This window comes from Dendrobates tinctorius, unplaced genomic scaffold (assembly GCF_039654945.1).
Source record: "Dendrobates tinctorius isolate UK_male_01 unplaced genomic scaffold, ASM3965494v1 ptg000296l, whole genome shotgun sequence".
Classification (NCBI taxonomy): Eukaryota; Metazoa; Chordata; class Amphibia; order Anura; family Dendrobatidae; genus Dendrobates; species Dendrobates tinctorius.
Genome location: NW_027361963.1, coordinates 5,237,579 through 5,368,732, shown reverse-complemented (window position 1 = coordinate 5,368,732; position 131,154 = coordinate 5,237,579). Strand labels below are relative to the sequence as shown.

The 131,154-nt window shown below is 47.7% G+C and overlaps 1 protein-coding gene and 1 long non-coding RNA gene across 7 annotated transcripts; one reads left to right on the top strand and one right to left on the bottom strand.

Moving 5' to 3' along the window:
- Window positions 1–30,925: 30,925 nt before the first annotated feature.
- On the bottom strand, window positions 30,926–110,411 carry LOC141073078 (uncharacterized). Of its 5 annotated transcripts, XM_073560403.1 has the most exons (11): window positions 110,293–110,411; window positions 109,505–109,652; window positions 109,006–109,185; window positions 103,755–103,878; window positions 86,036–86,133; window positions 85,879–85,957; window positions 85,677–85,774; window positions 47,317–47,395; window positions 47,114–47,211; window positions 46,874–46,991; window positions 30,926–32,804 (listed from the first exon to the last, which is right to left on the bottom strand). In XM_073560403.1, the coding sequence occupies exons 2-11, from the start codon at window positions 109,580–109,582 to the stop codon at window positions 31,678–31,680; spliced, it is 2,079 nt and encodes a 692-aa protein (XP_073416504.1). In that variant the 5' UTR covers window positions 109,583–109,652; window positions 110,293–110,411; the 3' UTR covers window positions 30,926–31,677. The 5 variants fall into 5 exon arrangements, with proteins under 5 accessions (XP_073416504.1, XP_073416508.1, XP_073416505.1 ...); XM_073560407.1 differs by lacking the exons at window positions 46,874–46,991; window positions 47,114–47,211; window positions 47,317–47,395 and adding exons at window positions 79,403–81,007; window positions 85,437–85,554 and having other exon boundaries at window positions 30,926–32,546; XM_073560404.1 differs by lacking the exons at window positions 47,114–47,211; window positions 47,317–47,395.
- Window positions 110,412–110,493: 82 nt separating this feature from the next.
- LOC141073101 (uncharacterized) lies at window positions 110,494–117,190 on the top strand. 2 transcript variants are annotated; one of them, XR_012226942.1, is made up of 4 exons: window positions 110,494–110,871; window positions 115,757–115,958; window positions 116,039–116,195; window positions 116,325–117,190. It is a non-coding gene; the product is annotated as an uncharacterized lncRNA (long non-coding RNA). The 2 variants fall into 2 exon arrangements; XR_012226941.1 differs by having other exon boundaries at window positions 110,494–111,285.
- The last annotated feature ends 13,964 nt before the right edge of the window (window positions 117,191–131,154 follow it).

The following is a 131,154-nucleotide window of genomic DNA, read 5'->3' as shown; positions in this document are numbered from 1 at the left end:
TAGTCGGCTCGGCGGTGACGGGAGGAGAATGGAGGAGATTCCGGTGTAGACGGCTCAGCGGTGACGGGAGGAGAATGGAGGAGATTCCGGCGGCTTCGGTGTAGACGGCTCGGCGGTGACGGGAGGAGAATGGAGGAGATTCCGGCGGCTCCGGTGTAGACGGCTCGGCGGTGACGGGAGGAGAATGGAGGAGATTTCGGCGGCTCCGTTGTAGACGGCTCGGCGGTGACGGGAGGAGAATGGAGGAGATTCCGGCGGATTCGGTGTAGACGGCTCGGCGGTGACGGGAGGAGAATGGAGGAGATTCCGGCGGCTCTGTTGTAGACGGCTCGGCGGTGACGGGAGGAGAATTGAGGAGATTCCGGCGGCTCCGGTGTAGACGGCTCGGCGGTGACGGGAGGAGAATGGAGGAGATTCCGGCGGCTCCGGTGTAGACGGCTCGGCGGTGACGGGAGGAGAATGGAGGAGATTCCGGCGGCTCCGGTGTAGTCGGCTCGGCGGTGACGGGAGAAGAATGGAGGAGATTCCGGCGGCTCCGGTGTAGACGGCTCGGCGGTGACGGGAGGAGAATGGAGGAGATTCCGGCGGCTCCGGTGTAGACAGCTCGGCGGTGACGGGAGGAGAATGGAGATTCCGGCGGCTTCTGTGTAGACGGCTCGGCGGTGACGGGAGGAGAATGGAGGAGATTCCGGCGGCTCCGGTGTAGTCGGCTCGGCGGTGACGAGAGGAGAATGGAGGAGATTTTGGCGGCTCCGTTGTAGACGGCTCGTCGGTGACGGGAGGAGAATGGAGGAGATTCCGGCAGCTCCGGTGTAGTCGGCTCGGCGGTGACGAGAGGAGAATGGAGGAGATTTTGGCAGCTCCGTTGTAGACGGCTCGGCGGTGACGGGAGGAGAATGGAGGAGATTCCGGCGGCTCCGGTGTAGACGGCTCGGCGGTGACGGGAGGAGAATGGAGGAGATTCCGGCGGCTCCGGTGTAGGCGGCTCGGCGGTGACGGGAGGAGAATGGAGGAGATACCGGCAGCTCCGGTGTAGACGGCTCGGCGGTGACGGGAGGAGAATGGAGGAGATTTCGGCGGCTCTGTTGTAGACGGCTCGGCGGTGACGGGAGAAGAATGGAGGAGATTCCGGCGGCTCCGGTGTAGACGGCTCGGCGGTGACGGGAGGAGAATGGAGGAGATTCCGGCGGCTCCGGTGTAGACAGCTCGGCGGTGACGGGAGGAGAATGGAGATTCCGGCGGCTTCTGTGTAGACGGCTCGGCGGTGACGGGAGGAGAATGGAGGAGATTCCGGCGGCTCCGGTGTAGTCGGCTCGGCGGTGACGAGAGGAGAATGGAGGAGATTTTGGCGGCTCCGTTGTAGACGGCTCGTCGGTGACGGGAGGAGAATGGAGGAGATTCCGGCAGCTCCGGTGTAGTCGGCTCGGCGGTGACGAGAGGAGAATGGAGGAGATTTTGGCAGCTCCGTTGTAGACGGCTCGGCGGTGACGGGAGGAGAATGGAGGAGATTCCGGCGGCTCCGGTGTAGACGGCTCGGCGGTGACGGGAGGAGAATGGAGGAGATTCCGGCGGCTCCGGTGTAGGCGGCTCGGCGGTGACGGGAGGAGAATGGAGGAGATACCGGCAGCTCCGGTGTAGACGGCTCGGCGGTGACGGGAGGAGAATGGAGGAGATTTCGGCGGCTCTGTTGTAGACGGCTCGGCGGTGACGGGAGGAGAGTGGAGGAGATTCCGGCGGCTCCGGTGTAGACGGCTCTCGCGGTGACGGGAGGAGATCGGAGGAGATTCCGGCGGCCCCGGTGTAGACGGCTCGGCGGTGACGGGAGGAGATTGGAGGAGATTCCGGCGGCTCCGGTGTAGACGGCTCGGCGGTGACGGGAGGAGAATGGAGGAGATTCCGGCGGCTCCGGTGTAGACGGCTCGGCGGTGACGGGAGGAAAATGAAGGAGATTCCGGCGGCTCCGGTGTAGACGGCTCGGCGGTGACAGGAGGAGAATGGAGGAGATTCCGGCGGCTCCGGTGTAGACGGCTCGGCGGTGATGGGAGGAGATTCCGGCGGCTCCGGTGTAGTCGGCTCGGCGGTGACGGGAGGAGAATGGAGGAGATTCCGGTGTAGACGGCTCAGCGGTGACGGGAGGAGAATGGAGGAGATTCCGGCGGCTTCGGTGTAGACGGCTCGGCGGTGACGGGAGGAGAATGGAGGAGATTCCGGTGTAGACGGCTCGGCGGTGACGGGAGGAGAATGGAGGAGATTTCGGCGGCTCCGTTGTAGACAGCTCGGCGGTGACGGGAGGAGAATGGAGGAGATTCCGGCGGCTTCGGTGTAGACGGCTCGGCGGTGACGGGAGGAGAATGGAGGAGATTCCGGCAGCTCCGGTGTAGTCGGCTCGGCGGTGACGAGAGGAGAATGGAGGAGATTTTGGCGGCTCCGTTGTAGACGGCTCGGCGGTGACGGGAGGAGAATGGAGGAGATTCCGGCGGCTCCGTTGTAGACGGCTCGGCGGTGACGGGAGGAGAATGGAGGAGATTCCGGCGGCTCCGGTGTAGGCGGCTCGGCGGTGACGGGAGGAGAATGGAGGAGATACCGGCAGCTCCGGTGTAGACGGCTCGGCGGTGACGGGAGGAGAATGGAGGAGATTTCGGCGGCTCTGTTGTAGACGGCTCGGCGGTGACGGGAGGAGAATGGAGGAGATTCCGGCGGCTCTGGTGTAGACGGCTCGGCGGTGACGGGAGGAGATTTCGGCGGCTCTGTTGTAGACGGCTCGGCGGTGATGAGAGGAGAATGGAGGAGATTCCGGCGGCTCCGGTGTAGACGGCTCGGCGGTGACGGGAGGAGAATGGAGGAGATTTCGGCGGCTCCGTTGTAGACGACTCAGCGATGACAGGAGAATGGAGGAGGAGATTCCAGCAGCTCCGGTGTAGGCGGCTCGCCGGTGACGGGAGGAGATTGGAGGAGATTCCGGCGGCCCCGGTGTAGGTGGCTCGGCGGTGACGGGACGAGATTGGAGGAGATTCCGGCGGCTCCGGTGTAGACGGCTCGGCGGTGACGGGAGGAGATTCCGGCGGCTCCGGTGTAGGCGGCTCGGTGGTGACGGGAGGAGAATGGAGGAGATTCCGATGTAGACGGCTCAACGGTGATGGGAGGAGAATGGAGGAGATTACGGCGGTGGCGGTTACGGGAGGAGAATGGAGTAGTGATGGGCAGTCCGGCTCTTTTTGGTGATCTGGCTCTCATGGCTCCGCTCACCAAAACGATCCGGCTCTTTTTGAATCCTAAATGGATCCCTATTGCTTACGTGCTCAGGCTTCCATAACTCCGCCCACCTGCCACATAAGCCCCACCCACTTTCTAAGACCCAATTACATTGCTGAGTGGGCGGAGTTTTGTTCGGCTGGGCGGAGTTACGCCTGCCGAACGCCAGTATTTTACACCCAGTGAGAGCCAGTCAAGGATTGTAGTGGCTCTCACTGGGGTGCCGGCTCCCATCATTCGCAGCATGGAGCCGGCTCTTTGTGTTGAATCGCTCGCGACCGACACATCACTAGAATGGAGGAGATTCCGGCGGCTCCGGTGCAGACGGCTCAGCGGTGACGGAGAATGGAGGAGATTCCGGCGGCTCCGGTGCAGACGGCTCAGCAGTGACGGAAGGAGAATGGAGGAGATTCTGGCGGCTCCGGTGTAGACGGCTCAGCAGTGACGGGCGCAGAATGGAGGAAATTACGGCAGCTCCGGTGTAGACGGCTCAGCGGTGACGGGAGGAGATTCCGGCGGCATCGTTGTAGACGGCTCGGCGTTGACGGGAGGAGAATGGAGGAGATTCCGGCGGCTCCGGTGTAGACGGCTCAACGGTGACGGGTGGAGAATGGAGGAGATTCCGGCGGCTCCGGTGTAGACGTCTCGGCGTTGACAGGAGGAGAATGGAGGAGATTCCGGTGGCTCCGGTGTAGACGGCTCGGCGGTGACGGGAGGAGAATGGAGGAGGTTTCGGCGGCTCCGGTGTAGACGGCTCGGCGGTGACGGGAGAATAGAGGAGATTCCAGCAGCTCCAGGGTAGTCAGCTCTACGGTGACAGGAGAATGGAGGAGACTCCAGCAGCTTCAGTGTAGACGGCTCAGCGGTGACAGGAGGAGAATGGAGGAGATTACGACAGCTTCGGTGTAGACGGCTCAGTGATGACAGGAGGAGAACGGAGGGGATTCTGGCAGCTCCGGTGTAGACGGCTCAGCGGTGACAGGAGGAGAATGGAGGAGATTACGGCAGCTTCGGTGTAAACGGCTCGGCGGTGACGGGAGGAGATTCCGGCTGCTCCGGTGTAGATGGCTCGGCGGTGACGGGAGGAGAATGGAGGAGATTCCGGCGGCTCCGGTGTAGACGGCTCGGCAGTGACGGGAGGAGTATGGAGGAGATTCCGGCGGCTCTGGTGTAGACGGCTCGGCGGTGACTGGAGGAGAATACGGCAGCTCCGGTGTAGACTGCTCGGCGGTGACGGGAGGAGAATGGAGGAGATTCCGGCAGCTCCGGTGTAGACGGCTCAGCGGTGACGAGAGGAGAATGGAGGCGATTCCGGTGTAGACGGCTAGGCGGTGACGAGAGAATGGAGATTCCAGCAACTCCGGTGTAGACGGCTAGGCGGTGACGGGAGGAGAATGGAGGAGATTCCGGCGGCTCCGGTGTAGACGGCTCGGCGGTGACGGGAGGAGATTGGAGGAGATTCCGGCGGCTCCGGTGTAGACGGCTCGGCGTGACGGGAGGAGATTGGAGGAGATTCCGGCGGCTCCGGTGTAGACGGCTCGGCGGTGACGGGAGGAGATTCCGGCGGCTCCGGTGTAGACGGCTCGGTGGTGACGGGAAGAGATTCCGAAGTAGACGGCTCAATGTTGATGGGAGGAGAATGGAGGAGATTCCGGCGGTGGCGGTTACGGGAGGAGAATGGAGTAGTGTTGGGCAGTCCGGCTCTTTTTGGTGATCTGGCTCACATGGCTCAGCTCACCAAAAAGACCCGGCTCTTTTTGGATCCTAAATGGATCCTTATTGCTTACGTGCTCAGTCTTCCATAACTCTGCCCACCTGCCACATAAGCCCCACCCACTTTCTAAGACCCTATTACATTGCTGAGTGGGCGGAGTTTTGTTCGGCTGGGCGGAGTTACGCCTGCCGAACGCCGGTATTTTACACCCAGTGAGAGCCAGTCAAGGATTTTAGTGGCTCTCACTGGGGTGCTGGCTCCCATCATTCGCAGCATGGAGCCGGCTCTTTGTGTTGGATCGCTCGCGACCGACACATCACTAAAATGGAGGAGATTCCGGCGGCTCCGGTGTAGACGGCTCAGCGGTCACGAAAGGAGAATGGAGGAGATTCTGGCGGCTCCGGTGTAGACGGCTCAGCAGTGACAGGCGCAGAATGGAGGAAATTACGGCAGCTCCGGTGTAGACGGGTCGGCGGTGACGGGAGGAGAATGGAGGAGATTCCGGTGTAGACGGCTCGGCGTTGACGGGAGGAGAATGGAGGAGATTCCGGCGGCTCCGGTGTAGACGGCTCGGCGTTGACGGGAGGAGAATGGAGGAGATTCCGGCGGCTCCGGTGTAGACGGCTCGGCGTTGATGGGAGGAGAATGGAGGAGATTCCGGCGGCTCCGATGTAGACGGCTCAACGGTGACGGGAGGAGATTCCGGTGTAGACGGCTCGGCGTTGATGGGAGGAGAATGGAGGAGATTCCGGCGGCTCCGATGTAGACGGCTCAACGGTGACGGGAGGAGATTCCGGTGTAGACGGCTCGGCGGTGACGGATGGAGAATGGAGGAGATTCCGGTGTAGACAGCTCGGCGATGACAGGAGGAGAATGGAGGATTTTCCGGCTGCTCTGGTGTAGACGGCTCGGCGGTGACGGGAGGAGATTCCAGGGGCTCCGGTGTAAACTGCTCGGCGGTGATGGGAGGAGAATGGAGGAGATTCTGGCTGCTCCGGTGTAGACGGCTCGGCGGTGACGGGAGGAGAATGGAGGAGATTCCGGCGGCTGCGGTGTAAACTGCTCGGCGGTGATGGGAGGAGAATGGAGGAGATTCCGGCGGCTCCGGTGTAGACGGCTCGGCGGTGACGGGAGGAGAATGGAGGAGAATTCCGGTGGCTCTGGTGTAGACGGCTCAGCGGTGACGGGTGCAGAATGGAGGAAATTACGGCAGCTCTGGTGTAGACGGCTCGGCGATGACGGGAGAATGGAGGAGATTCCGGCGCCTCTGGTGTAGACCGCTCAGCGGTGACGGGAGAATAGAGGAGATTCCAGCAGCTCCAGGGTAGACAGCTCTACGGTGACAGGAGAATGGAGGAGACTCCAGCAGCTTCAGTGTAGACGGCTCAGCGGTGACAGGAGGAGAACGGAGGGGATTCTTGCAGCTCCGGTGTAGACGGCTCAGCGGTGATGGGAGGAGAATGGAGGAGATTACGGCAGCTTCGGTGTAGACGGCTCAGTGATGACAGGAGGAGAACGAATGAGATTCTGGCAGCTCCGGTGTAGACGGCTCAGTGGTGACAGGAGGAGAACGGAGGGGATTCTGGCAGCTCCGGTGTAGATGGCTCAGCGGTGACGGGAGGAGAATGGAGGAGATTACGGCAGCTTCGGTGTAGACGGCTCAGTGATGACAGGAGAAGAACGAAGGAGATTCTGGCAGCTCCGGTATAGACGGCTCGGCGGTGACGGGAGGAGAATGGAGGACATTTCAGCAGCTCCGGTGTAAACGGCTCAGCGGTGACGGGAGGAGAATCGAGATTATGGCAGCTCCGGTGTAGACGGCTCAGTGGTGACAGGAGGATGTCCTCAGTCGGTGCTCTCAGCAAGTGAGCATTTCTGCTACGCAGGGCGGGACACATTCTGTGGCAGTTAACCTGTACCTACCTGTGGACTCTGCACTAGCCCCGGTAAAGATCTAAACATCAGGTAAAGAACCTCTGCATTCATTAGTTTATGCACATGCACTTTACTTGCAACCTACCACTCCGTGCAGCTCCAGGTGTACTCTTATTTACAAACCCTCTTGCTACATTTTTGGTCTCTATCGGTCAACATGGGCAACGTGCAATATTGCTTTTTTGCAAAACTTAGTAGCAGCAAACAATAGCAGTTGTTGTCACTAAGGCATGTTGATCCCTGTATGGACTATGTGTATGGAAAAACCTTTGTATTTGCATATAATCTATAGGGTTGTTTATTGATTTTTCCATGTAATTACCGGTTATTCTGCTCTGCCGTAGCCTATCCCCCTCTTTTGGAAGCCTTTTGCCCTGTCTTTTTAACCTTCTCCAATTTTTTAATAATATTTAATATATAATGATTTTAATACATATTCTGATATCCTCACTTCTTTCCTATATGGTACATACCACTGTGGAATATGTTGAGCAAAATTTGCTCTGTGCCAACCACACTGGAGCATTATGCAGTATATAGAGGCGCTGAGGCATAGGTATCATTTTGATCAGGTTGACTCTACCTGCCACAGACAGAAATAGTTTCTTCCAGGCCCCAATCTGCTGAAATTTCCCAAGCAACGGAGTCCTCTATTTTGTCCGAAACCAGAATACCAGTGAAATGCAGTGCCTTGTGAAAATGTTCGGCCCCCTGGAACTTTTCAGCCTTTTCCCACATATCATGAAGACCAAGGAACACAACAGTCAGGTCCGTGATACTGTTGTGGAGAAGTTTAAAGCCGAATTTGGATACAAAATGATTTCCAAAAGTACTGTGCAAGCGATCATATTGAAACAGGAGTATTATACCACTGCAAATCTACCAAGACCCGGCCATCCCTCTAAACGTTCATCTCAAACAAGAAGACGACTGATCAGAGATGCAGCCAAGAGGCCCATGATCACTCTGGATGAACTGCGGAGATCTACAGCTGAGGTTGGACAGTTTGTCCATAGGACAACAATCAGCCGTACACTGCACAAGTCTGGCCTTTATGGAAGAGTGGCAAGAAGAAAGCCATTTCTCAAAGATATCCATAAAACGTGCCATTTAAAGTTTGCAACAAGCCACCTGGGAGACACCAAACATGTGGAAGAAGGTACTCTGGTCAGATGAAACCAAAACCGAACTTTTTGGCAACAATGCCAAACGATATCCCATAACCATCCCCACTGTCAAACATGGTGGTGGCAGCATCATGGTTTGGGCCTGCTTTTCTTCAGCAGGGACGATGGTTAAAATTGATGGGAAGATGGATGGAGCCAAATGCAGGACCATTCTTGAAGAAAACCTGTTGAAGTCTGCAAAAGACCTGAGACTGGGACAGAGATTTGTCTTCCAACAAGACAATGATGCCAAACATAAAGCAAAATCTACAATGGAAGGGTTCACAAATAAACGTATCCAGGTGTTAGAATGGCCAAGTCACAGTCCAGACCTGAATCCAATCGAGAATCTGTGGAAAGAGCTGAAAACTGCTGTTCGCAAACGATCTCCATCCAACCTCACTGAGCTCGAGCTGTTCGCCAAGGAAGAATGGGCAAGAATTTCAGTCTCTCGATGTACTTTTGTACATCGAGAGACTGAAATTCTTGCCCATTCTTCCTGATAGAGACATACCCCAAGCGACTGCAGCTGTAATCGCAGCAAAAGGTGGCGCAACAAAGTATTACGTTAAAGGGGTTGAATAATATTGCACGCCCCACTTTTCAGTTTTTGAATTTCCACAAAAATTTAAAATAACCAATAAATTTCGTTCAACTTCACAATTGTGTCCCACTTGTTGATTCTTCACCAAAAATTTACATTTGGTATCTTTATGTCTGAAGCATGATCTGTGGGAAAAGGTTGAAAAGTTCCAGGAGGCCAAATATTTTTGCAAGGCACTGTATTTAAACTCATGTACCAGCCTTAAGGGAATCTCAGGGTCAAGTGTCACAGGAGCCGCCACGTCCAATGGCTACAACACAGACTTGTCCCAGTTAATAAATAGTCCCAAAAGAGCCCCAAATTTAGTAATACTATGCATAGCCACTCTCAAAGACTCCCGCACATCCTCCAGAAATAATAATACGTCGTCCGCATACAGGGCTATCTTCTCTTCATGACTTCCATATCTATAACCCTTTATACCCCTATCCCTCTGTATCGCCACCACCAGAGGCTCTATAGCAATCGCAAACAGCAGAGGAGACAAACGGCACTCCTGCCGCGTTCCCCTATACAATGGAAATTCCCCAGATAGAAGGCCATTCACCTGTATCCTAGCACTCGGAGATGAGTATAACAGCTGCACCCAACTTATAAACTTTTCTCCAAAACCCATAACGCCTTAGCAGCATCTAGAGACACCACAACCCTCCAACCCACACTGTCTGCCTTTGTTTCTTAATTTGCTGGCAATCGCCTGAGGTTATGTGCTGTAGAACTATTGGGCATAAACCTGGTTTGATCCCTATGTATTATTGTTACTATCACCTTATTTAGGCGGTTAGGCTGCTTTCACACTTGCATTTTTTTGCGCAAAAAAAGCATGCGTCTTTTTCCCTATACTTTACATGGGTGCGCATACCTATGTGTTTGTACGCGTTTGTATGCACATGCATTTTTTTGTAGTGTGCGCTCGGGTGCACAAAATGCATCCTGTTGCATTTTTTGTGCGTCCGACTTGTCCCAAAAAAATGCATGCACACGCAATGCGGTTTTTTTCACCTAACCACCCATTAAAGTCTATGGGTGCGCTGACTTGTGCATGGTAATGCGCATGTCAGCGCAAAAAACGCACAAAAACGCATGATGCGCACGGTGCGCAGCGCAAAAAAACACAAGTATGAAAGTAGCCTTAGCCAACATCTTAGCCAAGATTTTAACATCTGTCGTTAACAGCGAGATTGGATGATAAGAGGTTGGATTTATCAGCTCTTTACCCTACTTTGGCAGTACAACAATTATTGCCTCTCGCATGGACCGTGGCAGCTCCCCCTCCACCAAACCGGCACCGTACATCTCCAACAAATCAGGAAGAAGTGTATCTCTATATTTTTTTATACACCTCCCCCAGGATCCCATCCACCCCTGGGGTTTTATCATTAGGCATAGAGGCCAGAGCGACTTCAAGTACCTCCAAATTAAATGGCTCCTCAAGAAGCCCCTGGTCAACCGCCGAGAGTCTGGGGAGCTGCATCTCCACCAAATAACCATCCATCTCCACATCCATTGGCCAAACCTGTAATTAGTAAAGATCAGAATAACCCGTCATCACCTCCAAAACTGCTCTGCTACCAGTATGTTCACACCCATCCCTTCCCCTCAGAGCAGCTATATGTGTGGAATCCCTCTGTGCTGCCACTATCCTAGAAAGGAAATGGCCCGCCCTGTCCCCCTCCTCAAAGTATTTCATGTTCTGAAACATTCTCTTGCGTTCTGCCACTTTCATTGCCATCTAACACACTCTAGTCTGCGCTTCTTTCAACCTTCCCTGTGCCTGCGAGGACTGATCATTGATTAGTGCCTCCTCTGCTTCCTCCAATTCTCTAATCAACATCTGATCCTTCCTGCCAGTTTCTGCTTTTACCCGGAATATCCTTAATGCAGAGCCCTCTAAAATAATCCTTCACAGCTTCCCAAACCATCAAAACCGACGCTGTCCCAGCATTAATTCTAAAGTATTCTCTAATATCACCCCCTATATGTCCGTCCAGGTCAATAAGTTGTAACCAGAATGGGTTCAGCCTCCACATGCACCCTCTAGCAGGTACAGATCCCACTCCCTCAAGTGTCACACTCATGGGGGAATGATCCGATATCGTTCTAGCCATGTATGTTACTTCCCCAACAAGGCCCAGCATCTGAGTATTGCCCAATGCCAGGTCAATCTTCGACAAGGATGCAAAGGAGGACGAGAAACAGGAATACTTATACTCACCAGGATGGGAAATCCTCCATAAATCATACAGAGCAGTTTCCTTCAGGACCGCTCCAAATGGTGTACAATTACCTCCCGGTCTCAGCGGCTCCCGTCTGCCCCTGTCCCAATGTGTCAGGAGAGTTGTTAAAATTGCCCATAATCAGAAATGGTACCTCCAGGGTTTCATCCATTATCTATAGAACTCTGTAGAGCAGTCTCCCACAATATGGTGGTGGAATATATATTGAGACCAGCCACATCAAGGATCCATACAATTTACAAAGTAGGCATACAAATCTACCCGTCTGGTCAATAATCACTTTTTGATACTCAAAAGGTACCCCAGCACAAATGAGAATACTGAACCCCCCATAGAATATGTTGAATGTGTGGCATGATATCTCGCCTGTACCCATCTCTTAGCAAGAAAATGTGTTCTCTCTTTAACCATATGAAATTCCTGCAAGCAAATCACTGACGGCTTGGCATCACACAAAAACTTAAACTCAGCTTGTTGTTTTATACTGGACGCCAAACCCCTGACATTCGAACTCACCACTCTCATTCTTCCCGACATTTTCCCTCCTCAGTATATATTGCCCTGCATTCTTTCATCCAAGTACAGCTGAAGCCATAAATTATATAAACGGTTCCTGCAACGTCCTAAGCAAGGCACATTTCCTTGTCTCAACTGCACACAATGCAGCAATATACAAAAAGGTGACTGCATCAACCACCCCTACACTGGGAAATCATGTAAAATCCGGGGCTTCTTCACCTGTGACACCTCTTTTGCCATTTATGTGATCAAGTGCCCCTGTGGGCTATTATACGTCGGGGAAACGACACAGTCTGTTAAAGATCGCATATCAAAGCACGAGTCTACAATTCGGTGCAAAAACCTATTACTCCCCATTCCACATCATTTTATCACCTCTGAACATCAAATCCATGATGGATATGTATTTTGCGCTTGCCAGCCGCTCCACCAGATCCTCGATGCGCGGCATCGGGTGTGCATCAGAGGTTGTGATGGCGCTGAGCCCCCTGTAGTCCATGCAGAACGGGGTGGTCCGATCCTTTTTGGGCACGAGAACTACAGGCGAGGCCCACACTCTCTTGGACTGTTGAATCACCCCCAGCTGTAACATCTCATCGATCTCTTGGCGCATAACTTGCTGCACCTCCTTAGAGATCTGATAAGGTGTTCGCCGTAGTGGGGCACGATTCCCGGTGTCCACCTCGTGTACCGCTAACTCAGTCCATCAGGGTGGGTTGGAGAACACGGCCCGGAGGAGTTCCAGGGTGGCCAACAACTGCTACCGCTGGGGTACGGTTAGTGAGGCACTTACCTCCATATCCTCAATGGACCCATTGGCCTTGGTTTGGGCCAGTATGTCCAGGAGGAGGTCATCCTCCCCGTCCTCGGGCAGGTTGCAGACCGGTAGGACGCAGGCTTCACGTTCGTGATGAGCCTTCATCATGTTGACGTGAAAGGCCTTGCGCCTACGCCGAGTGTGGTCAAGCGTGACCACATAGGTGACCAGGTTGAGCTGTTGGTGGACGATGTATGGGCCTTCCCAGGTTGCCTAAAGCTTATCCTTTGGTACGGGGACCAGCACCCACACCTTTTGACCCACCTGGTAGGTCCGCTCCCGGGCTTTCTGGTTGTACTAGTGCTTGAGCCTGAGCCTGCACCATGTTGTCATGTACCAACTGTGTCAAGGTCTAAATCTTGTCACGGAAGCCCATGACATCCACGATGGACACTTCAGTGCGGTTTGGCTCATCTTCCCAGGATTCTCTTACCAACCCAAGGGGTCCCCGGACTCGCCTGCCATACAGGAGCTCGAAAGGGGGAGAACCCCATCAAGACCTGCGGAACTTCTCGGTAAGCGATTAGCAGGTGAGGGAGGTAACACTCCCAGTCGCGCCCTTGGCTCTCAACCAGCATGTGGAGCATCTGTTTGAGGGTACCGTTGAAGCATTCACACAAACCATTGGTCTGTGGGTGATACGCACTCGATACCATATGCCTCACCTGCATTTTCTTACAGAGAGCCTCCATTAGGTGAGACATGAATTGGGTCCCTTGATCGGTAAGCATCTCCCTGTGAAATCCTACCCTTGAAAAGGTGGTCTCCAGTGCATCTGCCACCTTATCCTCCCTGGTTGAGGACAGAGCTACTGCCTCTGGGTACCGGGTAGCGTAGTCTACCACAGTGAGAATGTATTGCTTTCCAGAGCTGCTGGGGACGGCCAACGGGCCTACAATGTCCACAGCGATTCTCTGGAAAGGCTCCTGTATCACTGGCAAAGGGATCAGGGGAGCCTTAAGAGCAGGCCCCGCCTTCCTCACTCTTTGACAGGTGGCTCAGGAGCGGCAGTATTGGGTCACATCTGTCCCTATCTTGGGCCAATAGAAGTGTTGAGACAGCCGGGCCTTAGTTTTGCTGATCCCCAAGTGTCCAGCGAGTGGAATCTCATGGGCAATCCGTAACAACTCAGCCCTAAACAGGGGACTACAAGCTGTCTTTCCCTCAACCACTCCTTTTAGGATTCTCTGGGTACTGTCTCCCGGTACAACCTTCCTCGTTCCCAGAACACCCTCTCCTTATCAGTCACGGAGGTGGGCGTCTGGGCGAGGTCTCATTTCTCCAGGCTTGCATCTGAGCACTGAGCGGCCTGGAACTCCTGGCTGGAGGCAGCCAGAAGTGACGTCAGGGTTCCTTCCTTACTGGGACCCTCTGGAACCTGCTCTGGGCTCAACTCTGGTTCAGTCGCTCCTGTAGCAGAGGAGGGTCACGAAGGCAGGGCACTACCTGCTTTCCGGGCACTCTGCGGGTGACAGCGGCTACGTATGCTGTCTCCCAGTGATTTCTACAGACCCATCAGCCGGTGCTGCTATGGGCGCTACCTCCCCATCCACCCCCAACACTTCAGGAGCAGTGTTACTTATGGGCCAGTTACCTTCCTCAGTGGCACTGGTCACTTGCATGGCATCACCTTCCTCATGGTTCCCATGCACTTCACCATTTCCGGTTAAAACAAAAAAATTCCCACAATGCAGAGGTAACAAGTTCAAAGAAACAAGCAGCAAGAAAAAGGAGCATAGATACCAAATTAACAATAGAGCTTTTATTTTTTCAAATATTAAAAATATTATATAAAAAACTTTTTTTTACACCCAAAAAAACCCAGAGGTAATAAAGAAACAATCTGGGGAGATCTATATATATATCTTGGCTCTTAATACATTCATACATTTAAAATATTCACAATTAAATAACATGAACTCCAGAAATAAATATAATCACAATATACTAAGATGTCATTTTCATAATCTATAATGGCCGTCCAATTGAATATATAAATATTTAATATATTAAAAAGTAAATATTCAAATAAAGTGCCAAGTGATTTCATAAAACATAGTCACAAATTGTGCAAAAAACCGCAAAAAAGTGCAATAACCGCATTAAATGAAATAATCAGTGGCCTGTTGTGAGTTCATTTTTCCCTTCACCATTGAGGTCTGATGAACTCCCTCCTCTGGTGAAGGAAGGTAGTGAGACTGATTACCAAACACCTGGGCAGCTAGATGATGACTGGGTGGCTGGAATTGAGGACTGGATATAAGGCTGTCGACGCCCTTCTTCCTGGCTGGTGATTTTCCTGCTGGATTCTTGGAGACCAGTCTGATTCCTGCATCTCAAAGCTAAGTTTTTCTGATCTGCTTTGTACTCTTCAGTTGGGTGAGCTGAATTCCATTTTTGTCTCTGACCTGTTGATTTTTTGCTCTGTCTTCAGAATATACCTGAGTGCTGATATAGTCTTTTGAAGCCTAGCGACTTCAGGGCCTGTTTTTCTCATCAGTCGGTTGGCTCATTTTGATAGGGTTTTTGCGGATGGCAGACAGCAGCTTTCCTATCCTGTCCTATGTAGTTAGCTTGGGCCCCATCATTTGCTCAACCTATCTTTCTATCTGTGTTAGTGTTTTCATCTTGCTTCACCGTCATTATATGTTGGGGGCTGCCTATTGCTTTGGGGTCTGCTCTGGGGCAGTTTAGTTTTTCCCCTTTCTGTCTTTAGGCTATGTAGCTCTCCGGCTGTGATCGAGGGGTCTAGGGCACCGTAGGAACCCCCCACGGCTACTGCTAGTTGTTGTGGATAGGTTCAGGGGTCTGCAATCCGATAGCTGCCAACCTCTCTGGTTTTTCTGGACTTAGCTGGTATTTTGTTTTTTCCTCCTTCGGTGACTCATCATAACAGAATCACCAGCCATACCGCAGATCCTAGGGTACTCAATAGCAGGAGAGAATTGTAATAAAAAAAAAAGGAAAAAAAAAAGTGTCAGAATTTTTTTTTTTTTTTTGTGTGTGCATATTTTTTCCTCTAAATCTCTGAGGCCGTAGGGGGAATTTTTCTCTCAATGGAGATGAAGCAATTGTCTGATCGTGTGGAGCAGCTCGCTGCTGAAGTGCGGGGAATTTCCGTCTATCTTGCTCATTCACATGCTGCTGAACCAAAGATTCCTACTCCTGATGTGTTTTTTGGGGATCGGTCTAAATTCTTGAATTTCAACAATAATTGTAAATTATTTTTTGCCTTGAAGCCTAACTCGTAGAGGAACTCCGCGCAGCAGGTTAAAATTGTCAGCTGCGCGGCGATCCCCAGGATTGGGCGTTTTCTTTGAAACCTGATGATCCTATTCTGAATAATGTGAATGCATTTTTTCAAGCCTTGGGGTTGCTGTATGATGAACCTAATGCTATTGATCAGGCTGAAAAGACCCTGTTGGCATTAAGCCAGGGTCGGGATTCGTTGTACTGTCAAAAATTCCGAAAGTGGGCGGTCCTTACTACCTGGAATGATGGTGCCTTGGCAGCCCTCTTTCGGAAGGGTTTGTCAGAAACTGTAAAAGATACTATGGTGGGATTTCCTGTTCCCTCTGGTCTTGACGATTCTATGTCATTAGCCATTCAGGTGGATCGGCGTTTACTTGAACGCAAAACTACACGAGAGATGTTGCCACCTGTTGAACAAATGTCTGAACCTATGCAATGTGATAGAGTTTTGTCTAGGGTGCAACATCAGGAGTTCAGAAGGCGTAATAAGCTGTGTTTTTTTGTGGAGATGCCTCGCATATTATTTCTGTCTGCCCTAAACGAGAGAAACATTGTGCACACACGTTTTCTGTGGGTGGTGTTCAACCTAAGTTTCTTCTGGCAATTACTCTGATCTGCTCCCTGTCCACATTTTCCGCCAAGGCTTTTGTGGATTCAGGAGCAACTCTGAACCTGATGGACTTGGATTTTGCTAAACGTTGTGGATTTCCTATGACACTTCTGCGGACGCCTATCCCTTCGAGGGGTATTGATGCTACTCCTTTGGCGAAGAATAAACCTCAGTTTTGGACCCAGGTGGTAATGCGGGTCACCCCAGACCATCAAGAAAATTGCAGATTTTTGGTGTTGCATAATTTGCATGATACCATTGTTCTTTGGTTTCCCTGGTTGCAAATCCATAATCCAGTTTTGGATTGGAAATCTTTGTCTGTGGTGAGTTGGGGTTGTCGGTGTGCCCTTAGTGATGCTCCTGTTTTCTCCACCTCTCCCCAGTCGCATGATGTTCCTGACTATTTGGCTGACTTTTATGATGTATTTAGTGAGAATGAGTCTGCGTCTTTGCCTCCTCATAGGAGTTATGACTGTGCAATTGAGCTGAACCCGGGGTGTAAATTCCCCAAGGGTCAGCTTTTCAATTTATCTGTACCCGAGCACGAGGCTATGCGATCCTATATTAAGGAGGCATTGGAGAAGGGTCATATTAGACCATCCTCTTCACCCTTAGGTGCTGGGTTTTTTTTCGTGGCTAAAAAGGATGGTTCATTAAGGCCTTGTATTGACTATCGTGCCCTCAACAAAATTACTGTTAAATATCAGTATCCGTTACCCCTGATTTCTGATCTATTCTCCAGAGTTAAAGGTGCTTGCTGGTTTACCAAGCTTGACCTCAGGGGGGGCGTATAATCTTATTCGCATTAAGCATGGGGATGAATGGAAGACGGCGTTTAATACTCCGGAGGGACATTTTGAGTACCTGGTGATGCCTTTTGGGCTCACTAATGCCCCTTCGGTCTTCCAGTGCTTCATGAACGATATATTCCAAGACTTTGTGGATAAATTTTTGATTATCTATCTGGATGATATTTTGATCAAGAATTGGGACTCTCATGTGGAACATGTTCGGACTGTGTTCCGGATTTTGAGGGAGAATTCCCTGTATGTCAAGGGATCGAAATGCCTTTTTGGGGTACAGAGGGTTTCATTTTTGGGATTTATTTTGTCTCCGTCAACTATTGAAATGGACCCGGCCAAGGTACAGGCCATTTATGATTGGGTTCAGCCCACTTCTTTGAAGGCCCTCCAGAAGTTTTTGGGTTTTGCTAATTTTTATCGGAAATTTATAGCTAATTTTTCTGGTATTGCCAAGCCATTGACGGATTTGACTAGGAAGGGTGCTGATGTGCTGAATTGGTCTCCGGAGGCTGTTTCTTCCTTTCAGGAGCTGAAGCGAAGATTCACTTCTGCTCCGGTTTTGCGGCAACCTGATGTCTCACTCCCGTTTCAGGTGGAGGTGGACGCTTCTGAGATTGGTGCAGGAGCGGTGTTGTCCCAAAAAGATCCTGTGACATCTAAAATGAATCCTTGTGCTTTCTTTTCCCGAAAGTTCTCCCCATCCGAACATAACTATGATGTGGGGAATCGGGAACTGTTGGCCATGAAATGGGCATTTGAGGAGTGGAGACATTGGTTGGAGGGAGCCAAACACCAAGTCGTGGTCCTTACTGACCACAAGAATTTGATTTACCTGGAGTCGGCCAAGCGCTTGAATCCTAGACAGGCTAGGTGGGCCTTGTTTTTCACACGTTTTGATTTTGTGGTCTCTTTTCTTCCGGGCACTAAGAATGTCAAGGCAGACGCCCTCTCTAGGAGTTTCCTTGCTGATTCTCCTGTTGTGACTAAGCCTGCTACCATCTTAGGCGAGGGGGTAGTTCTTTCTGCCATCTCGCCCGATTTGAGACGTGCTCTGGAAGAGTTTCAGGAGGACAAACCTGAGTGTTGTCCCAGTGGAAAGTTGTATGTTCCTGACCAGTGGAGGAAGAGAGTGATGTCTGAAGTTCATTGCTCTGCCTTGGCTGGTCATCCAGGTATTTTTGGTACTAGAGATCTGGTGAGTCGGTCTTTTTGGTGGCCCGCCTTGTCTCGTGATGTCAGGAATTTTGTGCAGTCCTGTGGGACTTGCTCCCAGTCTAAACCTTGTTCTCGCTCTAGTGGCTTGTTGATGCCTTTGCCGGTGCCCAGGAGGCCATGGACCCATATTTCAATGGATTTTATCTCTGATATGCCTGTCTCTCACAGAATGACTGTTATTTGGGTGATTTGTGATAGATTCTCTAAGATGGTTCATCTTGTACCACTCCCTAAGTTGCCATCTTCCTCTGAGTTGGTGCCCTTGGTTTTGCAACAGGTGGTTCGCTTGCATGGGATTCCTGAGAACATTGTATCTGACAGAGGGGTTCAGTTTGTGTCTAGATTTTGGAGGACTTTCTGTTCCAAGCTGGGAATTCAGTTGTCCTTCTCCTCTGCGTTTCACCCTCAGACCAATGGGCAGACGGAGAGAACAAACCAGAATTTGGAGTCGTATTTGAGATGTTTTATTTCTGCCGATCAGGATGATTGGGTTTCATTTTTGCCCTTGGCCGAATTTGCTTTAAATAATAGAGCTAGTTCTGCCACTTTGATGTCACCTTTTTTTTGTAACTTTGGTTTTCACCCTCGATTTTCTTCAGGGCACGTGAAGCCTTCTGCCTGCCCAGGTGTTGACACTGTGGTGGAGAGAATGCACCAGATCTGGGACCAAGTAGTGGATAAGTTGTCTCTCTCCCAGGAAAAGGCCCAGCGGTTTTCCAACCGGTGTAGGACCGTTGGTCCCCAGTTTAAGGTGGGTGATATGGTTTGGTTGTCATCAAAAAATATCGCTATGAAGGTGGCTTCTCCTAAGTTTAAGCCTAGATTTATTGGACCTTACAAGATTTTGGAGATTATTAATCCGGTCTCTTTTCGGTTGGCTCTTCCTGTCACATTTAAAATTCATAATGTGTTTCATAAGTCCTTGTTGAAGAGGTTTGTTGAACCAGTAGTTCCTGTGGTGGCACCTCCTGACCCTATATTGGTTGAAGGTAACATGGAATATGAGGTAGAGAAGATACTAGATTCCCGTCTGGCTAGACGGAGACTCCAGTATTTGGTTAAGTGGAAGGGTTATGGTCAGGAGGATAATTCCTGGGTCTCTGCCTCTGATATTCATGCCGAAAGATTGGTGCGTGCCTTTCATCGGGCTCACCCGGATCGCCCTGGTGGCATGGATGAGGGTTCGGTGACCCCTCCTCAAGGGGGAGGTACTGTTGTGAGTTCATTTTTCCCTTCACCATTGAGGTCTGATGAACTCCCTCCTCTGGTGAAGGAAGGTAGTGAGACTGATTACCAAACACCTGGGCAGCTAGATGATAACTGGGTGGCTGGAATTGAGGACTGGATATAAGGGTACCGACGCCCTTCTTCCTGGCTGGTGATTTTCCTGCTGGATTCTTGGAGACCAGTCTGAGTCCTGCATCTCAAAGCTAAGTTTTTCTGCTCTGCTTTGTACTCTTCAGTTTTGTTTTTGTCTTGCCTTGTTTTTTGGGAGTTCTGCCATCCCCAGCCGGGGGTGAGCTGTATTCCATTTTTGTCTCTGATCTGTTGATCTTTTGCTCTGTCTTCAGAATATACCTGAGTGCTGATATAGTCTTTTGAAGCCTAGCGACTTCAGGGCCTGTTTTTCCTATCAGTCGGTTGGCTCATTTTGATAGGGTTTTTGCGGATGGCAGACAGCAGCTTTCCTATCCTGTCCTATGTAGTTAGCTTGGGCCCCATCATTTGCTCAACCTATCTTTCTATCTGTGTTAGTGTTTTCATCTTGCTTCACCGTCATTATATGTTGGGGGCTGCCTATTGCTTTGGGGTCTGCTCTGGGGCAGTTTAGTTTTTCCCCTTTCTGTCTTTAGGCTATGTAGCTCTCCGGCTGTGATCGAGGGGTCTAGGGCACCGTAGGAACCCCCCACGGCTACTGCTAGTTGTTGTGGATAGTTTCAGGGGTCTGCAATCCGATAGCTGCCAACCTCTCTGGTTTTTCTGGACTTAGCTGGTATTTTGTTTTTTCCTCCTTCGGTGACTCATCATAACAGTTGCCATTCAATAAGGTGTAAAAAAGTGTAATGTATTCACTATAAAACATTCAAAAAGGTGCCAAAGTGCAATAATTAATAAATTGTATAAATATAATGGCAAAAAGTACCGTATATACTTGTGTATAAGTTGAGTTTTTCAGCCGCTTTTTTGGGCTGAAAGACCCTCTCGGCTTATGCACGAGTCATACACCTGAAAGCCAGCGAGGGAAGGGGAGCAGGAGACATGATACTCACCCTCCTGGCGTCTGCATATCCGGCTCTGCTACATCTTAGTCCCGGCGTCAGTATCTCCCTTCCTGTCTTCTTCCTGTGCGGTCACATGGTACCACTCATTAAAGTCATGAATATGGACGTGTCTCCACTCTCATAGGGGTGGAGCCGCATATTTATGACTTTAATGAGCGGTACCATGTGACCACACAGGAAGACAGGAAGGGACATACAGATGCCGGGACTAAGATGTAGCAGAGCTGGATATACAGACGCCAGGAGGGTGACTAGCACTGGGGGAGGGTGAGCCAGCAATGCCATAAGGAGAGGTATGTTATTTTTTTTTTTTAAATCACAGCAGCATTATTATATGGGGCATATATGGAGCATGTTATGGGCCACCAATAACCTTTGTGCAGCATTATATGAGGCATAAAAAATAAAAATACAATATATACATAATTGCCATTTGACGTGCTCCCATGGCCCCCAAAGTGAGTTCTTCTGGCAAAAAAAATCACTTGAGAATTTGTCTGAATTCTAAGAATGAGTGCTTGAGATAGATGAAACAGAAGTTTCAGATGTTGTCCTAGACAATACTGTAGTAATTCAGTCTTCCTTGTCTTCCATTGCCATTTATATACTCTTTTGGTTTTGTAATCACAAACATCTCTTTGATATTTTTGGATTTTCCATCACTAATATTTTCCCATTTCTCCATATCATGTTCTAATTCAGAATACATTTTTTTGAATTTTTAAGAATGCTGCTGAATTAACATTGATAATTGAATATTTATCTAGTGAAAATGGATTTATAATTTTTTCATTATTGTATGTATTGTAAGGTAGCGCTTATTGTTAGTGTTGGGGAACACTCACTTGGCAGCGGATTCATGGCACACAGGAACACTTTCCATTTAAACAATCTGTGGTTTATTATACAGCATAAACCATAACACGCAACAGTCTTACATCAGACAGGTCAGTGTTGATATTAGGGCTCCGCTCTCTCAGACCTGTGGCCACACAGGCTGTGCCATGTCCAGTAAACAGGCTCTATAGCCTCAACAGTTATTTTCCCCTGTCCGGGGTTACCTCTTAGGAGCTCCTGCTCAAGATGCCGACTCCATAGCCTGAACCCAGTCTCTTTCTGACCTCGGTCAGTATCACTCACGTTTGTCAGGGAAGCTGCCGAACTGGGATCACCATCCCAGACAACGCCTTGCCGCCTAACGGGTTCAGATCCTCAGCTGGGCGGTAGCTTCCCAATGCAGAGCCGTCACTGACTCTGGAAACACGGCCTCTGTGTGCTGTTCAGGACTTCTATCCCCACTTGGAGCCGTCCAAAACACAGGCCACCAGGTCCAAAGCCTCCATGTGATCTTCAGGGAGTTAGGCCTTCCAGAACCTTCCACATGAACCAATCAGGTCCATACACTCTCCCCATGTGACCAGACCTCAGGCACATTATATGGTCCATAACCACACCACCGGTGAAGTATGGATCACATGGTTATGACCTCACTAAAGGTCCCATTTCACACAGCCACACACAGGCTTTATCCTGGGCGTTCAGACACGCGCCCATGGGTGGGTTTGTAGGTGACTGGTCCCACTCATCTCACCAAGTCACCTAGAAGCTTTCCCAATACACAATAACAAACCCTCAGCAGTAGATCTGCTGAACAACACACGTTCCGGCTTCCATCACAAGACCACCCATCCTTGTGATACATATCGGCCATTCACAACCCTGCCGCTCATCATTTCCCCATCACAATAAAGGAAACACCTGCATGCATGTCCTGGGAAGGCCATACAGCGCCCCTTAGCTGTCACAGGGGTCACTGCATCACAGTATAAATTGTCTAAATAATTTAATGTACTTTCATACATATATTTTATAATATTTTATTTTATCATGAACTTTAAAATATGGTTGTTTATAATATAGATAAAATCTTTTTTATTAATTTTCATCCAAATATTCACTTTGTATTTATGTACATATTGTATTTTTATTTTTTGCTGCTTTATTCAATTGCATCACTTTATACTATATATTTATTTATGAGATGAGCACTTTATGCACCTTTTTTGAGCCAGATATGTTTGCGCTGCATTTTTTCATGTATTATTATATTGCTTCTTTATTCTTTTGGATCGCCTTCTTCATGTGGATGCTTCTGTGAGTTGACCTATCCGAAAGTCTGTGCATGCGCTGTCACTTAGTGACGCGCTTGTGGCATCTTTTTGAATGTTTTATAGTGAATACATTACACTTTTTTACACCTTATTGGACGGTCACTATTCATTTTGTGGTGATTATTTAATGCGGTTGTTGCACAATTTGTGACTATATTTATATTTTATTAAATCACTTGGCACATTATTTGAATATTTTTTTTTTAATATATTATATAATTAAATATTCAATTGGACGGCCATTATAGATTATGAAAATGACATCTTAGTATATCGTGATTATATTTATTTCTGGAGTTCATGTTATTTAATTGTAAATATTTTAAAGTTATGCATTTATTAAGAGCCAAGATATACAGTATATATAGATCTCCCCAGATTATTTCTTTATTACCTGTTTTTTTTTTGTCTGTAAAAAAAAGTTTTTTATAGAATATTTTTAATATTTGAAAAAATAAAAGATCTATAGTCAATTTGGTATCTATGCTCCTTTTTCTTGCTGCTTAATTACCTCCCCATTTCCTGTAGCACCGACACTTGCTCCTGCTAGGGGTTCCTCAGCCGTCTCACTCCGCAGAGCGATGGGGCTGAGCACTCCTGTACTTGTGGACACATCAACCTTTGCAGAAAAATGGTTATCAGGTTCAGTTGGCACATTTACATCATCATCATTCCTAGGGAAAGAATGGTTATTAGTTAGAATCATAGAATCGTAGAGTTGGAAGGGACCTCCTGGGCCATCTGGTCCAACCCCCTGCTCAAAACAGGATTCGCTAAATCATCCCAGTCAGATGTCTGTCCAGCCTCTGTTTGAAGACTTCCATTGAAGGAGAACTCACCACTTCTCGTGGCAGCCTGTTCCACTCATTGATCACTCTAACTGTCAAAAAGTTTTTTCTAATATCTAATCTGTGTCTCATCCCATCGCTTCTAGTCTTTCCTTGTGCAAATGAGAATAAAGTTGATCCTTCTACAATGTGACAGCCCTTTAGATATTTGTAGACAGCTATTAAGTCTCCTCTTTTGCAAACTAAACAATCCCAAATCCTGCAACCTTTCCTCATAAGACAGGGTTTGCAGACCGGTCACCATTCTGGTTGCTCTTTTCTGAACTTGCTCCAGTTTGTTGATGTCTTTTTTAAAATGTGGTGCCCAAAACTGGACACAATATTCCAGATGAGGTCTGACCAAAGAGGAGCAGAGGGAAATAATGACTTCACGTGATCTAGACTGTATGCTTCTGTTAATACATCCTAGAATTGCATTTGCCTTTTTTGCTGCTGCATCACACTGTTGACTCATATTCAGTCTGTGATCTATTAGTAAACCCAAGTCTTTTTCACATGTGCTGTCACTTAGCCCTGTTCCTCCCATTCTGTATATGCTTTTTTCATTTTTATTGCCCAGATGTAGTACTTTGCATTTTTCCCTGTTAAAAACCATTCTGTTAGTTGCTGCCCACTTCTCCAGTTATATCTTTTTGAATCCTCTCTCTTCTCTAGTATTAGCTATCCCTCCTAGCTTTGTGTCATCAGCAAATTTAATCAGTTTACCCTCAATTCCTTCATCTAAATCGTTGATAAAGATGTTGAACAATACAGGGCCCAGGACAGAGCCCTGTGGTACCCCACTTGAGACATTCTTCCAACTGGATGTGCAGCCATTTACGACCACTCTTTTGGTCCGATCACTAAGCCAGTTATGAATCCTCCTAACAGTTGCCTTGTCTATTCCATACTTAGTCATTTTTTCAATAAGGATTGTATGAGAGACTTTGTCAAATGCTTTGCTGAAGTCAAGATATACTATATCTACAGCATTTCCTTGATCCACCCAATCAGTGATTCCGTCATAGAAGGAAATTAAGTTAGTCTGACATGACTTATTAGTTACAAACCCATGCTGACTCTGTTTAATCACTTCATTCTTATCCAGGTACTGACATACATGTTGTTTAATAATTTGTTCAAAGATCTTTCCTGGTATAGAAGTCAGACTCACCGGCCTATAGTTGCCTGGGTCCACCTTCTTCCCCTTTTTGAAGATAGGAACAACATTTGCTCTTCTCCAGTCTTCTGGGACTTCTCCTGTTCTCCAAGAATTTTCAAAGATCATGGAGAGGGGTTCAAAAATTTCTTCTGCTATCTCCTTCAGTACTCTGGGGTGTAATTCATCTGGACCTGGAGACTTGAATTCATTTAGGTTAGCTAAGTGTTTCCTCACTATCTTTCTGTTTGTAGATATGCTGGATTCTTCTATTCCCTTAATAGGACAGTGAAGAACAGTTGATGTTACATTTCCTTTCTGAGAGAAAACAGATGCAAAATAGGAGTTTAAAAGTTCGGTCTTCTCAACATCCTGTCTTACCATTTCATCATTTTCATCCTGTAAAAATCCTATAACATCTTTGACTTTTCTTTTACTATTGACATATCCCCAAAATGCTTTATTATTGCTTTTGACATCTCTTGCAAGCCTCAATTCATTAGCTTTAGATAATATGATTTGTGCCCTGCAGGTTCTGCAGACAGCATTATATTCTTCTTTAGATATGCCTCCCTCTTTCCATTTTATAAACTTTTTTACTTCCTTTTTAGCATGTGCTTAAGTTCTGTGTTCATCCATCCTGGCTTCCTTAAATGCTTCCTATTCTTCCCTCTTTTCGGAATTGTTAACAGTTGCATCATTACTCATCAAAGCATTGGCAGGTAACACATTCAGTTTCCCATCATCATCATCATCAGGGCTAACGTTACCCTTATTAACACGTTTGGGAGGGGTGTCAGGGACGTAGTATGCAACCATCCTCCCCAAATCAGTCCCCAATAAAACATCAGAGGGCAGGTTTTCGGACACCCCCACTTCCCTCACCCCGCTCCCAGCACCCCAGTCAAGACAAACCCCTGGCCATTGGCAAGAGACAGCGAGTGCTCCCAGTGACAGTTAGGGTTTTCCCCTCAATAAACTCTTAAGGGGCCGCCAGTCCAGGTCGGATGAGGGTTTGTTCAGCCCCAGTATCTTTGAGGCCTGTAGCAAGATGGGCCCCCACCTGGACATGCTGCACATTGTCATCAATCCTCCCAACCACACCACCCACCAAAAGAACAGGCCTTAGCTGGGGGGTTCTTCTGCCACTCTGGACAGGTGGCAGTGAGATGACCAGTCCGATTGCAGAAAAAACACCTGCGAGGGTCTGATGTAGGCCTGGCATTGGCAAATGGGACAGGGCCTCCGGAGGGACGGCTGGCAGGGACGTTGGAGTTGGTTGCAGGCTTACCCTCTCTCCAGCTGGCAGTGACTGGCTTCTGAGTCTCCGGTTTCCGGTTGGCCTCATAGTTGTCGGCGATCTACGCTGCTTTGTCCACATTCGTTGGTTCTCGGTCCAGGATAAACTGTTGGACCTCAGCTGGGCAAAGATGTAAGAACTGGTCTTTGATCATCAGGTCTCTCAGCAGTTCAGAGGTGGTCACTGACAGTCTGTGGATCCACTGGTCAAAGTGGGTCCTGAGTCCTTGCACCACATCGATATAGCTGTCGTGTGGGCCATGTTGGAGGTTCCGGAACTTCTTGCGGTACACCTCAGGGGTTAGCCGCTATTTGGCAATCAGGGCCTGCTTGATGGCGTTATAGTCATCTTGTTCTGACAGAAGAGAAGCAAACGCCTCCAGAGCTTTGCCTTTTAGCCCTGGGGTCAAGTACATGGCCCATTGTTCCGTAGGCAGCCGGTACTGTCTGCAGGCTTTCTCAAAGGCCCGCAGAAACGTGTCCAAGTCTCCGTCCTTTTCCATCACGGGAAAATGCTCTAGCCAGGGTTTAGGACTCTGAGTGCTGCTAGGCTCACTGCTTCGGGCTGTGGAGGGTGTTAACCTCAGCCGGGTCAGCTGCAGTTCATGGGTTCTCTGAGCTTGGGCCTCCCGATCGGCTCTCTTGGCCTCTGCTTGGTTCTTAGCTCTCTCTTGAGCTTCCAGGATCATCTGTCGGCGCCTGTCCGTATCGTCGGTGGAGATGTTGCAGGGCCATTTGTAGATAGCGGTCCACGACTTCATGGCTGCCGATCAGGCTGGCCTGCACCAGCTGGACCTCTGCAGCGGCACCATCGGCACTGGTACTGCCGTCTGTGCACTGGCTCTCCTCCCATTGCACCAGAGCCGCGACCAACTGGGCTTTGGTCTTGTTGGCGGCGTCATTCTGGTTTGCCGTGCACAGGGCCCTAAGGGTGTCCTTGTTAAGCTGCTTATGAGATTCTCCCCGCGTAGCCATGGCTGCCAAATAATAGAGGATAGAAAAAAAAGAAAAGAGAAGAAAGGGGTAATCGCAAGTACATACAATTGTTTCAGGACTAATAAACACTGAGTTTCGGGTACTCGGAAGAACCGTGCAAGTCTTTAGTGAGAGGAATGATTGCTCAAACCAGATCACTAATGCTCTATGATCCCACCACTTTGCCACCAATATGTCACGATCAGTGGGTGTGACATTTGGCCGCACACGGCTATCACAGGCACAGGGGGGCTTATCTTAGTAATCCCTCCGCTGGCACGATAAAAACCAGCAAGCTAGTCTTGCCCTAACAATTTACCGCAGGGGGTTTATTTTAGTTATTCCACCACTGCCACAATATGTTACAAGCGGTCGGGATTTATGGAGATCCCACTTTCCAGTTCCACTTTGGAACTCGCAGCTCTCCGGTGCCCCCCTTACCCTCAGGTCAGTCAGGGAACTACACCTAGGATAATTAGTCGCCGGATGGGCTTCTTGCTGTGCAATGGCTATTAGGCCGCTGCAGTGAGGGAATTATAAATGCTTTGGCCACAGCCACAATCAGCTTATAAAACCCGCTCAGTCACTGCCAGCGCTACCCACCGATACAGAACATACTTCGCTGCCACCAGCTTCAGATTTCTCTTATTAATATTTAAAATGAATAGAGGGGTTCAAAGATAACCCAAATTAGCAGCGTAATTAGCTTATAGGCACGTGAATTTGTCATAGAGGAAGGAGGCAGAACTAATAGATTTTAGTTTATACCCAAAAGATGGGCAGTGTTTACAGACAATAAAAAGGCTTTGCGATATGAGACAATAACAGTATGTACAATGCAACTACAAATAAAAGGGATTTAAAAAAACAGATACACTTACATATTGCTCAGATCATTTCAGGCAGAACCATGCCTGGAGTAGGAGCCAAACGTCACCATTCATTTGAGATCTTATTGCCACAGCATCCCAGACTAGAATGAGGGAGGGGTAGGGGAAAATACCTTATACCTTTGTGACATCACTAAAGGGGCTGGCTTGTGACAGTCCTCCCCTTTCTCAAAGTACAGATTTGGGTTCTGAAAACTTATAACCATCATATCTGGGCTTGAGAACCTAGCATAATATCGGCAGAACCATCATTCATCTTATATTGAAATTAGCTTTGTAATGACATCAAACACTAGCTATTACGCTCTGTTCAGGAGAAATTCATTCCTCTGGTTCTGTTGGTGCTAGAATTAGCAAGAACCACTGTAGTGAAGCCCGATCGGCACACATCCCAATGTGTAATTTTCATATTCCTTTTATAATCTGGTGGCGTTCTATGACCAAGTGATTAGATTCTCATTATTGTCTATGAGAGTAGCTTCACATGGAAAAGAGACATAGGAATTCTTTCTGCTAATTAAGACGTTCCTGAGGAAGGAATGGGGACAGGAAAGAGTGAGTGGATCACACACTGGTATCTCACGTTACAGTCAGGCAGAGGGAGAATACAAAGCTGCAATGTGTAACAAGGGGGGAAAGAACAGGGGGGTCACTTATCTCTGGGCAGCTATGCATCCTTCTAGAAAGTGTAGAGAATGGAAGATTCTGGAATGTTCCGGAGAAAACATACATATTTTACATTATCGCTACAGTCACGCTGTATGCATCATCATGTTTGTGCTATACTGTGAATTGCTCTCATCAGATGGTCCAGTGTAATTATTATATGCTATCTCTATAGATCAATTGCTATGCTAAAACAATAATCCTGTTTTTCTCTTTCCATCTCTTTTAGAGCCGTTTGTATTAGACACAAGTGTCTTATCCACACTCTGGACTTCTTGCTTTTTCATCTCCACACGCAATAATATCCCCCTACTTCTCTTAGACACGCACTGCCACTCTCTTCCGTTACCTGGAATGCAGATTAATGCAGGTGGAACGCACCAGACTCCGCTGACAGGCATGGCCATTAGCATCCGGTGACGTCATATCCGGATTTGCATACCGGACGCTCATTGGCTCTAAGCACCCACTGGATCCCTCCCCTTCCTTATTTTACTTAGCCTGACATAGCGCTTTCTTATACGGGACTAGCGGTGGATACCGCGTCCACCACACATCACTGGCACGGCGCGCACCTCACAATCTATATTCAGGTTAGTTATCCACCTTTTTTTTTTTTTTTTTTTACCAGCGGCTAACCTGCTAAACGCTCCACATCATAAATCTTATCTGCATTTGTCCACAGATTTGCCATATCTATTTTGGTTATACCACATTTATTTCAGGTGGCAACCCCTACAATAACCTGGTATGTTACCCTATCCACCTTTTGCCTACCTCCCTTCCGTTACCACTGTTTCCACGGATCTTCCCTTTTTTCCCCATTACAGATTTATAATGCAAGTGACTCTATTGGTTCATCTTTACCCTTAAGTAACAGTAATCGGGTACATCCTCTCACGTCTATGCCACACCTTACTAGATTTTTTCCATTGATCTTCCTGTTTTCCGATATCAGCCTTGCTTTTCTGACTCTGGTCTATGAAACTTGATTATCTGCATTTTTGCATATTGTCTAATACTCAAACCGGCCACTACTTTTGTATATACTTTGTTTGCATTTATCTTTATTTATGTTATTTTTGAGTTTATTTTGTAGTGACTGATGAAGGTCTTGCTTTAAGACCGAAACGTTTCTGTTTATATCCAGTGTGTTATCCAGAGAATCCGTAGCCAATTGTTGCAGGGTGTGAATTAAACTTTGTTTCTCAAAGCTAAGAATATTGCAAACGTCTGTATCTTCTTTGTAGGATTCATTGGAAATAATTTACGATCCATCCGCATCCTCTGGAAAGTGGCAGCGCAAAGGTTCCTAGCAAATTTATTGACATCTAGAATAGACTAATATACATCGAATTCATTGGTTGGTGAAAACGATAATCCTTTGGATAATAGTTGAAGCTGAGGATCACTGATAATATAACTTGACAAACTGACTACTGGAAGATTCATTCCTGAAGTTTAAGGAAGCACTTTTTATGTTTCTTCCCACCTTTCCGCCTCCTTTTCCATTTTTTTAATCCAAATTTGGACGAAGATCCTTGTGAGCCCCTTTGTTGAAAACCATATTGCGTCTCGTAACGCTGGAAGGTGGGTATTCTGACGAAGAATCTGAAAGATCCTTTCACAGAGTATTCAGAACCGTCTACTGAAGAATCTGTATTATTAAAGCTGACTTTTTATTTGAGTTTTTATCCAGTTGAGTGTGTCTATTATGCCCATGCCTCTTAAGAATAGATTTCGAGGAGAATTTATTAGGTCCATTACATTTCCACAAGTAGACTTCATCTTTAATGGAATCATTGTGATCGCTTTCAAACTTGTGTTTTTTAGTGGCCATAATTTTTTTCTCTAGATGTAAAATCTTTTCTTGCATGGATTTATTGAGAATGTCATATTGTTTGGAAGATGAATAATCCTTCATAATAGTTCTCAAATCCAAGATCTCTTTTTTAATTTCAGTAAGAGTATGTTCCTCTTCCTCAATAATCAATTTCATGAGTTGAAATGAGCTGTGAGGCTATCCCGCCATTTCTGCTTAAAACAACCTGAATACACAGTTGTGGCCATTTTCTTTAATCTAAGGCCCCGAGGAATCATATGTTTCTCCAGATAAGATTGGAGAGTGGTGCAATCCCACCAAACTCTCATCTCTGGACATCGTTATTATCGCAATGCAGGTGGGATTCGGCACCAGCGCAGTAGCATCTATCAGATCGCCAATAGATGATACTGCACAGGTGCAGCAGGTGACATTTTGATAGAGAATTTTTTTCTGAATTAATGTTACCATATATAATAATTATACGTATATTATAGATGCGATTATGCTGGCGCCACCGCCTACCCACCGAATGTGATTTTTATTTTTCAAAACCTATTCTATGCAGTTCAGTGAGGGATCACTGACCTGTCATATGCCATACAGGTGAATATGTAAGCAGAGCACCACATGAAGCCTCGCCCACAGGCCGCCCCGGAGGAGGAGCATATCATTAACTGACAATAAAGATTAAACAACCACAAGACGGATTTCATCAACCCAGGGGTCATTTTAATCAGTATAACAGCGCCAACCTGACTGTAGGTTACTCAGCACAATCACGCTGACAGATTCCCTTTAATTAAAATCTTACTTATCAAAGTGGGTGTACTCATTTATGCTTAACACTGTTTAAAATTTATAAAACACAGTGAACATAATTACAGTTTCTATACTGTATGACTTGTTTCATGTTTTACAAGATGATTTACATATAAAAGTGTGACGCTGAGCCACTACTCACAGAAAAGCCATGACACAGAGAAGTCAGCAGGTCCAAGGTCAGATACCAGGAGGGTCTGTCAAGACAAGGGAGGAAGAAAAACAGTCCGGGGTCAGGTACCTGCAGTCAGAGAACGTCAAGAGCAGAAGGGATAATCCACACGAATGGTCACAACAAATCCTAAGTCCGGCAACAAGATCTTAGAAGGACACAATCAGCCACAGAGCTAAGCACACACCAAACCAAGCTCAGCTACAGCTGACACCGATCTGCTCACACCTAGCAAATCACCAAGGACTGGAGGCATCTGAGAAAATGACAGAAGGCCAGACTGAACTACTGGGCTGTCGATCAAAATGCTGAGAGCCTGGCACGCCCCAGGATCTGATTGGATTGTCACTCACAACAGACAGTCCAGCACATTCAAGAACCCATAGGGCGGCTGCTCTGTCACTCTCAACGGCCCTAGGCCACAGTAAAGATGAAGCCGCGACAAAAAGACTTCCCACATTCTGAATATTAATACAGTTTTTTTTGTGTATGACTTCTCTCATGTCTAACAAGATTTGATTCATTTACAAAAGCTTTCCCGCACAGTGGACATGAATACGGCTTCTCTCCTGTGTGACTTCTCTCGTGTGTAATAAGACTTGATATATTTCTAAAAGATTTCCCACATTCTGGACATGCATATAGCTTTTCTCCTGTGTGGCGTTTTTCGTGTCTCACAAGACTAGATTTTTCTGTAAAGCATTTCTCACAGAGTGAACATGAATACGGCTTTTCTCCTGTGTGAATTCTCTGATGATTATTAAGCTGTGATGTATTTGTAAAACTTTTTCCACATTGTAAACATGAAAACGGTTTCTCCCCAGTGTGAGTTCTTAGATGTTTAACAAGATTTGCTTGATCTCTAAAACATTTCCCACATTCTGAACATGAATATGGCTTCTCACCTGTATGAATTCTCTGATGTCTAATAAGACTCCCTTTATCCGTAAAAGAATTCCCACATTCCAAACATGAAAATGGCTTCTCTCCTGTGTGAATTTTCTGATGTGTAATAAGATTCCCTTTATCTGTGAAGGATTTCCCACATTCTGAACATGAATACGGCTTCTCTCCTGTGTGAATTCTCTGATGTCTAATAAGACTCCCTTTATCTGTAAAGGACTTCCCACATTCTGAACATGAATACGGCTTCTCTCCTGTGTGAATTCTCTCATGTCTAACACATTTTGATTTATTTGTAAAGCATTTCCCACATTCTGAACAGGAGTATGGCTTCTCTCCTGTGTGAATTCTCTCATGTCTAACACATTTTGATTTATTTGGAAAGCATTTCCCACATTCTGAACAGGAGTATGGCTTCTCTCCTTTGTGTTTCCCTTGTGTTAAAGTATCTAAGCTTTCAGTAAGTTGCTTGTCACACTGAAATCTTGTATCCTCTTTGTCACTTGGAATTGTGGTAACAATGTGAGATTGCTCAGGAGAGGGTTCCTCATGATTAGGAGGAGTATAAGAAAGTGAAGTGCTGTGAAGTCCAGGAGCTCCATGAAGGGTAATGAGGTTTTCTCCATTAGACTGCTTCCTGATATCTTCTTTTTTACAAATTGGTGATAAACCGTTATTCTCACAAGGATTTCCTATGAGGATTAAAGATAGATTGGATGTGAATTTTTTCTACAACACAAAAGGCATTTCTAAATTTCTATAATGGAGTTCATACTGAAGACCCACGTCAGTGAAAGTACCGGTAATAAGGAAGACAACTACATGCCATAACATTAACACAATGACGGGTAAAATGAAGAACACTTATAAACTGGTAACATTGGGCCCGACGCCCGACGAGTGCCGTTTCGCAAATGCTTCTTCACAATGGGGCGTGTAGAAGCATTTGCGAAACGGCGCTCATCGGGCGTGGGGGAGGTGTCCCAGCACATCATCTACTTGTGCACAGACTTGTGACACTTTCATCCTCAGCAGGTATTTCCCTCATTTTCATTAAGCAGATATATCCATTTTTTAGCGCTATAGTCACTTCCCAAGACCTAATATCAATATATTTTTTGCATTTCTGGTTTTGTGGTGTATCTTCCTTTTTTACTTGAGGGTGATGAGAACCTTCTGGACTTCCTTTTCTACCTTTAAACTTGCTGCTATATACTTGCCCTGTGCACTTCAGTTATTTATTTATTGATTTATCCATACCCTCTATTAATTAATAATAATTTATGACTATTCCGGATATGCCTATAATATTTCACTATAAATATGTTAATATGTGGATAAACTAGTGCTGCGTACACCCTCACCCTGTATTTGGAGGTTCCCCCTTTGTCTTTTATAGTACACAATTATTTTTTTTTTTAACTATTTACAAATATATGTTTTAAAATTTAAACCCTTTCTTCACTTCCTTCTTTTATGGGACCATACCATACAAGAATATGCTAACAATCATGTAAATAAATGTATTACCTGGGTAGCAGTGATGTAAACATGCAGCTGGCTGTGCTAGACAAGGGCTGGTGTGGCAGAGCTGTGATTCCCTCACACCCGATGGGCGCCGTTTCGCTGCTCGCTTCTTCTGGGGCCGTGTTTTTAGCATTACTGTTTTATTTCCTTATTAATTAAATTTACGTCCGTCCTTTCAAAGACCACACACTCACCAGCCTGTAGAGACAGCGACCCATGCAGATGCCCCTTCCTGGACAGGCCCAGCCCTGTGGCACAGTGGGTCCACAAATCCAGGTGAGCCATGGTTGGGCATAACACAGGTTATTTCTCATCCAGACTACTGGTTAGTTTTTACAAGTGTCTTTGCTTACCAAATCTGGAGTCATAGTTACCACCGTATTTGTTGATTTAGGCAATGCCTTAGATCTCATCGACAGTGACATTGCTGTCGATTGTTGGTTCACAGTTGCAACACTTTGAAGCTGATGGTAGGACACGAGCTGCCTTGTTTGACACCTCTAGCATTCTCCCAGGATACCCCCCCTGTGGTTCAGAGTTCCTGCAATAAGAATAGGCAGATGCCATCTCCTTTGGGGCAGAGATAATGTGTCGTTCTATGGACAGTATGGATAGCTTACAATTATATACTTCCTTCACATTTGTTTAATCACTCAACATGTGTATCACATGAAATCATATAAGAAAGAAAGCACCTCCATACATCTGTGACCTCGTCTCCCGGTACTTACCTGCACGAAACCTCCGATCCTCACAAGATGTCCTTCTCTACTCCCCTCTTATCTCCTCTTCCCACAATCGCATACAAGATTTCTCCCGCGCATCCCCCCTACTCTGGAACTCTCTACCACAACATATCAGACTCTCGCCTACCATGGAAAAAGAACCTGAAGACCTACCTCTTCCGACAAGCCTACAACCTGCAGTAACCACCGATCGACCAAACCGCTGCACGACCAGCTCTACCCTCGCCTACTGTATCCTCACCCATCCCTTGTAGATTGTGAGCCCTCGCGGGCAGGGTCCTCTCTCCTCCTGTACCAGTTATGACTTGTATTGTTTAAGATTACTGTACTTGTATGTATTATGTATACCCCTCCCCACATGTAAAGTGCCATGGAATAAATGGCGCTATAATGATAAATAATAAAAATAAAAGTAGAAAATTTATTGAGTCACAATTAGTGTTGAGCATTCCGATACTGCAAATATCGGGTATCGGCCGATATTCGTTGTATCGGAATTCCGATACCGAGTACCGATATTTTTTCAATATCGGATACTGGAATCGGAAGTTCCATAATGCAATGAGCCACTGTGGTGGCTGTGATTGGCTGCTGAACTGATGTCATCATGATGCGCGGTCTGTGCGCATCATGATGCGCGGTCTGTGCCGGCTGCTGGCAGTCTGTACGGGCCTGCCGGCGGGTCCAGTAGGAGAGGCTGTCCCTGGCAAGAGTACTCCCTCTCCATTAAACTCTTTGACTGTTTCTCTGCCTTCAGGGAGCTTTGGTGTGTTTAAGTCACCAGTCATACAGAGTCAGTGTGTGGTCTCTTTCATACAGCTCCCGAAGTCGGCGTGGGAATTGTCTCAAGGTAGCCGAGCCTTATTGGAGAACAGTCTAGTCCTGCAAGGACAACTACAGATCCAGGTCAGAGCTTTATACATGAAGAAGTTCATCTTCCACTTGCTGACTGGTATGCCCAAGGGTCATTCTGATCCAGAGATTCTAATACCCGTCTATGTCTGGACACCTAGTAGGGCACCACGCTTGAAACAATCAACTGACAAGAGGTGTCTGGTTCCCTTGCGTCAGAGTTGGTCAGCAAGGTCACCTTCTTCATCTGGTCTGCTAGTCGTCGAGTCAAGGGGTGATGACATCTCCGAAGAAGGGGAAGCGGTGTCAGTCTCCTCACACGTCTCCAGCGACTATACCAGTGATCTGCTCCCAGGAGCATCCCTGTCTCTTGATTGTCCTCCTCTGGATTACGGGCTGAAGATGGGTCCTAAGTATATGCCTTCAACTCCCGTGTGGCCAGTGAGTGAAGATACTGAGACAGAGATTTTCTCACCCTCTAACCTGGTAGAGGAGGACCAGTTTTTTCAGGGTAACAGGCTGAAGTGGCTCCCTGTATGTATGCCTCCAGCTTCCATTTGGCAGGTGGGTGAAGAGGTTGGAACAGTGACCTACGTATCTCCGTTTCTCACCAACCGGGAGGAGGAGGTCCAATTTTTCTGGCACATCGGGCGGAAGTCGGACTCAGTGAAGGTGTCTTCTGTTTGTAGCTGGCCGACTGATGTAGGGGTCAAGTCTGAAGCTTCCAGGTCCCTGCTTTCTGCCACTCAGGAGGAAGAAATTCAAGTCCTCATACCCTCTGTGTTGGAAGCTGACTCCATCGGGCACCAAGAAGCTTGGCACCCTGGGATTCCTGATGGCACACATATTGCACCCTATCTGAAGGATGTCGTGTCAACCTCGACTGTGTGTGGTCCCATACGCCTTCAGGTCACTCTGGCAGGCTTGAGGAAGAGGGGCCGTAAACTGGGGGTACTGTAACAACCCTGCTGGCGTCACTGCATGGCCTCCCATCCCCCGCATATCAACTTACTCACTGCTCCGGGTCATGCTGTGAATTCTGTCTGTTGCCAGCTCTGTGCCTCTGCTCTTCTGTATGTTTCCTGGCTATGTGTGTATAGAGGGCGGCGCCAGAACTCTGGCTCTTATGCAGTCAGGGTGCACCTGTCTAATCTGTCCCTGACCAATCACCTAGAGCCCTTGACTATTTAGTTCCGCCACACCCACTGAAACATTGCCTGTGCAATGTCTAATCTCAGTTAGTATCTTGCTGCTGAGCTAGCCAGGCCCTGTCCTATGTCTTGCCTTCTCTGAAGGCTCTTATTGCGTATTCCAGTGTCTTGGTACCTTGCCTAGTACTTCTCTGTCCGCCTAGCAGGAGGCAGAATATCCTGGTCCTTGTGTCTTTGTCCCTGTGTCTCTGTCTGAACTCAGTCTTACCTCTGTCTGTCAGTCTCCTTGTCTGTGGTTCCTTCTCTGCTGTCTTACCTTGTGTCCTTCCTATCTGAGGCTCTGCACTCTTGCAGCTCTGCTCGCTTGCAGCTGTGCCTGCTCTGCTCTCCTGCAGCTCTGCCTGCTCTGCTCTCTTGCAGCTCTGCCTGCTCGGCTCCCTAGCCGCTCTGCCTGCCCGGCTCCCTAGCCGCTCTGCCTGCCCGGCTCCCTTGCCGCTCTGCCTGCCCGGCTCCATTGGAGCCCAGCCTACTCCGCACTCCTGCGGCTCTGCCTACTCCGCACTCCTGCGGCTCCGCCTACCTGCACCTCCTGTGTGAACAGGTCCAAACCTGTTACTTCATATTCCACTCCTTCATGCCTATATCCATACCTGCACCTCCTGTGTGAACAGGTCCAAACCTGTTCTCTCATATAACACTCCTGCTTGCCCAGTGTCTCCAAGCCGTGCCCGCTTGCCCAGTGTCTCCAAGCCGTGCCCGCTTGCCCAGTGTCTCCAAGCCGTGCCCGCTTGCCCAGTGTCTCCAAGCCGTGCCCGCTTGCCCAGTGTCTCCAAGCCGTGCCCGCTTGCCCAGTGTCTCCAAGCCGTGCCCCCTTGCCCAGTGTCTCCAAGCCGTGCCCGCTTGCCCAGTGTGAGCCTGACCTCACCATCAGAGGCTCCAGTGAAGACCGAGGTAGCTGTCGTAGTCACGCCCCTTCCAGGGTAGCCTGGTTTGTGGCACAGTGGGGCCACAACCCCCCGGCTCACGCCATTCAGCCAAGGCGTGAGCGTGACACATATACTACATACTGTACATACATACTACATACATACATCATACATGCATCATACATACATACTACATACAATACATTCAAACATTCATACAATACATACATATAGACATACAGTACATATAACAGAGTACGTACTCACCATTACTTGTCACTTTGATCCCCGAAGCCAGTGTCATCTATGAAAAATATGAAAGAAACAAACCACCAAATACTCCCTGTTCCGCAGAAATCCACGAGTGAGTGTCCCACGACGATCTCCCATGGAGAACAGCAGCATCAGCTGATGCAACCGTTCTCTAGGGGCTGCAGGAATCCAATGACGGGAGGTAGGTATCCTTCCGCACTGTATTCCTCCGCCACTGTAAAAAAAATAGTCCCTAGTCTCACTTTATGGCAAAAGCTGCGTGGGAACTTTCTCACAGCAATGCCAAAAGTGAGACTAGGGACTATTTTTTTTACAGTGGCGGAGGAATAGAGTGCGGAAGGATACCTACCTCCCGTCATTGGATTCCTGCAGCCCCTAGAGAACGGTCGCAACAGCTGATGCTGCTGTTCTCCACGGCAGATCGTCGTGGGACACTCACTCGTGGATTTCTGCGGAACAGGGAGTATTTGGTGGTTTGTTTCTTTCATATTTTTCATAGATGACACTGGCTTCGGGGATCAAAGTGACAAGTAATGGTGAGTATGTACTCTGTTATATGTACTGTATGTCTATATGTATGTATTGTATGAATGTATGGTATGTAGTATGTATGTAGTATATCTGTAGCATGTTTTATGTATGTAGTATGTATGTATGTAGTATGCATGTAGTATAAAGTATGTAGTATGTATGTTGTATGAATGTTGCATATATGTAGTATGTATGTAGTATGTATGCTGTATGAATGTAGTATATACGTAGTATGTATGTTGTATGAATGTTGTATATATGTAGTATGTATGTAGTATGTATGTATGTTGTATGAATGTTGTATATATGTAGTATGTATGTAGTATGTATGCTGTATGAATGTAGTATATATGTAGTATTTATGTCGTATGTATGTATGTTGTATGAATGTAGTATATATGAAGTATGTATGTAGTATGAATGTTGTATGTATGTAGTATATATGAAGTATGTATGTTGTATGAATGTTGTATGTATTTAGTATGTATGTATGCTGTATGAATGTAGTATATATGTAGTATTTATGTCGTATGTATGTTGTATGAATGTAGTATGTATGTAGTATGTATGTATGTTGTATGAATGTAGTATGTATGTAGTATGAATGTTGTATGTATGTAGTATATATGAAGTATGTATGTTGTATGAATGTTGTATGTATTTAGTATGTATGTATGCTGTATGAATGTAGTATATATGTAGTATTTATGTCGTATGTATGTTGTATGAATGTAGTATGTATGTAGTATGTATGTATGTTGTATGAATGTAGTATGTATGTAGTATGAATGTTGTATGAATGTTGCATGAATGTAGGTTAATAAGTGGCTCAGGAATTGGTGTAGGAAGGAGGGGTTTGGGTTCCTGGAGAACTGGGCCGACTTCTCAGTTGGCTACAGGTTCTACGCTAGGGACGGGCTGCACCTCAATGGGGAGGGTGCAGCTGTGCTGGGGGAGAAAATGGCTAGAAGGTTGGAGGAGTGTTTAAACTAGGGACGGGGGGGAGGGTATTCCTTTTATAGGAGGGGAAGACAGTGCAGAGACCTGGGCACAAATAATGACATTGGGGGTGGGGGTGGCATGGGGGGTGGGGTTAGAACAGTTAATAATTTAAGATAGAATAGAGGTACAGAGAGATACATAAAGTGCATGTATACTAATGCCAGAAGTCTCGCCAACAAAATGGAGGAATTGGAGTTAATGTTGTTGGAAGATAATGATGACATGGTGGGGATATCTGAGACATGGCTGGATGAGAGCCATGACTGGGCAGTTAATTTACAGGGCTATAGTCTGTTCAGAAATGACCGTACAAATAAGCGAGGGGGAGGCGTATGTTTATATGTAAAATCATCCTTAAAACCCATCCTTCGTGATAATATATATGAATCTAATGAAAATGTAGAGTCCCTGTGGGTAGAGATAAGGGGAGGGGGGAAAAATAATAAATTACTGATAGGGGTTTGTTATAAATCTCCAAAAATAATGGAAGCTACAGAGAATATCCTCATAAAGCAAATAGATGAAGCAGCGACTCAAGGAGAAGTCATTATTATGGGGGACTTCAACTACCCAGAAATACATTGGGGAACCGAAACCTGCAGTTCCAGCAAAGGTGATAGGTTTTTGACTACTATGAGAGACAATTACCTTTCACAACTGGTTCAGGACCCAACAAGAGGGGGGGCACTGCTAGACCTAATATTAACCAACAGGCCAGACCGCAGATCAGATATAAGGGTTGGGGGTCACTTGGGTAATAGTGATCACAAATTAATAAGTTTTCATGTATCCTTTGATAAGATGTGTAGTAGAGGGGTTACAAGGACACTAAACTTCAGGAAGGCAAATTTCCAACGGATGAGAGATGATCTTGGTGCAATTAACTGGGACGATATCCTGAGACATAAAAATACACAAAGACAATGGGAGACGTTTATTATCCTCCTGAATAGGAGCTGTGCACAATATATACCGTATGGGAATAAACATGCGAGAAATAGGAGGAAACCACTATGGCTAAATAGAGCTGTAAGGGGCGCAATAAGAGATAAAAATAAAGCATTTAGAGAATTAAAGCAAGTAGGTAGTGATGAGGCATTAAATAAATACAGAAGATTAAATAAATTCTGTAAAAAGCAAATCAAGACAGCAAAGATTGAGACAGAGAGACTCATTGCCAGAGAAAGTAAAAATAATCCCAAAATATTCTTTAACTACATAAATAGTAAGAAGCTAAAAAATGATAGTGTTGGCCCCCTTAAAAATAGTCTGGGTGAAATGGTGGATGAGGATGAGGAAAAAGCCAATATGCTAAATGACTTTTTTTCAACAGTATTTACACAAGAAAATCCCATGATGGATAACATGATCAGGGATAAAAATTCTCCATTAAATGTCACCTGCTTAACCCAGCAGGAAGTACGGCGGCGTCTACAAATCACTAAAATTGACAAATCCCCGGGCCCGGATGGGATACACCCCCGAGTACTGCAGGAATTAAGCACAGTCATTGATAGACCACTATTTTTAATCTTTAAAGATTCCATAATAACAGGGTCTGTGCCACAGGACTGGCGTATAGCAAATGTGGTGCCAATATTCAAAAAGGGGACAAAAACTGAACTTGGAAATTATAGGCCTGTAAGTTTAACCTCAACTGTGGGTAAAATCCTGGAGGGTTTTCTAAGAGATACTATACTGGAGTATCTGGAGAAGAATAACCTTATGACCCAATATCAACATGGGTTTACAAGAGACCGTTCCTGTCAGACTAATCTGATAAGCTTTTATGAAGAGGTAAGTTCCGGACTGGACCAATGGAATGCAGTGGACGTGGTGTACATGGACTTTTCAAAAGCTTTTGATACGGTGCCACACAAAAGGTTGATACATAAAATGAGAACAATGGGGATAGGGGAAAATATGTGTAGGTGGGTTAAGAGCTGGCTCAGGGATAGGAAACAAAGGGTGGTTATTAATGGAGCACACTCGGACTGGGTCACGGTTAGCAGTGGGGTACCACAGGGGTCAGTTTTGGGCCCGCTTCTTTTTAACATATTTATTAATGACCTTGTAGGGGGCATAGAGAGTAGAATTTCAATATTTGCAGATGACACTAAACTCTGCAGGGTAATTAATACAGAGGAGGACAATTTTATATTACAGGAGGATTTATGTAAACTAGAAGCTTGGGCTGATAAATGGCAAATGAGCTTTAATGGGGATAAATGTAAGGTCATGCACTTGGGTAGAACGAACAAGTTGTATAATTATGTGCTTAATTGTAAAACACTGGGCAAAACAGTCACTGAAAAAGACCTGGGTGTATGGGTGGACGACAAACTCACATTTAGTGGCCAGAGTCAAGCAGCTGCTGCAAAGGCAAATAAAATAATGGGATGCATGAAAAGAGGCATAGATGCTCATGAGGAGAACATAATTTCACCTCTATATAAGTCACTAGTGCGACCACACTTAGAATACTGTGCACAGTTCTGGTCTCCGGTGTATAAGAAAGACATAGCTGAACTGGAGCGGGTGCAGAGAAGAGCGACCAAGGTTATTAGGGAACTAGGGGGTCTGCAATACCAAGACAGGTTATTACACTTGGGGTTATTTAGTTTGGAGAATCGAAGGCTTAGGGGTGATCTTATTACAATGTATAAATATATGTGGGGACAGTACCAAGACCTTTCTAATGATCTTTTTACTCTTAGACCTGTGACGGGGACAAGGGGGCATCCTCTACGTCTGGAGGAAAGAAGGTTTAAGCATACTCACAGACGCGGATTCTTTACTGTAAGAGCAGTGAGACTATGGAACTCTCTGCCATGTGATGTTGTAATGAGTGATTCACTACTAAAATTTAAGAAGGGACTGGATGCCTTTCTTGAAAAGTATAATATTACAGGGTATATACACTAGTCTCCTTAATATTGCGTTGATCCAGGGAGCTAGTCTGATTTCCGTATGTGGAGTCGGGAAGGAATTTTTTTCCCCAATGTGAAGCTTACTGTTGCCACATGGGGTTTTTTTGCCTTCCTCTGGATCAACATGTTAGGGCAAGTTAGGATAGGATATGGGTTGAACTAGATGGACTTAAAGTCTCCCTTCAACCTTAATTACTATGTTACTATGTTACTATGTAGTATGTATGTTTTGGTTTTTTTTTTACATTCAACACATTAGCCGCATGATGGGACTACTACTGTCCCATCATTGGCTAATGTGTCAATCCCTGTTATTGTAGCAGGCATCGCCCGATGGGACTTGTAGCCCCATCGGACGATGCCTGCACACACACACAACCCCCGGCAGCCGACAGTCCCCCGGCAGGCCCGCACAGACCCCCGGCAGCTGGCACAGACCCCCGGCAGGCCCATACAGACCCCCGGCAGGCCCATACAGACCCCCCGGCAGGCCCATACAGACCCCCCGGCAGGCCCATACAGACCCCCCGGCAGGCCCATACAGACCCCCCGGCAGGCCCATACAGACCCCCCCGGCAGGCCCATACAGACCCCCTGGCAGCCGGCACAGACCCCCGGCAGCCGGCACAGACCCCCGGCAGGCCCGTACAAACAGCCGGCAGTGACCCCCGTTAGGCCCGTACAGACCCCTGAGAGGCCCGCACAGAGCCCGCCCGCGCACACAGACACACACAGTGTCCGCCCACGCACCGCCCACACTCTTCCCCCCTCCCGAACTGGATGTACAAGGAAAGAAAGGGTTTTTTTTAAATCCGATAATTCTGTCCCATTGACTTGAATGGGACTTCCGGTATCGGAATCGGCGATACCCGATACTTTTTGTGTATCGGGCCAATCCAATATTTCTGGATATCGGATGGTATCGCTCAACACTAGTCACAATAAAACAATTATTAAAATTGTAAAGCAATACACAGGGAAAGACAAAGGTGTGCCAAGAAAGAAAAGGATGGCACCGCAGAAATACATCAGGCTCCAAAACCACAGGCAAGGTGTCAGCTCAAAGAGCAAGTTCAGAGTGCTAGAAGGTATACTTTAAAGTATAAGCAAGTAAATACAATAGTAAGAATACACTTAAAGCATAAATGTCCAAAACACAAATAAGTGGAAAAGATAAAGAGCCAAAAACCCAATGTATAAGGTAACATAAAACCTGGGAAAATACCTGAGGAGCCAAAGTGCCACCCACCCCAACACGCGTTTCGGCGCAGTGCCTTCTTCCGGGGGTATGATACCTTATACATTGGGTTTTTGCCTCTTTATCTTTTCCACTTATTTGTGTTTTGGACATTAATGCTTTAAGTGTATGCTTACTATTGTATTTACTTGCTTACACTTTAAAGTATACCTTCTAGCACTCTGCACTTGCACCTTGAGCTGACACCTTCATTTATAATGGTTTTACTTGCCTGTGGTTTTGGTGACTGATGTATTTCTGCGGTGCCATCCCTTTCTTTCTTGGCACACCGTTGTCATTCCCTGTGTATTTCTTTACAATTTTAATAAGTGTTTTATTGTGACGCAATAAATTTTCTACTTTTATTATTATTGGTTCCATTGGTGCTTTCTTTTTTATATGATTCAGTTTACTCTTGCACTGAATCCTTTCATACATCCTTCCACTTCCACATACTGGTCTTCTGATTAGTAGTTATTAGGTGGTGGCTTGGTTTATATGACATTGTGTATCACATGAATAGACTAAAATGTAAAAAAATAACCGTAGAATAAAGTTGATAAAGACAAGTAATAAGTTGAAAATAAAACTCATCCCACACAAAGAGGCTCCTTATCTATTTATATAATTGCCTTGTAATATTTTAATTTCCTGTTCTGTCCAGATGTCACCGTAACCCAGAATTCCAAGTGGAGGAAGTTCACCGACCGCCATATTGGGACACCCAAGTGATGGGTGTCTCAATATGGAAACTGCTGCTAGTACCAACCTATTGCGCGGTACCTCCAGCGGAACACCATCACACTGAGCCTGTGCGAATTCCGAGCAGGCGCAGTGAATCATTGGGCTCATTGTGGCAGCAGATGCGCGACTTGTCTACAGGCAAAGGAAGCCGGTCACATTAAAGGGGTTTTCCCACGAATGAAAGTTCATTTTAAAAATTGTCTGTGTCTGACCGTGTACGGAGCATACCACATCTCCTGGGCAGGGGAGGAAGCAAAAGACAATACTGACATTACAGCAGGAGATCACAGAGGATTCATTCTGTGAGGTAAAATATTTCACTGACTGTGTTTAAACAATATTACCTCACAAAATGTATCCTCTGTGATCCCCTGCTGTGATGTCAGTATTGTCTTTTGCTTCCTCCCCTGCCCAGGAGCTGTGGTATGTTCTGTACACGGTCAGACACAGGGGTGAGAGACAGAGCACAGGGGGGGAGACAGCTCAAACGGGACAGCACATGAGGGGAGAACACAGCACAGGAAGGAGAGACAGCAGACAAGGGGGATAGCACATGGGGTAAGACAGGTCAAAGAAGAGAGCACAGACAGGAGAAGTCAGCACATGGGGAAAGAGAGAGAGGATAGGTGGGTGAGCAAATGGGGGGGGGGGGGGGGAGAGATTCTCAATGCTGCAAAGCCTGCCCCCATCGTGACATTACCGCCCTCCCCATGCGACAGCATCGGGCCTCCATCTAGTAAAGCTAATAAATGATGGCGCCTGGAATTCAACAATGAAAAAGCAATCATGTTTTATGGATAAATTTGTCCTGGTGGATAGAGGGGTTTTCCAGGTTCAGAAACTCCAGTCCTCCAGCTGTTTGTTAAAGAACAAGGCAACCTGTGCTTCACTCCACCTCCCCGGGTCCAGAGCGGAGGCTGCACCACTGACAGTTATGTGTCTGTTATTGTCGGCAGCGCTGACGCCTCATTGACAGCACTATAGCCAATAGTGGAGATCAGCGGCTCTGCCCGAATAGATGGCATCAGCTGCTCAAAACCACAGAACTCACGGACTGGCTGCAGCGCTGTCAATGTGATATCAGCGCTGCAGACAATAACAGACACTGGGAACAGGAATGGAGACTCAGCACAGGAGCAGGGGAGAGGGAATAAAGCAGAATTTTTTCACTGAGAGACCGTGGTTTTCCAAAATGAAAAACCCTTTAGGGTTAATATGAAGTATTGTGTTTATAAGACATTTCCCACATAGTGAACATGAGTTCGGCTCCATCTCGTGTGACTTTTTCATGTCTAACAAGACAATATATCTGTAAAGCATTTCCCACCTTGTGAACAGGAGTACGGCTTCTCTCTGGTGTGACTTCTTTCATCTACAACTAGAGCTGATTTTTGTGAAGAACGTTCCCCCATTACAGGCCTTACAGATCCATTTTTTTCATTGATTTCTAATATTTTTTTTTTTTATTTTCTCATCCTCACATTTCAGGAGTAATAATGTTATTTCTCACTTATCTGTGCAGTTCTTCTGCTATTCAACCTATAAATGTAGGAAAATACTGACACCTGGGTGTTACCATTCCCTTTGTCAAAAGGGCGTTCCCCTACATTGTCCAATCAGTGCTGAGCATCAGAAAGTGTGGGGACGCATGCATGGAGAATGGTAACACCCCGTTATCACGTTATTCACAAATCGAGGAGGAACCTCCATTATTTTGTCAATATAACCCATATTTAATATCTGGCCTGTTCTGCACATATCACCCCCTCAGTGCGCCCCTCCAGGGTCTATGTACCCATCTGTTGCCAATGGAACCAACATATAACGAGGAGCCTCATGTTGCATGCCGGGGGCAATGGTGCTGGATGTTATACACGGGGGGGGGGCATTGGCGTCTGAAGGAGAATCTAGAATGCAGTGACTGATGCGGGCGGCCCAATACTCTTCTCACTATAGCGAATCTATCCATATTACAATATTGGCCATAAATGAATATAATCCGTGCATGGTAAAGGACGCCCGCTCTGGGCAGGATCTCGTCTCCATGTTTATACATTGATTGAACCAGGTCTCAAAAACCGACAGGGTTATCAGATAACGGCAACTCTAGATGTCGTGATCGCAGCTGTTTGTATATACAAGCACGTAATCCCTTATGATAAAGCAATTCTCCACCCCAGCACAGAGGAGTGACGAAACACTTGTCATGTACCATCATCTACCTGGTGTCCTCCAACTGTGTTCTAGTTCCCCTACATCCAAGATGGCCTCTATAGCAGCAGAGGGACGACAGCCGTATGTCTGACCAACACCTCCATAGCATGGCACTTACTGATTTACCACAGGGCTCTTCATACCACCGGGCGGCCGGCCTGGATGTAGAAGAACAAGAATGCTGACCTCAGTGTAGGAGGCAGTTGGAGGCAAACAGAGGGGACAGGTAGGACGACTCTACATGTGATGTATCGTCACTCGTCAGCACCAGGCAGAGGCTGCTACATCACCAAGATCCATAGGACGGGGCGATTCATAACCTGTAACACAAGCTCAGTCATTTATATGGCAGCACGGGACTTGTGGAGGAAAATATGGATGGAAAGGATGGAAGTAATATTCACAAAGGTAAAGGAAAACTAAATCTGTGCTTCCTAAATCATTAAGAAGAGACGTGAAGGCGGCCCTGTTATTCATCGGTGCACCGCCGGACTCTACAGGAGCAGCTGCGCCATCACCGGACGCTACTGCTGTGATGTGGACAGTGGATAAGGCTTCACTGCACCGGAGACTCCACACGATACCACACACCGGTCATCATCGTCACACACCAGTCATTATTACATACCTGTGCAAACATCTCCCACAATCTCCTCCTTCCCGTCTCTCACACACGGCTGATCCCACCTCGTCATCGCTTCTTCTTCTGTCTCATCCTTCACTTTATTCTTAGTCGGATCTTCCTCCTGATAGATCAGATGTAACAATCAGCACAATACAAGAAACCACCAAAATCTGTGACACCTATGACCTCGATCAGAAATGTCCCCCCATATACAGATCCGGTACAGGGCTCAGCACCGTCTACCTGATGATCCTCCGGGATGTTGTGATTCTCCTCTGGACAGTCCTGGGAATACAGAGGGCGGGGACATCTCTCTGGTGGATTTCTCCTCCTGGATCCATCTGTAAAAAAACACACAGTGATGAAATAGATTGTGTCATGTGATGATGAGATGACGGGAGTAGTAGTAGGTGACCACAGAACAGACATGAGTCTCCCCTCCTCACCCTGCTGATCGGCCCATTCATCCATCGTCTCTTCTGCGTCATCTATAACCTCAACCTTAATATCAATCAGATCTTCACCCTAAAAATAAAAATGTAACAAAAATGTAAGATGAGCTCAGGTCCCATCACTTCATAGTCAGATGTTGTGGGGGCTTCAGTGTCATCTACCTGATGATCCTCCGGGATGTTGTGATTCTCCTCTGGACAGTCCTGGGGACACAGAGGACGGGGACATCTCTCTGGTGGATTTCTCCTCTTGGACCCATCTGTGGAGACACAACCTTGTTGACTGAATCTGTCTTACATGTCTCTCAACACCATTAGCTCTATATTTTGGGTTTTTTATTTAACAGGGCCCAAGAGTCATTGTTGTGGTCCTCACCACCACTTGTGCTGAGCTGAATATGTCTCGCAGGTTGATGGCATTTTGCAGTCTGTGGCCCCATCAGATAAAGAATCTACAATAGGGATGTTTCATCCTCCAAATTTCATTTTCTCCAGGAAAGAAAACCACTGAGGTGACAAATAAAATCTCCATCAGCAGCAGAGAAACATCAGCACAACCCGAATGTGAGGTCCGATCAGGAGTCATAGAAGAGATTCATCCCAGAGAGAAAACAATCACGGAAATATGTGAGGACACATCACTAATAGCAACCGACCAACGCTGAAGACAAACTGATGTCAGAAGGAAAGGTCCGCTCACCTTGTGGTGTAAGAGGCCGGAGCTCCTCAATCATCACCTCCTGGTATCGATCCTGGTGTCCTTCTAGATACTCCCACTCCTCCATGGAGAGATAGACAGCGACGTCCTGACACCTTATAGGAACCTGACAACGACACCGTCATCACCCAGAATCCTCCAGTGCTGTATAATGTCCCAGCAGTCACCTCTCCGCTCATCACCCAGAATCCTCCAGTGCTGTCCTGTATAATGTCCCAGCAGTCACCTCTCGGCTCATCACCCAGAATCCTCCAGTGCTGTCCTGTATAATGTCCCAGCAGTCACCTCTCCGCTCATCACCCAGAATCCTCCAGTGCCATCCTGTATAATGTCCCAGCAGTCACCTCTCCGCTCATCACCCAGAATCCTCCAGTGCTCTCCTGTATAATGTCCCAGCAGTCACCTCTCCGCTCATCACCCAGAATCATCCAGTGCCCTCCTGTATAATGTCCCAGCAGTCACCTCTCCTCTCATCACCCAGAATCCTCCAGTGCCGTCCTGTATAATGTCTCAGCAGTCACCTCTCCGCTCGTCACCCAGAATCCTCCAGTACTGTCCTGTATAATGTCCCAGCAGTCACCTCTCGGCTCATCACCCAGAATCCTCCAGTGCCGTCCTGTATAATGTCCCAGCAGTCTCCTCTCCGCTCATCACCCAGAATCCTCCAGTGCCGTCCTGTATAATGTCCCAGCAGTCACCTCTCTGCTCATCACCCAGAATCCTCCAGTGCCGTCCTGTATAATGTCCCAGCAGTCACCTCTCGGCTCATCACCCAGAATCCTCCAGTGCTGTCCTGTATAATGTCCCAGCAGTCTCCTCTCGGCTCATCACCCAGAATCCTCCAGTGCCCTCCTGTATAATGTCCCAGCAGTCACCTCTCTGCTCATCACCCAGAATCCTCCAGTGCCGTCCTGTATAATGTCCCAGCAGTCACCTCTCTGCTCATCACCCAGAATCCTCCAGTGCCGTCCTGTATAATGTCCCAGCAGTCACCTCTCGGCTCATCACCCAGAATCCTCCAGTGCTGTCCTGTATAATGTCCCAGCAGTCACCTCTCCGCTCATCACCCAGAATCATCCAGTGCTCTCCTGTATAATGTCCCAGCAGTCACCTCTCGGCTCATCACCCAGAATCCTCCAGTGCCGTCCTGTATAATGTCCCAGCAGTCCCCTTTCGGCTCATCACCCAGAATCCTCCAGTGCCCTCCTGTATAATGTCCCAGCAGTCACCTCTCCGCTCATCACCCAGAATCATCCAGTGCTCTCCTGTATAATGTCCCAGCAGTCACCTCTCCGCTCATCACCCAGAATCCTCCAGTGCTCTCCTGTATAATGTCCCAGCAGTCACCTCTCCGCTCATCACCCAGAATCATCCAGTGCTCTCCTGTATAATGTCCCAGCAGTCACCTCTCCCCTCATCACCCAGAATCCTCCAGTACTGTCCTGTATAATGTCCCAGCAGTCACCTCTCGGCTCATCACCCAGAATCCTCCAGTGCCGTCCTGTATAATGTCCCAGCAGTCACCTCTCCGCTCATCACCCAGAATCATCCAGTGCTCTCCTGTATAATGTCCCAGCAGTCACCTCTCCGCTCATCACCCAGAATCCTCCAGTGCTCTCCTGTATAATGTCCCAGCAGTCACCTCTCCGCTCATCACCCAGAATCATCCAGTGCTCTCCTGTATAATGTCCCAGCAGTCACCTCTCCCCTCATCACCCAGAATCCTCCAGTGCCGTCCTGTATAATGTCCCAGCAGTCACCTCTCCTCTCATCACCCAGAATCCTCCAGTGCCGTCCTGTATAATGTCCCAGCAGTCACCTCTCCGCTCATCACCCAGAATCCTCCAGTGCCCTCCTGTATAATGTCCCAGCAGTCACCTCTCCGCTCGTCACCCAGAATCCTCCAGTACTGTCCTGTATAATGTCCCAGCAGTCACCTCTCCTCTCATCACCCAGAATCCTCCAGTGCCGTCCTGTATAATGTCCCAGCAGTCACCTCTAGGCTCATCACCCAGAATCCTCCAGTGCTCTCCTGTATAATGTCCCAGCAGTCACCTCTCGGCTCATCACCCAGAATCCTCCAGTGCCGTCCTGTATAATGTCCCAGCAGTCTCCTCTCCGCTCATCACCCAGAATCCTCCAGTGCCGTCCTGTATAATGTCCCAGCAGTCACCTCTCCGCTCGTCACCCAGAATCCTCCAGTGCCGTCCTGTATAATGTTCCAGCAGTCTCCTCTCCGCTCATCACCAAGAATCCTCCAGTGCCGTCCTGTATAATGTCCCAGCAGTCACCTCTCCTCTCATCACCCAGAAACCTCCAGTGCCGTCCTGTATAATGTCCCAGCAGTCACCTCTCCTCTCATCACCCAGAATCCTCCAGTGCCGTCCTGTATAATGTCCCAGCAGTCACCTCTCCGCTCGTCACCCAGAATCCTCCAGTGCCGTCCTGTATAATGTTCCAGCAGTCTCCTCTCCGCTCATCACCAAGAATCCTCCAGTGCCGTCCTGTATAATGTTCCAGCAGTCTCCTCTCCGCTCATCACCAAGAATCCTCCAGTGCCGTCCTGTATAATGTCCCAGCAGTCACCTCTCCTCTCATCACCCAGAATCCTCCAGTGCCGTCCTGTATAATGTCCCAGCAGTCACCTCTCCTCTCATCACCCAGAAACCTCCAGTGCCGTCCTGTATAATGTCCCAGCAGTCACCTCTCCGCTCATCACCCAGAATCCTCCAGTGCCCTCCTGTATAATGTCCCAGCAGTCACCTCTCCGCTCATCACCCAGAATCCTCCAGTGCCGTCCTGTATAATGTCCCAGCAGTCACCTCTCCGCTCGTCACCCAGAATCCTCCAGTGCCGTCCTGTATAATGTTCCAGCAGTCACCTCTCCGCTCATCACCCAGAATCCTCCAGTGCCCTCCTGTATAATGTCCCAGCAGTCACCTCTCCGCTCATCACCCAGAATCCTCCAGTGCCGTCCTGTATAATGTCCCAGCAGTCACCTCTCCGCTCATCACCCAGAATCCTCCAGTGCCGTCCTGTATAATGTCCCAGCAGTCACCTCTCCGCTCGTCACCCAGAATCCTCCAGTGCCCTCCTGTATAATGTCCCAGCAGTCACCTCTCCGCTCATCACCCAGAATCCTCCAGTGCCGTCCTGTATAATGTCCCAGCAGTCACCTCTCGGCTCATCACCCAGAATCCTCCAGTGCCGTCCTGTATAATGTCCCAGCAGTCTCCTCTCCGCTCATCACCCAGAATCCTCCAGTGCCGTCCTGTATAATGTCCCAGCAGTCACCTCTCCGCTCGTCACCCAGAATCCTCCAGTGCCGTCCTGTATAATGTTCCAGCAGTCACCTCTCCGCTCATCACCCAGAATCCTCCAGTGCTCTCCTGTATAATGTCCCAGCAGTCACCTCTCCGCACATCACCCAGAATCCTCCAGTGCCGTCCTGTATAATGTCCCAGCAGTCTCCTCTCCGCTCATCACCCAGAATCCTCCAGTGCTCTCCTGTATAATGTCCCAGCAGTCACCTCTCCGCACATCACCCAGAATCCTCCAGTGCCGTCCTGTATAATGTCCCAGCAGTCTCCTCTCCGCTCATCACCCAGAATCCTCCAGTGCCGTCCTGTATAATGTCCCAGCAGTCACCTCTCCGCTCGTCACCCAGAATCCTCCAGTGCCGTCCTGTATAATGTCCCAGCAGTCACCTCTCCGCTCCTCACCCAGAATCCTCCAGTGCCGTCCTGTATAATGTCCCAGCAGTCACCTCTCCACTCATCACCCAGAATCCTCCAGTGCCGTCCTGTATAATGTCCCAGCAGTCACCTCTCCGCTCATCACCCAAAATCCTCCAGTGCCATCCTGTATAATGTCCCAGCAGTCACCTCTCCGCTCATCACCCAGAATCCTCCAGTGCCGTCCTGTATAATGTCCCAGCAGTCACCTCTCCGCTCGTCACCCAAAATCCTCCAGTGCCGTCCTGTATAATGTCCCAGCAGTCACCTCTCCGCTCATCACCCAGAATCCTCCAGTGCCATCCTGTATAATGTTCCAGCAGTCACCTCTCCGCTCATCACCCAGAATCCTCCAGTGCCGTCCTGTATAATGTCCCAGCAGTCACCTCTCTGCTCATCACCCAGAATCCTCCAGTGTCGTCCTGTATAATGTCCCAGCAGTCACCTCTCCGCTCGTCACCCAGAATCCTCCAGTGCCGTCCTGTATGTCCCAGCAGTCTCCTCTCCGCTCATCACCCAGAATCCTCCAGTGCCGTCCTGTATAATGTCCCAGCAGTCACCTCTCCGCTCATCACCCAGAATCCTCCAGTGCCATCCTGTATAATGTCCCAGCAGTCACCTCTCCGCTCATCACCCAGAATCCTCCAGTGCCATCCTGTATAATGTCCCAGCAGTCACCTCTCCGCTCGTCACTCAGAATCCTCCAGTGCCGTCCTGTATAATGTCCCAGCAGTCACCTCTCCACTCATCACCCAGAATCCTCCAGTGCCGTCCTGTATAATGTCCCAGCAGTCTCCTCTCCGCTCATCACTCAGAATCCTCCAGTGCTGTCCTGTATAATGTCCCAGCAGTCTCCTCTCCGCTCATCACCCAGAATCCTCCAGTGCCGTCCTGTATAATGTCCCAGCAGTCACCTCTCCGCTCGTCACCCAGAATCCTCCAGTGCCGTCCTGTATAATGTCCCAGCAGTCACCTCTCCGCTCATCACCCAGAATCCTCCAGTGCTGTCCTGTATAATGTCCCAGCAGTCTCCTCTCCGCTCATCACCCAGAATCCTCCAGTGCCGTCCTGTATAATGTCCCAGCAGTCACCTCTCCGCTCATCACCCAGAATCCTCCAGTGCCGTCCTGTATAATGTCCCAGCAGTCACCTCTCCGCTCATCACCCAGAATCCTCCAGTGCCGTCCTGTATAATGTCCCAGCAGTCACCTCTCCGCTCATCACTCAGAATCCTCCAGTGCCGTCCTGTATAATGTCCCAGCAGTCACCTCTCCGCTCATCACCCAGAATCCTCCAGTGCCGTCCTGTATAATGTCCCAGCAGTCACCTCTCCGCTCGTCACCCAGAATCCTCCAGTGCCGTCCTGTATAATGTCCCAGCAGTCACCTCTCCGCTCATCACCCAGAATCCTCCAGTGCTGTCCTGTATAATGTCCCAGCAGTCTCCTCTCCGCTCATCACCCAGAATCCTCCAGTGCCGTCCTGTATAATGTCCCAGCAGTCACCTCTCCGCTCGTCACCCAGAATCCTCCAGTGCCGTCCTGCATAATGTCCCAGCAGTCACCTCTCCGCTCATCACCCAGAATCCTCCAGTGCCGTCCTGTATAATGTCCCAGCAGTCTCCTCTCCGCTCATCACCCAGAATCCTCCAGTGCCGTCCTGTATAATGTCCCAGCAGTCTCCTCTCCGCTCATCACCCAGAATCCTCCAGTGCCGTCCTGTATAATGTCCCAGCAGTCACCTCTCCACTCATCACCCAGAATCCTCCAGTGCCGTCCTGTATAATGTCCCAGCAGTCATCTCTCCGCTCGTCACTCAGAATCCTCCAGTGCCGTCCTGTATAATGTCCCAGCAGTCACCTCTCCGCTCGTCACTCAGAATCCTCCAGTGCCGTCCTGTATAATGTCCCAGCAGTCACCTCTCCGCTCATCACCCAGAATCCTCCAGTGCCATCCTGTATAATGTCCCAACAGTCACCTCTCCGCTCATCACCCAGAATCCTCCAGTGCCCTCCTGTATAATGTCCCAGCAGTCACCTCTCCGCTCGTCACCCAGAATCCTCCAGTGCCGTCCTGTATAATGTCCCAGCAGTCACCTCTCCGCTCATCACCCAGAATCCTCCAGTGCCCTCCTGTATAATGTCCCAGCAGTCACCTCTCCGCTCACCACCCAGAATCCTCCAGTGCCCTCCTGTATAATGTCCCAGCAGTCACCTCTCCGCTCACCACCCAGAATCCTCCAGTGCCGTCCTCTATGTCCCAGCAGTCACCTCTCCGCTCATCACCCAGAATCCTCCAGTGCCGTCCTGTATAATGTCCCAGCAGTCACCTCTCCGCTCATCACCCAGAATCCTCCAGTGCCCTCCTGTATAATGTCCCAGCAGTCACCTCTCCGCTCATCACCCAGAAACCTCCAGTCCTGTATAATGTCCCAGCAGTCACCTCTCCGCTCACCACCCAGAATCCTCCAGTGCCGTCCTGTATAATGTCCCAGCAGTCACCTCTCCGCTCATCACCCAGAATCCTCCAGTGCCCTCCTGTATAATGTCCCAGCAGTCACCTCTCCGCTCATCACCCAGAAACCTCCAGTCCTGTATAATGTCCCAGCAGTCACCTCTCCGCTCATCATCCAGAATCCTCCAGTGCCGTCCTGTATAATGTCCCAGCAGTCACCTCTCCGCTCATCACCCAGAATCCTCCAGTCCTGTATAATGTCCCAGCAGTCACCTCTCCGCTCAGCAGCTCGATCATCTTGTTGCTGAGCTCCAGGATCTTCTTGTTCCTCTCATGTATTGGGGAGTGCGGGGGAGGCTCTGTGATGGAGCCCGGGCTCCGCCCTCCTGACTCCTGAAGATGGATGATGGGAGTCACACAGTCCCCCGGTGTCTTCCTCACTATTGTGTAATCCTGTGTATGGAGAGAGACACTTAGGGAGAAGAATTCCTTCCCGACTCCAGATCTGACAATCAGTAGAAATCCCGGGATCAATAACCGTCTCCAGTAATCTGGGGCCATAACCGGGAATATTATTACACTCCGGACAGACATCCCGGCCCCTCTACAGCTCTTACAGGGAATCCCCATGACAACTCCTCCGGGCAGAGAGCTCCACAGAATCCCTGCTCTTACAGTAAAGAATCCTTCTCTCCTATTCTGGATTTCCTCCTCCCGGTGTCGGACTCGTCACATCACACAATAAAGCTGATAGAAATGTAGAGGAGTTACCTCTCCGCTCAGCAGGGAGATGATCTCCAGCGCGCAGTGGAATAATCTCCTGGTGGTCTCATCCCTGTCCTCGTCCATCCTCGGGGGTCATTCAGGAGGAGGAGGGATGAGCACTGGATCAGCTGGAGGGATCTCGTCCTGCCGGCGTCTTCATGATGAAGGAGAAGATGGAAATCACAGGGGACGAGAGAACGACAATCACTAAATTCTGCCCAAATATCAACATTTATCAGGAAGAATCTGGAGGAAAAGCCACAAAACTCCACCGCGGCCTCCTCCACCGATCTGACCGCTCATCATCAGCCTCGTAGGCAGAGGACGGTCACCGTGGTAACTACACCTCCAGCGGGGGACGGTCACCGTGATAACTACACCGCCAGCGGGGGACGGTCACCGTGGTAACAACACCTCCAGCGGGGGACGGTCACCGTGGTAACTACACCTCCAGCGGGGGACGGTCACCGTGGTAACTCAACCTCCAGCGGGGGACGGTCACCGTGGTAACTACTCCTCCAGCGGGGGGACGGTCACCGTGGTAACTACTCCTCCAGCGGGGGGACGGTCACCGTGGTAACTACACCTCCAGCGGGGGGACGGTCACCGTGGTAACTACACCTCCAGCGGGGGCCGTGAGGTGAGGAGGAGACGCTGCACATCCCCCATACAATGCTGCCCGTCCCCAACACTGAGGAGCCGCAGTCACATGGAGCAGGAGCCTCCACAGGAACAGCTCTGATCTCCCCCCACACTCTCCTCTCACAGATTCACCACAAACCCTCCTGTCATCTCACCGGAATGGCGGGAACCGGAAATCTGCTGCTGGCTGACCCCAGAGAACACGAGCTGCGCACACCCGGGACGGAGCGGCTGCACTGAGCGCGGGAGGACCTGTGGTGACGTCATCGTCATGTGATCAGGGGGCGGGGCTCAAGAGAAAAGAGGTGAAGGACCTGTGGTGACGTCACCGTCATGTGATCAGGGGGCGGGGCTCAAGAGAAAAGAGGTGAAGGACCTGTGGTGACGTCACCGTCATGTGATCAGGGGGCGGGGCTCAGGAGGGAAGAGGTGAAGGACCTGTGTTGACGTCACCGTCATGTGATCAGGGGGCGGGGCTCAGGAGGGAAGAGGTGAAGGACCTGTGATGACGTCACCGTGATGTAATCAGGGGCGGAGCTAAAAAGACAATGAGCTAAAAAGACAATGAGTGAAAGACTTGAGGAAACCTCACCTCAGCTCCTCCCCCTCCTCGCAGTGCTGCAGACTCTTCCTTTTTGTTCTGTCTCCTGTGAGATTCCTGCGGCTCCGGTGTAGACGGCTCGGCGGTGACGGGAGGAGAATGGAGGAGATTCCGGCGGCTCCGGTGTAGGCGGCTCGGCGGTGACGGGAGGAGAATGGAGGAGATTCCGGCGGCTCCGGTGTAGACGGCTCGGCGGTGACGGGAGGAGAATGGAGGAGATTCCGGCGGCTCCGGTGTAGACGGCTCGGCGGTGACGGGAGGAGAATGGAGGAGATTCCGGCGGCTCCGGTGTAGACAGCTCGGCGGTGACGGGAGGAGAATGGAGGAGATTCCGGCGGCTCCGGTGTAGACGGCTCGGCGGTGATGGGAGGAGAATGGAGGAGATTCCGGCGGCTCCGGTGTAGACAGCTCGGCGGTGACGGGAGGAGAATGGAGGAGATTCCGGCGGCTCCGGTGTAGACGGCTCGGCGGTGACGGGAGGAGAATGGAGGAGATTCCGGCGGCTCCGGTGTAGACGGCTCGGCGGTGACGGGAGGAGAATGGAGGAGATTCCGGCGGCTCCGGTGTAGACGGCTCGGCGGTGACGGGAGGAGAATGGAAGAGATTCCGGCAGCTCCGGTGTAGACGGCTCGGCGGTGACGGGAGGTGACTGGAGGAGATTCCGGCGGCTCCGGTGTAGACGGCTCGGCGGTGACGGGAGGAGAATGGAGGAAATTCCGGCGGCTCCGGTGTAGACGGCTCGGCGGTGACGGGAGGAGAATGGAGGAGATTCCGGCAGCTCCGGTGTAGATGGCTCGGCGGTGACGGGAGGAGAATGGAGGAGATTCCGGCGGCTCCGGTGAAGACGTCTCAGCGGTGACGGGAGGAGAATGGAGGAGAGTCCGGCAGCTCCGGTGTAGACGGCTCGGCGGTGATGGGAGGAGATTCCGGCAGCTCCAGTGTAGACGGCTCGGCGGTGACGGGAGGAGAATGGAGGAGATTCCGGCAGCTCCGGTGTAGACGGCTCGGCGGTGACGGGAGGAGAATGGAGGAGATTCCGGCAGCTCCGGTGTAGGCGGCTCGGCGGTGACGGGAGGAGAATGGAGGAGATTCTGGCAGCTCCGGTGTAGGCGGTTCGGCTGTGACGGGAGGAGAATGGAGGAGATTCCGGCAGCTCCGGTGTAGACGGCTCGGCGGTGACGGGAGGAGAATGGAGGAGATTCCGGCAGCTCCGGTGTAGACGGCTCGGCGGTGACGGGAGGAGAATGGAGGAGATTCCGGCGGCTCCGGTGTAGACGGCTCGGCGGTGACGGGAGGAGAATGGAGGAGATTCCGGCAGCTCCGGTGTAGACGGCTCGGCGGTGACGGGAGGAGAATGGAGGAGATTCTGGCAGCTCCGGTGTAGGCGGTTCGGCTGTGACGGGAGGAGAATGGAGGAGATTCCGGCAGCTCCGGTGTAGGCGGTTCGGCTGTGACGGGAGGAGAATGGAGGAGATTCCGGCAGCTCCGGTGTAGGCGGTTCGGCTGTGACGGGAGGAGAATGGAGGAGATTCCGGCGGCTCCGGTGTAGACGGCTCGGCGGTGACGGGAGGAGAATGGAGGAGATTCCGGCGGCTCCGGTGTAGACAGCTCAGCCGTGACGGGAGGAAAATGAAGGCGATTCCAGTGGCGCCGGAGTGGACGGCTAAGCGGTGTCAGGAGCGGATTGATTTCCCAAACAAAGGGAGCACGTTAGAGATGCAGCCTAGATGCTCATGGTGGAGAATCTGTGCACAGGTCAACTATTAGTTCCAGAAATCTGGCCTTTAGGGAAGAGTGGAAAGATGACAGTTTTGTCAACAAGGTCATAATAAATACTCATTTAAATAAAACATAGGGGACACAGCGAGGATTTGGAGGAAGGGTCACTGGTCAGAAGAGCCCAAAGTATCATTTTTTTTTTTTTGTCTAAATGCAAAATGCTATGTGTGGTGGAAAACTAACACAGCAGTTCACACTAGTTACACGATCCACTATATATTATTATTATTATGCATTTATATAGCGCCATTTGTTCTATGGCGCTTTACATGTGATAAAGGGGAATTATAGACAAGTACAATAAACGTGTAAGACAAGGGACACACAAGTACATAAGGAGAGGGGACCTTACCCGTGAGGGCTCACAGTCTACAGGGATGGGTGTTATGCTTGAGTCACCGAAGGAGGAAAAAACAAAAATACAAGCTAAGTCCAGAAAACCGGAGAGGTTGGTAGCTATCGGAATGCAGACCCCTGAACCTAACAACAACAACTAGCAGTAGCCGTGGGGGGTTCCTACGGTTCCCTAGACCCCTCGATCACAGCCGGAGAACTAAATTAGCCTAAAGACAGAAAGGGGAAATCTAAACTGCCCCAGAGCAGACCCCAAAGCAATAGGCAGCCCCCAACATATGACTGTGAGGCAAGATGAAAAACACTAACACAGATAGAAAGATAGGCTGAGCAAATGATGGGGCCCAAGCTAACTAAATAGGACAGGATAGAAAAGCTGCTGTCTGCAATCCGCGAAAACCCTATCCAAAAATGAACCAACAGACTGATAGGAAAAACAGGCCCTGAAGTCGCTAGGCTTCAAAAAGACTATATCAGCACTCAGGTATATTCTGAAGACAGAGCCAGAGATCAACAGATCAGAGACAAAAATGGAATTCAGCTCACCCCCGGCCGGGGATGGCTGAACTCCAAAAAATAAGGCAAACAAAACCAGAACTAAAGTGTACAAAAAGCAGAGCAAAACTTAGCTTTGCGAAGCAGAAATCAGACTGGTCTCCAAGAATCCAGCAGGAAAATCACCAGCGAGGCAGCAGGGCGTCGGCTGCCTTATATCCAGTCATCAGTTCCTGTGACCCAGTCATCATCTACCTGCTCAGCTGTTTGGTGATCAGCCTCACTACCTTCGCCAGAAGAGGGAGTTCATCAGACCTCACTGATGAAGCGAAAAATAAACTCACAACAGATGGGTGAGGATACACTAGGAGAGGGTAGAGCTGGTTGTGCGGTGGTTCAGTAGACAGAGGATCATTGCAGGTTGTAGGCTTGTGGGAACAGGTGGGTCTTCAGGTTCTTCTTGAAGGTTTCTGTTGTTGAGAAGTCTGATGTGTTGCGGCAGAGAGTTCCAGAGTAGGGGGGGAAGCACAGGAGAAGTATGCGGTTGTAGGAAGAAGAGATAAGAGGAGAGTAGAGGAGGAGATCTTGAGAGGATCGAAGGTTGCATGCAGGTAGGTCCTGGGAGACCATGTCACAGCTGTATGGAGGAGACCGGTTGTGGATGGCTTTGTATGTCATGGTTAGGGTTTTGAACTAGAGCCTCTGGGCAATAGGAAGCCTGTGAAGGGCCGGCCTGGCATAGGGGGGAGGGTGGGGAATAGCGGGGAGACAGGTGGATTAGTCGGGCAGCAGAGTGTAGGTGGGACTGGATGGGTGCCAGTTTTTTTTTTTATTGTGTAAAAGCGCCAAAGCATAAACTATATAAATGAGATATCGCTGTAATTGTACTGACCCGAAGAATAGAGTGGTGTTACCAATTTTACCACATGCAGAACGGTATAAAAAGCAAATCCTGAATTGCATGTTTTTTTTGTTCATTCTGTCTCCCAAAAATCAGAATAGAAAGCGATCAAAAAATGTCATGTGCCCGAAAATGGTACCAATAAAAACGTCAGCTTGTCCAGCAACAAGACCTCACATGACTCTGTCAGCCGAAATATGGAAAAATTATAGCTCTCAAAATGTGGTGTTGCAAAAACTATTTTTTGCAATAAAAAGCGTCTTTTAGTGTGTGCCAGCAGCCAAACATAAAAACCCGATATAAATCTGGTATCACTGTAATCGCACAGACCCAAAGAATAAAGTCGTCTAATCACTTATACCGCACGAGGAACAGGGTAAAAAATAAAACCAATTCTTCACCTGCTGTTGATTTTTTTCATTCTGCCTCCCAAAAATTGCAGTAAGGCTCAGTGCACATTTATCCTGTGCTCTGCACTGAGCGCTTACACCAGGGTTTTTGTGTAAATCTCTGAAATATGTGATTCAGACAGAACCCCCGGTGGTAAATTCCCTATAAAGAGCTAGATGGAGGCACTGTGAGTTCCATAGGACCTGTGATCCGGCGGTGTCCATCTTTTTAGGATTGCATAAAAGTGCCGTCTGCCATAGTTTTGGGCACTTCTGAAAAGGACACCGCTAAACAGAGTCCAGAGTAACTGCTGCCTCATTATAGTGAATGGATCCCTCGGGGGTTTCATCTGTCAAGTCACTCAGAGATTTAGATAGAAACATCAAAGTAAGAGCTCAGTGTAGAGCGCTGGATAACTGTGATCCCAAACGTTTTGTAAAATGTTCCAAATAAAAGCTTCCACTCAATCCACAAAAAAAAGCAAGTCCCCCGCTCAGGTCCGTCATCGGTTAAAGGAAATATAGGAAGCTGCCACGTTACTGGTAGCAAAAAGGTTCCTGAAAAGCTAAATGGCTTCCCGCTCCACAAAAGAAATTCAGCAAATTCTCTGCTCCCAAATCCAAATGCACCCCCCCTTTCTGAGCTCCAGTGTGCCTAAACAACGCCAGGGTCACTGACCCTGGTAAATTCAAAAAAGTTCATTTTTTTCTCATTAATGTACACTCTGCACCCCATCTTGACTGAAAAAAACCAGAAATATAGGAATATTTGCAAATTTATTAAAAAAGAAAAACTGAAATATCACATGGTCATAAGTACTCAGACCCTTGATTTAGACACTCATATTTAAGTCACATGCTGTCCATTTCCTTGTGATCCTCCTTGAGATGGTTCTACTCCTTCATTGGAGTCCAGCTGTGTGTAATTACACTGACAGGACTTGATTTTGTAAAGGCGCACACCTGTCTATATAAGACCTCACAGCTCACAGTGCATGTCACACCAAATGAGAATTATGAGGTCAAAAGAACTGGCCAAGGAGCTCAGAGACAGAATTATGGCAAGGCACAGATCTGGCCAAGGTTACAAAAGAATTTCTGCAGAACTCAAGGTTTGTAAGAGCACAGTGGCCTCCATAATCCTTAAATGGAAGAAGTTTGGGACCACTAGGAGTCTTCCTAGACCTGGCCGTCCAGCCAAACTGAGCAATCGTGGGAGAAGAGCCTTGGTGAGAGAGGCAAAGAAGAACCCCAAGATCACTGTGGCTGAGCTCCACAGATGCAGTAGGGAGATGGGAGAAAGTTCCACAAAGTCAACTATCGCTGCAGCCCTCCACCAGTCGGGCCTTTATGGCAGAGTGACCCGACGGAAGCCTCTCCTCAGTGCAAGGCATGAAAGCCCACATAGAGTTTGCTAAAAACCACACGAAGGACTCCTAAGACTATGAGAAATAAGGTTCTCTGGTCTGATGAGATGAAGATGGAACGTTTTGGTGATAATTCTAAGCAGTATGTGTGGAGAAAACCAGGCAGTGCTCATCACCTGCCCAATACATCATGCTATGAGGGTGTTTTTCAGCTGCAGGGACTGGATGAATAGTTCCAAATGAAGGAAACATGAATGCGACCAGGTACAGAGAGATCCTGGATGAAAATCTCTTCCAGAGTACTCTGGACCTCAGACTTGGCCGAAGGTTCACCTTCCAACAAGACAATGACCCTAAACACACAGCTAAAATAACAAAGGAGTGGCTTCAAGACAACTCTGACCATTCTTGAATGGCCCAGCCAGAGCCCTGACCTAAACCCAATTGAGCATCTCTGGAGAGACCTGAAAATGGCTGTCCACCAACGTTCATCATCCAACCTGACGGAGCTGGAGAGGATCTGCTAAACAGATGGACGCTGGAAAAATGGCAGAAGGTGGATTTCGCTGATGAATCTTCAGTACAATTACACCACAGCTGCCGCAAATACTGCAGGAGACCTACTGGAGCCAGTATGGATCCAAAATACACCCAGAAAACAGTTAAACTTGGTGGTGGAAAGATCATGGTCTGGGGTTACATTCATTATGGGGGTGTGCGAAACATTTGCAAGGTGGAAGGCAATATCAATAGCCTAAAGTATCAAGAAGTATTAGCTACCTCTTATATTCCAAATCATAAAAGGGGTCAAATTCTGCAGCAGGATGGTGCTCCATCTCATACATCCATCTCTACAACAAAGCTCCTCCAGGGAAAAAAGATCAAGGTGCTCAAGGACTGGCCAGCCCAGTCACCAGACATGAACATCATTGAGCATGAGTTTGGGGTAGGATGAAAGAGGAAGCTTGGAAGACAAAACCAAAGAATCTAGATGACCTCTGGGAGGCAGGTGAGACTGCATTCTGTGCTATTCCTGATGATTTCATTAATACATTGTATGAATCATTGTTGAACCGCATGGATGCCGTCCTTCAAGCTCATGGAAGTCACACAAAATATTAAATGTGACTCTAATAGCACCACAACTTCATTCACCAATGTTATGCAACATATATTTGTATTTTAAGTTATTTGTTTGAATATCACATTACTTTCTGTGGCCGACAAAACTTTTGTCTTGCCAAAATCCGACCGTTCTGTGTCCATTAAATGATCAATATTTCTGCATTGATGGCAGTTTATTATCTTAACCAAAAACCACATTTCGGAGGGTTTCAGCTTTCGAAAGAATAATTTATACAACCAATGGATGAATTTAACGTCAGTTATAAGCTTTTATTTACATTGCATGGATAAGCGACCGAACTTCTGTCCGGGAGTTTACTCAATACTGAGCATAGGGTCTAATACCATGTGAGATTTCAGTTTTTCTTTTTTAATACATTTGCAAATATTTCTACATTTCTGTTTTTTTTTTAAAGTCAAGATGGGGTGCAGAGTGCACATTAATGAGAAAAAAATGAACTTTTTTGAATTTACCAAATGGCTGCAACGAAACAAAGAGTGAAAAATTTAAAGGGGTCTGAATAATTTCCGTACCCACTGTATCTACCATACCCACATGGTCAAAATTGTTGGTGCCCCTCGTTTAATGACAGAAAAACCCACAATGGTCACAGAAATAACTTGAATCGGATAGAAGTAATAATAAAAAAATTAAACTCATGAAATCGGCCTGGACAGAAATGATGGCTCTTTAGCTTAATATTTTGTTGCACAACCTTTTGAGGCAATCACTGCAATCAAACGATTCCTGTAGCTGTCAATGAGTCTTCTGCACCTCTCGACAGGTATTTTGGCCCACTCCTCAAGAGCAAACTGCTCCAGGTGTCTCATGTTTGAAGGTTGCCTTTTCCAGACGGCATGTTTCAGCTCTTTCCAAAGATGCTCAATAGGATTTAGGTCAGGGCTCATAGAAGGCCACTTCAGAATAGTCCAATGTTTTCCTCTTAGCCATTCTTGGGTGTTTTCAGCTGTGTGTTTTGGGTCATTATCCTGTTGCAAGACCCATGACCTGCGACTGAGACCAAGCTTTCTGACACTGGGCAACACATTTCTCTCTAGAATCCCTTGATAGTCGTGAGATTTCATTGTACCCTGCCCAGATTCTAGACACCATGTGCCAGATGCAGCAAAGCAGCCCCAGAAAATAACTGAGCCACCTCCATGTTTCACAGTAGGGACGGTGTTCTTTTCTTGATATGCTTCATTTTTCCGTCTGTGAACATAGAGCTGATGTGCCTTGCCAAAAAGTTCCATTTTTGTCTCATCTGTCCATAGAACATTCTCCCAGATTCTCTGTGGCTTGTCAACATGTAGTTTGGCAAATTCCAGTCTGGCTTTTTTATGATTTTTTTTTCCAACAATGGTGTCCTCCTTGGTTGTCTCCCATGAAGTCCACTTTGGCTCATACGATGGATCTGACACTGATGTTTCTTGAGCTTGAAGTTCACCTTTAATCTGTTCAGAAGTTTTTTTTTGTTTCCATTCGTATTATCCGTCTCTTTGATTTGTCAGCAGTTTTTCTCCTGCGGCCACATCCAGGGAGGTTGGCTACAGTCCCATGGAGCTTACATTTCTGAATAATATGTGCAGCTGTAGTCACAGGAACATCAAGCTGCTTGGAGATGGTCTTATAACTTTTACCTTTTTAGCATGTTTGTATATAATTGTCTTTCTATTCTCCTGAGACAACTCTTTCCTTCGCTTCCTCTGGTCCATGCTGAGTGTGATACACACCGTGTCACCACACAGCACAGTCAGTATCTGTAGCCTCAATACCGGCCACTCACTGATTCCAGGATTGTAGACACCTGTGATGATAATAAGTGGACACACCGCGATGTAACATGTCCCTTCTGTCACATTATTGTCAGGGGAACCATCATTTCTGTCCAGGCCTATTTCATGAGTTATATTTTTTTTTCAAATTCTGTGTTAGCATGGCTGAAAAGCAATGTCTGACTTTCACTTGTTCATTTTCACAATTTTGACCATGTGTGTATATAGTCATACATAATGTGAAAAATACTGATATAATTTCATGCCAATCATTTGTATCTTATTTGGCCTGGGATTATAAAAACCCCTTGGAGCACTGACAGAAAATTGGGCTCAGCAGTAAGCCCACATTCTCAAGGAGAAAGCTGGCACCTAGCTCAGTGGGGGGGGGACAAGCCTCAAAGGCTGTGAGTGACAGATCTCACACCTTGACCAACTCAAAGCAGGACAAAGGTTTGCTTGCCATATACAGTGCTGCCAAAGCTGCAGAAACCTTCTAGAATATTCCAAGAACATAGTTACATAAGGAGTTATGGAGATACTAAACATCCTAGCCGTACATCATGTATATTTCCGAGATACCCAGAACATGTCTCGACCCGTTCTATCACCCAGGAGTATGGAGCTAAATTGAACAACTAGTAGAAACCACATAGCAAAGGTGTGTTTGGTCTTAACGCTTAGCAGGGGCCCGGCCAGATCCAATGGTGCCAAAACCGCCACCCTAGAATCGTCCATTAGAGTCATTATACATCTTAGGTTGTGGAGCTTTTGGCTGCTAGAGGCATGGGAATGGGATTTAGGTTCAGCCCAGATGGCAGGAGGGGAGTGACCGAAATTAGTTAAATGCTCGTGTAAAGCATGGCCTACTACTTTTTCTCTGGGGAGGTCGCGGCGATATTTCTGCATGGGCCACATAGTCTCACTCTCTGTGCCTCCCTGGGCTCGTGTGGCAAGGGACGTCTGTGTAAAACTGTACCAAGCTGACCTTACGTGTCCCAAGGTGGTGCGGAGCGTCACATTGGTGAAAGTGGGGAGATCGCATGATGAGATCCGTTTGACGTAATAATGACGTCAGGCAGGGAGGCGAGGTGCGAGTTTATCAATGGTTGTCATAGCCGAATTGCTATGAGCACCGCCTGTTGGTTGGCGCTCATAGCAAGTGATAATTTCTGCTACATACGGGAGATCTGTTCATCACCTGTAAGTAGCAGACATGATCAGACAACTGCAATATCTAGCCTCCCATGAAGACTACTGAAACAAGCAAAAAGGAAAAAAAATTAAAAAATATTTAAAAAAATATAAAAGTTCAAAATAAAACAATAAAAAAATCAAACATACACATATTTGGTATCATTGTGTTCAGAATCGCCCGATCAATATAAAAAAAATTAACCCAATCGCTAAAGGGCGTAATGAGAAAGAATTAAAGATGGCAGAATTACGTTTCTTTTGGTCGCCACTACAGTGCAATAAAATGCAATAATGGGCGATAAAAATATTTTAAATACACCAAAATGGTATAATTGAAAACATCAGCTCAGCACGCAAAAATAAACCCTCACCTAGCCCCAAATCATGAAAAATGGAGACTGAGGGATCTGACAGGGGAAGCGGGGCATCGACTTCACTCACCTCAGGGGAGGGGAGAGAAGGACCCTCAGGGATCAGCTCTCTGGCGCCACCACTTGCTCCAGGTTAGTCAGGGAACTGCACTGAGGGCAAATAGTCACCGGAAAGGCTTCCCTTAAAGGTACGAGTTAGTGAGGCGCTCCCAGTGAGGGGGATATATATCACCAGTCCAGGCTGAGGATATATATTTCAATCTCCAGTCCGTCACTGCCAGAGTTCCTCACTAAAACAATACGGTATTCTGCCAACAGTTCCTCTCTCGACATAAGCCCCGTCTGACAATAGGCTTATATCGGGTCAGAATCCAACCTGGGTAGCGTACAATTGACCAGCCGAGCGTGCGGACGTGGGGATTCGTGAATCAGGATAAAAGAGCAGCCCAAGATTAATTTTATATTTAATTGCCGAAAAAACGCACTAGAAATATACAGGTATATATCTACAAGAACAATATACAGGTATACAGTTACAAGTGTAGTACAAGGATAGTGTATAGATGGGTTGCAATTACTGTGTTATGTAGCATGTGACCACAGGGAGGCGCTGATGGATCACAGGTCCAATTGTTATTTAAATGCTTTCCTGGCTGCGTCAGCTAACGCATCCTCTGACCATTAGAAAAACTGAGCTCAAAATTAGCAGCTGTCTCTTATCTCCTAGGCTGTCCCCTCCCACACTTTGTGCCCACCCATGGGCTTGTGCAGCCTCTCTCCTCCCATATCTGTTAGTATGATTTTCTGTCCAGAACTGTAGAGGTTCATAATTTTGTGCCCGAAGCTCTGAGTGGGTCAGTGGCGCCTCCAATGGGTTCCGCTGGATTTTATCTGCGCATAGTGACCAAATATGCCTACCATATGTAATTCATGTTAGCTATGCTTTATAACTCCATGATGCAGGGTTCTGGAGGTGGCTAAATAATATGGGCACATGGGGAAAGGAATCCCAATTTAGATTATGTGCTCTACTATTCTCAGAGATATTGCATTCTGTTATTATAGGTCATTTTCCAGATTCAATACCTCAGAGCCTGCTGTGACTTGTTGTACGACGTTGTTTCCATGTGCTTCTCTCTTTTTGCCTGTAGCTGCAGGATCAAACACTTTGGTGCTAATTGGTGGGGATCAAGCTTCAAAGAGCTCATCCTAGCTTTTTTAATTAAAGCAAAACATTGCATTGCCTTTTATGGCCTGGGGGGATGCAAGGGTGGGGGCACATTTGAGGAGGGACATCTCCATTGTCCCTCACACCTCCCCGCTTTAGGGGGTGCTAGGGGGCATCACATTCCTGTTCCCCCGAGCGCACTCCCACAATCTCTCCTTGGTGCTGGCGGTGGGCCAGAATTCAATGGCATCCACTTTCCCGGCTTCAGAACCCCCCCCCGCATACCCGGTGACCCAAGTAAAGGACCTCGCTCATGCCAAGTTGGTGCTTTTCCGGCTTGATGGTTAAACCTGCCTGGTGGATCTGCCTAAGCACCTGTATCAGATACTCTAGGTGATCCTCCCATGTGGATTTGAAGATGGCAATATTGTCCAGGTACACAGCCATGTACCCTTCAAGTCCCTGGAGCAGCGTGTTGACCATCCGCTGAAAAGTGGCAGGGGCATTCTTCATGCCGAATAGCATCACGGTTGACTCGTACAGTCCAAACGGAGTGATAAAGACAGAGTGCTCCCGGGCCTCGTGGGTCATAGGGATCTGCCAATATCCTCGGCTCAGATCCATGATGGTCAAGTATTTAGCCCCGGCCAACTGATCGAACAGGTCATCGATGGGTGGCCTAGGGAATGCATCTGTGACCGTGACAGTATTGAGCCCCCAGTATTCCATGCAGAAGCGGGTGGTTCAATCCTTTTTGGGAACGAGGACTACGGCCAACGCCCATGTGCTGTTGGATGCCTGGATCACCCCCAGCTTCAGCATTTTGTCAATCTCCTGGCACATCTGCTGCTGCACCTCGATAGAGACCCGATATGCTGAGCGCCGGATCGGTGGGTGTTCCCCAGTGTCCATGTGATGGACAGCCAACTCGGTCCTTCTGGGAAGGCTGCTGAACAGCTCCTGGAAGGGGTGTAGAGTATCCACCAGCTGGGACCGTTTGTCCTCGGTGAACTGGTGACCAACCTCCACGTCCTCAATGGATACATTCGCCTTGGCTTGGGTGAGAAGATCCAGGAGGGTTTCGGCCTCTCCTTCCTCGGGAAGGTTGCACACAGGGAGGGCTTAGGCCTACCGCTCATGATGGGCCTTACTCATGTTCACATGAAAGGCCTTCCTCTTTGCTCGGCCGTGGTCTAGGTTGACCAGGTACATGATGTCATTGAGCCGCTGGTGCACGAGGTATGGGTCCTCCCAGGCTGACTGAAGCTTGTCCTGTGGTACGGGGACCAGTACCCACACTTTCTGACCCACCTGGTATGTCCTTTGACAAGTGTACTGGTCGTACCAGCGCTTCTGGCCAGCCTGAGCCTGCACCATATTGTCTTACACCAGCCGCGATAAGGCTGTCATTTTGTCCCGGAAGCGCATGACATACTCAATGACTGACACTCCAGGGGTGGCCAAGTCTCCTTCCTATGCCTCTTTCACCAGAGCAAGGGGCCCTCATACACGCCACCCATACAGAAGCCCAAAGGGGGAGAACCCCGTTGAGGCCTGTGGAGCCTCCCGGTAGGAAAATAGTAGGTGTGGGAGGTACCGCTCCCAGTCACTCCCATGGGAGTCAATCAACATCCTAAGCATCTGCTTGATGGTGCCATTGAACCACTCGCACAGACCTTTAGTCTGTGGATGATAAGGGCTGGCCACCAGATGTTGCACCTGTATTTGCTTACAAAGGGACTCCATCAGCTGCAACATGAACTGGGTCCCTCGGTCGGTAAGCATTTTCTGGGGAAATCCCACTCTGGAAAAAATCTCCAGTAAAGTGGTGGCCACCTTGTCGACCCGAGTGGACCACGAGGCTACCGCTTCCGGGCATAATCCACTACTGTTAGTATGTAGCGTTTCCCGGAGCAGCAGGGAACGGACAACGGTCCGATGAAATACACAGTCACTCTCCGGAAAGGCTCGTCAATGATGGGCAAAGGCACCAGTGGGGCTTTGTGGCGCCGCCCCGCCTTCCCCACTCTCTGACAGGTGTCACACGAACGGCAGTAGGCAGCCACATTGGTCCCCATTTTAGGCCAGTAGAAATGCTGGGCTAGCCTGGCCTTGGTCTTAGCGATCCCTAAGTGTCCGGCCATTGGAACCTCATGTGCGATTTGCTGTTAGAATCTATTTCGTTTTGACCATCCGCCATCTTGTGGTTTTCTGGCTGCTGGTCTTTTTCCCCTGGTGCTGGGTTTGTCTGAGGTCAGGTGATTGTATCATCCTTTATTACCCAGCACCTGCCTCCCAGTCCTTGCTGGACAACAGTGTTTATCTGCTAGAGTTCTGGCTAGGAGCTTTGATGGCGTTCTGTATTTGATTTTGTGCAGTTCTGGTATCTCTAGTTCTGCCTGCTTTATTTTTGGTTTTCCTTTTGTTTCTGCAGCTTCCTCTATTTTCCTGCTAGGAGGTTACCTGTTTTTGTTCCCAGTCCCTGGGTCATTTCAGGAATACCCTTCCCTCTACCTTTAAGTCTTCATTTGAGTTTAGCCTAGGAAACGTCGGTGTGTCTATTCACAAGGAATAGGTTGCCCACTCCATCGTAGGGCTTCAGCCTAGTCCTAGTGCTGGGTCAGCTTCTCCCCCTTCTGTCCTAGTCCTGAGTTGCAGATCCATAACATCCGCAACAACTCCGCCGGGCACGAATAGGGTACCACTAAGGCTGGAGTCACACACAACGTATAAAAATACAGTCCGTTTTTCACGGACCAGAATCACACAAATGTTTCATGAACAGTGATCCGTATGTCATCCGATTGTAATGCGAGGATGCGATTTTCTCACATCTAAGCATCCGTGTGACATACGTATAGTGAGATTTTCTCACCAGCTTGCAAAATGGACATATAATGGATCCCAATGACAAGTTTTAAAACACAAATGAAAGAATAGATATATACGCATAGAATACATATATATTGTGGCGTAGCGCCTACTGTGTGTGTTGGGGAACGGTCGCTTGGCAGTGCATTAACATAGTCAGGCACGGTTTTTCACACAAAACAGTCCATACGGTTTATTTAAACATCATAAACCGCACCGTAAACCAGGATGCACATCACCGGCTTACACATAGTCCATTATTTCAGCACGTATGGCTTTATACAGCATTCACTAGTCACGGCAGACTCTCTCCAGTCACCAGGTGGCCGCACAGTTCAGTAACTGGCATAGTTTTTTCCCCATACCCGGGGTTACCTCTCAGGAGTACCTGCTCCACAGGCTGACTCCTCGTAAGTTCAAGGTCCTCCACAGCACAGTGTCTTTCTCAGTGTGGGGCCATCCCAGGCTCTGCACACACATGTGGCCTGTCCGGGTGCTATTCAGGACGTTCGTCCAACACCCAGGCCACCAGGTCCAAGTTCTCACCACGTGCTCCAGGAATCCGATCCTACTCCCAGGATCTTCCAACACAGACCTTCCAGGACCTTACACCCTGAACCATTCAGGTACACACACTCTGTCCCATGTGACCAGACCTCAGTCACATTATATGGTTGTAACCACCCCCATGGATGGACAGTACATGTGTGGTTAGTCAATTTCTGCCCAGCTCTTTGACTAACCCTATAAGCCCCACTTATAAGTAATACCAACAAATACGTGTGGAACTATAAGTCCCAGTATAACCATATCATTTTGGGCTTACAGCGCAGAGAACCTCTGCGACACATATCGGCCATTTACAATAATGCCAGTCCCTAATTCACCATCAAAATTATGCCTCCAAGCACATTCTGAAGTGCACACACAGCACCCCCTATCTGTAACAGAGGTTACTGCATCAAAATATATATATGTACATGTCATTGAGACACACATATATATACTGTATATATTTATAGCTCATAGAGTTCTACATAGCATAATAGCCGCTAAATAAATTGCTGGCTTCTGTAAAATTATTACAGACTCAGACATGAAATGACACATGGTTACATACAGTAAACCATTTTATTTCATTTAGATTTATGTATGTCTTTGACTAATAATTAGATTAGTGTATGTGTGTAAAAATTGGGACATGTAGGTGTTAAATTAACGGGTAAATTCGTTGAAAAAATTGTGTGGGCTCCCGTGGTAAATTCTCAACCAGAAAGCCAGTGAGTGAGGGCAGATATTAATAGCCTTGAGAGGGACCATTGTTTTTACACCCCCCCGGCTAAAAAAGCATCTGCCCCCAGCCACCCCAGAAATGGCGCACTTAGCCTCTCTATTCCCATTGCCTTTAGCGGTGGCTCATGGGTTAATAAGGGAATAATGTCACCTTGCTATTCAAAGATGACGTTAAGCCGGCTTAATCCTATAGTAGTAAAGGGTTACAAAAAGATATACATTAATTAAAAATTATTTTAATGAAATAATTACACAAAGTTTTGGACCAAATTTATGCTGACAATCCAACTGAATCCCTTGTTCTCCTGTAACAAAAAAAAATAAAAAAACAACAATATCCATACCTCTCCGCAGTTCAGTCAGGTCCCCCGCTGCAATCCATCACAAGGGGTTAACTAGTTTACAACGGGGAGCGGTGCTAATGCGCTCTCTTGCAGGGTAGTGAACTGTTGATGAGACACTTGAGGAGCTCGGGTGGGACCCCCCTGGTTCACACCTTCTTCGGAACCAGTGCAGTCATTCTCCGGAACCAGTACAGTCATTCTCCGCATTACGGGCTAGCTCCACGGCCATCATTCTGGTTGGGCTTCAAGTGCTTGCAGCCAGTCTTTTCAGCCCTTGGTAACGGACACAGTGGCAACCCGAGCACCCACACACTTACAGTACTTTGCACTCGGACTGTCTAGTGCTGAGCTGCTCTTACGACCCCTGCAGCAAAAGCTACTGCTGGTAGTCCTTAGTGTCTGGGAGTAGGGATCCAACCGCGCTGCTGTAAGGGGTTGAATAATGTTGCTGCCCTACCTTTCCTCCTTAGTTGATCCCGGTACCGCATGTGTTAGTATACTATTAGTTAATGTGTACTTGTTACTAAATCGTGGTACTGCTGCATAAATATATGTATTACCATTCCTGTAAATATGTATAATGATGACATGTGCTTTAGCACTGTAATATACATATATGTCTAGTGAATTGTAATTGTGCTTATAGGGAAAGTGTAGTGCCCAGGTTTGGCCACTAGGTGGGGTCATTCTAGTGTACTTAGTTATAGTATAGGAGTTTCACATAGGAAACAGTTAACATAGGAGGGGCTGCTGTGTGGTAAGTCTAGACACAGGAAAGGTTAGGATCAGAGGGCTAGGGACGCCCGAACCGTCCACATGGGCTATAGGCCCAGGACGCACAGCAGTCACGTAATCTATATTGAAGAGAACCCTAGCCATCCACAGCTACGGTAAAGGAAAATCAGCTGGCTAGAACAGTTGGAGAAGATTCAGGATGTGGCACCTCATTGCTTGGGTTGGGACGAAACGGTCCAGGGACCCCACGGAAGCAGTGAAAGCGTACAGTGAAGACGTAGTGCAAAATCAGCAGGCAGCATACAAGGGCAGAAGTCTCTCTCTTACAGCGGCTTTATACTCCGGAGATTAATGATCTTGTGTCTGGGGCAAAACAGACTGAGGGAAGCATATCCGTAGTGAAGCTGCAGAGAATCTGTAGAGGAACCGTCAGGGACGGTCTGATCTGGGCCCGCACTTTGTGACCATGAAAGTAGTGCAGGGAAAGAAAAGGAACATTGTTTGGAGAAGCCTGTAACAAAGAATGTGAAGTCTGTGGATGCGCTGTGCAAAGAAACCAGTAAAGATGTTATTGTTGAAGTTGAATTGGGCTGTCTGTTTCTTCTGACCAATTTGGAGAGAATCTTCCACAGTGGAAAAGGGAATCTGAAGTAGATGGACCAGAAGGCACAGGTATGCTGAGCTGACAAATGGGAAATTTGATTTTTTTGTGAGGGGAGGCCAGGACACCAGAGCCCCGGTGTCCTCGGCTATGACTACGGTCCTGGCAGAACGTTACACTGCCACCAATCTGTGAGGGTTCTCACCGGTGAAGGGGGCATCGACTTTACTTACCTCGGGGGTAGGGGAGAGAAGGACTTAGCAGGGGTCGGCTCTCTGGTGCCACCACTTGCTCCAGGTTACTCAGGGAACTGCACCGAGGGCAAATAGTTGCCGGAAAGGCTTCCCTTATAAGTACAAGTTAGTGAGGCGCTCCCATTGAGGGGGGATATATATCACCAGTCCAGGCTGGAGATATATATTTAAACCTCCCGGCCGTCACTGCCAGAGTTCCTCACTAAAACAATACGGTATTCTGCCACCAGTTCCTCGTTCGACATAAGCCCCGTCCGACAACAGGCTTATATCGGGTCAGAAACCAACCAGGGTAGCGTACAATTGACCAACAGAGTGTGCGGACGTGGGGACTCGTAAATCGAGATATAAGAGCAGCTCAAGATTAATTTTATATTTAATTGCCGAAAAGGCATACAGGTATAGTCACAAGTGTAGTACAAGGATAGTGTATAGATGGGTTGCAATTACCGTGTTATGTAGCATGTGACCACTGGGAGTCGCTGATGGGTCACAGGCCCAAATCTTAGTTACAGGCTTTCCTGGCTGCATCAGCTAACGTATACTCCAGCCATTAGAAAAACTGAGATGAAAAATTAACAGCTGTCTCTTATTTCCTAGGCTGTCCCCTGCCACACTTTGTGCCCACCCCTGGGCTTTTGCAGCTTCTCTCCTCCCATATCTGAAAGTATGATTTTCTGTTGAGAACTGTGGAGGTTCATAATTTTGCGCCCAAAGTTCTGAGTGGGTCAGTGGCGTCGCCAATGGGTTCCGCTGGATTTTATCTGCACATAGTAACCAAATATGCCTACCGTATGTAATTCCTGTTAGCTATGCTTTATAACTCCATGATGCAGGGTTCTGGAGGTGGCTAAATAATATGGGCGCGTGGGGAAAGGAATGCCTATTCAGATTATGTGCTCGGCTAGTCTCAAAGATATTGCATTGTTATTATAGGTCATTTTCCAAATTCAATACCTCAGAGCCTGCTGTGACTTGTTGTACGGCGGTGTTTCCATGTGCTTCTCTGTTAGCTTGTAGCTGAAGGAGCTCACACCTTGGACCAAGCATCAAAGAGCTCATCCTAGCTCTTTTAATTAATGCAAAACATAGCATTACCTTTTATGGCCTGGGGGGATGCAAGGGTGGGGGCACATTCCAGGAAGGACATCTCCGTTGTCCATCACAGAGACGCTATAGGTTTCGGAAAATGGCCCTTTTTTTAAAAAAAACAAAAAAAACAAAGTTTGTTTTTACACCTTTTAAATAAAAAAAGAACCTAGACATGTTTGGTGTCTATGAACTCGTAATGACCTGGAGAATCATAATGGCAGGGCAGTTTTAGCATTTAGTGAATTTTTTTTTTTTTTTTTAAAACCAAGTTGGAATTGCATTTTTTTTGCAATTTCACCGCACTTGTTATTTTTCCTGTTTTCCAGTACACAACATATTAAAACCAATCGTGTCATTCAAAAGTACAAATTTGTCCTGCAAAAAACAAGCCCTCACATGACCATTTTGACCGAAAAATAAAAAAGTTATGGTTTTGGGAAGAAAGGGAGTAAAAAACAAAAACGCACAAACGAAAATACCTTCGGTTGTTAAGGAGTTAAAATGCTTGGAGCGCTCCTGGCAGCGAGTGCCGGGTGTCAGCTGTCATATCAGCTGCACACCAGTCGGAGATCGCGCGCGCTGCCACTGTGCGTTCAAAATCACCTGAATGTACCCATACGTCCAAGGTTGTGGAAGGGTTAATGAGAACCTGAATCTTTTCATTAACTGGAAATGTGTGCCTCTTTCTTTTCTGCAGTAATCCACCAAACATGATATCTTGTATGTGGGGGTCTTAGCATCCGAGATGCCCATGGTAGCTCTTACAGCATTAAGCTGTATCTTATATAGGACAGCATGGCCTACCCCCTGTATGGCCATGTGAGGGCTTATTTTTTTGCAGGACGAGTTGTACTTTTGAAAGACATCATTGGTTTTACCATGACGAGTACTCGAAAACGGGAAACAAATTCCAAGTGCGGTGAAATTGCAAAAAAAAGGTGAAAACCCACAATTGTTTTTTTACTAGGTTCACTATATGATAAAACTGCCCTGCCATTATGATTCTCCAGGTCATTACGAGTTCATTGACACCAAACATGTCATATGATAAAACTGCCCTGCCATTATGATTCTCCAGGTCATTACGAGTTCATTGACACCAAACATGTCATATGATAAAACTGCCCTGCCATTATGATTCTCCAGGTCATTACGAGTTCATTGACACCAAACATGTCATATGATAAAACTGCCCTGCCATTATGATTCTCCAGGTCATTACGAGTTCATTGACACCAAACATGTCATATGATAAAACTGCCCTGCCATTATGATTCTCCAGGTCATTACGAGTTCATTGACACCAAACATGTCATATGATAAAACTGCCCTGCCATTATGATTCTCCAGGTCATTACGAGTTCATTGACACCAAACATGTCTAAGTTCTGTTTTATCTAAGTTGGGGAAAAAAATTCCAAAGTTTGCTTAAAAAAAAAAAAAAAAAAAAAAAAAAAAGATTGCGCCATTTTTCGATCCCCGTAGCGTCTCCATTTTTTGTGATCTCGGGTTGGGTGAGGGCTTATTTTTTGCGCACTGTGCTAAAGTTTTTATGGATAACATTTATGTGCAGATACGATCTTTTGATCGCCCGTTATTGCACATTAATGCAATGTCGTGGCGACCAAAAAAACGTAATTCTGGGGTTTTGATTTTTTTTCCCGCTTAGCGATCGGGTTAAACCTTTTTTCTTATTGATAGATGTTGATGTTTGATTTTTTGTTTTATTTTAAATGGGGCGAAAGGGGGGTGATTTAAACTTATTTTTTTTCATATTTTTAAAAACTTTTTTTATTTTGGCATGCTTCAATAGTCTCCATGGGAGGTTAGACGCTGCCATAGCCTGATTGGCTCTGCTACATAGAGGCAATGAGCAGATCGCCTATATGTAGCTGAATTTACTGCATTGCTATGAGCGCCGACCACCGGGTGGCGCTCATAGCAATCTGGCATCAACAACCATACAGGTCTCCAGATCTCTGGTTGTTATGCCAACACATCGCTAACCCCCGATCACGTGACAGGGGTCAGCGATGCGCGTATTTCCATCCCGGCGGCCGGAAGTGCTTGTTAAATGCCGCTGTCAGCGTTTTCAAAACAGCCAACATGTCCCGGCTTTGATGCAGGCTCACCGCCAAGGCCCTCATCAAAGCAGGGGATCTGACCTTGGACGTACTATCCCATCCGAGGTCAGAAAGAGGTTAATAAGGGTACCAGATTTGGAGGCTGGATCAAATAATGTGATTATTCTCTGCTGGAGATGGTGGATTCACGACCCACTTTGCGTCTATGACTGGTCGTACTGTCGCTTCTGCCACTCGCTACTGCGTTCACTCTGCTTTTGCAGCCCTCCATATCACCAGGGGAAGGAGAGCGAGGGCAAAACTGCTCTTTTGGTAATCAGACCTCATTTTAAATGACCAGCCACAGAAACTTGTCCGCCCCTGCATGTCTCTTCTGGACCACCCTGAAGTGCAATCCAACACTTCTGTGTTAGAAGTCTCCAGCGCGTCTGTAATCAGGGCGCGTCAAACCCAGCACGTGAGGACCCGGGACGACGCAGCAGCTGGAAAATATCCAAAACATTTGTTAGGCGTCAGATTCCTGTCGCTGCACAGCAGGAATCCCGAGCCTTGCATTAGGCAGTCTCCCACTCCTCTCTGGCCACAGAGGAGGCTGCTCAGCAGACTCGTCGATCCCGACGCTCTGCTCAGACCAGCTCTATGGGTTGGGTTGCTGATGCCACCTCTGGTCCAGCTATAGCAATGCATGCTGGTCAGCAGCGAGCTACTCCAGGGACTAAGTCCTCCTTTCGGTCCACTGAGCATGCTCATGGGATGATCTCTCATTGGAGATCGGAGGTCACATGCTGAGGTCCTTCTCCAGCTCGGATTGGGCCATCAGGAAGGTCAGGCACGTCCCGGAAGGACGCGGTTATAAAAGGTTCGCATGGCCGCTTAGCCATGCACTAATATAGAAAAAGATTAGACCATGTGGAGTGTTGCATGCACGTTGGAATGTCTCTAGTGAATGACTCATTGGAAACCCCTACCCCTGGTATGCATGTGTTGTGTAGCCTAGCCTGCTAGCGCCCAGGCTGAGGTCCAGGTAAAGGCCGAGTCAGAGACTGCCATCAGCATTCACCGGTGGCTTTGCCTGTGTTGCCACGGTGCACAGTCTGCACTCCTCTGTGGTTAGCATTCATTAGAGGTGCCCGCAGGTGCGACGCCGCACGCTCAGTAGGACTAGAGGGACTCAGACCTCGTGTTCTTGGGGCTGAGTTCTGTGACCATTTACTGAGCGCTCTCTTGCCGAGAGCTGTGTGTTTTAACAGGCTCGGGCACTTATGTTCCGCGGTACTGTGGCTCTGTGACGTAACAGAGTCCGCTCCTGTTAATAATAAATTTTATTTTTATAGCGCCAACATATTCCGCAGCACTTTACATTTCAGAGGGGATTTGTACAGACAATAGACATTACAGCATAACAATAATCACATACAGTAGATCATAACAAATACCAAGAGGAATGAGGGCCCTGCTCGCAAGCTTACAGTCTATGAGGAAAGAGGTAGACACGAAAGGTGGGTGGTAACAGTTGCTCTGATTGTATGGACCAGCCATAATGTTAGGTGTGTGACAGTACGGACACAGAGGGCTAATGGATGCATAAAGCATGTGGGAGAATGATGCGGGGAGCCTGGTTATGGTAAAACTTTTGGCTCTGCCACACAGGGATAGGTTAGGTTAATGTGTTGAGGCGATAGGCCAGTCTGAATAAATGCGTTTTCAGGACACACTTAAAATTGTGGGGATTGGGGACTAATCGTATTGACCTGGGAAGTGCATTCCAAAGAATTGGCGCGGCACGTGTAAAGTCTTGGAGACGGGAGTGGGAGGTTCTGACTATTGAGGATGCTAACCTCAGGTCATCAGCAGAACGGAGGGCGCGGGTAGGGTGGTATACTGAAACAAGGGAGGAGATGTAGGGTGGTGCTGAGCCATGGAGGGCTTTGTGGGTGAGGGTAATAAGTTTATACTGAATTCTGGAGTGGATGGGTAGCCAGTGTAATGACTGGCACAAGGTAGAGGCATCGGTGTAACGATTGGTGAGGAATATGATCCTGGCTGCAGCATTCAAGACAGATTGGAGAGGGGAGAGTTTGGTAAGAGGGAGACCGATTAGAAGAGAGTTACAATAGTCGAGACGAGAATGAATAAGAGAAACAGTAAGTTTTTGCAGAGTCAAAGGTAAGAAAAGGTCGAATTCTAGAAATGTTTTTGAGGTGCAGATGACAAGAGAGAGCCAGTGATCGAATGTGGGGGGCAAAGGAAAGCTCGGAATCAAGTATGACCCCAAGACAGCGGGCCTGTTGCTGGGGAGTAATAGTGGAACCACACACAGAAATGGCAATGTCGGGTATAGGTACATTAGTAGAGGGAGGAAACACCAGGAGTTCAGTCTTTGACAGGTTCAGTTTCAGATATAGTGAGGACATGATATTAGACACAGCGTTTACACAATCGCCGGTGTTTTCTAGAAAGGCTGGCGTGATGTCAGGAGAAGAAGCGTATAATTCGGTGTCTTCAGCATAGAGATGGTACTGGAAACCAAATCTACTGATTGTTTGACCAATAGGGGCAGTGTACAAGGAGAAGAGGAGGGGGCCTAGAACCGATCCTTGGGGGACCCCAACAGTAAGGGGAAGATGAGAGGAGGAACTGGCAAAAGATACAGTAAAGGAGCGGTCGGTCCTGTTCACACAGGGTGACGTTAACCCGTGTGTCACCTATTGTATACCGCTATATACATCCGCCATTGCTAAGCAGCAGTTTACCACCTCTGCACGGTGGACCCCGGGCTGCGAACACACCTTAGTATTATTTGATTTGGTGCGTTCACGAGGGACAGGAACATTTTAGAAACTGTTCTCGTGTTGAGTGAGATATTGATTAAAATCTTACTTACCAGTGGGGTGTACACATTTATGCTGAGCACGGTTTATTAAAATTTATAAAACACAGTGAACATATTTACAGATTCTTTCTTGTATGACTTATCTCATGTCTAACAAGAAATGATTTCTTTACAAAAGATTTCCCACACAGTGAACATGAATACGGCTTCTCTCCTGTGTGACTTCTCTCGTGTGTCACAAGACTTGATTTAGCGTTAAAGCATTTCTCACAGAGTGAGCAAGAATATGGCTTTTCTCCTGTGTGAGTTCTCTGATGTTTACGAAGTTTTGATTTCTCTGTAAAGCATTTTCCACATTGTAAACATGAAAATGGTTTCTCTCCAGTATGAATTCTCTGATGTGTAACAAGATTTGTTTTTTCTCTAAAAGATTTCCCACATTCTGAACATGAATATGGAGTCTCTCCTGTATGAATTTTCTGATGCCTAATAAGACTTCCTTTATCTGTGAAGCATTTCCCACATTCTGAACAAGAATATGGAGTCTCTCCTGTGTGAGTTCTCTGATGTTTAATAAGACTCCATTTATCTTTGAAAGACTTCTCACATTCCAAACATGAAAATGGCTTCTCCCCTGTGTGAATTTTCTGATGTATATCAAGATGTGATTTACATAAAAAACATTTCCCACATTCCGAACATGAATACGGCTTCTCTCCTGTGTGACTTCTCTCGTGTGTCGTAAGACTTGATTTAGCTGTAAAGCATTTCTCACAGACTGAGCATGAATACGGCTTTTCTCCTGTGTGAGTTCGCTGATGTTTACGAAGTTGTGATGTCTCTGTAAAGCATTTTCCACATTCTGAACATGAAAATGGTTTCTCTCCGGTATGAATTCTCTGATGTTTAATAAGACTCCATTTATCTGTGAAAGACTTCTCACATTCCAAACATGAAAAAGGCTTCTCCCCTGTGTGAATTCTCTGATGTGTATCAAGATGTGATTTAGATAAAAAACATTTCCCACATTCCGAACATGAATACGGCTTCTCTCCTGTGTGACTTCTCTCGTGTGTCATAAGACTTGATTTAGCTGTAAAGCATTTCTCACAGACTGAGCATGAATACGGCTTTTGTCCTGTGTGAGTTCTCTGATGTTTACGAAGTTGTGATTTCTCTGTAAAGCATTTTCCACATTGTAAACATGAAAAAGGTTTCTCCCCGCTGTGAATTCTTTGATGTTTAACAAGATGTGCTTTAGATAAAAAACATTTCCCACATTCCGAACAGGAATACGGCTTCATTCCTGTATGAGTTTTGTGATGTTTTACAAGAATCCTTTTATCTGTAAAGGACTTCCCACATTCTGAACATAAAAATGGCTTTTCTCCTGTGTGAAATCTCTCATGTATAACAAATTGAGATTTATGTGTATAACATTTCCCACATTCTGAACAGGAGTATGGCTTCTCTCCTTTGTGTTTTCCTTGTGTTAAAAAATCTGAGCTTTTAGTAATTTGCTTGTCACCCTGAAATCTTGTATCCACTTTGTCACCTGGAATTGTGGTAACAATGTGAGATTGCTCAGGAGAGGGTTCCTCATGATTAGGAGGATTATAAGAAAGTGAAGTGCTGTGAAGTCCAGGAGCTCCATGAAGGGTAATGAGGTTTTCTCCATTAGACTGCTTCCTGGTATCTTCTTTTTTACAACTTAGTGATAAAACGTTCTTCTCACAGGGATTTCCTATTAAGATGAAAGATAGAAAACAAAAGTCACATCTATTCTACAACAAAAAAGGGATTTCTAAATTCCTATTATGGAGCTCACAAAGAAAACCCTCGCCAGTAAAAGTACCGGTAATAAGGAAGACAACTACATGCCGTAACATTAGCACAATGACGGGTAAAATCAAGAACACTTATCAACTGGTGACATTGGCACAAGCCAGGGGTGGCAGAGACTAGGAAAGAAAAACAGGAAACTAATCATCAGGAGTTACCCCCTAATGTACCACCAGTGCCATTTCTCTCTCTCAAGCTTTCTATTATGCCCTTAGTGTACATAAGTGTCCATGCAATTAAAAATGGAGCTTTAATATTTCAGTACCGTATGCAAATGAGATTGACTAATCACAAAGGTGGCCGTACATCCAGGAGCAGTCAAGCTCCAGCCATTGTAATCATGTCCTCAGTATGCCTAAGGGCGTGATAGGAAACCTTAGAAGACTGAAATAGAACTAAAGGCACATTAAGGGGTTAACCCCTTTCAAACATCGGGTGTAATAGTATGCCGATGTCGGACTCCCTTCCTTAGATGTGGGCTCCGGCAGTGAGCCCACATCTTTCCCGGCACATGGCACAGCTGACATGTGCCCGCATCAGCCGCGGGGGGAATTACTTGCTATGAGTGCAAGATTCACACCTGAATGCACTTTGTGGCACATATATTGCATAGCACAAGTCTGCCAGGACCTTAGCCTGCAGTGTGTATACTAGAAGTGTGTATCTTAAAAGTGTGAGATGATATGAAAATATGAATTAATCTAGAATGATACCAGAAGGGAACAGAAGGTAACTGGAAAGAGTCACTGTAAACAATGTTTCTGTTTGTTTCCACTCTGACCCCTATAATCCTTCACTTTCTGATAACCCCACTAATCCCTACACCAAGCAAGGAACTGTTCATCTCTTCTTCAATCCTTCCAATCCATCTCACCTCTTCCTCAGATCTGTTCTTCAACATACAATCCTCTGTCTTCAAACACACACAGCCCCCTCATGCCCTCTCCTGCTCCCACCTGCTAACACTCTCTCTGCTCCTCCTCACTGCCGGCGATATCTCTCCAAATCCTGGTCCTCCTCACCACATTCCCACAGTCATTTCTACCTCCCATCCACGCCCAATCACAACTTTCCGTAACCACTCCAACCTTATACACATTTGCCCGGCCCCAGCTTCCCCAGTCCCACTAATAGGAGCTCTGTGGAACGCTCGCTCTGTCTGCAACAAACTTTCCTTCATCCATGATCTTTTAATTACTAACAAACTTTCCCTCCTCGCCATTACCGAAACCTGGCTCACCCCCTCTAACACAGCCTCTCCTGCTGCACTCTCATATGGTGGATTCCACCTTTCCCACACCCCCCGCCCCAGCAGCAAGCATGGTGGAGCAGTTGGTTTTCTCCTGTCAGATAACTGCTCCTTCACCCCAATCCCACTGCCACCCTCTGTTACCCTTCCTTTCTTTGAGGTGCACTCTGTACATCTACATCTACACTCATTATCTGAATCCCTTCTTCCTCTTAAAGGGAGCTGCAGCTCTGGAATCAGTTGCCCCTCTCAAACATACCAAAGCTCGCAAAATCAACAGACAGGCCTGGCACACCAGTCTGACCAAAGAACTGAGGCGGGCTTCCAGGGCTGCTGAGCAGAGATGGAAAAGATTCCACTCCAATGAGAACTTCATCGCATTCAAACAGTCCCTCACTACTTTCAAGGCAACACTCGCTGCAGCAAAACAAACTTACTTCTCTTCTCTCATATCCTCCCTGTCTCACAACCCTAAACAGTTATTCAACACCTTCAATTCTCTCCTCCGCCACTCCCAGCACCTCCTCCCTCCCCACTCATCTCAGCTGAAGACTTTGCCTCATTTTTCAAGGAGAAGATTGATAACATCAGACAGCGTTTTGGTCAACAACCCCCAGTGCCCTGCCCTCCTCCTTCAAAACCAACTTCTCCACCATTACAGAAGATCGTCTCTTCATTCTACTCTCAACATCACATCTCACTACCTGTGCATTTGACCCGATCCCATCCCACTTCATCCCAAACCTCACCACAGTCTTCATCCCAACCCTAACCCACCTCTTCTACCTATCACTAACAACTGGTGTTTTCCCCTCAAGCTTTAAACATGCCTCAATCTCACCTATCCTCAAAAAGCCCTCTCTTGACCTATCCTCTGTATCTAGCTATTGCCCTATATCACTTCTCCCCTATGCCTCAAAACTACTGGAACAACACGTCCATCTTGAACTGTCCTCCCACCTCTCTTCTTGCTCCCTCCTTGACCGATTACAATCTGGCTTCCGGCCACACCACTCCACTAAAACAGCTCTAAGGTCACCAATGACCTATTAACCGCCAAGGCCAAGCGACACTACTCTGGCCTCCTCCTCCTGGACCTGTCCTCTGCCTTTAACACAGTGGACCATTCCCTATTACTACAGACCCCCTCATCTCTTGGTATCACAGACTTGGCCCTATCTTGGATCGCGTCATACCTAACAGACCGGACAATCAGCGTCTCCTACTCGCACACCATCTTCTCACTGCGCCCCCTATCTGTGGGAGTCCCACAAGGTTCAGTCCCTAGGGCCCCTGCTGTTCTCCATTTACACCTTCAGCCTCGGACAGCTCATAGAATCTCATGGCTTTCAGTATCACCTCTATGCTGATGACACACAGATCTACATCTCTGGACCAGATATCACCTCCCTACTAACCAGAATCCCTCAATGTCTGTCTGCTATTTCATCCTTCTTCTCTGCTAGATTTCTAAAACTTAATATGGACAAAACAGAATTAATCATCTTTCCCCCATCTCACGTGACCCCCCCCAACGGACCTATCCATTAATGTAAACGGCTGCCTACTCTCTCCAGTCCCACAAGCTCGCTGCCTCGGGGTTATCCTTGACACTGATATCTCTTTCAAACCACATATCCAAGCCCTTTCCACTTTCTGCCGACTTCAACTAAAAAATTTTTCATGGATCCGTACATTCCTCAACCAAGAATCTGCAAAACCCCTAGTCCATACCCTCATCATCTCCTGCCTTGACTACTGCAACCTCCTGCTCTGTGGCCTCCCCTCTAACACTCTCTCACTTCTCCAATCTATTCTAAACTCTGCTGCCCGACTAATCCACCTGTCTCCCCGCTATTCCCCAGCCTCTCCCCTCTGTCAATCCCTGCACTGGCTTCCCATTACCCAAAGACTCCAGTACAAAACCCTAATCATGACATACAAAGCCATCCACAACCTGTCTTCTCCATACATCTGTGACCTCATCTCCCGTTACCTGCACACGCAACATCCGATCCTCACAAGATCTCCTTCTCTACTCCCCTCTTCCCACAATTATATACAAGATTTCTCCCGCACATCACCCCTACTCTGGAACTCTCTACCACAACATATCAGACTCTCGCCTACCATGGAAACCTTCAAATAGAACCTGAAGATCTACCTCTTCCGACAAGCCTACAACCTGCAATAACCACCGATCCACCAAACCGCTGCACGACCAGCTCTACCCTCACCTACTGTATCCTCGCCCTGCCCTTGTAGATTGTGAGCCCTTGCAGGAAGGGACCTCTCTCATCCTGTACCAGTCGTGACTTGTATTGTTTAAGATTACTGTACTTGTATGAATAATGTAAACCCCTCCTTACATGCAAAGCTCCATGGAATAAATGGCGCCATGATAATAAATAATAATAATAATAATAATAATAATAGTGCGCACCATGGGCCATGGAGAAAAAAAAAAACTACAGTAGCACAAAGTACTGAAATAGTTAATGCTGGATGGCTAGACTGCCCATGCTCCCCCTGTCCACCATAAAAGTGCTTGTAATGGGCAAGAGATTATGAGCAATGGACCATGGAGCAGTATAAGATAGCCGCTTCTAATGAGTGACATTGTCATTTCCATCACGTGGACTGCAGGTGATTGTGCGTCAGTTACCTGGGGCAGAGCTGGAGAACGGAGGCGCTAGGAGAAGACATTCCCATTACTGACCAGAGATGACTGTCACTACTGATCAGCCTCTATGTAGATGGGAGGAGCTTTGCCAGTAGCCCCTCCCCCTACACGGAATCTCATCAGTAGCCGCCGTCACCTCTGATCTCAGTCATGTAACAATGTTTCCTAACTGAATAGAGATTTTACCCCGGAACTGAGAATTCTGAGACGGAATAAGAAATGCGCAGATTTCTGTGGTGACATGTTATTCATCGGTGCACCGCCAGACTCTACAGAAGCAGCCGCACCATCACCGGACGCCTCTGCTGTGATGTGGACAGCAGATAAAGCTTCACTGCAGCGGAGACTCCACATACACCGGTCATCATCATTCCCACACACGCCATCATCATTCCATACCTGTGGAAACATCTATCGGATTCTCCTCCTTCCCGTCACTCACACACGGCTGATCCCCCCTCGTCATTGCTTCTTTTTCTGTCTCATCCTTCACTTTATTCTTAGTCGGATCTTCCTCCTGATATATCAGATGTAACAATCAGCACAATACAAGAAACCAACAAAATCTGAGACACCTGGGACCTCGCTCAGAAATGTTCCCCCATATACAGATCTGGTATAGGACTCAGCGCCGTCTACCTGATGATCCTCCGGGATGTTGTGATTCTCCTCTGGACAGTCCTGGGGATACAGAGGACGGGGACATGTCTCTGGTGGATTTCTCCTCCTGGATCCATCTGTAGGAAACACACAGTGATGGAATAGATTGTGTCATGTGATGAGGAGATGATGGGAGTAGTACTAGGTGCCCACAGAACAGACATGAGTCTCCCCTGCTCACCCTGCTGATCGGCCCATATTGCGATCGCCTCTTGTGCTCCATGTATAACCTCAACCTTAATATCAATCAGATCTTCACCCTAAAAAGAAAAATGTAAGGTGAGCTCAGGTCCCATCACTTCATGGTCAGATGTTGTGGGGGCTTCAGTGTCATCTACCTGATGATCCTCCGGGATGTTGTGGTTCTCCTCTGGACAGTCCTGGGGATACAGAGGACGGGGACATGTCTCTGGTGGATTTCTCCTCCTGGGTCCATCTGTGGAGACACACAGACTGAATACATGAGACACGTCTCTCAGAACCGGCAATTCTAGGGACTAAATTACATTGTTGTGGTTCTCACCACCGCTACCGAGGTCCCAGCACATTGTGAGACCCAAGTATGAAGTGATAATCAGCAAGGCCAAAGCCTAATGCTCTCTGCCCTGCACCCGGAGGATGAGGACCCTGAGGAGAGGGACAGAGAAGACCCTCCTCAGTCGGATGGAGGAGCCGCACTAAGAAACACAACTTCTCCAAGTTTCCCTCCACCAGGGATGGAACCACAGAGGAGCTGGAGAAAGCTCCACATTTCTATCCAGCGGTTTCTTCTCTCCTAATTCATGATATGGAGATTGGGGGAAGGACGGTTACCATTTACCAGGGATTGTTATGTTAGAGCACTTGATGTCATCATGAGGACACGGCCTCCCTCCTGGACAGGATCCTCTAGGATCACTCTAAGAGGAGAGAACCTGCCATCCTCCTATTAAAAGATGAGTTATCGCAAGAGGACAGTAGAAAATTGGAAACGGGTGATTTGGAGTGATGCGACAAAAGTCAATAGACGGCTCTGATGGGAGCAAATGGGTCTGGAAGAAACAAGGGAAAAAGAGGCAAACAGACTGAGAAATTGGAGGACTTGTCAAGTTCGGTGAAGGAAGCCAGATGATGTGAGTTTTTTTTCACAGCCAAAGGTGTTGGATACTTGACCAGGATCGATGGTGGCCTCAATGCTGAGCTCTATGCGAGTATCCTACAAAATGAGTTACTTCGTACACCTGAGTACTATGGGTATGAAAAGGACGACAGTGTTCCAACAGGACAACGACCCAAAGAATATGATGAAACTGGCTAAGATATGGTTCAGTGACAATGAAGTAGAGACGCTGGATTGTCCCTACAGTCCCCAGACCTCAGCCCAATCCAACACTTGTGGATAGCATGGAAGAAATACCTGTCCCTTTTTTGGTTTGGGCCGCAGTAATTTATCTGCTGAAGTGGTTGACTACTGGCCGAATTTCGTATAGACGATCAAAGTTAGAATCGTCTTGTGAGGACACTGCGCATTATCAGTATTAGGGTATGTTTCCACTGTCCGGAATCCCTGTGCTTTGAACGTAGCGGAAACCCCGCTCCGCCCAAAGCGCCGACCCCTGTTGTACGTGCGGTGATTCCGCTTGTGCTCATTGAACACATGCAGAATCACCGCATCCTATTCATAGACTGTATTATTTATCTTGCGGAAACTGAGCGTCTCCGCAAGATAAATAGACATGCTGCGGTCTATAAAGACGCGCAGCATGTCCAGATTCGTGGGTGTATCACCCGCATTTTAGCACGCACAGTGGGGATGGTATTTCATAAAATCCTCTCCACTATGCTGTAACATCTGGATGCTGCGGCGGTACACAGCATTCAATCCGCAGCTAATCCTGATGTATTCCGGACCGTGGAAACTCACCCTAAGAGAAACATTTTTGGATTGTTTCAAACCATGTCCTTGTCGCGGCCATATGGCTACCGGTGAGCTGTAGAGAAGATCACTACTCCAGTATTGCCGCAGCTGTGGTTTATTCATGAGGCCCATATGCAGCACAAGACCCCAAAATGTCATATCTGCTGCATTTACAGGGGTCCATCTGGCGTGTGATGACGTGAGACTTTGGGTAAAAAATTGGGCGTATAAATTTGACTGGGACGCCATAAGATTTATTATATCCTCACTGAAGAAGTCAATGTCACTGTGATAATGTAAAATATGACGTAAGATTCCCCTGATTATCACTATTTCTGGAACATTCCAGGCTATTCTATTCACACTCGCCCATGCTGTAGATTCGACCCCCCCCTTCCTTTCCCCCTGCATCTTCATTTACAGCTTGTAACACTACACTAGCTCCTTCCTCCCTCCCCCCTACGAATGTTAATTAGCAGAAAGGAATGTTCTTTGCACATGTGGTCTTATGTATGGGAGATATTAAAGAGGCCATAGCTCTGGCTCCGTCAGCGACAGAAAAATGAAACTGACATATCTGGGACATGCGTCGACTAAGCTTCATGGCCCGGGCTTTTCACTGTTCCAGCGCCAACAGAACCAGAGAAATGGATTTCTCCGAAACCGTGTGAAATAACTAGTTCGAGTTTGGTTTCGAATGATCGCCAGTGACAAGCTGGAAAAGATAATACTATGTGCGTTTCTATACGAGGTACCCTCTGCGAGATATGGTTATTATAAGTTTCAGAACCAGATCTGTAACTCTGAGCTAGGGGGAGGACTGTCACAAGCCAGCCCCTTTGGTGAGGTCACAAGCCCAAAGGTATAAGGTATTGTCCCCTGCCCCCCCATTCATTCTAGCCTGGGATGCCGTGGCAATAGGATCTCAAATGAATGGTGACCTTTGTCTCCTCCTCCCCGCATGGTTCTGCCTGAAATGATCTAAGCAATATGCAAGTTTTTCTCTGTTCTTAAATCCCTTTTATTTGTAGTTGTTTTGTACATACTGTTATTGTGTCATATCATAAAACCTTTTTATCTTCTTTAAACACTGCCCATCTTTTGGGAATAAACTATAACATTTATTAGGTCTATCTCCTTGCTCTGTGACAAATTCACGTGCCTATAGGCTAATTGCGCTACTGATTTGGGTTTGCTTCGAACCCCTCTATTAATTTAAAATATTGATAAGAGAAATCGGAAGCTGGTGGCAGCGAAGTGTGCTCTGGGCAGGTGGGCCAGCTGGCAGTGACAGAACGGCTTTTATAATCTGATTTGTCTGGCTGCGGCCAGGACTAGTTATAATTCCCTCGCTGCAGCGGCCTAATTGCCAGTGCACAACAAGTAGCCCATCCGGCGACTAATTATCCTAGGTGTAGTTCCCTGACCGAGGGAACCTTGCTGGGGGTCCCTACTCACAAGATGAGAAGGAAGAAAATAGAGGAATGTGGGATCGTCACGAATGGGCCAGGTTTACTTTATTCTTCTCACCAGTGCGGATGTGTAAGTGGAGCTTTTACACGAGTATTGTGTGGGGCGCGTGTAAAGGGAACTATTTATGAAATTTACTAAAAAAAAGTTGAGAATAAAATTAAAGAAAATAAATTAGAATTACCAGTAGACGTAAAAACAAATTGACATAAAATGGATTACAGTGACGTTCACTACACTAATACTTTACCTATGAAGCTTCTCAGTACCGGTACTATTATTTTTTTTCTGCAAATAAAAAGCAGCCATCACTAACACTCTGACGACCGCTCCCCTAATGAGATTCCTCCCTATTAGGCTGCACGGTACCAAAAACTATTGTTATTGTTTTTCCGCTATTTCACTTATAGAAAAATGTCTGTTGGTACAAACTGATCAGAGCTCTGTGGTCACGGGAAGCGCACATGTATAGTGGGTACAGAAAGTATTCACACCCCTTTAAATGTTTCATTGCAGCCATTTGGTAAATTCAAAAAAGTTCATTTTTTTCTCATTAATGTACACTCTGCACCCCATCATGACTGAAAAAAACGGAAATGTAGGAATATTTGCAAATTTATTAAAAAAAAACAAAAAAACTGAAATATCCCACGGTCATAAGTATTCAGCCCCTTTGCTCAGACACTCATACGTAAGTTACATGCTGTCCATTTCCTTGGGATCCTCCTTGAGATGGTTCTTTTTTTTTTTTAACAAAGTATCTTTATTGATGTTTTCCAACAATTTTTACACGAACTTATTACCCGCTTCGGGTAAATACAGAAAATTGAGAACAACTGGGAAAGGGGGGGGAATGGGACAAAGAAAGGGAGAGACCAAATTAAATTAAAAACAAAAAAATTCCCATTCTACAAAAAAAAAATAAATAAAAAAAAAAAAACCAACACACACATCACCACTGTAATGTCTAGAAAGGAAACATCTCCTATTGCAGTTTCTAGCCGTGCAATCATTATTATTGCTCACGGGATGAACATGGATCATATCTCTCGTAATCCTCTTTATTAAATCAAGCCCAATCTATATCTCGCTAATTCCCTCCACGGGAGCCCTGCCTCATCCATCCAGGCAGCCCAAAGCTGTTCAGATTGATTGATATTGCCTCTTTTTTTGTACACACCTTTTTCCAAACTTATAAACCAGTTTATTTTGTTGATATATTCCTTTTTTGTTGGGCTCTTGGTATCCAACCAGTGTTGCGCTATTAGTTTCCTTGCTAAATACAGCATTCGTGCTATAGCTACTTTACCCGGTTCATTTGTCTGTAGATCTTCCACATACCCCAGCACACAAACTAAGGGCGTAGTTTCTAATTAACCCTAGTACTTTCCTCCAGTTTAGGACATTACCCTCTAGTGCTTCATATAAAGAACGGCGATTTACCCCCCACTGCAGGAGATCCTTTAACAAATTTTTACCCGTATCCTCCCATCCTCTAAAATATCGAGCCTGGGCTGCCAAGAAATAGACCCACGGGTTAGGAACCGCTAACCCCCCGTCTGATTTGTCCCTCTGCAGAGTTTCCAATTTAATACGAGTCGTTCCACCCCTCCAAAACCGAGATCTCAACACCCCTTCAATAGCCCGAAATAATCTGAAAGGGATCCATATGGGTGAGTTGTGAAGAAGATACAGCCGCTGGGGCATCCACAGCATTATAATTAAATTGGCTCTCCCCCCCCACTGATAAAGCAAGTTTAGACCATGCATCTATTTTCCATGTAAACTTAGTGAGGATTGGGCCTAAATTTAGTTTTTCATAATCCAGCGGGCTAGGTGAGACCATCACTCCCAAATATTTAAACATTGATACCTGTTGCAGTCCAGAGCTACGTCAATTGCAAACCTGCACCCCCTCATCTAGTGGCATCAGCACCGATTTACACCAGTTCTTCACCGGCCCAGAGTAGGTCCCAAAAGACTGGATCACCTCCATTGCCGTCTGCAGAGACTTAGACGCATTAACTAGAAAGGGTAAAATGTCATCCGCGTAAAGTGCAATTTTATCTTCCAACCCCCTCTATCCCAGAATGTTTCCGTAGCAGAATCACCAGCGGCTCAACCACCAATGCGAAGAGCAAAGGTGACAAGGGACAACCTTGTCTAGTACCTCTCCCCAGTGCCAACGCTTCTGATAAGGAACCATTCACCCTTATCCTGGCTGTAGGATTGATATAGAAGATTTTTATTGAATTCATAAATTCCGCCCACAATCCAAATTCTTCTAAAACTGACCACAGGAATCCCCACTCCACGCTGTCAAAAGCTTTGGCCGCATGTAAGGAGCAAATGACTCTATCCCCCGAGTTATCAACCGGCATCTGCAGATTCAGAAATAGACGTCTTATGTTAGTTGCCATCGACCTTCCTGGCATAAACCCGGATTGATCTTGATGAACAATAGAAGAGAGAACCCTGGTAAGTCTATTGGCCAGAACCTTAGCTATTATCTTTACATCCGTATTGAGAAGGGAAATAGGCCTATACGAATCTGGTTGTAGGGGATCCTAATCTTGTCTAGGTATCACTACTATGATGTCTTCCTGCATGGATCTAGGGAATGAATGTGATTTAATAGCTTTCCGAAAAGTATTAAAAAGTTTAAGTAACAGTATACCCCCATATTTTTTATACAATTCAATGGGGATCCCATTAGAGCCTGGGGATTTATTATTTGCCATGTCTGCCACCTCCAACTCCTCCAACGTGATTGACTTGTCCAAGAACGTCCTCTGCTCATCTGAGATCTTAGGGAGACCTATTCCTCGCACAAACGCCTGCGTCTGGGATTGTGTCCTAGTTGTCCTGGATGTATACAGGGATTCATAGAACCTTTTAAATTGTTTTAATATTTGTCGGGTTTCATGCATCATCTCCCCAGTCTCATCCCTCATATATGTTGCTCCCCCTCTGTGCGTTTGCTATTAATACTAGGACTTGTCCCGCTTTGTCACCATCAAAGTAAAATTGTTTTTGAAATGATCTCTTAACGTTAGCTAATTCTAATACAAGTGGATTGTAAGCATCTTGAGCAACCTTCATCTCAAGAACATGCTCTCCTTCTCCACCTGAGGCAAAAAGTTGTTCCGTGTCCTGAACCCTCAATCTAAGGAATTCCCCAAACTGTCTGTTCTTTAAATTCTCTCTGCTCACTGCCTGAATAAGATCCCCCCTAAGACAGGCCTTCATTGCATCCCACAAAGTGTCCCATGACACTGCTCCGGAGTTATACACGAAATAATCCTTGATGGCCTGTTCTATCAACTGAAATTCAATCATCTGCAACCAAAAGGCATTAAAACTCCACAGTTTGGGCAGAGATATCATGAGGTATTCTCATATAGGTATTTTTAGATGATTTCACCAATAATAATAATAATAATAATCTTTATTTTTATATAGCGCTAACATATTCCGCAGCGCTTTACAGTTTGCACACATTTTCATCATTGTCCCCGATGGGGCTCACAATCTAAATTCCCTATCAGTATGTCTTTAGAATGTGGGAGGAAACCGGAGTGCCCGGAGGAAACCCACGCAAACACGGGGAGAACATACAAACTCCTTGCAGATGTTGTCCTTGGTGGGATTCGAACCCAGGACTCCAGCGCTGCAAGGCTGCAGCGCTAACCACTGAGCCACCGTGCTGCCCTACATAATGGCGAGAGATCGGACAATAATCTAGGGAGGTATTCTATTGATTCCAATTGTTGGAATATTGGGTCCGTACCCAAAGCCAAATCTATACGAGACATTGTGTTATGTGAACTTGAGAAACAAGAAAACTGCTTAACCCCCAAGGGTGGTTTGCACGTTCATGACTTGGCCAATTTTTACAATTCTGACCACTGTCCCTTTAAGAGGTAATAACTCTGAAACGCTTCCATGGATCCTGGTGATTCTGACATTGTTTTCTCGTGACCTATTGTACTTCATGTCAGTAGTAAACTTTCATTCAAATAACTTGCGTTTATTTGTGAAAAAATATGGAGATATGGCACACAAAAAACTTAATAAGTAACATTTCCCACATGTTTACTTTACATCAGCACAATTTTGGAACCAAAATTTTTTTTTATTAGGAAGTTATAAGGGTTAAAAGTTGACCAGCGATTTCTCATTTTTGCAACACCATTTTATTTTTATGGACCACATCACATTTGAAGCCACTTTGAGGGATCTATATGATAGAAAAATACCCAAAAGTGACACCATTCTAAAAACTGCACCCCTCAAGGTGCTCAAAACCAAATTCAAGAAGTTAATTAACCCTTCAGGTGCGTCACAGGAATTTTTTGAATATTTAAAAAACAATGAACATTTAACTTTCTTTCACAAAAAAAATAATTCAGGTTTAATTTTTTTATTTTACCAAGGGTAACAGGAGAAATTGGACCTCAAAAGTTATTGTGCAATTTGTCCTGAGTACGCTGATACCTGATAAGTGGGGGGGGGGGACCACTGTTTCGGCGCATGGCAGACCTCAGAAGGGAAGGAGCGCCGTTTGACTTTTTCAATGCAAAGTTGGCTGGAATTCAGATCGGACGCCATGTCAGGTTTGGAGAACCCCTGATGTACCTAAACAGTGGAAACCCCCCACAAGTGACCCCATTTTGGAAACTAGACCCCCCAAGGAACTTATCTAGATGTGTGGTGAGCACTTTGAAACCCCCCCCCCCCCCCGTGCTTCACAGAAGTTTATAACGCCCGGGCGTGAAAATAAAAAAATCATTTTTTTCCACAAAAATGATATTTTTGCCCCCAATTTTTTTTATTTTCCTAAGGGTAACAGGAGAAATTGGACCCCAAAAGTTGTTTTGCAATTTGTCCTGAGTAGGCTGATACCCTATATGTGGGGGTAAAACACTGTTTGGGCGCATGGCAGAGCTTGAAAGGGAAGGAGCACCATTTGACTTTTTCAACGCAGAATTGGCTGGAATTGAGATGAGACGCCATGTTGCATTTGGAGAGCCCCTGATGTGCCCAAACAGTGGAAACCCCCAATTCTAACTCCAACCCTAACCCCAACACACCCCTAACCCTAATGGGAAAATGGAAATAAATACATTTTTTTAATTTTATTATTTTTCGCTAACTAAGGGGGTGATAACGGGGGGTTTGATTTACTATTTATGGCGGTTTTTATGTTTGGCAGCTGTCGCACGCTAAAAGACGCTTTTTATTGTAAAAATAGTTTTTGCATCACCACATATTGAGAGCTATAATTTTTCCGTATTTTGACCCACCGAGTCATGTAAGGTCTTATTTTTTGCGGGACGATTTGACGTTTTTATTGGTACCATTTTCGGGCACGTGACATTTTTTGATCGCTTTTTATTCCGATTTTTGGGATGCAGAATGAACAAAAACCAGCGTTTCATGAATTTCTTTTGGGGGGGTGCGTTTACACCGTTCCGCGTGCGGTAAAATTGATAAAGCGGTTTTATTCTTCGGGTCAGTACAGTTACAGCGATACCTCATTTAGGTCGTTTTTTTTATGTTTTGGTGCTTTTATGCAATGAAAACAAATTTTATATAAAAAATAATTATTTTTGCATCACTTTATTCTGCGAGCTATAACTTTTTTATTTTTTCGCTGATGATGCTGTGTGGCGGCCCGTTTTTTGCGGGACAAGATGACGTTTTCAGCGGTACCATGGATATTTATATGCGTCTTTTTGATCGCGAGTTATTGCACTTTTTGTTCGGTGGTATGATAATAAATCATTATTTTTTGCTTAGTTTTTTATTTTTATTTTTTAAGGGGTTCGCTAAAGGGGTTAACTAGTGGGACAGTTTTATAGGGCGGGTCGTTACGGACGCGGCGATACCAAATATGTGTACTTTTATTGTTTGTTTTTCTTTTTATTTCCAAAAAATGAATTAGGGAATATTTTTTCTTCTTTTTTTATTTAGTGATTTTTTTAAAATTATCTTTACACTTTTTTTTTTTTAAACTTTATTACATTGTCTCAGGGGGGACGTCACTGTCCTGTGACAGATCGCTGACCTGTCACATCACAGATCACTGTGACAGATCAGCGATCTGTCACAGGCACTGCACAGGCTTTCCTCATGCCTGCGCTTTGCAGGCACTGAGGAAGCCAGCTCCCTGCAGGCCCCCGAAGGTCCCCGTCGCCATCTTGGATTCGGGGACCTGCAGGGACGGAGCCCCCCGCAGCAGCGCTGCACATTGCGCTGCTGTGGGGGGCTCAGGGAGTCACGGAGGGAGCCCTCTCCCTGCCGATGCTTCCCTTTAACCCCCGATACACTGCGATCGTGTTTGATCACAGTGTGCCAGGGGTTAACGTGTCGGGGGCGGTCCGTGACTGCCCATGACACATTGTGTCAGGTGTCAGCTGTAATAATCAGCTGACACCTGGCAGCGATCAGCGGCGCTCACCACGTGGGCGCCGCTGATCGCTGTGATGTACTTTCCCGTCCCTGGGAATTAAGTCCCAGGGCACATGGACGGGATAGTACGTCACATGACAGGAAGGGGTTAATACCAGGATGTCCCAACCTCCATAAATCATTAAGCCAGAGTTCCGACAGAAGGTCCCCAAACTTCGAGGCCGAATTATACTTTTCACCCTCCCCAGAGCATGGACCCCGACTCATTCTATCCAACCCTGGATTTATAACATTACTAAAGTCTCCCAACATTAGGACTGGCCGCATCGGAAAAGTATTTACAGCTGACATAACCTCTGTCATTACTGAATCGCTGTATGGGGAGGTATATACACTGAGACAAGTATATATTCCGGTCTGAACATTCTACAGCGGAGGTTGATGTGTCTCCCTTCCCATCTCTCTTACAACGGAGAAGATCAATCTGAGAATCTTTGTGTATAAGAGTCGAAACTCCTCTTGCACAACTTGATCCCACTGAATGAAACGTGTGACTCAGCCGGGCCCTATCGAGTATTGAGAGATTACCGTATCTCTACTCGTGTGCGTCCCCTGCAGACTCCTCATGGAAGGCGCCGTTTCCCTGATGTACTTTAGTATTGCGGTACGTTTAATAGCGTCTCCCAATCCCCGCACATTCCAGCTCATCAAAGATATATATGCTGAGCCATTTTTTAGAAGAATGATCCATAAACGATCCATATGTTTAACCTTCATCTCACACTTACACATACTTTTAGAAGTTATGACATTAAACAGCATTGAATGACATGATGAACCAAATGACACACACAGAAAAACCCTTTAACCAAAACACGAAAAGACAAAAAATACAGGGATACTATGTGAACTTGTATCACACATTAGAGGACAATATCTGGGGAACCTGTCCTCCTCCTCCAGTAAACAGTACATGCTGATTGCACGTATTCATTACCAGCAACTGGCAATATAAAATCTCGGACTCCTCCTGCTCAAGATGCAAATACAATACTGGTCTTCATTCCAGCAGATTATAGATTCACACTCGAACAAGAAATGGAACCATAAGGAACCTTTTGTAGATAAAGCTTATCCACCAAGTCTCTTAGCGTTGCGTTTTCTCACTTGTTCATGTTGATCCAGCCAGTCCATGGCATTTTTCGGACTGGCAAAAAACTGAACTGACCCAAACGCTGCCCCCCGCAGCTTAGCAACTCTCCATCTTTTCCGGAACTCCCACCAGCCTAATGTTATTTCTCCTTGAACGTCCTTCAAGGTCGTCGGTTTTTTTCAGGCAGATAGGCAATCTGATTAACATGTCGTCTCATATGTTTAGTGAGGTCTGGCAGTTTGTCCTCTATATCGCTGACTATTTTCCACTTCCACTATTCTCTCATTTACCTTCCTTAACTGGACTTCTGCTGCCCTTAGACATCTCTTACCATCGAAGCATTGAAGCCTCTTTTTTTGGACTTCCGCTGAATAACCTGGATAGAGGGATATCTTCTAGCCGTCGATAGTAATATCCGGGTTATTTCGAGCTGAAGGAAGAATAGCGTCTCGGTAATGTAGCACTTATATTAGAACGGCTCTGGGATGTGCGCCCAGCTGCGTAGGACGAGTCGGGACTCTGGGAGCCCGTTCCACTGCATAGAGTGAGGACAATGTGTCTGACCATAACACTTTCTTAAACCAGGCCGCAAAGTATTCAGTGGGATTCCAACTCTCCATCTTTTCCGGAACTCCCACCAGCCTAATGTTATTTCTCCTTGAACGTCCTTCAAGGTCGTCGGTTTTTTTCAGGCAGATAGGCAATCTGATTAACATGTCATCTCATATGTTTAGTGAGGTCTGGCAGTTTGTCCTCTATATCGCTGACTATTTTCCACTTCCACTATTCTCTCATTTACCTTCCTTAAATCTTGTCTCATCAAGGAGAATTCCTCTTTAAGTGTCAACACTTGCAGACTGAGGGTAGAGAGAGCAGAGTTACAATTGGCGATAGCTTTAAAGACGTCACCCAGCGTGGGCTCCTTGTCTACTGGAAGACTCTGTTCCCGATTAGGTGTCTGTTCCTGAATCAGTCTGGGAGGAGTATTAATATTTGTAGTCTCCCCTTCCTCAGAATTAATACCTTTTCCCCGGGGAGGTCCCTGCACAGCTGGATTCTATGTTTCCTGCAGATCTAGTGAAATGTGCAAGTTTTCCCACTGCACTCTATGCTGACACTCTTCCTCCTCCTGCACGAGTGTTGTGTGTCAGGCCACTGGAGGACTGTGAAAAATGAGGATGATTGACCTCATGGAGATCAACATCCAACACTGCTGAGACACCATCACGTGTTTCTCAATGCAGTGAGTCTAGATGGGGGCAGTGCTCTAGAATCACTACGTTGAGAAACACGTGATTGTGTCTCCGCAGTGTTGGATGTTGATCTCCATGAGGTCAATCATCCTCATTTTTCACAGTCCACTACTAGGCATTGCTCCTACTAGCCAGTTTCCCACTCCACACTGATGAGGGGCAAATACCCCGAAACAGCTGTCTGTGGATGGATACCATGTTTTGGCATAGGTGGTTTCCTTCATTGGAGACTGCCCTTCCCGTGGTTGTTCCTTCCCGGTGAAAGGCCTGGCTGGTCATTGCTTGCGTTGAGAAACATGTGATGGTGTCTCCGCGGCTTCTGTTTTGCATGTTTAGGCCACTGGAGTCGTCACGGTGATCTCGGTCGCCGACATCAGCCATTTCCTTCCCCTTCCTTGCCTTTGAGATGGTTCTACTCCTTCATTGGAGTCCAGCTGTGTTTAATTAAACTGATAGGACTTGATTTGTAAAGGCGCACACCTGTCTATATAAGACCTCACAGCGCTTGTCACACCAAATGAGAATCATGAGGTCAAAAGGAACTGGCCAAGGAGCTCAGAGACAGAATTGTGGCAAGGCACAGATCTGGCCAAGGTTACAAAAGAATTTCTGCAGTACTCAAGGTTCCTAAGAGCACAGTGGCCTCCATAATCCTTAAAATAGAAGTCTTCCTAGACCTGGCCATCCAGCCAAACTGAGCAATCATGGGAGAAGAGCCTTGGTGAGAGAGGTAAAGAACAACCCCAAGATCACTGTGGCTGAGCTCCAGAGATGCAGTAGGGAGATGGGAGAAAGTTCCACAAAGTCAACTATCACTGCAGCCCTCCACCAGTCGGGCCTTTATGGCAGGGCGGCCAGATGGAAGCCTCTCCTCAGTGCCAGACACATGAAAGCCCACATAGAGTTTGCTAAAAAACACATGAAGGACTCCCAGACTATGAGAAATAAGATTCTCTGGTCTGATGAGACGAAGATAGAACTTTTTGGTGATAATTCTAAGCGGTATGTGTTTGTGAAAACAAGGCACTGCTCATCACCTGCCCAATACAATCCCAACAGTGAAACATGGTGGTGGCAGCATCATGCTATGAGAGTGGTTTTCAGCTGCAGGGACAGGACGACTGTCTGCCATTGAAGGAAACATGAATGCGACCAAGTAGAGATATCTTGGATGAAAGCCTCTTCCAGAGAGCTCTGGACCTCAGACTTGGCCGAAGGTTCACCTTCCAACAAGACAATGACTCTAAGCACACAGCTAAAATAACAAAGGAGTGGCTTCAGAACAACTCTGTGACCATTCTTGACTGGCCCAGCCAGAGCCCTGACCTAAACCCAATTGATCATCTCTGGAGAGACCTGAAAATGGCTGTCCACCAACGTTCACCACCCAACATGATGGAACTGGAGAGGATCTGCAAGGAAGAATGGCCGAGAATCCCCAAATCAAGGGGTGAAAAACTTGTTGCATCATTCCCAAGAAGACTCATGGCTGTACTAGCTCAAAAGGTGCTTCTACTCAATACTGAGCAAAGGGGCTGAATACTTATGACCATGTGAGAAATCAGTTTTTCTTTTTTTAATAAATTTGCAAATACTTCTAAATTTCTGCTTTTTTAGTCAAAATGGGGTGCAGAGTGCACATTAACCCCTTCACTACCAAGGGTGGTTTGCACGTTAACTACCGGGCCAATTTTTACAATTCTGACCACTGTCACTTTATGAGGTAATAACTCTGGAACGCTTCCATGGATCCCGGTGATTCTGACATTGTTTTCTCGTGACATATTGTACTTCATGTTAGTGGTAAAATTTCTTTCATATAACTTGCGTTTATTTGTGAGAAAAACGGAAATTTGGCGAAAATTTTGAAAATTCCGCAATTTTCCAACTTTGAATTTTTATGCCCTTAAACCACAGAGATATGGCACACAAAAAAGTTAATAAGTAACATTTCCCACATGTTTACTTTACATCAGCACAATTTTGGAACCAAAATTTTTATTTGTTAGTAAGATATAAGGGTTAAAAGTTGACCAGCGATCTCTCATTTTTGCAACACCATTTTATTTTTACGGACCACATCACATTTGAAGTCACTTTGAAGGGTCTATATGATAGAAAATACCCAAAAGTGACACCATTCTAAAAACTGCACCCCTTAAGGTGCTTAAAACCACATTCAAGGAGTTTATTAACCCTTCAGGTGCGTCACAGGAATTTTTTGAATATTTAAAAAAAATTAACATTTAACTTTTTTTCACAAAAAAAATTACTTCAGGTTCAATTTTTTTTATTTTACCAAGTGTAACAGTAGAAATTGGACAGCAAAAGTTATTGTGCAATTTGTCCTGAGTACGTTGATACCTGATATGTGGGGGGGAACCACTGTTTCGGCGCATGGCAGAGCTCAGAAGGGAAGGAGCGCCGTTTGACTTTTTCAATGCAAAATTGGCTGGGATTCTGATCGGACGCCATGTCACGTTTGGAGAGTCCCTGATGTACCTAAACAGTGGAAACCCCCTACAAGTGACCCCATTTTTGAAACTAGACCTCCTAAGGAACTTATCTAGATATGTGGTGAGAACTTTGAACCCACAAGGGCTTCACAGAAGTTTATAACGCCCAGGCGTGAAAATAACAAAACATTTTTTTTCCACAAAAATGATATTTTTGCCCCAAAATTTTTATTTTCCTAAGGGCAACAGGAGAAATAGGACCCCAAAAGTACTTTTGCAAATTATCCTGAGTAGGCTGATACCCCATATGAGGGGGTAAAACACTGTTTGGGTGCATGGCAGAGCTTGGAAGGGAAGGAGCACCATTTGACTTTTTCAACGCAGAATTGGCTGGAATTGAGGTCAGACGCCATGTTGCGTTTGGAGAGCACCTCATGTGCGCAAATAGTGGAAACCCCCAATTCTAACCCTAGCCCTAACCCTAACCCTAATGGGAAAATGGAAATAAATACATTTTTTTAATTTTATTATTTTTCCCTAACTAAGGGGGTGATAACGGGGGTTTGATTTACTATTTATGGCGGTTTTTATGTTTGGCAGCTGTCACACGCTAAAAGACGCTTTTTATTGTAAAAATAGTTTTTGCATCACCACATATCGAGAGCTATAATTTTTCCATATTTTGACCCACCGAGTCATGTGAGGTCTTATTTTTTGCGGGACGAGTTGACGCTTTTATTGGTATCATGTTTGGGCATGTGACATTTTTTGATCGCTTTTTATTTCATTTTTTGGGACGCAGAATGAACAAAAACCAGCGTTTCATGAATTTCTTTTGGGGGAGTGCGTTTACGCCGTTCCGGGTGCGGTAAAATTTATAAGGCAGTTTTATTCTTCGGGTCAGTACGGTTACAGCGATACCTCATTTAGGTCGTTGTTTTTATGTTTTGGCTCTTTTATGCAATGAAAACAATTTTATATAAAAAATAATTATTTTTGCATCACTTTATTCTGCGAGCTATAACTTTTTTATTTTTTCGCTGATGATGCTGGATGGCGGCTCCTTTTTTGCGGGACAAGATGACGTTTTCAGCGGTACCATGGATATTTATATGCGCCTTTTTGATCGCACGTTATTGCACTTTTTGTTCGGCGGTAGGATAATAAAACATTATTTTTTGCTTCGTTTTTTATTTTTATTTTTTAAGGGGTTCGCTTAAGGGGTTAACTATTGGGACAGTTTTATAGGGCGGGTCGTTACGGACGCGGCGATACCAAATATGTGTACTTTTATTGTTTTTTTTTTTATTATTTGCAAAAAATGAATTTTTTGGGGAATATTTTTTTTTTTTTTTAATTTATTTAGCGATTTTTTTTTAAATTATTTTTACACTTTTTTTTTACTTTATTACAATGTCCCAGGGGGGACATCACTGTCCTGTGACAGATCGCTGATCTGTCACAGGCACTGCACAGGCTTCCTCATGCCTGCGCTTTGCAGGCACCGAGGAAGCCAGCTTCCTGCAGGCCCCCGGAGGTCCCCGTCGCCATATTGGATCCGGGGACCTGCAGGGAAAGAGCCCCCCCGCAGCAGCGCTGCACATTGCGCTGCCGTGGGGGGCTCAGGGAAGCACGGAGGGAGCCCCCTCCCTGCCGATGCTTCCTTTTAACCCCCGGTACACCGCGATCGTGTTGTGCAAGGGGTTAACGTGTCGGGGGCGGTCCGTGACCGCCCCTGACACATTGTGCCGGGTGTCAGCTATGATAATTAGCTGACAATCGGCCGCGATCAGCGGCGCTCACCACGTGGGCGCCGCTGATCGCGATGACGTAATATTCCGTCCATGGTAATTAGGTCCATGGTCACATGGACGGAATATTACGTCAATTGTAGGTAAGGGGTTAATGAGAAAAAATGAACTTTTATAAATTTACCAAATGGCTGCAATGAAACTGAGTGAAAAAGTTAAAAGGGTCTGAATACTTTCCGTACCCACTGTATGTGCTGAAAAAACAAAAAGGCCCAAAAGCTGACAACAAATGCTCAGCGCAGAATGCAAGTGGGGGAATGATTTAGGCATGGGATGCAAACATCTAAAAAGGTCCCAAAAAAAGTGAGACAAAAATTCAATTGTGATTGAGGAATTGGGGGGGGGGGGGGTGCGGGCCTGGATCAGGGATCACGGATCAGTCACACAGCAGTCAGAAGAGATCGCAGGAGGATCGCAGCCACTTGCCAATTATTTCTCTCTCGCAGGTAGACAGGGGCTACACAATCGCTCTGCACACCAGATTTGAGGGAAACTTAGCGTGCAGAGCGGCGATCAATATTTACTTTTGGCGCCGATTGATCAGTAACTATTGACTTGCGAATATGCGCCAAAACGGTTAATAATCAGAGGTGACGCTGCGATCACCCCATCTATTTTCCCTGCTCTGATTCTCAGACATTACCAATCATAGATTGCCACATTAGATTTTCTTTTTTGCAACTTTATTGCCAACCCGCTGTAATTGGCTGCTCAGAGTTGACCGACCAATCACAGTGATCGTCGATGGGGTAGATTGGGCAGGAGGCGGTACAGCTCCCTATATTGATGTACAGGGATTGTCTACGGTCAGAGATAGAAGACATCTTTAACATGGTGACCGGAACTTGCCGCACCGCACATGTACGGCGCATGTTGTAGAGTGATTAAGGAGAGACTTACCCTCATTATTATCCCCACATCATGTGTGGCCCGATGTCCCTGCAGGGTCAACACCAGGGTCACCATCGCACTTACATCGTTCTGATCAGACCCCATAGAGAGGATGACAGGACCACCTGACATTTTGCTGTCGTTGTGCCATTTGTAAGGCTACAACACCCCGTCCCGTGTATTCTGACGTCATGTGATAAGGCTCTAGTGTAACCCCTTCCTGATATCTGGTGTTCATGCATGGAGGATGCTAGGTTCAGGTGTGAGGTCGATAGCCAATGTTTAACTAGTTAACTGCCCATGACACCCTGACAGTAGCAGGTAAGTGGTTAGGTGTCCCCTTCTGCTGCCAATCAGTCACCTGATCGCAGGGTCCCAACAATGAGTTGCCATGACTGCCAAGGCCTGTAGTAGACCCCTGTCCCTGCTACCAAGGTTTTCCTATGAAGTTAGGAATTTATAGGATCGAAGGTTCAACTCCCCATTATTTCCACGCAAGGACCAAGACTCAAGAATGATGAAGACGAGACGACAGCGGAGAAACCACGACTCACAGATCAGAAGAAAATAATCAGGGAAATGAAAGCTGTTGTCAGACGGAGAAAATGTAGAGAAAACCAGAGAAAGTCTGGAGAAAACTCATCTATTATAGGAGGACGCCGGAGAGACGTCATCACATCCACCGGAGCCAACAAGGAGCCGCGCTGCTCACCTCGTGGTGTAAGAGGCCGGAGCTCCTCCATCATCACGGCCTGGTACCGATCCTGGTGTCCTTCTAGATACTCCCACTCCTCCATGGAGAGATAGACAGCGACGTCCTGACACCTTATAGGAACCTGACAACGACACCGTCATCACCCAGAATCCTCCAGTATAATGTCCCAGCAGTCACCTCTCCGCTCATCACCCAGAATCCTCCAGTGCCGTCCTGTATAATGTCCCAGCAGTCACCTCTCCGCTCATCACCCAGAATCCTCCAGTGCCCTCCTGTATAATGTCCCAGCAGTCTCCTCTCCGCTCATCACCCAGAATCCTCCAGTGCCGTCCTGTATAATGTCCCAGCAGTCACCTCTCCTCTCATCACCCAGAATCCTCCAGTGTCGTCCTGTATAATGTCCCAGCAGTCACCTCTCCGCTCATCACCCAGAATCCTCCAGTGCCCTCCTGTATAATGTCCCAGCAGTCACCTCTCCGCTCATCACCCAGAATCCTCCAGCGCGGTCCTGTATAATGTCCCAGCAGTCACCTCTCCGCTCATCACCCAGAATCCTCCAGTGCAGTATAATGTCCTAGCAGTCACCTCTCCGCTCATCACCCAGAATCCTCCAGTGCTCTCCTGTATAATGTCCCAGCAGTCACCTCTCCGCTCATCACCCAGAATCCTCCAGTGCCGCCCTGTATAATGTCCCAGCAGTCACCTCTCCGCTCATCACCCAGAATCCTCCAGTGCCGTCCTGTATAATGTCCCAGCAGTCACCTCTCCGCTCATCACCCAGAATCCTCCAGTGCTCTCCTGTATAATGTCCCAGCAGTCACCTCTCCTCTCATCACCCAAAATCCTGCAGTGCCGTCCTGTATAATGTCCCAGCAGTCACCTCTCCGCTCATCACCCAGAATCCTCCAGTGCTCTCCTGTATAATGTCCCAGCAGTCACCTCTCCGCTCATCACCCAAAATCCTGCAGTGCCGTCCTGTATAATGTCCCAGCAGTCACCTCTCCGCTCATCACCCAGAATCCTCCAGTGCCGTCCTGTATAATGTCCCAGCAGTCACCTCTCCGGTCATCACCCAGAATCCTCCAGTGCTGTCCTGTATAATGTCCCAGCAGTCACCTCTCCGCTCATCACCCAGAATCCTCCAGTTCCGTCCTGTATAATGTCCCAGCAGTCACCTCTCCTCTCATCACCCAGACTCCTCCAGTGCCGTCCTGTATAATGTCCCAGCAGTCACCTCTCCGGTCATCACCCAGAATCCTCCAGTGCCGTCCTGTATAATGTCCCAGCAGTCACCTCTCCGATCATCACCCAGAATCCTCCAGTGCCGTCCTGTATAATGTCCCAGCAGTCACCTCTCCTCTCATCACCCAGAATCCTCCAGTGCCGTCCTGTATAATGTCCCAGCAGTCACTTCTCCGGTCATCACCCAGAATCCTCCAGTGCCGTCCTGTATAATGTCCCAGCAGACACCTCTCCGCTCATCACCCAGAATCCTCCAGTGCCGTCCTGTATAATGTCCCAGCAGTCACCTCTCCGCTCATCACCCAGAATCCTCCAGTGCCGTCCTGTATAATGTCCCAGAAGTCACCTCTCCGGTCATCACCCAGAATCCTCCAGTGCCGTCCTGTATAATGTCCCAGCAGTCACCTCTCCGCTCATCACCCAGAATCCTCCAGTGCTGTATAATGTCCCAGCAGTCACCTCTCCGCTCATCACCCAGAATCCTCCAGTGCCGTCTTGTATAATGTCCCAGCAGTCACCTCTCCGCTCATCACCCAGAATCCTCCAGTGCCGTCCTGTATAATGTCCCAGCAGTCACCTCTCCGCTCATCACCCAGAATCCTCCAGTGCCGTCCTGTATAATGTCCCAGAAGTCACCTCTCCGGTCATCACCCAGAATCCTCCAGTGCCGTCCTGTATAATGTCCCAGCAGTCACCTCTCCGCTCATCACCCAGAATCCTCCAGTGCTGTATAATGTCCCAGCAGTCACCTCTCCGCTCATCACCCAGAATCCTCCAGCGCGGTCCTGTATAATGTCCCAGCAGTCACCTCTCCACTCATCACCCAGAATCCTCCAGTGCAGTATAATGTCCTAGCAGTCACCTCTCCGCTCATCACCCAGAATCCTCCAGTGCTCTCCTGTATAATGTCCCAGCAGTCACCTCTCCGCTCATCACCCAGAATCCTCCAGTGCCGCCCTGTATAATGTCCCAGCAGTCACCTCTCCGCTCATCACCCAGAATCCTCCAGTGCCGTCCTGTATAATGTCCCAGCAGTCACCTCTCCGCTCATCACCCAAAATCCTGCAGTGCCGTCCTGTATAATGTCCCAGCAGTCACCTCTCCTCTCATCACCCAGACTCCTCCAGTGCCGTCCTGTATAATGTCCCAGCAGTCACCTCTCCGGTCATCACCCAGAATCCTCCAGTGCCGTCCTGTATAATGTCCCAGCAGTCACCTCTCCGCTCATCACCCAGAATCCTCCAGTGCCGTCCTGTATAATGTCCCAGCAGTCACCTCTCCGCTCATCACCCAGAATCCTCCAGTGCCGTCCTGTATAATGTCCCAGCAGTCACCTCTCCTCTCATCACCCAGACTCCTCCAGTGCCGTCCTGTATAATGTCCCAGCAGTCACCTCTCCGGTCATCACCCAGAATCCTCCAGTGCCGTCCTGTATAATGTCCCAGCAGTCACCTCTCCGATCATCACCCAGAATCCTCCAGTGCCGTCCTGCATAATGTCCCAGCAGTCACCTCTCCGGTCATCACCCAGAATCCTCCAGTGCCGTCCTGTATAATGTCCCAGAAGTCACCTCTCCGGTCATCACCCAGAATCCTCCAGTGCCGTCCTGTATAATGTCCCAGCAGTCACCTCTCCGCTCATCACCCAGAATCCTCAGTGCTGTATAATGTCCCAGCAGTCACCTCTCCGCTCATCACCCAGAATCCTCCAGTGCCGTCTTGTATAATATCCCAGCAGTCACCTCTCCGCTCATCACCCAGAATCCTCCAGTGCCGTCCTGTATAATGTCCCAGCAGTCTCCTCTCCGCTCATCACTCAGAATCCTCCAGTGCCGTCCTGTATAATGTCCCAGCAGTCACCTCTCCGCTCATCACCCAGAATCCTCCAGTGCCGTCCTGTATAATGTCCCAGCAGTCACCTCTCCGCTCATCACCCAGAATCCTCCAGTGCCATCCTGTATAATGTCCCAGCAGTCACCTCTCCGCTCATCACCCAGAATCCTCCAGTGCCGCCCTGTATAATGTCCCAGCAGTCACCTCTCCGCTCATCACCCAGAATCCTCCAGTGCCGTCCTGTATAATGTCCCAGCAGTCACCTCTCCGCTCATCACCCAGAATCCTCCAGTCCTGTATAATGTCCCAGAAGTCACCTCTCCGGTCATCACCCAGAATCCTCCAGTGCCGTCCTGTATAATGTCCCAGCAGTCACCTCTCCGCTCATCACCCAGAATCCTCCAGCGCGGTCCTGTATAATGTCCCAGCAGTCACCTCTCCACTCATCACCCAGAATCCTCCAGTGCAGTATAATGTCCTAGCAGTCACCTCTCCGCTCATCACCCAGAATCCTCCAGTGCTCTCCTGTATAATGTCCCAGCAGTCACCTCTCCGCTCATCACCCAGAATCCTCCAGTGCCGCCCTGTATAATGTCCCAGCAGTCACCTCTCCGCTCATCACCCAGAATCCTCCAGTGCCGTCCTGTATAATGTCCCAGCAGTCACCTCTCCGCTCATCACCCAAAATCCTGCAGTGCCGTCCTGTATAATGTCCCAGCAGTCACCTCTCCTCTCATCACCCAGACTCCTCCAGTGCCGTCCTGTATAATGTCCCAGCAGTCACCTCTCCGGTCATCACCCAGAATCCTCCAGTGCCGTCCTGTATAATGTCCCAGCAGTCACCTCTCCGCTCATCACCCAGAATCCTCCAGTGCCGTCCTGTATAATGTCCCAGCAGTCACCTCTCCGCTCATCACCCAGAATCCTCCAGTGCCGTCCTGTATAATGTCCCAGCAGTCACCTCTCCTCTCATCACCCAGACTCCTCCAGTGCCGTCCTGTATAATGTCCCAGCAGTCACCTCTCCGGTCATCACCCAGAATCCTCCAGTGCCGTCCTGTATAATGTCCCAGCAGTCACCTCTCCGATCATCACCCAGAATCCTCCAGTGCCGTCCTGCATAATGTCCCAGCAGTCACCTCTCCGGTCATCACCCAGAATCCTCCAGTGCCGTCCTGTATAATGTCCCAGAAGTCACCTCTCCGGTCATCACCCAGAATCCTCCAGTGCCGTCCTGTATAATGTCCCAGCAGTCACCTCTCCGCTCATCACCCAGAATCCTCAGTGCTGTATAATGTCCCAGCAGTCACCTCTCCGCTCATCACCCAGAATCCTCCAGTGCCGTCTTGTATAATATCCCAGCAGTCACCTCTCCGCTCATCACCCAGAATCCTCCAGTGCCGTCCTGTATAATGTCCCAGCAGTCTCCTCTCCGCTCATCACTCAGAATCCTCCAGTGCCGTCCTGTATAATGTCCCAGCAGTCACCTCTCCGCTCATCACCCAGAATCCTCCAGTGCCGTCCTGTATAATGTCCCAGCAGTCACCTCTCCGCTCATCACCCAGAATCCTCCAGTGCCATCCTGTATAATGTCCCAGCAGTCACCTCTCCGCTCATCACCCAGAATCCTCCAGTGCCGCCCTGTATAATGTCCCAGCAGTCACCTCTCCGCTCATCACCCAGAATCCTCCAGTGCCGTCCTGTATAATGTCCCAGCAGTCACCTCTCCGCTCATCACCCAGAATCCTCCAGTCCTGTATAATGTCCCAGAAGTCACCTCTCCGGTCATCACCCAGAATCCTCCAGTGCCGTCCTGTATAATGTCCCAGCAGTCACCTCTCCGCTCATCACCCAGAATCCTCCAGTGCTGTATAATGTCCCAGCAGTCACCTCTCCGCTCATCACTCAGAATCCTCCAGTGCCGTCCTGTATAATGTCCCAGCAGTCACCTCTCCGCTCATCACCCAGAATCCTCCAGTCCTGTATAATGTCCCAGCAGTCACCTCTCCGCTCATCACCCAGAATCCTCCAGTGCCGTCCTGTAAAATGTCCCAGCAGTCACCTCTCCTCTCATCACCCAGAATCCTCCAGTGCCGTCCTGTATAATGTCCCAGCAGTCACCTCTCCGCTCATCACCCAGAATCCTCCAGTCCTGTATAATGTCCCAGCAGTCACCTCTCCGCTCAGCAGCTCGATCATCTTGTTGCTGAGCTCCAGGATCTTCTTGTTCCTCTCATGTATCGGGGATTGCGGGGGAGGCTCTGTGATGGGGCCCGGGCTCCGCCCTCCTGACTCCTGGAGATGGATGATGGGAGTCACACAGTCCCCCGGTGTCTTCCTCACTATGGTGTAATCCTGTGTATGGAGAGAGACACTTAGGGAGAAGAATTCCTTCCCGACTCCACATCTGATAATCAGTAGAAATCCCGGGATCAATAACCGTCTCCAGTAATCTGGGGCCATAACCGGGAATATTATTACACTCCGGACAGACATCCCGGCCCCTCTACAGCTCTTATAGGGAATCCCCATGACAACTCCTCCGGGCAGAGAGCTCCACAGAATCCCTGCTCTTACAGTAGAGAATCCTTCTCCTCCTATTCTGGATTTCCTCTTCCCGGTGTCGGACTCGTCACATCACACAATAAAGCTGATAGAAATGTAGAGGAGTTACCTCTCCGCTCAGCAGGGAGATGATCTCCAGGGCGCAGTGGAATAATCTCCTGGTGGTCTCATCCCTGTCCTCGTCCATCCTCGGGGGTCATTCAGGAGGAGGAGGGATGAGCACTGGATCAGCTGGAGGGATCTCGTCCTGCCGGCGTCTTCATGATGAAGGAGAAGATGGAAATCACAGGGGACGAGAGAACGACAATCACTAAATTCCGCCCAAATATCAACATTTATCAGGAAGAATCTGGAGGAAAAGCCACAAAACTCCACCGCGGCCTCCTCCACCGATCTGACCGCTCATTATCAGCCTCGTAGGCGGAGGACGGTCACCGTGGTAACTCCACCTCCAGTGGGGGACGGTCACTGTGGTAACTACACCTCCAGTGGGGGACGGTCACTGTGGTAACTACACCTCCAGTGGGGGACGGTCACCATGGTAACTACACCTCCAGCGGGGGACGGTCACCGTGGTAACTACACCTCCAGCGGGGGACGGTCACCGTGGTAACTACACCTCCAGTGGGGGACGGTCACCATGGTAACTACACCTCCAGCGGGGGACGGTCACCGTGGTAACTACACCTCCAGCGGGGGACGGTCACCGTGGTAACTACACCTCCAGCGGGGGCCGTGAGGTGAGGAGGAGACGCTGCACATCCCCCATACAATGCTGCCCGTCCCCAACACTGAGGAGCCGCAGTCACATGGAGCAGGAGCCTCCACAGGAACAGCTCTGATCTCCCCCCACACTCTCCTCTCACAGATTCACCACAAACCCTCCTGTCATCTCACCGGAATGGCGGGAACCGGAAATCTGCTGCTGGCTGACCCCAGAGAACACGAGCTGCGCACACCCGGGACGGAGCGGCTGCACTGAGCGCGGGAGGACCTGTGGTGACGTCAGCGTCATGTGACCAGGGGGCGGGGCTCAGGAGAGAGGTGGTGAAGGACCTGTGGTGACGTCATGCCCATGTGACCCGATCACGTGCGGTGAGGGGGCGGGGCCTGTGTCTCCTCTGCTGCAGTCCGCACTGGGCTCCGCTTCTCCCTCAGTGGCGGCCGCTCCGCAGTTCCTCCTGTAGCTGCACATAGACTCTGCAGGGGGCGCTGCTTGTGGTCTATGTGGGGGCGCTGTGTTTTGCGTGGGGCTGCTGTTACATGGCGCTGCCCCGGGAGTGTGCGGGGTTCCCTGTGGGCGCTGTATAGTGAGGGCTTCCGCTCTGTCCCTCCTCAGCGCTGACTGCTGTGTGTAGAGAGGGCTGCAGGACCCCCCCGGCCACCAGGAGGCGCCACATTCCCGGCTCTCTCCTCACACTGCGCGGCTCCTCCTTGTCTCCATAAGGCCGGGGTCACATTGCGTCCCCCATACAGGTCTGTGCACAGCGAGCGCCTCCGCTCACTAGACCCGGCGCTCCCTCAGACGCGGCAGACCGCCTGTCATGGAGGAAGGCGTGTGAGGGGTCGGGCTCCGGCACAGGAGGAATCCCCGGCCTCGCCTTCTGTGCTCTCCCCTTCAGTGCCGGCCGCAGAGGAGGCTGCTCAGCAGAGGCCTCGCTCCCGGCGTCTTGCTCAGGCGAGTGCGGGCAGGTTGGCTGCTGCTGCCACCTCTGCTCCAGCTTTAGCAATCCGCACTAGCAGCAGCTCCAGAGGATAAGTCCGTTTTGCAGCCTACTGAGCATGCCCGTGGGGCGACCTCTCATTGGAGGTCGGAGGTCACATGCTCAGGTCCTCAAGCAGCTCGGATTGGACCATCAGGAAGGTCCCGGAAGGACGCTGCTATAAAAGGTTCACATGGCAGCTCAGCCCTGCGCTAATATAGACGCTGATGGCTAGTTGTGTGTTATGAGCTCATTTTCTCGTTCACCTTTGCTGTCCGATGAACTCCCGTTGCTGGTGAAGGGAGGTCGTGAAACTGATTTGGATGGGACAGACCTGTCACCTGAACAGGTGGATTACGATTGGACATCCGGAATCTCTGAGTGGATATAAGGCAGTCGACGCCCTGTAGGGTTGCTGTTGATTTCTCTGCTCTGGCCTCCAGTTCAGTTCCTGTCTTCTAAAGCTAAGTTTTGCTCTGTTATTGTTCCATGAGATTTTGTCTGATTTGCTTAGTTTTGTGTTCTGCCAGCCCCGGCTGGGGCTCTGCTGAATTTCCATTTTTGTCCCTGATCGGTTAAATCTCTTTTGCTCTGTCTTCAGAATATATCGGAGTGCTGATATAGTGATTTTGAAGTCTAGTGACTTCAGGGCCGTTTTTCCTATCAGACGTGTTGGGACATTTTTGGTAGGGTTTTTGTGGATTGCAGCCAGCATCTTTTCTGTCCTTTTCTATCTAGTCAGTTGGGCCCCATCGTTTGCTCAGCCTGTCTTTCTGTCTGTGTTTGTGTTTTCATCGACAATACATGTTGGGGGCTGCCTATTGCTTTGGGGTCTGCTCTGGGGCAGTTTAGATTTCCCCTTTCTTTAGGCTTATTTAGTTCTCCGGCTGTGACGAGGCATCTAGGTCATCGTAGGAACGCTCCACGGCTACTGTTAGTTGTTGTGAATAGGATCAGGAGTCTGCAATCCGCTCGCTACCAACCTCTCCGGTTTTCTGGACTTAGCTTGCATTTTTGTTTTTTCCTCCTCCGGTGACTCATTCATAACAGTTGTGTGTGTGTGATGACGGATGTGAGACTGGCGACTGACTCATTATGAATCCCCTAGCCTCGGTTGTGTATGAGTTAGGGTTTAGGTCTATAGAGTCAGCGCCAGTAGCGACATAATCTATGTTCCACATAGCATCCTGCTCTCCACACGAGCGTTAGTGCCAGTCAGCACAAGGCACCTCTGGACCGCACGTGCAGCAGCGTTCCTTGCATTATTATTTTTATAGTTCATGTGGATGATTTGAATATAATGATTTTTCTTTTTTAACCCCTTCCCGACCTTTGACGCCACGTGGCGTCATTTGAAGTAGTGCCAATACAACCCATGACGCCTATGTGGTGTCATGAATTGATTGCCCCCCAGCGGGTCCGTGACCGGGGTCACTGAAAGGTCACCTTACCTGCACACAGAGGACCCTTTATAGTTAACCCCAAGGGGTGTGGCTTAGCTCCCATGTGCCTATGATCGCTCTTATTGGCTCTTAAAAGTGAAACAGCCAATCAGAGCGATTTGTAATATTTCACCAATGAAATTTGGTGAAATATTACAATCCAGCCATGGCCGATGCTGCAATAGCATCTGCCATGGCTGGAGACCCAACCCCCCTCCCACACCGACTGGCGGGGGCCATCGGTCCCCGCCACCGACGGACAGCGGCTATGTGCCGCCGCCGTTAACATCAGCTCCCCTCCCCCTTCCCTACGCTCCCCCCACCTTCCGATCCCCCCTCACCCCCCACGGTACCTACAAAGTCCCTCTGGCCGTTCCAGTATCCTGCCGTCCCGGATCATGGGCGCGGCCATCTTGGAAAATGGCAGGCGCATGCGCAGTGCGCCCGCTCGAATCTGCCGGCTGCGGATTCATTCATTTATTTTGATCACTGTGATAAACTCTCACAGTGATCAAAATAAAAAAAGTAAATAAACCCCCCGTTTATCACCCCCATAGGTAGGCACAAATAATAAAATAAAAAAAATATTTTTATTTTTCCATTAGGGTTGGAATTAGGGGTGGGATGGGATTAGGGGTGTGTTGCGGTTAGAGTTGGAGTTAGAATTGATGGGTTTCCACTGTTTAGGCACATCACGGGGTCTTCTAACGTGACATGGCGCCACCATTTATTCCAGCCAATTTTGCGTTCAAAAAGTCAAACAGTGCTCCCTGCCTTCCGAGCCCCGACGTGTGCCCAACCAGTGGTTTACCCCCACATATGGGGTATCAGCGTACTCAGGAAAAATTGCACAACTTTGGGGGTCTAATTTCTCCTGTTATCCTTGGGAAAGTAAAAAATTGGGGGATAAAAAAATGATTTTTGTGGAGAAAAAAATTATTTTTTATTTTCACAGCTCTGCGTTATAATTTCTGTGAAGCACTTGGGGGTTTCAAAGTGCTCACCACACATCTAGATAAGTTCCTTGGGTGGTCTAGTTTCCAAAATGGGGTCACTTGTGGGGGGTTTCCTCTGTTTAGGAACATCAGGGGCTCTGCAAACGTAACATGACGCCCGCAGACCATTCCATCAAGTCGGTATTTCAAAACGTCACTACTTCCCTTCCGAGCCCCTACGTGTGCCCAAACAGTGGTCCTCCCCCACATAAGGGGTATCTACGTACTCAGGACAAACTGGACAACAACTTTTGGGGTCAAATTTCTCCTGTTACCCTTATCAAAATAAAAAATAGCGACCTAAAAAATCATTTTTGAGGAAAAAAAATGATTTTTATTTTCACTGCTCTGCGTTATAAACTTCTGTGAAGCACCTGGGGGTTCAAAGTGCTCACTACACATCTAGATAAGTTCCTTGGAGGGTCTAGTTTCCAAAATGGGGTCACTTGGGGGGAGCTCCAATGTTTAGGCACACAGGGGCTCTCTGTTATGAGTGGGTCACCGAGGAGAAAAAAGCAAAACAAGCTAAGCCGGAGAAAACCAGAGTGGTTGGTAACTATGCAGATTGCAGATCCCTGATCTTACCACACAACTAGCAGTAGCCGTGGAGCGTGCCTACGATGAACCTAGACTCCTCGTCACGGCCGGAGAACTACATAAGCCTAAAGCAAGAAAAGGGAAAACTAACTGCCCCAGAGCAGACCCCAAAGGAATAGACAGCCCCCACACATGTATTGAAGGTGAAACAAGATGAAGGCACAAACACAGGCAGGAAAATAGGCTGAGCAAACGATGGGGCCCAAACTAACTAGACAGGAAAGGGAAGACACTGTCTGCAACCTGCAAAAAAACCCTACAAAAATAATGTCCAACTCTCTTAATAGCAAAACTAACCCTGAAGTCACTAGACTTCTCCCAATATATCAGCACTCTGAAATATTCTGAGACAGAGAAAAAAGAGACCGAACTAGTAAGGGACAAAAAGCCAATTGGCAAAATACTGATAAATAAGAGTGGAAATTCAGCTCAGCCCCCAGCCGGGGCTGGCAGACCACACAAAAAACTGAATAGACCAACAAAATCAAGTGTGAACATTAGCAGAAAAACTTAGCTTTAGATGACTGGAACAGAGCTAAATACCAAGAGCTGACAAGCCAGAAGGAATCACCAGCAACTGAATAGGGCGTTGGCTGTCTTAAATCCAATCTGAGAATCCTGAGATCCAATCATCCTCATTCTCAGGTGGCAGATCTCCACCGATCAAACCAGCCGCACCACCTCCCGTCACCACCAGAGGGAGTCCAGAAGGGGAACTCACAACTGGTGAACCAGAGAATGAACTCACAACAGCTCTGCCAACGCGACATGGCAACCGCTAAATATTCCAGCATGTTTTCCATTCAAAAAGTCAAATGGCGCTCCTTCCCTTCTGAGCCCTGCCGTGCGCCCAAACAGTAGTTTATGACCACATATGAGGTATCTGTGTACTCAGGAGAAATTGCCCAACAAATTTTAGCATCCATTTTATCCTGTTGCCCATGTGAAAATGAACAAAATTGATGCTAAAAGAAAATTTTTGTTGGAAAAATTAAAATGTCCATTTTTTCCTTCCATGTTGCTTTAGTTCCTGTGAAGCACCTGAAGGGTTAATAATCTTCTTGAATGTAGTTTTGAGCACCTTGAGGGGTGCAGTTTTTAGAATGGTGTCACTTTTGGGTATTTTCTGCCACATAAACCCCTCAAAGTGACTTCAAATGTGAGGTGGTCCCTAAAAAAAAAAAATGGTTTTGTAAATTTTCTAGTAAAAATGAGAAATCGCTGGTCAACTATTAACCCTTATAACTTCCTAACAAAAAAAATTGTTTCCAAAATTGTGCTGATGTAAAGTAGACATGTGGGAAATGTTATTTAGTAACTATTTTGTCTCACATAACTCTCTGGTTTAACAGAATGAAAATTCTAAATTTTCAAAATTTTCGTCAAATTTCTGATTTTTTCACAAATAAATGCAAAAATGATCGACCTAAATTTACCACTAACATGAAGCCCAATATGTCACGAAAAAACAGTCTCAGAATCGCTAGGATCCATTGAAGCGTTCCAGAGTTATTACCTCATAAAGGGACACTGGTCAGAATTGCAAAAAATGGTCAGGTCATTAAGGTCAAAATAGGCTGGGTCATGAAGGGGTTAATTTTTGTTTTGTTTTCTTTTTTAACAGGCTTCACAGCGTGCTCCCGAATCGGATGGTGGTCTGGATGTAGACCGCCTCATCAATGAGGTACGAGAACGGGAGACGCTGTGGAACATGAGGGACAACCGCCATGCTGAGCTTGTTATGACCCGTCGGCTCTGGGTGGAAGTATGTTTTGTAGTTGTGGATGACTGGGAGTACCTCGAAGCTCCGGCCCAGAATCAAGGGCGTAAGTATTCACAGTTCAGTAAGTTATGTTGCAGGATGTAATGTGTTGTATACTAACCAATTTGTGGTTTCACTATACAGGTGAAAGGGTTATCAAGCGGTGGAGGTCACTTGGGGATGGCTTCAAGAGGGAGTTCAACAAGGAGATGCAGGCCCCGAGTGGATCGGCAGGATGCAGGAGCCAGTACAAGTATGCTAGAGCCCTGTCGTTCCTCTGGTCAACGATGGTGAGCAGAAGGTAAATATTCCCCAACCCATTTATTAAGTCAAAATGTTTACATGTCTGACCTTATTTTTTGGTTTCAGCCAGGGCAATGCAATATCAATATAATGATTTTTTTTTTTTCTTTGACAACACCGTCTGCAGCACTTGGGAGCCTTCTGCTGAGTTGGACCCTTCTGGAGCGATCACACCGGGGACCACGTCGAGAGACCCGACCCGTTTAAACCTTCCCTCACGTCTGGTCCCTCGGCCCCATTCACCAGCGCTGGAGCATCATGGCAGGCTTCGTCACATAAAGCTGCTGGTGACGAGATAGCTTTCCCTTTACCCCACCCCTGACACTGCCGCCACCTCTAGAACACCTTTGGGTTCTTGCCGGCAGCGCCACAGAGGTCAGGAAAGGAGCTATGCGCCCGAGTTCTTGTATCTAAATGCAGCCTTCCAGAACTCGATCAAACTTTTGGCCCAGCAAATGACTGCTGGATTCAACCTTTTGCACAACAGCATGCTTGAATTCAGCAGTCGTCTGGATAGGATGCATTTAGATGCAAGTAAGTCGCCAAATCATTGCTTTTTTCAGGCAGTACTCGAGCGCATGGAAACGCTATCTTCTGACCATCAGATGCATGTCATGCAAGCCTGCCAGGTTGCTCTAGCGCAGGTCACCTCCCAAGCCCCTCCACCGGCCCCGGTAGTTCCTCCCAACCCCCCTCCAGCCAGTGTCCCTCCCCTCCCACTCATTCCCAGTACCAGCTTCCTTCCCCGATACAGATTCCTTCACCGTACAATCTCCCACCTACACCATCTGTACCTCCACTCCCTGCCCAACCTCATGTTTTTTCCACCCCTTCGACTTCAGATCCACCCCAACCCGGCCTCCATTCCCCCACTATCAACGTGGCCTGCCCTGTCAGCCCCTCTGGTACTATCTCCACCCCATACTATACAAATTTGTAAATCGGTTGTAAACAAAAATATTTTTTGGTTTAAAAAACATTTATTCTCTTTCACTTTTTTTAATAAGTTACAACACTTTGGGTAAAAGGTCCAGAACGTACAAAACTTGGGGTAAAGTTACAAAACATACAAAACTTTGGGTATCAAGGTACAAAAATTTGGTTTATAAAAAAAAATCATGGTATAATCACAACTATGATAACAGCAATATGTTTGGTACTCCAACATACATTATATCAAAAGCCAAAGATATCAAACCATCTCATCCTGCCATTCTACTCTTCCTTGAGGTGACATAAAGTACTCAGCAAATTTGTCCCTCATTCTGGAAACTGCCACAGGACTCCGAAAAGTAATATTTTGATAATGACGCAAGGTGGTTTCCAACACATTGTCATCCATGGCAACCTGTTCCTTGCATATGACAAAATTGTGCAGGACCACACAAGCCTTCACCACCTCATCCACAGTCTCAGTCTTCAGGTTAATAGCGGTCACACTCCACCACTCTTCGCGCTCATGTTAACCGATAATTGAATACTCTTTTAGTTGGCGTCAAGACACTACTTCCTAATGGCTTCAAGAGGTGTTGCGATAGTTTGAAGGCTTCATCTCCAACACATACAAATGGCATTGGTGGCCCAGAGGTTCCAGGGAGCGGTCTTGGAGGTAGAAATTGGAATGTGTCTCCATATAAATGACGCCCCATTGCAGACATTTTAAAAACCTGAGAATCATTGGAGCGGCCATAGGCCCCAATATCCACCGCTATAAACTTGCATTTTGCGTCTGCAATGGCCATAAGCACGATTGAGAAATATTTTTTTATAATTAAAATAATCTGAGCCAGATGCAGCTGGTTTGACAATCCTTATATGCTCACCTTCCACTGCATCCAAACAATTGGGAAACTGGCAAATTGTTTCAAAGTTTTCTGCAGTCTCCAGCCACCGCTCCGGTGTTGGATGTGGGATGTACTCCTCCTGTAGACAATCCCACAATGCCCGGCAGGTCTGTTTTACTATCCCCGATATGGTTGAAATCCCAAGCCTGAATTGATATTTTAGTGAGGAAAGGGATTCGCCAGTTGCAAGGAATCTGTTCAAAAAGGCAAAGACAATAATTAATACAAACTACCAGCAAGAACATTACAGTCAGAAGTCTGCAGGAGGAGAAACAATAAAAAAGGCTTACCGAAGAGTTACCATCAGACGCTCCGCCGGTGATATGGAGAAGCGGCAATAGATGTCATTTCTCCTGATTACTTCTCCAACACGTTCCACCAAAGAAAATTGAAATTTTCCGCTCATATGCATACATAGTTGAAAAACATCTCGGGGTTTTCTCTCAGTTCCATATACAGCGTTGAATAGACCACACGTGTCATTCGCTGTGCTGTGATCGGGTGGATCCAAAGACGTCGCCGCATACGCAGGATGTGCTGTCTTTCTTGCTCCTTTTCCTGAACGATCGCTGCCAAACGATTTGCCTCGAATGCAAAATCCACATAGATGTTCACAATCTTCGCTATAACTCCTTCCATTTCTGCCACTTGCTCTACAACTTTTCAAACATGGGGTGTTAAAACTCTCTATATATAGGTTTCCAATAACGTTTTGGGAACCTCCCTTTTGGCGTTTTTAAAAAACGGATCCGTCGAAAAATGGAAGAAACGGATCCGTCGAAAATTGTGAAAAAGTGACAGATTTCGACTGACGCCAAAAAACTGATGTGTGAAAGAGGCCTCACCCGCTGAGCTCTCTCTACTCCCACTTTCACTTCCATGACCCTTCCCCCGCTGAGGCCACAGCTGCAAGTGTCCTAGCAAAATACTGACACTGCAATACATTATCTTTGCAATAAACCTGCAAGCTGTACAGGTTCTCAGCACAGAACTGTTAATATTGCTACATATTAGTGAACCAGGCAGATAACGCCTGCACCTTACTAAAGTGCTGTTGTGGCTGAAAACAAAGGGATAAGAAATCTCCTTAATCAGCCTATCATAATTTATAAAACATCAACTATGCACCGCTCAAGAAACTGGGGTGCGGCTGAAAAGTTAAAAAAAAAGTACGCAAGATCTGACCCCCCTGATAATCCACGGCCACACAGAGATAACCCATCAGGGGTTAAAGTCACAGGCCCACGAAAAAAAATCATGATTCTGATGGTGAGGAAAGAGGGGATCAAGACGATATAACTTTGAAACAGGTATCCGAACAGTTAATGCAAGCTATACCCATACTTCCCAACTTTTGAAGAAGGGAAAGAGGGATAAAGGTTGCAGCGCGCTGCAGCAAACTTTAGGTCACGCCCCAACCACAACCATTTAGCACTGCTGATCACACACACTGACTGATACTGAGGGCACAGTGGCTGGCATTATGGGCACAGTGGCTGGTACTGTTGACACACTGACAGGTACTGAGGAGAAGAAAGAAAGAAAACAGAAAGAAAAGAGAGAGAAAGAAAGAACAGAGGAACAGAGAGAGAAGAAAGGACAGAAAGAACAGAGAGAAAGAAAGGAGAAATAAAGAACAGAGAACGAAAGAAAGAACAGAGAGAGCAAGAGGGGAAAGAGAGAGAAAGAAAGAACAGAGAAAGAAAGAGGGGACAGAAAAAAAAACCAGAGCGAAAGAACAGAGAAAGAAAGAGGGAAAAGAAAGTGGGGAAAGAAAAAAAGAACAGAGAGAGTGAAAAAAAGAACAGAGAGCGAAACAAAGGGGAAAGAAAAAGAACAGAGAGAGTAAGTAAGAAGTAAAGAAAGAGAGAAAAAGAACAGAGAGAAAGAAAGAGGGGAAAGGAAAAGAAAGGGGAAAGAGAGAACAGAGAGAGAAAAAGATTAGAGAGGGAATGAAACAACAGAAAGAGAGAAAGAAACAGAAAGAACAGAGAAACAAAGATTCTATAAAGATACTATAGCAGCCTGGCTCCCATTGTAATGCCCACCTGAGCCTCCCGATGCAGGACATATCATGATTCGCTCACATGGCCGGCATCCCCGATTCCAAGGCGATCCCGCTGTCCGCGCTGTCGGAGGAGGACACTGTGATGGAACTGAAGCATTCCCTGAAGTGCCTCCATGGTTCCGGCACAATCTCCTCATGAAATTACCTAATTTCCAGTCAGCTTCCAGCACATCACTTCCGGTGGAACGTCATGTGCGATTTTTAAAGTGCTCCTCGGGGCTCCGCTGTGTACTCCTGTGTCCGTGGGAAAAGCCCGCTTTTTATGCCTCGTACACACATGGCTCCGCTCCATACATCTCGTACACACATGGCTCTGCTCTGTACACACACAGCTCCTCTCCGCATACCCCATACACACGCGGCTCCGCTCCGTACAAGTACACACATGACTCTGCTCCGCACACCTCGCACACACGTGACTCCGCTCCATACACATGCGGCTCTGCTCCGTACAACTCGTACACACGCGACTTCGCTCTTTACACCTCGTACACACACGGCTCTGCTCCGTACACCTCGTACACACACGGCTCTGCTCTGTACACCTCGTACACACAAAGCTCTGCTACATCCACCCTGTAAACCCCTCCTGACCACACAACTTCACCTCATGCAGCACCATGACAACCAGCACAGCAGAGTCCTGCAGAGTGCAGACACGGAGGCCCCTGATCATGCCACCCCTGACTCCTCCCCTCCTGTGACCTCATCACAGGTCCTGTGCACACAGCCACAGAACAGCCTAGGATGTCATTGCAGGCTGCGGTGGCTCTCTGGGAGGGCGAGGATGGGGACAGTGCATGGGGGGCGTGGTGGCTCAGTGCAGTGCGGGAAAAATAGAGTCCCGGGTGGGACACGGGTTGGGGGGTCAAAAACGGGACTGTCTCGCGAGAATTGGGATGGTTGGGAGCTATGGCTATACCTCCAACTAGGACATCCCTGACTGGGAAAATAGAGGAGGTGCATTCTGCGGTGGGGCATCTCCGACAGGATATGCAGTCCATAGGAGGTCGAATCACGGAAGTTGAATCAAGGGTGTCCCACCTAGAAGATAATATTGCACCTATGGAGACTAAACTGACAAAAGCATCTGGTTCCATAAATGCTTGGAGGCAGAAGACGGATGACTTAGGGAATAGACTACGCCGGAATAATATCCGCATTATTGGGCTACCAGAAGGTCAGCGGCCAGAGCAGTTCCTGGAGAGCTGGTTCAAAGATACTCTAGGGCAGGGGTCCCCAACCTGTAGCTTGGGAGCCACATGTGGCTTCCGATCCCAGAAATTGTGGCTCGTGACTGTCAGCTTGGTGCATTAGCTCTAGGTCTAGCAAACAAGTATGAAGAGTACATCTCAAAATGGTGAATTTTTAAGTCGCCCTGCACAGAAGAGCAGATCTGGATGCACATATACTGGTCTTAGCGGTTTAGAGATGTTTTAGGTATGGTACGCTGGAGGATAATACTACCTGCTAGAGGAGGTTCTTGAATCTGGATGCGACAGTGTGTTGGAGTCCTTGATAGGAGAATACTGAATTGGGGCATTGGTTGACACTACTTTGAGGGGGACAGGAGCAGGATGTTGCTTGTGACCCCCTCTCAGACCTGAATGTGGCTCTCAAGGTGAAAAAGATTGGGGACCGCTGCTCTAGGGGATGAAGTCTCCTTAACATTCTCTGTGAAAAGGCCCCATAGGGTTCTTACAAGGCCTCTTCCTCCGGGTGCCCCACTGAGACCTTTCCTGGCACGCCTCTTAAATTGTAGAGACAGAGATGCTACACTCCGCATGGCAAGGCAAAAAAAAGCCCCATCAAATTCAATAAGGGTGTGTGCACACGCTGCGGTTTCTGCCGCGAATCCGCAGCGGATTTGGCCCTGCGATCCGCAGCAGTTTCTGCTGCGTTGTACAGTACCTTTATACCCTATGGAAAAAAAAAAGCTGTGCAGATGCTGCGGAATTTTCCACGCGGATTTGCTGCGGTTTCAAAACCGCAGAAAGAATTGACATGTCAATTCTTTCTGCGGATTCCGCTGCGGTTTGCCATCTCCATTGTGGAGATGAAAAACCGCAGGGCAAAACCGCAGGCTAATCCGCAGATAAACCGCAGGTCTTTTGACCTGCAGATTTACCTGCGGATTTTGCAAAATCCGCGCGGATCAATCCGCAGCATAATCCGCAGCGTGTGCACGTACCCTAATGCTACTATTTCAATATTTCTGGATTTATCTATGGAGCTTCAGAAACAGCAGGCTCAATTCATGGAGATAAAGAAACTCAGAGAAAGGAATATTCTATACTCAATGATCTATCCTGCCCGACTTCGAATTGTTTATGAGGGCTCTTCATTTTTTTTATGGCCCCAGCGGAAGCCGAGGACTGGGTGCGGTCCCACATGGGAAAAAATCCTGATCTGTTTGCTGCCGTATATAGATGCGGACGGTGGTGTAACTGCAAAGTTATGGGCCCCGGTGTGAACTTTCAAATGGGGACCCCCATGCCAAAGTACATGCACATCTCCGTGCTGTACACCTGCGGCTCCACTCTGCACACCTCGTACATGTGTGGCTCTGCTCCATACACCTCGTACACGCGCAGCTCCTCAACTATCAATATTCATGGAAGGTAGTGGTTGGTTAGATCTGTGGAGGATGCACCATCCCGACATGAGAGAATACACCTGTCATTCATCCGTTAGACGTACTCTGTCCCGATTGGACTATATATTTGGATCCAGTAACCTAGTGGTGTGGGTGGGGGAGGTGAAACATGGGAGCAGGGGTATTTCAGATCATAGCCCAGTAATACTTAAACTTAGATTCGGCCAAGCAAAGCATAACTTAGTTTGGAAACTCAACCCATTCTGGCCGAAGCTGATAGGCCCCAATGACAGAAACATAGACCAATTGAAATGCTTCGTCTCGTCCCATCCTGAGCCACAAAATATTAATGTTTTGGGATGCCCACAAAGCATACTTGAGGGTGTCTATCCTCCACAATATCTTAAATTAAACGAGTGACCTCACAAGTGGATGATGACATGGAAAAGCGTTTGAGGGACTCAGAAGCAGCTTACATAGCTAATCAAACAAATGAGAACAGAGCTGAGGGGTTGAACTCATAGATTATATAATCAATATGCAGACGGTAAATCTAAGCGTAAACTGTTCTTTACTCGACCAGTGTATTTTGAACTGGGAAACCAATCCAGAAAGCTTTTAGCATTTATGGTACGCCAACAAAATACATCTAATACTATACTTAAAATTCGGAAAGAAGACGGTTCAATAGTGACCTCGACATACGAAATACTCCAATGTTTTCATGATTACTACAAAACGTTATGTAGATCCTATCAGTATCCTGACAGCGCCGGCGTACAGCCTCTGCTGAGCAGGGACTCACCTGCACTGTAGGGACCCCTGGGGACCAGGATTGCCAGAAAGTATAGGTGCACAGGACCTGAGTGATGAAGTTTAGCAAGCCGGCACGGAACCTACGGTCATGTGACTGCAAGGGGGCGGGGCTTAGCGTCCTGCTTTCAGAGAAGACAGAAAACTCAGTCAGGCAAAACGGAGGTCAGACAAAGCCAAAGGTCATACACAAGAGGGCGACGCGGTACCAAGGGGACGAGCAGAGAGAAGTCGGGTCCCAAGCAGAGTCATACACGAGAGGTAGCGCAGTACAAGAGGGACAGGCAGAACTCGTAACAGGGACAGAACCGGATCAAAACCAAACAAGCAAGCAAGATATCAGGCACAAGGCACACGTACGCACAAGGTCAACTAACTCAGCCGAGGGCAAGGAGTATAACTGACACCGGACCTAGGTCCAGCGAGCCTTAAATAGCCGCCCTCTGCCAGGGAGAGGCGGAACAATTAACCCCCAATCAGACCAGGACGGGCCAAAGCGAAACCCCGTCCTGGATCATGACAGATCCAAAGGGGCTTTGATTATCAGACAGTTTCCTGCACTGAGTCCCATTCAACAAGCCTTTCTAGACGCAGATTTTACTCTTGAGGAGATAAATAAAGCTATAGCGGATATGGCTTCTGGAAAAGTGCCCGGTCCAGAAATATCGAGATATTTTGGCACCACTCCTTCTGAAGGTGTTTTCAGGGGATTTGGGAGGGCGGCTCTCTATCAGACTCCTATTATGAAGCAAATATAATTCTAAAGAAAGAGGGGAAAGATCCCCTAGAATGAGGATCATATCGCCCTATATCATTGGTAAAATTCTGACCACAGCGAGATCGGAAGTGAGGATGTCAGACGGTGCGCTCCAGCTCCGGAGGAGTGCCGGGACGCCGCGGACCGGGAAGTATGAGCAGGCATGGGGGAGAGTGTGTTACAGTACCCCCCTCTTTACACCCCCTCTTTCCAAGGCTGGAAAGAAATCTTGCCAAAATTCAAGGAGCCTGAATGTTGTCTTTTCGGGACCAAAGCCTTTCCAATCAAATAGGAAAAGAGTTCTCTTTCTTACTTCTTCATAGCAACAATGTCTCTAACCTCAAAGACAGCCCCTCCGTAAACAGGCTGAGTTGTATGGCTGGGAGAAGCATGGAATTGGTTAAGCACAACAGGTTTAAGGAGGGACACGTGGAAGGAATTGAGAATGCGAAGCGAGGCGGCTAGCCTCAACTTGTAGTCGACATCAATAATACGAGCCAAAACCTCGAAAGGACCTATGTACCGGGGGCCCAATTTGTACGAACAAATGTTAAGGCGATAGTACTTGGCAGATAGCCACACCTTGTCTCCAGGACAATACACAGGAGGATCCGAGCGCCTCTTATCTGTATGTCTTTTCATCCTGTCACACGCTTTTACAAGTGCGGCTTTGGTCTCCTGCCAGACCCAGGAGAACTCCTCGGACAGATAGTCAGCCGCCGGCACACCCGAGACAGAAGGTATTGGCAGAGGCACACGAGGATTGTGTCCATAGACAATAAAAAAAGGGAGACTTGGAGGAAGATTTGCTGGTGTGATTGTTGTACGCAAATTCCGCCCAAGGAAGCAAGCTGAATCAATCGTTCTGGTGGGAGTTAGAGAAGTGACGGAGGTAAGTCACTGGGATCTGATTCGTTGGTTCCACTTGACCATTGGTCTGAGGATGGTAGGCAGAGAAGTCCAGGGTCACATTCATAAGCTTACATAGGGCCCTCCAGAATCGAGAGGTGAACTAAACTCCTCTGTCAGACACAATGCTTAGCGGAAAGCCATGAATGTGAAAAATATGACTGATGAAAACTTTAGCCAATTTGGGTGCAGAGGGCAAGCCTGGCAGTGGGATGAAATGCGCCATCTTGGAGAATAGGTCCACAACCACGAGGATAACAGTGCAACCAGAAAATCAAGGAAGATTGGTGATAAAATCCATCGCTATATACTGCCATAGAGCCGAAGAGACCAGAAGGGGATGCAGGAGCCCAGAGGGTAGCTGCCTGGGAACCTTGTTCTAGGCACAAGATAGACAGGAGGCTACAAAGCTTCAGACATCTTGGAGAAGAGATGGCCACCAGTAGTAGCGAGCTATGAGAATGATGGTCTTTTTGACTCCGACGTGGCCTGTAAGTTTGGATGAATGTCCCCAGAGTAAGACTCGCTTTGTATTGTTCTCTTGAATGAACGTTTTACCCGGTGGTAGAGGTCAGGTTCACAGGGGCTACTGTGATGACCCTGTGCATCGACCGACAGGAAGGATCTGGACAAGGTGTCGGCCTTGAAGTTCTTATTGCCAGGGCGGAAATGGAGTTCAAAGTCAAACCGAGCAAAGAATAGAGACCACCTGGCCTGCCAGTGATTAATTCTTTGTGCCAACTGGATGTATGCCAGATTCTTATGGTCAATGTAGATTTTGAAAGGATGAATGGCACCCTCCAGTATCCCCACTCCTCCAGTGCCAACTTGATGGCCAACAGCTCCTTGTCGTCAATGGAATAGTTTTGTTCTGCTGTGGATAACGTCTTGGAAAAGAAACTGCAGGTGACCAGTCGTCCGGAGGAGGCCGTATGGGAGAGTACTGCACCAGTTCCTGTGGAAGAAGCATCCACCTCCTGGATGAAGGGTTTGTTTTCCTCAGGACGATGGAGCACCGGAGACGTAGTAAAAGCTTGCTTTAAGGACAAAAAGGTGTTCTCAGCTTCAAAAGACCAGATGTTAGGGTTGGCTCATTTGCGGATAAGAGACGAGATAGGCCGGGCCAATGAGGAGACATGACGGACAAACTTCCGATAGTAATTTACAAAGCCAAGGAATCATTGGATTGCCTTCACCCCATGGGGCCGTGGCCAGATTAGGATGGCGGAGACTTTCCTCGGATCCTTGCGAAGACCAGAGTCAGAGATAATATACCCCAAGTGTGGTAAGGATGTTTGTTCAAATACACATTTCTCGAACTTGGCATAGAGGCAATTCTCCTTCAAACGTAGGAGTACTTGGCACATGTTCCTCCTGTGGGAAGACAGATCTGGAGAAGACACGAGATTATCCAGGTACACCACCACGCACGTGTACAGCATATCCTGGAAAATGTCTTTCACGAAATCCTGGAATACCGCTGGAGCGTTGCAGAGTCCGAAGGGCACCACCAAGCATTCGATGTGACCGTCCCAGGTGTTAAAGGCAGTCTTTCACTCGTCTCCGGAACAAGTACGGATCAAGTTATAGGCCCCACGAAAATTCAATTTGGTGAAAATTCATGCTTCTCTTAGCCAGTCAAAGAGCACCAGGATCAGTGGCAGTGGATAGTTTTTGACAGTGATGTTGTTCAACCTTGTATAGTCTATGCAGGGACGGAGAGAGCCAAGACCAGGTTTGTCGAACACCCTGCGAAAGGTGTCCAAAAAGGTGGAGAGTTGAGAGACGAGTGGATAATCACGCTCCCATAGAGGATTCACCCGCGCTAAAGCCTCCCCCTCTAAGTGGGAAACTATAAAGACTACCTTAGCACGATCGGTGGGATATTACTGCGGCAGGAGCTCAAAATGTAGTTGGCATTGATTAAAAAAAACCGACATCTTGGGGTCACCACTATACCAGGGTGGTTTGCCTAAACGGGGCAGCGGGTGCGAGACCAAGGCTTGGGCATAAACTGAGGCGATAGACTGTAGGGAAAGGAGTCTGCTATCTACCGACACCATATAGTTGAGGATGTGGGCCTGGGTGCCGCGTGTTGGAGACTGGCCAACTGGGAGGCATTCCCAGGGTCAGAGGACTGTAAGGCCAACAAGCGGAACTCCATAGATTTAAAAAAGGACATAATCCTAGTCTGATTGTCCCGCAGAAACACCAGTTCCTTTTGGGCAGTGGCCGAGGTACCAGCGGGGGCCATGTCCTTATTTATTATACTACAACGATTCTTGGAGTGGACCCTCTGGGCTGTGATACCAACCCACCCTGGGTGAGCTGACCTAGTGAGGACCACCCCCTATACAGGGAGCGTCAGGGGCAGACCCAGGGGGATAAATTACCACGACTGTTGGAACCAGGTGGCTGGCTCGAAGGAGGTGTGAGAGATCATGTTTAGCAGGGTGAAGACGGGGACACGCTTGGTTCAGGAGTGCGTAAACTGTGTACATGGTTGTACGTTGGGTACAGGAGTGCATAGAGCATGTACACGGGGGCATGCAGGATACAGGATAGTGCAGAGTGAGTACTGGGAACCACGCCTGGGAAGAAGACAGTGCAGAACGTGTGCTGGCCTAGCAAGGAGGCAAAAGGATAATCAGGCGCAGCCTACAGGAAGAGGCTGCCTGATATAGGGAATGCACGCTGGAGGACTTCTGGGTTAGGGTCCTCCTGGACCATAGAGATGTAAGAGTCAGCGCGGCCGCAGTCAGAGCTGTGGGATGTGCCCAACCGCACCCAACCGGACCCAGACCCGGGCGTGTAGCTGCAGAGTCAAGAGCGCGAGGCACGTACGCACACCCGACGGGACCCCAGCGCCAGCCGCAAGACCGGAAGTGAGGATGTCGGGCGGCACGCCCCAGCTCCGGAGGTGTGCCGGGATGCCGCGGACCGGGAAGTATGAGGAGGCACGGGAGAGAGCGGTGTGAGTTATGTAGTCATCTACCTGAATGACATCTTGATATACTCAGATGACAGTCAATCTCACTTACACCATCTGCGTATGGTTCTTATGAGACTCCGGGAGAACCATTTATATGCTAAACTGGAGAAATGTTCATTCTTTGTGCAAGTACTGTCTTTTCTGGGCTTAATTGTTTCTGCGGAGGGATTCCGCATGGATCCTAAGACGGTCCAGGCCATTACGGATTGGGTGCAGCCTCATTGTCACGATCCATACTGGATTGTGACAGATAAAAGCACATGCAACCTTTTTTTCCTTTAAGCTGGTTGCTTAAAGTTAGTTTTGCCCCCGGTGGCCATTAAGGTCATTACACAGTGGTGTCTTTAGTTCTAGTTTTACCCCCGGTGGTGGCTAGCATTATTACACGGTAATCACTAGCAAGTGTGATTGCTCTGACTCTTACCTATAAAGGAGAGTCAGGTGGTCTCACTCACTGTTGGTGATATTGGTCATTTCCAACCATCCTTGGTGAAGGAAAGAGCTAGAGAAGAGTTCCTTGCAGCTCAGAGTCTTGGTGTGTAAGGAGCAACAGAGAGGAGTTCCTTGCTCTGACAGCTTTGGTGAAGTAGCAGCTATTCAGGAAGAAAAGCTGTACTCTGGTGCTGGACTCTGTTGCTGGGAGCAATAGCAACAGAGCAAAGCTAAGTGGTGTTTTCCCTGTTTGTAACTTTCCTTATGTGTGTTTTAGTGCAGTGGCGGGATTAGTTTCTGCACCGTCCATTTCACTAGAAAGGGATAGGTGCAGGGCGAGCTAGGGATTCTAGGTATCCTGCTCGTCGCCAGGTGCGGAACCTGCCTAGAGACCGTCAGGAGTGTAGAGACACTGAGTCAGGGGAGTGCAGGAGGTCTCCATGTCCCCGTTCCCTGTCGCAGGGCCCTCCATTGCATCGGTTTCCCTGGTGTTTCCCTTAACTCTGTAAATTCGCTCTGCTGGAGGTGGTGTATCCAGATACACATGTAATTACTGAAATTCGCCTGCTGGAGGCGGTGTATCCGGCTGCACGTTACGTTTAAATTCACCCTGCTGGAGGCAGTGTATCCAGGGTCACAGGTGTTATCGAAATTCGCCCTGCTGGAGGCGGTGTATCCAGTCACACGTGACCATCACATTATCACCAACCTTACATTTTTTCCGCCGAGCCATGGACCCAATGCAGACCTTTGCCCAAATGCTGCAGATCTTTACTGATGAGATCAGGGGGCTGCACGGTGAGTTGGTGCAGCAACTGCAGCTGTTGGTGGGTTTTGGGGGTTTGGTTCAGGAACAGGCTCAGCCAGAACCAAATATATCCCTCCCTGACACGTTTTCTGGAGGGAGAGATCAATTCTTGGTTTTTCAGCAAGCCTGTAAATGATACTTCAGGCTGCGCCCTCGTTCATCAGGAGTGAAGAGCAATGGGGGGGAATCATTATGTCCCTTCTTAAGGGGGATCCCCAATCCTGGGCCTTCTCCCTGCTGGATGATTCACCATCATTAGAGTCCATGGACGAGTTTTTTGCGGCTTTGGCGCTAGTGTATGGGGATCCTGATGGCATCTCCCTGGCGGAATCCCGATTCCGTAGGTGTAAACAGCAAGCCCGGGTTGCTGAGGAGTACTGCTCAGAGTTTAGGAGGTGGGCCACTGACACTCAGTGGAATGACCCTGCACTTAGGAGTCAATTTGCAGGGTCTGTCTCCAAAGTTGCAGGATACTCTGGTACAGTACGCCACCCCCAGGACTCTGGAGGCTGCCATGTCCCTTGCCATCCGGGTGGATAGATGCCTTAGGGAGAGACATGCACAAAATGTGCCCCCTGTAGTCCTCGCTAGGGAGGAGGACCCACCAGTGCGGATGGAGGAACCCAAGCAGCCTGGTGTTGTTGGCACAAAAAAGGGGTTGTCGGCGGTTCACCGTGGTGGGGGGTATGCTTTTCTGTGGGAAGCCGGGCCATTTCATGGGAGCCTGCCCAGTGCGTGCCAAGTCTCCAGACGAACCTATGCAAGTTGGAGGAGCTAGTTTGTGTTCAGGGCTGCCTAGGGTTCAGGTAGTAGCAGCATATTTTTACTGTGAGCAGACTGGTCATGTCCTTAAGGCTTGCCCAACGCGCACCAAATTATCTGTGCCATCCAAGAAGCCGCCTTCCCCTGGTCGCTTGGAGGGAGACGACCAGGGAGTATATATTTCCTCCATTTTGCCCTCCCAGGGTACTATGTCAGCAGAGGTGTTGGCTAGCGTGGTACCAAAGGTGATACCGGTGCTTGTGGACAGCGGAGCATTAGTCAGTCTGGTGGATGCTCGATTTGTCCAGACTCATGGTCTGAGGTGTAGGATGCTGGCCCAACCTCTAAGCGTCCAGGCCATTAACTCTGTGCCACTGAGTCAGGGGAGCTTTACCCAAGTCATAGAAAATATCCATCTGCGTATAGGACATCATGAGGAGTCCTTGTCATGCTACGTCTTGGAGGGAATGCCAGTACCTATCCTTTTAGGCCTCCCTTGGCTGAAAAAACACAACCCGGTAATAGATTGGCAGGTGAGGGAAGTAGTCAGCTGGGGGCAGTCGTTTGAGGGCTGCTGCCTAGGGGCTACGGTCTCTGCCGTCTCTCTACAATCATCCCCTTTCTCTCCAGTGAGAGCAGCAGATGTGCTGCAGGAGGGTAGGGGCCAGTCTCAACCCTCGCCATTAGCCAACCCTGGGAGGCGAAGACCTCGTGGTGAAAAGGGTTGGAGGGTGGTGTACCCCTTGGTGAACTGTGCGGGTGTGAGTATGGTGACACAGGGGGACGCCTCTGTTGTCCATTCCAGAAAGAGTTCACCGAATTGTGACAAACGAATGTGTGGCAATAAACGATCAGGTCCGGCGCTGTGTGTGAACGAGCATGTATAGGTGTCCACCAAAAAACATCCAGTGGAAGTGTGTTGCGGAGTCTTACCAGCTCGAGTTGCCCCCAAACATGCACATACACAAATCGTTCT

Bases quoted from the DNA above. Each gene is read 5' to 3' on its own strand.
- LOC141073078 (XM_073560407.1), bottom strand. From the start codon at position 109,582: ATGGACGAGGACAGGGATGAGACCACCAGGAGATTATTCCACTGCGCC. The intron at 85,958-86,035 runs GTAGATGACACT...TTTTCTTTTTAG, and splicing joins ACATCCCGGAGGATCATCAG to GGTGAAGATCTGATTGATAT. The intron at 81,008-85,436 runs GTATGGAATGAT...TCATCTTAATAG, and splicing joins TCCGATAGATGTTTCCACAG to GAAATCCCTGTGAGAAGAAC.